Source organism: Trichosurus vulpecula, chromosome 5, assembly GCF_011100635.1.
Source record: "Trichosurus vulpecula isolate mTriVul1 chromosome 5, mTriVul1.pri, whole genome shotgun sequence".
NCBI lineage: Eukaryota > Metazoa > Chordata > Mammalia > Diprotodontia > Phalangeridae > Trichosurus > Trichosurus vulpecula.
Genome location: NC_050577.1, coordinates 160755174 through 160899352, shown reverse-complemented (window position 1 = coordinate 160899352; position 144179 = coordinate 160755174). Strand labels below are relative to the sequence as shown.

The 144179-nt window shown below is 36.2% G+C and overlaps 1 pseudogene; it reads right to left on the bottom strand.

Moving 5' to 3' along the window:
- Positions 1 to 96011: 96011 nt before the first annotated feature.
- LOC118851631 lies at positions 96012 to 96508 on the bottom strand (annotated as a pseudogene).
- Between the last annotated feature and the right edge of the window lie 47671 nt (positions 96509 to 144179).

Sequence of the window (144179 nt, the reverse complement as noted above, 5' to 3'; positions counted from 1 at the left end):
TCTTTGTTATAATGGTCTAACAGAATCTTAGGATTTAGAGCTGAAAGGGACATTAGAAACTATTTGGTTCAACCCTCTCATTTTACAGGTGAAGAAACTGAAGTGACTTGCCCCAAATCACTCCTGTAGTCAATAATGGAGCCAAGGTTTGGACTCCGGTGTTATGACCACAAATTCAGTGGTCTTTGTATCCCACCATACACATTGTTATATACTGGAAAGACTAAAATAATGATTTCTCATGGGCAATGTGCTTATCACAAATCTGTTTAATATTGAATATTTTAACACCATAATGGAAAAAACAGAGCCTAAACACTGTGATCCCTAGAATTTAGGAAACAAGGGAGCCTTTATATGTCATTTTGTGTATTACTGAGGGAGAAGGTTATTCCCTAAAATGTAATTTTCATATTCACACTGCCCATATTGTACAGCAAATGGTAGTGCTACCTCCTTTAAAAAAATCAATTTATAAAAGAAGTCACATCAGCTAGCATTTAAGTGGCTCCTATTTGCCCTGCATTGTGCTCAGCTCTGAGGATGCCAAGAAAGGTAGACAATCAGCAGCATGGCACAGTGAGAGGACCCTTATTTTGTTAAATATCCTTTCTATTTTAGGACTCAGTCAACTTCTTTTTGTTAATTATTCAATCACCTATGAGTTCCTCATTTCATCCCAACCCAACATTGAACCTAAATTGACTACCAGCCTGAGTCAGGCCTATCACCAAGATTTACCTTAACTGGAACTGGGATAAGGTGGCCTTGGGGCTCATATCTAACCCTGTTGAGGGTAGATTTGAACTGCAAATATGAAAGTTTGGGTGATTGAGTAGCCAGATAATGGTACCGTGGCACACTGTGGCAAGGGCTCTTCTGCCTCTAAATAGAATAGGGAACAGGTCACTGCACAGCTAGAGCTGTTAACTTAGTGGATGCTAAAGGAAGCTTCCAGGGAGGGTAAAGAAAGCATCAGGGCCAGAATTTAGCAAGGATGTAGTGTCTCTGACCTCATGTGGACACATCTCCTTCCAGTCTCCCTATGGTCTGGTTAACAGAACAGGGTTTACTACATTATGTGCTCTTGGGACACATGACACTGAGTCTGAAAGACCTCACATGGATAGATTTTTTATGCTCTTTGGTGATCTAGAAGGCATAGGAATGCTGACAGTGGCTACCCTAATTCTTGGCAAGGCAGGCACACCTTGAGGCTTGGCCAATCAAGTATTCTTTACAGCTTTTTTACCTTTGTGGAGGGAGGTAGGGAAGTGATCTAGCTTATGTTGCAGAGTGAGATAGAGAGGAACAGCCCCTGCCCTTCACAGCCTCTGGAGTACATCCCTCCCAGCCTGAGACTGATAAACTGCAGAGTATCCAGAGGAAAATAACCAGGATAGTGAAGATTCTTGAGTCTATAAAATATGAGGATCATCTGAAGGAATTAGGCATGTTTATCCTCGAGCAAAGAAGACCCAGGAGGGTCATGACAGCTGCCTCTAAGTATCTGAAGGGTGTCGTGAAGAGGGGTGTTCTCCTTTTAGTTGGCCCCTAAGCTTGAGAGGTAGTAAGTTCCTCTTCCTCAGAAGTCTTCAAGCAGAGGCTCAACAATCACTTGTCAAAGAATGTAAGAGTTAGGGATTCCTTTCTTTTTTTCCCTTCTCTCTCTCTCTCTCTCTCTCTCTCTCTCTCTCTCTCTCTCTCTCTCTCTCTCTCTCTCTCTCTCTCTCTCTCTCCAAGGGGAGACAAGATGGCTGCTGAGGCCCCTTACAATTTTCTGATTCTATGATTCTGTTTATATGGTCCTTTGTTGAAATATAGCAGTGGACTTCCAAGTCATAACCAGCAGATCTCTAAACTGGTTGTAGCCACTATATTCCAACTGTGATTTCAATTAGAGAAATGCATTCAACTTGGATGCCTCTTATATAAACTTTTGCTTTCACCACCTGCATTCACTGGGCATTTCTCAATATCCCCTCCCACTTCACCTCAATCCATTGATGTGATCTCAAGACTTTAGGCGGCTCAAAAATAGAACCACCGTGGAAAAGGTATGGGATCTCTGATCCAATAAATTCCACTGTCTGATAAATCGTAGCTATTGCTGCCCTGTAGCTATCAGTGCCTAAGTCAAAAGTCAGAGATCTTGGAGAGTTCAAGGTCAGGACAGGACTGGTATTTCCAGTGCATAAAAAGCTCAAGGCTAACCATTCCCAAATAACTTTCCAAATTTGTATTAATTCACTTTGTAGAAGAAATGTATGGTTAGAATATGTAATAGTTGGATTCTTCTTTTCTTTTGAAAATCAAATTGTTATTGGTGCATGGAGACAATCTTATGCGGGTGAGACTGCCAGATTATTTCATGTCTCTTGCTAAATGAGCACAAAATCTCTCTAGAAGACAAAACAAAATCAAACTTTCCTATTCTTTGGAGAATAGTAATCGTCCTCTTCAAAAAATAGGAGTTTTATTTAAAAAATAAATGTAGGTGTTATTTTAAAAATAGAAGTTTTCATGTAACATGAACCATTTTCTCTTCTACAGGTGTGGAGCACAGTAGCCTGGGGAGTGTGAGTTCTGGGTTGGGAATCAAATCCAGGTTGCCTGTTTAATAATATGGTACATAACCACATAGGCACCAGGCTGGTATTAAAAGAATTCCTTTTATCTTGGAAAATTATAAAAGGAAAAGTGCCCCCTACTGAACAACCACAAATCACTTCTTGTAAATGAAAAAAATATGTTCTTTATTAGTTATATTATATATGTATATATGTGTGTGTATACACACACATATATACATATATGTATAATGTACAGAACATGAGTTAAGAATCATTATGTGTGTATTCTTTTAAATCATAATGTAATTTTGGAGCATTAAAACATATTCATGGTACTTTAAGAAGGCTATAATAATTAATATTTGTTGATTATGGTACAGGATCTGCAGCTAAGTTACTAGGCTTCCTTTTGTTGTCATTATCAATATCCCAATTCTTTTGTCTTTTTTAGTTTTTTAAGGGTCATTAAGTCAATTATGAAACCACTGATAGTATACCACATATCCCAAAATGAAATACATTAGTCACCCTTTCCAATGGAATAAACTAAAAGGTAGCAAGAAGAGATGCAGTGAAATATTTAATTTCCTTGCATCATACTAAGCAGTCCCTGTTTCCTCTTATTCCTCTAGCCCAATTTCTCTAAAAACTGTTGCACAAGCCTTCAGTGAATGAGACCCTCACTTATAACTTCTGGACTAATAAGTTGAGAACACGAGCACCTGGTTTACACGCAACATATGTCAGGATTTAGTTCACTGACCCCAACCCATTTGAGCCCATTAAATAAGCATTTCAACAATTTGGGAAAACACTTTGGCTTTTACCTACCCTCCTGAGAACTATCAAATCAAACAGAAAGATAACTAAAGAGTTTGTTGATTTTCTGGAAAAACCAAGAATGCTTTAAGCAGCTCTGATTTTCCATCACTGGATAATTCAGTGCATTTCTGGCAGGACAAGACACCTTCTTCTGCGGCTTGCTTAGTAACTGTTTTGCTCTCAAGTTTTAAGTTTCTTGAGAAAATCTTTATCTCATTTAAGTTTTGCTTTGCCTCTCAGTGCAACAAGTGCAGTAACTCTTTTCTAGAAAGCAATATAGTGGAAGACATATAGGTATTTTAGCTGAAAAGGAACAGTGGCCTACTTGTGTAAACATATGGGACACTTATGAAGACCTACAATCCACTTTTTTTCTTCCCAAGGACCAAGTGGCAGCTAGGTGTCTTGAGAGAGTCGATGAAGCTTCTTCAAGTACCTAGCTTATTCCTTGAGAAGCTATGAAATGCTAAGAAAAGATGCCTTTTGGTTCTGACATCAAATTCCTAGGCAAAGTGGCAGTAGAAGCCAAAGGAGTTGTATCTTCTCTTCAAGGAGGGAAAAAGGACCCCCGGGGAAGTGAATGAGTCCTTCGTCTTTCTCAGATCCCTAGGGCTGGTGGCATATTTTTGGAAAAGACTGCTTATATCACAGAATCTTCTTAGAGGCTCCATGGGTTGGAAATCTGTGGTCCTCAGGGGCAGCCCTTTGACTGAATCCAAACTTCACAGAACTGTTCCAAGTTTGGATTCAGTCAAAGAGCTGCAGTTGAGGACCTAGAGGGCCACATGTGGCCTCGAGGCCACAGATTTCTCACCCCTGGGCTTGACCAAAATCAGACTGTAATAAAAATTATAGATGAATAAAAATCTAAAACCAATATTGACATTTACCATCAATCAATAGTTCACTAAGCATTTATTAAATACCAGCTTTGTTCCAGGTACTAAATTAGGCACTAAAAATACAAGGACAGAAATAACAGTCCCTGTCTTCCAAGAACTTTACAGTCTACTATAAGATGAGACATGGTCCTAATGAAGCCATCATTATTAGCATGATCTTTGAGACTGATTTTCTCTGACCAATCAGTATTTTTAAATGATGGAAGTCATCATGTGTATGATTTTATGATATGTAAGAGGATGATTTCATCACCACTTCTGGATTCTCTAAACTATCTGTGGGACTATACCTGCTTCTAGATATATTGGAGTTGAGTATTTACCCCCTCTCTAGATACTCTCTGTTGGAGCTTTCCTCTATCTGGAACTTGGCATTGAATGGGCATATGATTTAGATTCAATAAGTTTTGTCAACAGATTTAAACTAACATTCACGACACCTTGTTTCATTAATGTCCAACTCTTCTTGACCTCATTTTGGGTTTTTCTTGACAAGGATACTAGACCGGTCTGCCATTTCTTTCTCCAGTTCATTTTACTGATTGGAAAACTGAGGCAAACAATTAAGTGACTTGCCCAGGGTCACGTAACTAGTGTCTGAGGATGGATTTGAACTTGGGTCCTACTGTCTCCAGGCCCAACACTCTACCTACTACTCTTTCATGACACCTCTAGAGAAGAATTAAGAGGTGATTACAATGCAATAGGAATTCAGAAAAGGGGTAGATCAGTGGGTACAGGAGCACTTGTGTAAAAATTTATAGTGAGACAGTTAGGTGGCACCATGTGTAGAGCACTTGCCCCAGAATCAGGAGGACCTGAGTTCAAATATGACCTTAGACACTTATTAGATGTATGACCCTGGGCAAGTCACTTAACTCCAGTTCCCACCAAAATTTAAAAAAAATCATTTATATATTTAAAAAGTGTGTCTTAAGAAATGGTGAGGATTTCAACAGCTGCATGGGAAGGTGTATATCGTGAACAAAAGCATGAAAGCAGGGACTAATATGACCAATACAAAGGTCACAAAAGTTATCACAATTTAATAGATCAAGGTATTTGGTATGAAAAAGATCTTGGTGTAAGTCTCACCTTCGATAATACTGGTTGTATGATCTATTCCAAGTCACTTAAACTGCTACAGCCCTAGATAACTCTCTAAGACTTCAAAGTGAAGATCACTTGCCGATCTGAATTGGTAGAGGGAGTTTTCTCACTAGGAATTCCATAAACCCATTATTGATTTATTTTTCTTGAAAGTATATGAATAGTGTGTTGTCATGTATTTCTAGCACAACCCCACTTCCCCCAAACCTGGAACCATCATCACCCTAGTTTTAGGGTAATGTGTGTTTGCAGTAATCATAATTATGTAGATATGGTTTAAGGCCCATCCAGTGCACTCTCTACCAAAAGACCAGGCAGGAACCACAAATTAAGCAACAAAAATATCAAGGGGAAATAAAATTCTGGGATAATTTTCAGCACTGTACCACACACAAACATACATACACACACACACACACACACACACACCAGCAACAGCAGCAATTTCCAATAGATCTCTATAAGTAAAGGAAGAAACACTCCATGTAGAACTAACACTCTGAAAAGGAGGGTTGAATTATTGCTAGAAAGTGGCTCCCACCTCTCTCTGCAGCCATTTAATGATGATTCACTGCTTCTTGCCCACCCTAATACCAATGGCAGAGCTGTTTATGCTGCTGTAGCTCCATCATTAAGTTTGGCATTATCACTCTTTTATATTACTGCCTGGGCCCAACATTTGTCATGAACTTACCAATACATTTTAAAAAAAACAAAATCAAAACAAACAAACAAAAAAAAAACAAGTCCTCATCACACTTAGCTGACAAACAAAAGCATTACTCTGGTTTTTTGCCAAGACCTTGCCTAATCACCTTCCCCTGCCCCCAAACTGCTCTCAGCAAGGTCCCCCACCCTTGCTCCTAGCTGAGTCAGGACAAATAAATTCATTTTATTTCTTTTCCAACCCAGAGCATAGGCTGATCTATCTGCAACTCCTGCTCATTTTTCCTAGGAGTGGGGATCAACGCATGCACTGTTTTTTATTGCCCTTTCCCTCCTCTACCATCGATGCATTCAGCAGCTAGCACCTGGCCCACATAAATTGCCTTGAAGCATCAATAAGCCTCAACAAGAGGCCTTTAATAATACTGCTGTGGTTGGCATAGATCTGGTGATCTTTACCCCCCTTTCTTACCATCTCAGCAAAAAGTGCTTTCGCCACTTACACATTTAAATGTCATCTTTCAGAGCATGTAGGCAACAGCATACTTGATTAGATACAGGATACTGCATGACCCTGGTATAGTAACATGCTCTGCTTATCAATTGTAATAATAAACAAATTGAGGATTTCTGTTAGTGAAATTAATTACTATGTTATTATTGATGGAGAGTCCTCCATGCTAATTGAAATTCTCATGTCTGAAAAGTTGAGTTTTTCTTTACATGGATTATAGACTCAGGGATTTAGAAGAGTAAGGGACCTTAGGAACCAAAACTTTCATTTTACAGATGAGAAAAGTAAGGTCCAGAGAGAATAAATTAATTGTCCAAGGTAACATAGGTAGTAAAAGGCAAAACCATGATTTTAATCCGGGTCCTATAACTCCAAATCCAGCGTTGCTTCCATTAGAGCATGTAGCCTCTTGGATTTAATTCAAATATTTGCTATTGTTTTAGCATTGAGAATGGCAAAGCAATTTTAAAAATTCAATCTAATGAATATATGTCTGTGTGTGTGTTTGTGTGTATAGAGAGAGAGAGACAGAACAGAGAGAGACAGACAGAGATATAAAAACAAATGATCTTTACAACCAATATGCTTATATTATAGGATCATTGATTAAGGGTTGGAAGGAAACTTGGAGATCATTGAATCCAAAATCCTCAATTTACAGATGAGAAAAATTAGGTCCAAGAGATTATCCTTGACTTGTCTTTTGACTTGACTTATGACTTGTCTGAGATCATCTAGCTGTTAAGTGCCTGAAATGAGATTTGAATTCCTGACTCCCAGCTGAATGCTCTTAACCATTGCACCCATTCTACTGGGGTGACCAGACATGTACACAAGAAAGTATAAAGCATACACAAACCAATTTCAAGAGGAAGAGTGTTAGAGTGTGCTAACGATGCTGAGGCTAAAGAAAGATCTCATGTAGGAGTTAACATCCAAGTTGCTCTTTGAAGGAAGCTAGGGATTATATGAAGAGGAGGTGAGAAGGAAATGCATTTCATTCATGAGGTAAGTTATGGAGGAGGGAGAAGGAATGTCACATATAAGGAACAGAAGTAGAGTGTTGATAATGTATCTTTTTAACCTATTCCTCACAACCCTTAAATTTAGCCTGCTTTTATCTTGGATGATTAGGTTCAAAAAAAATTTTGGAGGAAGATATTCAGTGCTCAAGCACAGTGGTAGCTTCCTCATTGTGTAAAAGGTAAGCAAAAGTTTTGTTTACAACCATAGATTGTCTCATCCATATAATTTAATCTTGCCAGGAGGGAATATTGCTAGTAATGAAGTGATTAATAGTTAAAGCTCATTTTTACTGAGAATACAACAACTTAGGGATTTCCGACCAATTTGCCACCTTTAATAATCCATTTCTTAAATACCATCAGACTTTCTCAGTGTGAAGTAGAACTCTCTAGAGTTGTTATAATTTGTATTTCCCTAATTGTTAGTGATTTAGTACATTTAAGAAATATGGCTATCAATGGTTTGGATTTCTTCCTCTGGAAATTGTCTATTCATATCCTTTGACTGTTTATCAAAATTGTCCATTTTATCTCATGTGATCCTATCTCTTGTCTGGTGCTGAGATCTGATAGGTAATTTTGTCCTTGTTCCTTTCATTTATTTCATCCTTTATGCCTTATCCATGTACCTATTTAAAACTTACAGTATATAACATGAGATGTTGGTATATACCTAGTTTCCACCAGAGTACTTTTCAGAATTTCTAACAGTTCATACAGAAGCAGCTGGTGACACAGTGAGTAGGACCTAGAATCAGGAAGATTTGAGTTCAAATTCACCCTCAGATACCACCTATGCGACTCTGGGCAAATCACTAAATCTCTACATCAGGGTCCTTAACTATAAAATGGGGATAATAACACCAACTATCTCACAGGGTTGTTGTGAGAATCAAATGAGATAATATTTGTAAACTGCTTAGAACACTACCAGGCATGTAGGAGGTACTACTCCCTTTTCCATTCCATTTTTGTAGAATAGTTAGAGTTCTTAGCCCAGTCACCAAGATCAAACTTATCAAACATCAGGGCACTATGCTCATTTACTTCTTTTTAATTTTTTTTTGGAGTGGGGAAGGCAGGGTAATTGGGGTTAAGTGATTTGCACAAGGTCACACAGATAGTAAATGTGTTAAGTGTCTGAGATCAAATTTGAACTCAGGTCCTTCTGACTCCAGGGCTGGTGCTATACTCACTGTGCCACCTAGCTGCCCCCCTCATTTACTTCTGTACATGGCATACATAATCTGTTCCATTAATCAAGGTTTGTATTTTTAAATCAGTACCAACTGGTTTTAACTGCCTTGTAATATACAGTCAGATCTGGCACTGCTAGATAGGCCTCATTCTTTCCTACATTTTCTATTAATTCCTTCAAGATTCTTAACCAGTTTTTTCCTCCTTCAGATGAATTTTGTTATTTTTTTCAAGTTCTGTAAAACATTCCATTAGTAGTTTGGTTGGTATGGAATGGGATAAGTAAATTTATTTAAGTAGTATTGTCATTTTATTATATTGGCTTGGCCTATTCATGAGCAGCTAATATTTGTACAATTATTTCGATATATCTTTATTTGTCTAAAGAGTATTTTGTTGTTATATGCATATAATTCCCTTGTGGAGCCTGATAGGCTGTCTCCCAAATGTTTAATATTTTCCACATATATTTTAGATAGAATTTCTCTTCTTATCTCTTTCTGTTGGATTCTGTTAGTAATATTCAAAATTTGGATGGTTTATGTGGATTTATGTCCAGCAATTTTGCTGAAATTGTTCATTTTTCAAATTAATTTTTTAGTTGACAGGATAGATTTCTCTGAGTAAACCACCATAGCATCATAAAATCAATCATTTCATTGCCCCTTTTGCCTATGCTTATTATCTCAATTGTATGATTTTTTTTTAAATTAATTGACTTTCAGATGTTGAGAAGGGCCTTAAATCTGTGGAGTTGGGATTACTAAGAACTTTGTAAATACCTTGAGAAATTTCAAAATGACAGCATAGTCCTTGGCCTTACAGGTATGTGAGCATGTGTCATTGGCATTTCGTAGAAATCCTTTTTTATTTTGGTTGGCTGCAGGTTTGGAGGACTGTGCTGTTCCATTTTTAGGAGCTGCTGTTAAATTAAAATCCAAAAGAAATGAGTTGTTTAATATTCTAATTAAGTAAATAAATAAAAGGAGGGAAAGGAAAAAGTAAGACAACCTCTCACATTCCTTTTAATCACTCTCGGTGTTGACATGGGCAAACATATAGAAAACTCGAAGTGAAACATAAAGTGAAAACTTTGCTGGATAAATTTAATTAGTCTTTAAAATGTCTTGGATCCTAACCCTATCCTACATGCTGTACAAAATCCAAGAATGACATGGAACTCATAAAGGAAATTTAGGCTTTGCTTGAAAAGAAAGATGACTCTGATGTCAAGGTTGGGAATCAAGTCAAGGCCACAAGAATTTATTGACCACCTACTATGTGACAGGCAACGTATTAAACTGCAGACAGAAGAAAGGCTGGAAAAGCAAAAGAAAATAAAAGCAAACAAAAACCACAGTCCAGTCGCTGTTCTCAAGAAGCTCACAGTCTAAGGAGAGAAACAACATGCAAGCAACCATATATCAAAAAGATCATTTATGGGATAAATTGTGTATAATTAACAAAAAAGCAGTAACTAGCATTAAGAAGAATTAAGAAAGGTTTCTTGTAGAGTGTAGGATTTCATCTGGGCATTGAAGGAAGCCAGGAGAGCTAGGAGACAGAGATGAAGAGGTAAAGTATTTCAGCCGAGGGGAGCAGGCAATGAAAATGCCTGGAATCAGAAGGCATGTTATTCTGGCTAAAGAACAGAAAGAAGGCTGGCATCACTGGATCACAGAGTACGGAGGAGAGTAAGATATAAGAAGGGAGGGAAGGAAGGAAGAGCAAAAGGGAAAGAAAGAGGGAGGGAAAGGAGGAGACAGGGAAGGAAGGGATGAAATTGAAGAGGGAGACGTAGCAGGAAGGGACCAGTTTATGCAGGAGTTTATATTTTTAATTAACTTATTTATTTTTAGTTTTCAACATTCACTTTTATAAGATTATGAGGTTTCAAACTTTCTCCCCATCTCTCCCCTCCCCCCATCCCAAGACAGTGTGTAATTTGATATAGGCTTTACATATACATTCATATTGAACCTATTTTCACATTAGTCATGTCGTAAAGAAGAATTAGAACCAATGGAAGAAACCACAAGAAAGAAGAAACAAACTAAAAAAAGAGAAAACAAGAGAGCAAATAATATGCTTCAATCTGCATTCAGACTCCATAGTTCTTTTTTTTGGATGTGGACAGCATTTTCCATCATGAATCCTTTGGAGTTGTCTTCTATCCTTGCATTGCTAAGAAGACATAAGTCTATCAAAGTCAGTCATCACACATTGTGGCTGTTACTATGTACAGTGTTCTCCTGGTTCTGCTCACTTCATTATCAGTTCATTCAAGTCTTTCCAAGTTTTTCTGAAGTCTGCCTGCTCATCATTTCTTATAGCATAATAGTATTCCATTATATTCATATACTAAACTTGTTCAGCCCTTCCCCAACTGATGGGCATCCCCTCAATTTCCAATTCTTTGCCATCACAAAAAGAGCTGCTATAAATATTTTTGTACATGTGGTTCCTTTTCCCATTTGTATGATCTCTTTAGCATGCAGATCTAGAAGTGGTATTGCTGGGTCAAAGTGTATGCACATTTTTATAGCCCTTTGAGCGTAGTTCCAAATTGCTCCCCAGAATGGGCTGGATCAGTTCACAACTCCACCAACAATGCATTAGTGTTAAAGTTTTCCCATATCTTCTCCATATGCAGGACTTTAAAAGCCAAACAGATTAATCATCTTTAGTTACTGGAGTTTATTAAATTGGAGGGGGGAGAGAGTGATATAGACTTGAGAGTTATGATGATCGATTTGACAGCTGAGTGGAAGAGAGACTAGACTGGCAAGACACTTGAGGCACAAGACCCACCGCTGGGCTAGTACAGTAATCTATATGATGAGGGCCTGCACCAGGGTGGTGGTGATGTCAGAGAAGGGGGCATATGTAATACATTTTACAGGAGTAGAAATGGCAGAGTTTAACTACTGACTGGATACGGCGAGGTGAGAATGAGAAGATCAGAATGACACGTTGGCTGAGAGCCTGGGTTCCTGGGAGGAAGGTGGCGATACCCTGAACAATAATAGGAAAGTTAAGAATGAGAGGGAGGCTTGTATTGAGGGTAGAAGAGACAATGAATTCTGTTACACTGTGTGTTACACTCCCTCTTTCCATTGTGCCTGAGTCACATTTTGTCTCTAAACAGACGCTATTCAGACTATAACTTCCTGAACAGGACAGCATCAGGAAAGCTTCTCTATTTTTTTTAATCCCTTTGGGTCAGGAAGTACTAGTGCTAAGGGTCAAGAAATCCATGAAACTAGGTGGATACTATTTAGCTTCGGCCTGGCAAGTCTTATACCTTTCAGAAGTTAACAGTCTTCCATTGAAAATACTACCTGGTCTATTAGTTTGATAGCCCTGAAGTAGTTCTATTTGTTTGTTTGTTTGTTTTCATGACTCCACATCATTTTCATTGTTTTTTAAAGAAGGTTAATGGTTTGTATTTTCCAACCAAGCTGTGTAAAATCTTACATCACTGAATAGGGGAGCTGCAGGGATCCATGCCTTGGGTTTTCCTTCACATATATGCCTTTCCTGTGTTTAAAGAGCTATCTTCCAACCAGAAACCCGGTGTATTGAGCATGAACATTTGGGTCTCTCTGCAGTTTTATTAAGCTCAACTTATTAAAGTTGCCATGACTACCGAGATTTGCAAATTGTTTTCCCACCAGCTTGGGCCAGAGTACTCAGAAGCCAGGTGCATACCTTCCAGTTACATGATTAAATACTTGAGAATCAAAAGGAGGGAAATGACACATATGAAAACAACCCAGACAGGAAAGCCATGGCACTCCATAGGAGCATCATTAACTACTTCAGAATCAGGAGATAGGTTTCCCCTTCTGAACACAGTTAAGGACAGAAATACTTGTTTACCTTCCAATAACACTCTAACAGATGCAAAAAAGATCTTTGCTTTGCCAAGTCTGTTTAGGGGGATGGACATCCATACACCCTAATGATCTTTAAAGCCAAGGTCACAGCCTAATAGAGAAATAGTCTATAGTCTAATAGTCTATCTAATAGAGAAAGAACCTACCAACACTGTTTTTTTTTTACTTGACCACATAAGGATAAAGTTCTAGCTTTATCTGATGAAATTTAGGTTTATCATCAAAATGCTACATAACCTTTGCAAACTCTTAGTATTCTTCTTTTGACTCATTCTCATCAGGAAGCTAGCATCCCATTGGGTGGAGAGCTATACTATGGTCATATCTGAACTTGCACTTTTATTCCCAGAGCAAATAACCTAGACCTCTGGGAGGAGGGAAGGGAAGGGATGTCATTAGCTCAAGATCTCATTTTGATGTGTTTTACCTATCTGTTCTTGTTAGTATGTCCCTTTTATCATTGATTGTCCCAGGTATTAGTATCCTTAGTATCAATTAATAACATCAGTTAGGCTTACTAAGGGATATTTACTGAGGAAATATAGAAAGAAAAGAAATACAAACATGTAGGGGTGTGCAGATAAATGTTTTCTCTGGGAGAGGGAAAGTATAAATAAGACACTTAAGTTTTGTTCCTATCAATAACATTTTTTCTGTCACTTCAAATCTAGCCAACCAATAGAAAAATAAATCAAGCTCTTAGTTGTGGCATTTGCTGATTTCTGAAGTATAAATGCTCACACTGAAAATTTAACAGTTAACTCTTAAGAGCTAATTTATGCTAGCTCCCCTGCCCTATCACCCCAACTGGAGGTGAATTACAAAGTTATTACTCTACCAAGTTCACTTCTAAATGTGGCATAGATACTGATGAAGTTGCTCCAGAGATCTATGGTAACTGGGTTAAGGCTCTGTTTATCTTTCTCATTAGTTGTAGACAGTTTCACTGAGAGAGCCCTCACTTGGGCACCAGGAGACCTGATTTTAGTCCTGAGTGTGCTACTAGCCAACAATTAGGCACTAGTCAAATTATTTAGGTTCACTGAATTTTGGTTTCTTCATCTATATTAGTGTTTTAATCTAGATTATGTCAATAGCTCCAAGTAGCTTTCAGATTCTCAGAATAAATAACTGCATATTGTTAGTTAACAATGCCTCTAAATGTGATTTGCAAAATCCTTCCCTCCCTCCTTTCCCTCCTACCTTCCTTCCACAAAATTTTAAACCCAGTTCACTCATGAATAGGTCCCTGCCCAAGCTCCACTTAAGGGCTATATTTTGGGCCCTAGTCCTAGCTTAGAGTAAATGTCAATGGAAACTGTTTCTCCCTGGAACGACAACCCTGAGGGTCTTCCCTTCCCAAATTGATTGTTTTTCTTTTTCTTCTAATTAAAGGGGCCATCCCTCGACTCACTTTTTTTTATTAGATTTTTTATTTTTAGTTTACAAGACTCAGTTCTACATGTTCTTAAGTTTCAGATTTTCTTCCCTTCCCTCCCCTGCCCCCTCCCCAAGAAGGCATGCAGTCCAATACAGATTCTACATAAACCTTCGCACTAAACTTATTTATACAATAGTCAAGTTGCAAAGAAGAATTATGACCAATGGAATGAATCATGAGAGAGAAGAAACAAAACCAAAAAAGAAGAGGAAAAAAAAAAGAGCAAACAGTTTGCCTCAATCTGCATTCAGACTCCACAGTTCTTTCTCTGGATGTAGATAGCTCTCTCCATCATGAGTCCTTTGGAGCTGTTTTTGAGCCTTGTATTGCTGAGAAGAGCCAAGTCTATCAAAGTTACTCATCACAGAATCAATATGCCTGTGGTTGTGTACAGTGTTCTCCTGGTTCTGCTCCTCTTATTCAGAGTCATATTATGTAGGTCTTTCCATGTTATTATGAAGTCCGTATCTTCACATTCGTATACCATAACTTGTTCAGCCATTCCACGCTTGATGGGCATCCCCTTGATTTCCAATTCTTTGCTACCACAAAAAGAGCTGCTATAAATATGTTTGTACATACAGGTCCCTTTCCCACTTGTGTGATCACTTTGGGAAATGGCCCTAGGAGTGGTATTGCTGGGTCAAAGGGTATGCACATTTAACTGCCCTTTTGGCATAGTTCCAAATTGCTCTCCAAAATAGCTGGATCTGTTCACAACTTCTTAAAGAGGCCTATTCCCTGAATGGGAAATATCTCACTCTAAGCGAGTACATGAAAAGGCCTGAGCCTAAAAAGGCCACAGTCTCCCATTGCATCCTGGGTCATCTCCAGTCATCCTGATGAATATCGGGTCACTGGATCACATGGCTCTGAATGAGAAAGTGAGGCTGGTGACCTTGCCCAGCCTTCTCTCACCCAAATCAAAGTCAACTGCAAGTCAAATCATCATTTCCCTGATGTCATGGTCCTCTTCAAAAACAAAGGACAAACACAATAACAAATATATATGGGTAAGGTGTGGTAATACATGATTGGGAGCAATTTTGCATGTCATACCATGAAAATTATATTTTATCCCAGAGGCAATAGTGATCCACAAAATATTTGGGAAGAGGATAGTAAATAGGTTGGTCTTGTGTTTCAAAAATCGTAAACTGGGCAGCTGTGTGAATTTCATGTAGATGATTCCTTTCTTCTTCCTTTTGTTTTTTGGGGAGTAGGGGTTTTAGAGTGGTATTCTGGACTCAACGGGTATCTACAGTTTGCAATTAATTGAAAATTTCTTTAAAGAATTACTAGACCAATTCACATGAACACGCCCATTTTCCTACAAATATTTTCCTCTAAATAATGGCCTGTTTCTTTTATTGTCATCCTTGCTAATCTGATGGACATGAAGTAGGATTTCAGAGTTATTTTTATTTTTAATTTTCTAATTGTTAGTGATTTGGGGAATTTTTAAGTGGCTATTGAAAACTTGGATTTCTTCCTTTTAGAACTGCCTATTCATATCCTTTGACTATCTGTTGGAGAATGGCTTTTGCACTTCTAAGGCAGCTAAGTGGTAAGGTGGATAGAGCGCCAGATCCTGATTGAGTAAGACCTGAGTTCAAATTTGACCTCAGATCGTGTGTCTGTCATTGTGTGACCTTGGGCAAGTCACACAACCTCTGCTTGGCCTCAATTTTCTCAAAATTCTAAGATGGAAATAATAACAATGCTTTGTTGTGAGGAACAAATGAGATATTTATGAAGTGCTCAGTACATTTGACTGGCAGAGAGTAGGCGCTATATAAATAGTTCTATATAAATAGCACCTCCTCTCCCTTCTTATATATTTAAATTTGTTCCTTATGTGTCTTGGATATTAGACCTTCAGCAGAGAAACTTGCTTCGAAGATTTCCCCTCAGCTAACTGTAGCCTTTCTAATTATAACTATAATGTTATTGTTTGTTTAAGAAATTTTTAAATTTTAAAGAGCCAAAATTGCCATTTCTAGTTCACATTATCCTATCTATCCCTTGTTGGGTCATTAACCTACCCCCTAACCACAGTTGTAAAAAGTTATTTTCTTCTTCAATCCTCAAATTTATTATGTGAAGCTTATCTCTCTCTCTCTCTCTCTCTCTGCATATATATATATGTATATATATATATATATGTGCATATATATATATATATATATATACGCAGAGAGGGACAAACACACATATATGTACATATACATATATATCATATTATATCATATATCCAGTTGGACCTTATCTTAGTATAGTGTATAAGATGTTGATCTAAGTGTAATTTCTGCCAGATTATTTTCTGCTTTTCTCTGCAGATTTTGTTGAATAGTGAGTTTTTATACCACCAGTTTGGGTCGTTAGTTTGATCAAAAACTATACTACTATGTTCTTTTGGAGAAGCATTGTTTTAAAATAGGAAGTAAATTACGTAGTCATATGAAGTTCCTGTACCAATTCAGCTGAAGAAAAGCAAACATATCCTTCTGATTGGCCTATTAACTTTTATGACCCCCCTATAGAAAACGGGGTTCCATGTTTCAAGAAATGATAACTAGTTAGAATATTTGGAGGGTTCAGCAATTTAACAGCATCATTATATAGACAGCCCACTTGGTTTTGGTTTTTTTGTTTTTTAATTCCCTAGAGATGGTCCCTAATGGTCAATCAGGATGCATCTTGGCAATTTAGAATGGGGCTGACACCATGATACCAGTTACCTGAAAGAAAATAGAACTTCATTGTTGCTGGCTGTCATTCAGACACTTCTAACAGACATTGAATTCAGTTATAGAAATGCGTGGCATACATTTGCATATTTTATTTATTTTTACCATGTATCTCACTTTTGTTCTTTCTGCTCTCAGAAATTTATAGAGTATGCTAATTGTATCATATTTGAATTTTCTCTCAGCCTCTCTTTTTGTTTACCAAGTTAATTCTCTTTGAATTCCCTTATTATATCCAGAATTTACTTTCTGATTGTCCCTGAAACCTCATTGGTGGCTGTTGTCAAGAATTTGAAGGGCTATTATGTGGTAGAGAAATTAGATGTATTCTGCTTGTCCTGACGATGAACCAGAGAGCAGAATCATGAGTAATGACTAGGTATTCCAGAAGGTGAAGGTTCCCCATCTTTATAAGTGTAGCAAGATTTAATGGATGGGGGTGGTGGCCTCTGAGGTCATTTACACTCAGTTGAGGACCCCTCATTCTCCTGCAATTAGACTCTCTGTCTTACTTTGATTTAAAGTGATCTAAGAATGTGTTATGATAACTTCTTTTTTATTAATTAGTAAGTTGTCAACCTCTTTCTCAATTAATTTGAATCCCAGCCCAGTTTATCAAATATTAATTATTTCATGTGTTATTAATAATAAATGTTAACTATTTAATGAACTGGTGAAACTTCACTTACCAGTAGTAGTTACTCATCTACAATTTATTACCAAAGGAAAGCAATAATAATGCAGTCATAAATTATTATTTACAATACTTTGGCTAGGTGAAAGTTGATAGCCAGCAATATAGTTAGATAACTCCTCTTCAGTTGTCTAAAAACACAGCATTCATTTCATTCTTGATATAGATTGATGCCTCTAAGATTCTTCATATCTCTTCTCGAGAGTAATTAAATTCAGGTTCTTTGAAAATAAGCTCTGTTATTCCTAGTTCTTTTTTCACCTTTTCAGCAATTACAGAGGATGTTCTTTCCATAATACACTATATTTGCCAGCTCCTTATATGTTCTTCATAGTATTCTTTTTAAAAATTTCTCTAAAACCATTCAATTATGACAGTTCCAACAAGGAAGAAGTTTTGCATCAATTTCTCTCTCTGTCTTTTCATAATAGCTCACTGCTATTGAAGATAAAATGCGCAATTTCTCCCTGGTTCCCTAGGGAGAAGCCCTTCATAGACAGACATTTTCAACTGTTACTTCAGACTATAAGCACAAACTGCTCTTCCTCAACATTTCATTTGACTTTCAAAGCTACAGGACAGTATCAGTAATGTTAAAAAAAGGCATTTGAATAGAGGATATACAAGTGGGAAAAATCTACTAGAACTTTATACAAGTGGGTTGGTCTATCTCATAAAGTCATAGATTTTCCCACCCTGGATACTTTCAAATGGAGGCTAAATAGTCACTTGTCAGCAAAGTTGTAGAAGGGATTTTTATTAGTATGTGGGTAGGACTAAACAACTTCTTCATTTTGTTGTGGTTGAATTATCTGGATTATTGTCTATATTTTTAACTTCTACTTTTGGATTGGCCATTTTGTGACTATAGTAACCACTGATGACACATTTAGAAAGTTGAATGACAGAAAAAATACAGCTTTCAAACTATCTGTAGATCTTGAAGTAAGACATTGACCCAAATTAGGTTATTGGGTAACTTGTTACACATTCTTGGAGTCTAACATAGCTTTAGGGAACCTCAAGATTCTTCTGAGAGCGCAGATGCAAGTGCAGAGTCATCAAGGAAGATCTTCTCAGGAATCCTGCTTCTAAATTAGGACAAATTTTGTTTCTTGAAGCGCTTTCCATCTCTGAGCTCCTGTGACTCCAGTGAAAGTCTGCTCCAATAGATTATGTGGCATCCGGGTTATATATGTTATGTCAGCTATGTTATACCAACTCATTTGGAGTTCTTTTAGGTCCTTCCAAGCTGCAAGCACTTCCAGTTCCAGTTCCTGACTCCTCTCCCCCTCCCCCCACCAGGAAAAACAAAGTAGCAGGTCTAGAAGTCAATCTAGCTAAATTCAGGTAGGTACCTCACCAGAAGATAGCAACCCATGAGGTAATAAATTATTTTGGGCCATAGCAAATAATGTATAAGGGAAGGAAAGTCTAATCATCCTTATTAGAAGGAGTAACCACGCCAGTAAAATTAAGAATTTTTCAAAGTATCTCTTAAAACAGTATTAATTAATATCAATCTGTGTGTCAGGTACTGTTCAAGGTGCTAAAAAGGCAGTGAGATACAGTGAAAAGATAATGGCTGTGGTGTCAGAGGATCTTCCTTCAAATCTTGCCTTTGATGTTCACTACTTATGGGACCTTTAAAAAAATCACACTGCCCCGGGTCTTAGTTTCTTCATCTATAAAATGAGGAGGTTGGACTAGATGATCTATGAGGTCTTTTCTAGCTCTATACCCATGATCTCTATGTACGTTTTCCCCTCAGGATAGTTTTTATGTGTGGCTAGGGTACAAAGGGAGCTCTTCAGGGAATACATTTCTTTGCCTTGAGACTAAAAATATGCTTTTGTTGTTCAATCATTTCAGTCATGTATTATTCTTCGTCACCCCATTTGGGGTTTTCATGGCAAAGATAATGAAGCGGTTTGCCATTTCCTTCTCCAGCTCATTTTACAGATGAAGAAACTGAGGTAAACAGGGTTAAGTTACTTGCCCAGGGTCGTACAACTAGTAGGTATCTCATGAAGATAAGTCTTCCTGATGTGAAGTCCAGTGCTCTAGACATGGTGCTGTCTAGCTGCTGTCTAGCTGTCCATCACAAATTTTGTCACATGTTATGAATATTAATAAGTTCATTGCATATTTTTCTGATCTAATTATCTGGTTTATTGACAGTATATAATCCAGCAAACCCCACCTTCACACACACAGGAAATATATATGCATATGGTAATCTAGTTTGCTACTACTCTTCTCAGTCATTGTTCTGGTCTGGAGAAACAAAGTAGTGCCTTTTACTAGCTCAAGGGAACTGGCCTTGCCTAGATCTATAGCCATATTTTGATTGACTCAAGAAGGTTGAGGCTATCACTGTTGAAGAGAACAAAAGGAGTGAAAATTCTTCATAAATGTGCTAGTATATAGTAGGAAGACTCCAGGCTTATGTTAATATACCAGTCATAAGTAAACTGGATGAGAATGTAAACAGGCTTGGTCAAATTCCTTTGATGGTGAGAGGTTGCACCCAGGGGCTCATCAGTCATTCTATTTGTGTCTGATTTCTCTCAGCACCTAATTCCTTCTAGGAAAAATATTTTTTTTTCTAAGAAGAATAATTTATTATGGCAAGACTTAACTCATGTCCAAAAATGACAATTCTTGGTAGCATTTTCTTTGGAACTCAAGTTCAATAAAGATATATATTGCCTCCTGATGTGCCAAATATTATGCAAGACACTGAGCAAGACACAAGTGTATGGAGTAAATGAGTTGGACCATTATTTAGCAAGCAGTAGGAAAATACTGAAAATTTTTGAGCAGAAGACTCATGTATCCATAACATAATAGTGTGAAAGATGGGTTCAAGGCAGGAGAGAAAGGAAGGGAATATGAATTTATATAGTGTTTACTCTGCCAGGAACTATGATAAGCACTCTAAAAGTGTTATCTGACTTGATCTCCACAACAATCCTGCAAGGAAGGGCCTGTTATTATCCCCATTTTACATTTGATTCGAAGGCACTGAGGCAGAGCTTAAGTGACTTGTCCAGGATCACAGAGCTAATAAGTGTCTGAGACTGGTTTTGAATTGAGGCCTCACTCCAGGCTCAGTCCTCTATGCAGTGTCTCACCAACTGCCTCTTGCAGCGATAGAGGCCATTGAAGTAATAGAATTGGTTAGAAGTGAGAATTTGCGTGTTTTTGGAAATGGCAGTAGGTAGGAGGAGATGGATGTGAGAGATTTTGTAGGGGTTTCTTAATTGGACATATTAATTAATGTAACAGCAAAGGAAAAGTCATATGCACCATTATATGTCCATAGTACACCCCTCCCACCTATGTGAAAAAAGAGAAAGGTCCATTTTTTAGCTCTTCTGGATGTCAAAACTTAGTCATTATAGTTACATAATGTGTGATTTCACTTTTGTCCTTTCCATTTACATTTTTGTAGTCATTGTGCATATTGTTTTATTAGTTCTACTTTGCTCCATATCTGTTTTTTCTAAGTCTTCCCATGCTTTGCTGAATTCTTTATGTTCATTATTTCTGGCAGCACAATAATGATATTTACTTACACTCAATTATTTTTTTAAGTTATAAAGGTTTTTTTATTTTTAGTATATCCTATTTTTAAAAAATTATTTATTTAATTTATTTAATATTTTTAGTTTTCAGCATTGATTTTCACAAGAGTTTGAATTACAAATTTTCTCCCCATTTCTACCCTCCCCCGACCTACTCCAAGATGGCATATGTTCTGGTTGCCCTGTTCCCCAGTCAGCCCTCCCTTCTGTCACCCCACTCCCCCCCAATCCCCTTTTCCCTTACTTTCTTATAGGGCAAGATAGCTTTCTATGCCCCATTGCCTGTATACCTTATTTCCTAGTTGCATGCAAAAACATTTTTTTTTTGTTTTTGAACATCTGTTTTTAAAACTTTGAGTTTCAAATTCTCTCCCCTCTTCCCTTCCCACCCACCCTCCCTAAGAAGGCAAGCAATTCAACATAGGCCGCATGTGTATCATTATGTAAAACCCTTCCACAATACTCATGTTGTGAAAGACTAACTATATTTTGCTTCTTCCTATCCTATCCCCCTTTAATCAGTTTTCTCCCTTGACCCTATCCCTTTTCCAAAGTGTTTGCTTTTGATTACCTCCTCCCCCTATCTGCCCTCCCTGCTATCATACCCCCTTTTTTATCTCCTTCCTCCTTCTTTCCTGTGGGGTAAGATACCCAATTGAGTGTGTATATTATTCCCTCCTCAGGTCAAATCACATGAGAGCAAAATTTGCTCATTCCCCCTCACCTGTCCCCTCTTCCCTTCCTACAGAACTGCTTTTTCTTGCCACTTTTATGAGAGATAATTTACCCCATTCCATCTCTCCCTTTCTCCCTCTCTCAATATATTCCTCTCTCATCCCTTAGTTTTATTTTTTAGATATCATCCCTTCATATTCAACTCACCCTGTGACCTCTGTCTATATATATACATACATACATACATACATATATATATATATATTCCCTTCAGCTACCCTATTACTGAGGTCTCATGAATTATACACATCATCTTTCCGTGTAGGAATGTGAACAAAACAATTCAACTTTAGTAAGTCCCTTATGATTTCTCTTTCTTGTTTACCTGTTCATGCTTCTCTTGATTCTTGTGTTTGAAAGTCAGAGTTTCTATTCAGCTCTGGTCTTTTCACTGAGAAAGCTTGAAAGTCCTCTATTTTATTGAAAATCCATATTTTGCCTTGGAGCATGATACTCAGTTTTGCTGGGTAGGTGATTCATGGTTTTAATCCTAGCTCCATTGACTTCCGGAATATCATATTCCAAGCCCTTTGATCCCTTAATGTAGAAGCTGCTAGATCTTATGTTATCTTGATTGTGTTTCCACAATACTCAAATTGTTTCTTTCTGGCTGCTTGCAGTATTTTCTCCTTGATCTGGGAGCTCTGGAATTTGGCGACAGTATTCCTGGGAGTTTTCTTTTTGGGATCTTTTTCAGGAGGTGATCAGTGGATTCTTTAATTTCTATTTACCCTCTGGCTCTAGAATATCAGGGCAGTTTATCTCCCTGATAATTTCTTGAAAGATGATATCTAGGCTCTTTTTTTGATCATGGCTTTCAGGTAGTCCAATAATTTTTAAATTATCTCTCCTAGATCTATTTTCCAGGTCAGTGGTTTTTCCAATGAGATATTTCACATTGTCTTCTACTTTTTCATTCCTTTGATTTTGTTTTATAATATCTTGATTTCTCATAAAGTCACTAGCTTCCACTTGCTCCACTCTAATTTTTAAGGTAGTATTTTCTTCAGTGGTCTTTTGGACCTCCTTTTCCATATGGCTAATTCTGCCTTTCAAGGCATTCTTGTCCTCATTGGTTTTTTGGAGCTCTTTTGCCATTTCAGTTAGTCTATTTTTTAAGGTGTTATTTTCTTCAGTATTTTTTTTGGCCCCCTTAGGCAGTCATTGACTTATTTTTCATGGTTTTCTCACATCACTCTCATTTCTCTTCCCAATTTTTCCTCTACTTCTCTAACTTGCTTTTCCAAATCTTTTTTGAGCTCTTCCATGGCCTGAGACCAGTTCATGTTTTTCTTGGAGGCTTTTGATGTAGGCTGTTTGACTTTGTTGACTTCTTCTGGCTGTATGTTTTGGTCTTCTTTGTCACCAAAGAAAGATTCCAAAGTCTGAATCTGAGTCTGTTTTCACTGCCTGGCCATGTTCCCATCCAACTTACTTGTCCCTTGAGTTTTTCATAGGGGTATGACTGCTTGTGCAGTATAGAGTTCTTTGTCCCAAGCTTGAGGGGCGGGCTGTTGTTTTCAGAGATATTTCTACACAGCAAGCTCTGCCACACCAGCGCTACTCCTCCCCCTAGAACCGCCAACATGGACCGGACTCAGATGTGAGCTGGCTCTGCACTTCTGCTCAGATCCACCACTTAATTCCTCCCACCAGGTGGGCCTGGGGCCGGAAGCAACTATAGCTGTAGCTCTGTAAGCAGCCTCAGAGCTGCATCACCTCCGCTGCCCCTGGCGAGGTAGCCAAACTGCAAACTCCTTTTCCTCTGTCCCAGAGGCTTTTCCCATTAACCTTCTCTGTTGTCTTTGGTGTTTGTGTGTTGAGAAGTCTGGTAACTGCCACAGCTCACTGATTCAGGGCACTAGGTCCTGTTCAGCCTGCCTCCCAGTCTGGTTGTTCCATGAGCAGCTCACACAGGGCTCTGCTCTGCTCCCAGTTCCGTCTGATAGACCTCACCCAGAGACCATCCAGGCTGTCCTGGGCTGGAGCCCTGCTTCCCTCTGCTGTTTTGTGGGTTCTGAAGTTCTAGAATTTGTTCAGAGTCATATTTATAGGTTTTTGGAGGGACCTGGTGGGGAGCTCACACAAGTCCCTACTTTCCAGCTGCCATCTTGGCTCCCTCTTGCATTCATTTAACACAAGTTGTTCAGCCATTCCCTACTCTATGGACATCTACATTGTTTCCAGTTCTCTGTTATCATAAAAGTGGTATTACCAATATTTTCATGTATATGGAGCCATATTCTTTTTGTCCTTTTTTTTGACCTATTTGAGACATATTCCTAGCAGTGAGGTCACTTGATAAAAGAGATTTTTGAAAGACATTTTTGCAATTTTCTTAATATAATTGCAAGTTATTTTCTAGAACTTTTTTTATATCATGTCCTCACTAAAATATGCCTGAGATATGGTATTATATTAGCAAAATTTCATTTCCCAATTTACTTTAAATTATTGACTTATGTACTTGACAAAAATGGACATATATAGATGTTTCCACATGCATAAAAAAGAAAAGAGTATCATATATAAAACTATAAATCTCTGTTGCAAGGAGCCTTTTAAAATTTATCTTAAATTTAACATGGTAGGAACAATACCACTTTGCATGTCTATGCCCCTTTTGAACTTTCATTGATGCTATTTATTTTTATCTTGTATCACCATTACTCCTTTTCCCACTTTATCTAATAATTTAGAATAAAAGATAAACCCTCACTTGGCTAGTATGATAACCACCTTCATCTGAAATATCCGTAATTAAAGCAAACTATCCCAATAATGACGCTAATAACTAATGTATAAATTGTTAATTTTATGCAGAGCACAACCACCCTGTCAGCCAAGTGCAACAAATACTAATAACCCTATCCCTATTTTGTTGTTGTTGTTGAGTTATTTCAGTCATATCTGACTCTTTGTTGACCCCTTTTGGAGTTTTCTTGGCAACGACACTGAAGTGGTTTGCCATTTCCTTCTCCAGCTCATTTTGCAGATGAAGAAACTGAGGAAAATAGGGTTAATCAGCTTGCCCAGGGTCACCCAGCTAGTACATGTCTGAGGCCACATTCAAACTCAGGAAGATGCGTCGTCCTGACTTTAGGCCTTGCACTCTATCCACTGTGGATCGTTTAGCTGCCCATCCCTATCTTACTCATGAAGAAACTAAGGTGCAGAAATGAAGTCTTTGAGGAAAGTGGATTTTGAACCCAGGTCTTCTGACACTCTCTCTACTTCTACCACTATACTTTTATAAGAATCTCAAAACTGTAATTACGGTAAGTCAACATTTTTCTTACAGTGTATAGGTAATAGTTTATATTTGCCGAGTGCCTTAGGGTTTCAAAGCACACTTTAAATCATCTCATGTAGCTTCACCACCATCCTATAATGAAAGTTATTGTCAGAATTAAAGTGACTTGCTCAAGCTGCCCAGTTGGGAAATGGGATATACGTGCTCAGATTTTTTTTTTTCATTCCAAATACAGTAGTGATCTCAGGACACCATCCTGGATGGTAGATTTTGAAAATTGTTGAAGGGTTAGCATGATAAATGTCAGGTGGAAAGAATACTGGATTTGCAATCAGAAAATTTAGGTTTGAATATTCCATTCATGAATTGGGTGCATTTTGGCCAAATGACTTTAGCATATGTAAAATTTGGTTGAAATAATTACCTTTCGATTTTCTTTTCCATTTATTCCAATTATGAATAATTGTTTCTTCAATTCATAAATTTAGAGCTGGCAGGGACCTTTGGGGCGACTGAATACATGCAACTTGCTTCCGTCTTACATATAGTCAGAGTGTTTAATCTACACAAGTGGCACAACTAGTAAGTGGCAGGACTGGTATTTGAACCTGGATCATAGAATTAAAGATTTAAAACTGGAAGGGCCCATAGAAAACACCAAATCCATCTCCTTTGTTTTGCAGATGAAAGTGAGACACAGGGAAACTAAGTGACCTTCCCAGCGTTGAAGAGCTGGTAAGTGTAAGAGGCAGGATCAAACTTAGGTCCTCCCACTTTCATCCCATGCATTTTCCATTGCCTCTTGCTTCCTCTTAGGTTTGGTATGAAGTTTGGCAGGAAGAGAAGGAAGAATTTGTAGTAGCCATTTGTTATGGTAATTAGAGTGGGACTTTTTTTTTGCTGTTCTTGTCTTTTGGAATGCTAAGGTAATCAAGTACCTTTCATGACTCTTGCCTTTCAAATGTAATGGAAAGCAAAGTGGACTTTTTGTTGTTTTTTGTTTGAGTGCTTCTCAGCACTGAAGTAATCAAGTGCCCCAGGGCCCTGAGATGTGTATGTAAGATCCGAGGTTGGCATTTTGTTTTGGGGGCACACTCATTGAAAGACTGTTAGTGAGAAGACTCTGGGTAGCCATTGAAGCAGCCCCTGAGCTTTGAAAACCCAGATGCTGGTGCTTCTCTCTGGTAACTATATACATATTGTGATTTGGTCAGACAGATAAAAGCCTGTCTGTTATTTGTAATTTCTGTTGGTATTTGCTCTGAAGTTCAGGGTGCTGGCTTTTCCCCCTGAGCTAAGTGAATGGTATATGTATGTTTAATTAAACTAAGATTGTTAACCCCTTAAAGTTGCTTTCCTTAGAAAAGCAGAACAAAGATACTTGTGCTAGCAGCCCTCCTGTGTGCGTTTGTTGGTCTTTCACCTCTCCAGCAGCTGCTAGCAACATTGTTGTTACACCATTTCTGGGAGGGCAGTTTTGAGCATGAGAAGGACAAGCAGTGGCTTGAATGGAGATGAGCCTAGTAGAATGGAAAGAACAGTGGCTAGAAAGTCAGAGGATTTGGGTTCAGATTTTGCCTTTACTATATGTTTCCTTTGTGACTTTAGGCAAATCTTTTAATTTGTGTGGGCCTCAGTTTCCACATGTATTATATGAAGGGGTTAAACTAGAGATGACCTCTGGGGTTCCTCCAACTCTATATCAATAGTGCAAAACCAGTCATCAAAGATAGAAACAAAAACATTCTCTCCACTCTAGGCTAACTACATTTAACTATAATTGATCCAGTGGAAAATAATAGCCGTGCACATCTTAAGCCCAGGGACTGCATTGATCTGTGCCTTAGAAAAAGCAAACAGGGAAATCAGTTCATCAGGAGGAATTACATTGTACTTTGCTTACCTTTTGGAAAAACCACTCCAAATTTCACTCCCCTTTCAAAAGAGAAAGATTAAGGTTATGGTCACTTAAACAAAAACTTCTCCTGAAACCTCAAAATCCAGAGTAGTTTAAGAGCAGGTAAATGTTTGGGGAGTGACTTTAAAACTCCAATTTCTTATAAGAGTTCCAAAGCACCTGTCAGCTGACACTCTTTCCTGAAGTGGTTAAAAGGTGTTTCCCTGCTAGGTAGGCTGGTAAGAGATTTGTTTCTATGATTTCTTAGTCTAGTTTACTCAAGCTAGAAGAAACTGCTGGAATTTAAAACTCCTGTTTTCAAGTCCAAAGTAAGTGAGCCTTAACAAAGGAAATGGATGGACCTCTAACTGTTTGCATTTAAAATGATTCATTTAAATGGTTATTTTCATTGTGCACAGGTGGTAAACTTATCTCACATGTTTTTTATATAACAGCCTGGAATAGAGAGCCCTGAAAAGCAGCATCTAATAGTGTCATTAAAATGATTGTAAACATGCCTGTTGTGGCAGATGTGTGCTTTCTTTCTGTTGATATACATTCGAATTGTTGGATAAGATCAAACAAATGCAGACTTTTAATATGTCAAAAAATGTCTGCATTCTAACAGGTTCTGTTTTTAAGGAGATCTGTTTCCTGAGGAGCCAGGACAGCTATAAAAGAGCCAGACTGCAAGATCAGATTCAATGTCAGCCCCCATTCTCTTTGATTAGACCAGAACTCTCTGTATCTGTCTGTCTCTAGTCTGTAGTTTCAAATGAAAAGAAACCGTATGTTGAATTATAAGAATTTGATGAAGAGTTACCACAGACCAAAGCAGTCATCGATACAAGAAACTGATTTGGGCATGAGAGCGTATGGGTGTGTATGCATGAGTGGGTGTGAAACATCATATATATTTGTATGTTATTTCTTATTGTCAGAGTTCTGACTTGTGCATCACCAAAAAGGAAAAAAAGAGGGTTTCTTTTTAGTTATTATATATCAAGTTTGTCCCACCTGCTGGACAATTTTAGAGATTTCTTGATTGAGGTTTTGTTATATACCATGAAGAGGCAGCCAGGTAGCACAGTGGATAGAGTGCTAAACCTGGTGTCAGGAACATGTGAGGTCAAATCCAGTTAGATACTTATTAGCTCTATAACGCTGGGGTTATCACTTAACCTCTGTCTGCCTCAGTTTACTCATCTGCAAATTAGAGATAATAATAGCACCTATCTCCTTGAGTTTTTATGAGGATAAAATGAAATATAGAGAGAGCACTTTGCAAACCCCCAAAAGCTATATAAATACTATTATTACTGAGTTGTTGCTGTTGTTGGTTTGTTTTTGTTTTTTGGGTAGTAATGCTCAGCTTACTGATGTTTTCTTGGAAAGGGTGAGGTAGCTATTTATTTAAAGATTAATTTGGTGGAGCAAATAGTGTATGTTTTTAGTTTTGATTTCAAGCAAAGCAATTCAGAAAGGGTCATTAATTTGGTAATTACAAAATAAAATGAGCTTGCTCAGGAGCTGCTTGGGTGGCAATTAACAAAAACAATTGGGCTCAAAACCTCTTGCATATGAATTCTATTTCCCAAATGACATTTTAGTTGAGAGAACAATAATTATAGAGATTTATATTTTTTTTTAAATCATAACTATTTCATACCTGTGCACATTTGTTACTGAACTGAATATAAGAATTCCAGAAAAATAGGGTTTTTTCTACTTTTCTCATATTTGATCAAAGTTGTGGATACACAGTCTTTCCTTTAGTTTTAAGATTCAAAGAGCTACACCTAATCCTTTTGCAAAGACTTATAGATGCTTTCTGCAATTGGTACTTTGCTCAAATCTCATATGTGTGTATGTACGTTCATATGCACACACAAGTAAGCAAAAGAATTGTGATTTTATTGTCATGGTCAGCCTCTGGTGTGGGAATTGTTACCATACTAATCTTCTACCAACTCAGACTGCAGCCCATCTATGACTTAGATGAAGTCCTTCCTTAGAAGTTTCCTGAGGATTACAAATATTAATTGGCTTGCCAAAGATAGTATCCAAAACTGAATTTGAAACCAGTTCTTCCTGACTCCAAGCCCATGATGCCAAATGTTTGTCCATGATAGCTAGACACTCAGCTAGATATTTGTGTCTGAGGTGCTTTCATTTGTTTGGAATCTCTAGATGGATCTGGGGGTTCTGAGGGACTATCTTCATTTCCCCCACCCCTTGTCTTTCCAATCCCTGTCTTTCTCTGTGGTAGCTGAATCAGACCACATCAATTATCTGGTGGCTGACTTGAGAAAGCACTGGAAACAATAGGAGGGAGGAACTGAGATAGTTATTGCTCCTCTAGCATTGATGGTTGTATGATATATGAGACTGGGGTGCAACCATAATAAAATATTGAAGATTTATATCCTTGCTGTCAATAAAATCAAACTAAAAAATAATAATTTGAAACTAACTTATGGCTATCTTTCCCTCTCGTTGATGCAGAAATATTACTCCTTGGGTGAAGAACTTTTCCTTGTTCCTATTTGCAAATGAGATGGTTGTGCCCTGGAAACATCCATAAAATGATGACTAATGAGGTTCCTAAATATGGTTAATTGGTGGATGACTGGATGAATTTAGCCAAATGTGATCCTCCTTGTAGAGCCTTAATAAAGTTATAAATTTTTTAACTCCTGTAATATAATGAATTCAGCATAATAGATTTGTACAGAGGTCAGACAAATAAAAAAGTTCTGAAGCATTTTTCCCTTGACCTGACAATAATAATAGAGAGGTGTGTTGTCTTTCTGTGGTTTGTAACCAGGGTGAAACAGAGAACCTTCCAAGACCTGTCAAACCAGATGATTAACACCCACTTTCAGTGATTCACCTGGACACAAATGATATTGCCAGAGGGAATCTAGAAAGCATTGCTAAAGATTATAAAGTCTTAGTAAGAAACTGAAGGGAAATGAGTAGTGTTTTTCATTAGTGCTCTTCATAAAAAGGAAAGGTTTCAGAAAAGAAGGTCAGAGTTGAGAATTGAGCAGCTAGTGAAGAAGATGGTATCCAAAAATGGGGTTTAGATTTCTGCATGATAATTTAAAATTTATAAATACTGGGTCAATGATAGAATAGACCTAACAACAGCTGGTAGCAAAATATTTGCAAATCTAGTCAAAGGGGTTTTTTAAATGAAAAGCAAGGGAAAGAGAGTAAATTTCATATATGCATACAAAGTCTGTAAATACATATATATATATATATATGTTTATATTTGCATATGACTGTGGGTCTCTTGAGTCATGTCATTAGATCAAGGCTTCTTAATGTTTTTTAAATCATCTATCCCCCCCTTTAGAATAATTTTTTGAAAAGCATAAACTAAAATACATATGATTACAATGGAAACCAACTATATTGAAATAAAGATATAATTTTGCTTTCCTATCCAAGTTTCTGGACCCTCTGAAATCTATTCATGGATGCACTAGAAGCTCCATGAACCCCAACTTAAGATCCCCTGGCACAGGGAATAGCTAGTCTGTGTGAGGGAAAATAGAGATTTCCCAAAATTCCTATGAATGTCACCAGTAATAAAATCCATGTCCTCTGATATCTATAAATATCTGCATATGTAAATAATAAGGTGAATTAGAGATCATGCCACAAGAAAATGTGACCTTATAGGTATCATTGTGATTAGATGAGATGATTAACATACCTAGAATGTGGCTCTGGAATGGAATATTTTATTCATAAGGACAAAATAGGTAATGAGGGAGAGAGGAGTAGGAGCACTTATTAAGATATATTCATGAAAGAATTCCAGGAGTGAAAGTGAGGAACCATAGTGTCAGGTATTTGGGTGATATCCAGTGCAGCCAGAAACAGAAGTGATCATGTTTTTGGAGGATACTATAAAATGCACTGAGAGAGGAGGAAAAAGATGAGGTGTTCAAGGAATACCTACCACAGAGGCATGATAGAATAGTTATAGTATTCTTCATTTATCAGGACCTGTGCTAGAGCTCTTTTCCTACCAAGATTATGACAATAATTTCTTGCATTAATGATCATACCACTGTTCTCAAGGTAGAAAAATCAACATGAGGCACTGCTATTCTATATTTGATTTCAGCTAACAAGAAAGGACTGGTTACCAGTATAACTGATGGGAATCTTGAGAGAAAGGAACTATTTACTCCATCTTAGAATTTGTGACAAAACAGAAGAGGTTGCCAGTAATAGATGTACCTAGATATTTTTAGAACACAGATTTCACAGAATCTATAGAAAAAATAGATAGGGTTTCATACCCTAAAGTTCTACAAGAAGGGTCAGCCCAGGAGGAACAGGGATGCTTTCCAGAATGAATTCTAAAGTAATAAAGAGTAATAATTCCACTGAAGTGAAAGATAGTCAGTGGTCTGTGGAGACTATTGTGAATACAAAGAGAAATTATTGACCAACTTAGACTGGTACAGAAACAAGGATGAATACAGATAGATGGCATGATTTCATAAGGTGAGTGAAAAACACTATAGATTAGAAGGAAGTCATACTGGATGAAAAGGTAAGACCTATAGAAAGAGGTCTCTTTTTAAAGCTATATTAGGAACTAGAAGAGGATCAAAAAAGAGATGATAAAAGATGACAGAGAGAAGGAACTCTTCAACTCTTTTTTTTACAGCTGAGGAGGAAAATTATCTTTGGACTGGGAAGAACAAGATAAAAATGACAAATAGAGAATTATAATCAAAAATAGTTAAGGAAATAGAGAGTCCCTAGATGCCTTTGGTAATATATCAATAGACCCACAACAGTGTGATCCAGGGGGATTAAAAAAAAAAATGTATTTACCAGGCCACTATTAGTGATCTCAGAATGATCAGAACAGAAAAGAGGAAAAAACTGCGTTTCTGTCAAAAGACAAAGGGTTTATTTTTTTTATTGACTAATTTTTGGAAAAATTCTAGACCATAATATTAAAAAGATTATTAGAAAACATTTAGAAAAGGAAGTGATGATCATAAAGAGGTAATTTAGCTTCCATGGTATACTGGAAAAATGCTAGATATTAAGAAGATTTTGCAACATATCCTTATTCTGATGCTTAAGAGTTATATGATCTCAATGTGGTTACTTAACCTTTTGAAACCTCAGTTTCCTCATCTCTAAAATGGTGATAATAATACCTCCAGTACTTTCATCAATACTGGTGTTTTCATGAGGGTTAAATGAAAAGAAAATGTATCTGAAACACTTTGTAAACCTCAAAGCTAGTCTTGTAGACAATTTGGAGATGTACAGATCGGTAGATTCAGAACTGGTTCAATGGTAATACCCAAAGCATAGTAATTACTAATTTAATGTCAACATGGGTAAGAATGAGAAGGAAAGGATCTCTATTGGAAAGTACCAGCAATCTGTGCTTGGTCCTGTGCTGTTAGTCCTTCTGTGAATGACTTAGATAAAATAAAAGATGTCAAGCTTATCAATTTTTCAGGGAGAATCTAGATAGGAGAAGAGATAGGTGACATGTTGGATTGGCAAAATTAGGGTCCAAATAGATACTGACAGGATAGAACATTGACCTAAAATTGAGTAAAATTAATTTAATTGGGATAAATGTGAAGTCTAACATTTGGGTTCAGAAAATGATCTTCACTGGTTCAAGAAGAGGGAGTTATCACTAGGGAGTTATTTACTTGGAAAAGTTCCAAAAGCTCTAGTGGACTGCAAATTCAGTTGTGATACAAGATTGTGGTACAGCTGCCAACAAGTCCAGTGCAGTCCTGGATGGCAATATTGAAAGTATGTTTTCTAGAACTAGTGAGACAATAGTACTGTGTACTTGGCTTTGGGTTGACCACCTCAGTAGTAATTTGTATAGTCTTGGGCACTATGCTTTGGGAAAGATATTAATAATCTGGACAGCATGCAAAGGATGACAACTAAGATGGTAAAAGGCTTGAAGTTCATGCCATAGAAGGATCAGTTGAAGGAATTGGAGAGGAGACTTTAAGGAGACATAATATTGGTCATTAATCATTTGATAGACTGTCTTGTTTAAGAAGAATAAACTTGTTCTGTTTGCCTCAGAAGGCAAAACTAGGAATAACATTTGGATGTTGTAAAAAGGCCAAATGTAGCCTTGAAGAAAAGAGAAAATTCCTAACAATTTGGAGGGTTTGAAAAGTGGGATGAAATGCCTTAAGTAGCAGTAGATTCTCCCTTGTCATATGTCTTTAAGCTCAATGACCACTTGCCTGATTTGATAAAAAAAAAGAGTTCTAATTCAGGTATGAATTGGCTTTGGTAGCCTTTGAGGTCCTTCCACCACTGAAATTCTTTTTTAGGATGATTTAAGAAATTTGTTACAATCCATTCTTTTAATAATGCTAATGAAATTAGATTCAGTTTTTGAATTTTATTGCACAAGAATTATTGTTGGTCTTTGGGTTGAATTTCTGTTACACTTTCAGTAATGCTTAATGGTGTGTGTGTGTGTGTGTGTGTGTGTGTGTGTGTGTGTGAATTTAAATGTCTGGTAAAGTAAAAAAATTAACTTGAGGCAAATGAATGATTACAGTTCCCCTTCTGTTTTTTTTTTTCTGGACTGACAATATTGCTGCATTTCCTTTGTTTTAGAAATATTGTGTTAATAGCCATTGTTGGTTGAAAAACAACTGGCTGAATTATAAAACCTCCATCCCCACCCCACTCCCAAAAAATCCAGTTAATGGCTTGTCATTTTGCACAGAAATCTTTACTGCCTTATCATGGTTCAATCCTGTAAATATTTTTACTTTAACACAAATATGTGGTTCTTTTCAGACACAAAAATTGGCACTGTCTAGTTTATACCTTTACCTTGTTTTAATCTGATCATGTTATTCCTTTAATCAATAAATAAGTTGTCCCCCTTTTGGTTTTAGGGGGAAAACATAACCTTCTCCATTTAGCATCAAAAGACCTTCATAACCTGCCCCTAACCCATCTTTTTGGCTTCATCATTACTCCAACTCTGACACTACAATCCAGCCAAACTGGCTGGATTCCTCTTAAACAACATTCCATCTAACTTCTCCATTCCTGTCTCCCACGTGCGGAATGCATTCTCTCCTCACTCCTTCCTCATTAAAACGGCTCAGGCAACCCCATCTACATGAAATCTTTCCTCCTCCTGCCATCCTCTGATGCCTTCCCTTGCTATTTTGCATTCACATACCTAGTAATGATTTTCTGTTTTTATCAGATATATGTTTATATATCTATTTGTTGTCTATTCTGTTAGAACATAAAACCATTGAAAATAAAGTTTTTTCATTCTTTTATTAATATTGCTAGCACCTACCATACTGCTTGGAGCAGAATAGGTGCTTAATTAATGCTTGCTGATGGATTGATGCCGCTGCTATGTTCTGTGTGATCAATGAGGCTACCTTTATTGAGGTGGCCAGTAACACATTGCTCAGAGGGAAGACTAATATATTGGGTGACAGGATAATGATTCAAAAAGATTAACAGCAGACTGCAATCATGGGCCACCAGTAGCAAAATGAAATTTAATGGGAATAAATATAAATAGTCCTATAACTGGGTAAAAAGTATTAATAATGCCTGGCGAATAATAATCACTTAATAAATACTTATTAATCGAGTGTTGATTGAATTGGCCTTATAGAGAATCAGAGGGATATAGCTTAATAACACTTTATGTAAAATATACCTGAGGGTTTTCATTGACTTCAGGCTCAATATGAATACCCCCCAAAATATGTCTACTACATTTGTGGCCTGCGTTAATAGAAATCCAGTATCTGTAATAAGGAAGGCGGTAGTCTCCATGTACTCTCCCCTAATCAGACTACACTTGATGTATTTCATTGAGCTTTTGGACCTGCGGTGTTTGATGATTGTTGATAAAGTGAGGAGCATCCAGAGGTGATGACTACATTGGTAAAAAGTTTGGGAATCATATTGAGAGAAGGATAGTTGAAGGAATTTGTTAAATAGAACATTACTTGAAAGGCACTGTGTACTTTTCCACCAAGCCTATTAAAGGCAAACAGTTTTAGATATTTTGGATCAGTTCTGAGAACCTGAAAGTTGCATGTTTGGAAAGCACCATAGGGACTTTTGGGATTTAAAAAAACCTAATGGTCCTGTGAGTGATGGACTTGAAGAGAAACACAGTTGATCCATAAAATGTAGATAATATAGGCACCTACTTTACAAGGTTATTAAGGGGATCGAATTAAGTAATGGAAATTGCTTTCCAAATCTTAAAGCCTATTATAAATGCTAGCTTTATATATATATATATATATATACGTGCACTTATATGTGTATATATGTGTATTAATTATTATAGTACATGCAAAGCGAAAAATAATTCATCACAGAAAAGTCACTCGAACATAGATTTAGAGCTAAAAGAGACCTCAGAGGTAAAAGTTGAATTCAAACATTCCAGATTCTTCTATCCATTGTACTACTTTCTGCTCTAATGTGCTTTCTTTTAAAAGACTCAGATACATCAGAGAAAAGATCATTTTTAAAAATGCTGATTGTTTCAAATTCGTACTTCACTTTTTTGGTTCAGTCATGTCCAGCTCTTCATGACCTTATGAACCTAGCACACCAGGCCCTTCTATCCTTCACTACTTCCTGAAATCTGTCCAAGTTCATGTTCATTGCTTTCATGACACTACCTATCCATCTCATCCTCTGCTGTCCCCTTCTCTTTTTGCTTTTATTCTTTCCTATCATCAAGTTCTTTCCCAATGAATCCTGTCTTCTCACTGTATTGCCAAATCATTTAAGCTTCATCCTCAGTATTTGACCTTCTAATGAATAGTCTAAATGGATTTCTTTAAGTATTTATTGATGTTATCTCCTCACTGTCCAAGGGACTCTCAAACATCTCCAGCACTACGATTTGAAAGCATTGATTCTGTGGCACTCAGCTTTCCTTATATGTTAACTCGCACAGCCATACATTGCTACTGGAAAAACTATAGTTTTGACTATCCAGGCCTTTGTTGGCAATGTGATGTCTCCACTTTTTAGTGTAGTGTTCAGATTTGCCAGAGCTTTCCTTCCAAGGAGCAAGTGTCTTTTAATTTCATGGCTGCAGTCACTGTCTGCAGTGATCTTTGAGCCCAAGAACATAAAATTTGAGACTGCTTCCATTTCTTCTCCCTCTCTTTGCCAGGAAGTGTTGTGACCACGAGATACCATGATCTTACTTTTGTTGTTTTAAGCTTCAAGCCATCTTTGACACTCTCTTTTTTCACCCTCAAGAGGCTTCTTAATTCTTTTTCACTTTCTCCCATCAGAATGGTGTCTTCGGCATATCTGAGATTGGTGATATTTCTCCCAGCAACATTAATTATGGCTTTTAATTTGTCCAGCCTGGCATTTCTTATGATGTGCTCTTCATGTAAGTTAATAAGGTGATAGCATGCAGTCTTGTTGTTCTCCCTTCCCAATCTAAACCAACCTTTTGTTCCATATTCATTTCTAACTGTTGCTTGTTGATCCACAAACAGGTTTCTCATGAGACAAGTAAGAAAATCTGGTACTCCTATCTTTTTGCCACATTTTTTTATTTTTTTAAATTTATTTATTTAACATATTTAGTTTTCAGCATTGATTTTCACAAGAGTTTGAATTACAAATTTTCTCCCCATTTCTACCCTACCCCCCACTCCAAGATGACGTATATTCTGGTTGCCCTGTTCCCCATTCAGCCTCCCTTCTGTCACCCCACCCCCCTCCCATCCCCTTTTCCCTTCCTTTCTTGTAGGGCAAGATAAATTTCTACGCCCCATTGCCTGTGTATTTTATTTTCTAGTTACATGCAAAAACTTTTTTTTTGTTGTTTTTGGACATCTGTTTTTAAAACTTTGAGTTCCAAATTCAATCTCCTCTTCCCTTCCCACCCACCCTCCCTAAGAAGTCAAGCAATTCAACATAGGCCACATGTGTATCATTATGTATAACCCTTCCACAATACTCATGTTGTGAAAGACTAACTATATTTTGCCTTCCCAACCCATCCCCCTTTATTGAATTTTCTCCCTTGACCCTGTCCCCTTTCCAAAGTGTTTCTTTTTGATTACCTCCACCCCCATCTGCCCTCCCCTCCATCATCCCCGCCTTTTTTATCTTCTTCCCTCTTCTTTCCTGTGGGGTAAGATACCCAATTGAGTATGTATGGTATTCCCTCCTCAGGCCCAATCTGATGAGAGCAAGATTCACTCATTCCCCCCTCACCTGCCCTCTCCCCTCCTCCCACAGAAATGCTTCCTCTTGCAACCTTTATGTGAGATAATCCACCCCATTCTATCTCTCCCTATCTCCCTCTCTCAATATATTCCTCTCTCATACCTTAATTTGATTTTATTTCTTTTATATATTTTCCTTTCATCTTCAACTCACCCTGTGTCCGCGCTCTCTCTCTCTCTCTCTCTCTCTCTCTCTCTCTCTCTCTCTCTCTCTTTCCATATACACACACACACACACACACATACATGCACATTCACTTATATATAAATATATATATATATATATATATACATAAACATATATATGCAAATTCCTTTCAGCTACTATGATATTGAGGTCTCATGAATCATACACATCATCTTTCTATGTAGGAATGTAAACAAAACAGTTCAACTTTAGTAAGTCCCTTATGATTTCTCTTTCTTGTTTACCTTGTCATGCTTCTCTTGATTCTTGTGTTTGAAAGTCACATTTTCTATTCAGCTCTGGTCTTTTCACTGAGAAAGCTTGAAAGTCCTCTATGTTATTGAAAGTTCATATTTTGCCTTGGAGCATGATACTCAGTTTTGCTGGCTAGGTGATTCTTGGTTTTAATCCTAGCTCCATTGACCTCCGGAATATTGTATTCCAAGCCCTTCGATCTCTCAATGTAGAAGCTGCCAGAACTTGGATTATTCTGATTATATTTCCACAATACTCAAATTGTTTCTTTCTGGCTGCTTGCAGTATTTTCTCCTTGATCTGGGAGCTCTGGAATTTGACGACAATATTCCTAGGAGATTTCTTTTTGGGGTCTATTTGAGGAGGCGATCAGTGGATTCTTTCAATTTCTATTTTGCCCTGTGGCTCTAGAATATCAGGGCAGTTTATCTCCCTGATAATTTCTTGAAAGATGATATCTAGGATCTTTTTTGATCATGTCTTTCAGGTAGTCCAAAAATTTTTAAATTATCTTTCCTGCATCTATTTTCCAGGTCAGTGGTTTTTCCAGTGAGGTATTTCACATTGTCTTCCATTTTTTCATTCCTTTGGTTCTGTTTTATAATATCTTGATTTCTCATAAAGTCACTAGCTTCCACTTGCTCCAATCTAGTTTTTAAGGTAGTACTTTCTTCAGTGGTCTGTTGGACCTCCTTTTCCATTTGGCTAATTCTGCCTTTCAAGGCATTCTTCTCCTCATTGGCTTTTTGGAGCTCTTTTGCCATTTCAGTTAGTCTATTTTTTAAGGTGTTGTTTTCTTCAGTGTATTTTTCAGTATTTTTTTGGGTCTCCTTTAGCAAGTCATTGACTTGTTTTTCGTGGTTTTCTCGCATCCTTCTCATTTCTCTTCCCAATTTTTCCTCTACTTCTCTAACTTGCTTTTCCAAATCCTTTTTGAGCTCTTCCATGGCCTGGGACCAGTTCATGTTTTTCTTGGAGGCTTTTGGTGTAGGCTCTTGCACTTTGTTGACTTGTTTAGGCTGTATGTTTTGGTCTTCTTTGTCACCAAAGAAAGAATCCAAAGTCTGAGACTGAATCTGGGTGTGTTTTTGCTGCCTGGCCATATTCCCAACCAACTAACTTGACCCTTGAGTTTTTCAGTGAGGTATGACTGCTTGTAAACTAAAGAGTTCTATGTTCCACGTTTGGGGGTGATGCGCCAGCTCTGCCACACCAGCACTCCTCCTTCCCCAAGAACCCCCAACCCGAACTGGGCTTAGATCTTCAGCAGGCTGTGCACTCCTGCTCTGATCTACCACTTAATGTCTCCCACCAGGTGGGCCTGGGGCTGGAAGCAACAGTAGCTGTAGCTGCCCCACCTCCGCTGCCCTGGGGGCAGTGGCTCAACCACGAACTCCTTCCACTCCTGCAGCAGCTTTTCCCACTAACCTTCTCCGCTGTCTTTGGTGTTTGTGGGTTGAGAAGTCTGGTAACTGCTGCAGCTCTCTGATTCAGGGCGCTAGGGCCCACTCTGTCCAGCTCCTAGTCTGGTTGGTCCTAGCCACTCACGCTTGGCTCTGCTCTGCTCCACTCCCAGCTCCATGTGAGATAGACCTCACCCAGAGACCATCCAGGCTGCCCTGGGCTGGAGCCCTGCTTCCCTCTGCTGTTTTGTGGGTTCTGCAGTTCTAGAATTGGTTCAGAGCCATTTTTATAGGTTTTTTGCCACATTTTAATGTGATTCACACAAAGGCTTTCATGTAGTCAATGAAGCAGAAGTAGATCTTTTTCTGCAGCTCCCTTGCTTTCTCCATAATCCAGTGAATGTTGGCATGAATGTTTGTGTCTAGGTAGTTCCTCTGCCTTTTTGAAAATCAGCCTGTTCTTCTGGTAATTCTCCATTCACATATTGCTGAAATCTACCTTGTGGAATCTTAAACATAATCTTACTGGCATGTGAAATGAGTACAATTGTCCAGTAACACTTTACCTTACTTGTATAAATTAATTCAACAAAGGTCGCGGGTATTTTTATGATTCTGTTCAAAATTTAAAATATTGTTGTTTATGTTTTTAAAAGGTCATATGCTAGAACATCACTTACACAGTAGTTATAATGATTGACTCAGGACACTCATACTTCCTCTGAGGGCTTATAAAACAAAAGCACCTATAACAGAGATGAGACATCTTTGATGTTTACATTTTATATGCGAAAGATACAAACAGATTTAGAACAGTTCTATGAAAGAGGAAAGACTTGACGCAGTAAGACCACTTAGGAGTCTATGGTAGTAATCCATATAAAAGGATCTGAAGTAATGTGATAATAGTGTGATTGTAAAAAATGGAGTGGATTCAAAAGATATGGACATGGAATTCATAAGATTTTGCAAGAGATTGGAGAAGGAAGGAATGAAGGATGGAAGGAAGGAGGAAAAGGGATGTAGAGAGAGAGGGGGGAAAAGAAGGAAGAGGAGATGATGATGACAGCAATGGGGAGGGGGGAGAGAGAGAAAGAGGGAGGGAGGATGGATTAGAGGGAGGAAAGGAAGAAGAGGGAGAGAGAGAGAGAGTGAGAAAGAAAACCAGCATTTAATAAATGCTTGCTACCTTGCTACCTACTAGGCACTGTGCTAAGGGCTATAATGGAGGGTAGGAATGCCAAACTAGGTGAGATGATAACGGTACACATAGCAGAAAAAGGGATGTTTGGAGGAAGGGTGAAGTTTGGGAAGGGAGACAGTGTATGCTGAAAATAATGAGTTAGGTTTTACATATTTTGCATATGAAATGCCTAAGGGATGCAGGACATATAGATAGAAAATTTTAGCATGCTCTTGGGGAAATATGACTGGAGGTCAAAAGAGATATCAAATGTAAAGAGTTTAGAGTCATCAGCATAGAGATGATAATTGAACCCAGAGGACCTGATTAGATTCCCTTAACAATGGGGTATGGAGAGATAAGAGAAGAGGTGAAATCTGGGACAAAGTCTTGGGGTACACATATGGTTGGAGGGCAGGACATGGGTGATAAGCTAGCAAAGAAGAATAAGAAGGAAACTATAGAGGAAAATTTGGTCATTCCAAAGGGAAATCATTAATGATGTGTCAAGAACATCTTGTTATGAGGTAGTTTCAAGTAGAAAGAAATTATTCATTTGTAGAATGTTTTAATATTGACGAAATATTTTCCTTAATTTTGAGGTAGATGGTGGAAGTAATATTATAGTAATTTTATAGATGAGAAACTTAGGATGACAAAAGTTAAGTTACTTAACTTAGCTCACAAAAATAGTAAAAGTCAGGTAAGACCTGAACTCAACTCTCCTAACTACAAAACAGCATGCTTTTTAGAGTGTCATGTTCCTAAAGTCATGCCCTAATAGTTCCTTGGGGACATGTGGTTGAAGACCTTGAATGCCAGTCAACAATTTATAATTCATTTGGTAGGCAATTGAGAACCAATAAATCATTTTTTGTGAATGATGTGATTGGAATAGAACATTGATAATGTTATTGGGCTGTGATGTGAAAGCTACTGCAGAGTAGGATATGAGTGTCAGGAAAAGAATTTGGGAATATAGTATTCTAGAAAAAAAAAGAAATGAAGTTTTGAATCTTTGAGGTAATGTCGTATAGTAGAAAGAGGGATAAATTTGGAATCTAAGAAGCTTGGTTTAAGTCCTGTCTTCTCCACTTAGTTGGTTTATGATCTTGGACAACTGATTTATCTCTTAGTTTCCTCATACACTCGATGGTGTGAGATACTGTGGAGATGAAAAAGATAATTCTTGCAAACTTATCGAAGGACAAAGAAAAGGAAAAGCAAAAGATATTTCTGATGATATTACCCTGGAAGAATAGAAGCCTTGTGGTGCTATCAACAGAAATATGGAAGATAAAGGACAGGATAAATGTTTTGGAAGGAAGATGGGTTCTGTTTTAGACATGTTGAATTTGTGATGTCAATGAGGCATTCTAGCCCTTAGAACAACTCTGTGAGGTAGATATTAATATAGCACCCATTTTACAAGTGAGGGAACCGAGGGCTCAGGCACAAAATGGTTAAAAATAACTGGAACTCTGGGGAGAATTGGGGAATAGATATATTTGTATCAGAGTAGTGATAATTGACTCCATGGGGGTGGGTGAGACCAAGAAGAGAAAAATGAAAGGAAACAACCAAGGTTGGAATACTCACATTAAGGAGTCAGGAGAAAGATGAGGAGCCAGTAAAGGAGATGAAGACTGTTTAAAATTGTAGGAAGAGAGCCATGAGTGTGTCATATTAGGAAGATCAAGGAAGGAAAGGGTATCTAAAAAGAAGGGGTGGACATTCATGGCAAATACTGAAAATAGGTCAAGGAGGATGAAGACAAAAAAAAAAGTTTGCTCTTTTTAGTTTAGTGTTTAGTTTAGTTTAGTTTAGTGTATTTCATAGAACACTCGATATGTTATGGGCCAGAAAGCAATTTCATTTGCTTCACACTTGATTAAATGACTTTAAGCAGGGGATTGTTGTGTTTTTGTTTTTGTTTTTTTGTTTTTGCTTAATAAATGTTTATCGTTTCTGACTTTGATGCAGAGTGAAGTAAACAGAGCAAAGAAAACAATACGGACAATTACTACAAGAATGCAAATAGAAAGAACAGTCACCATAAAACTGTCCAAAATGAATGTAGCAAAATTACAAAGATTAAGCTTTGATCCAAAGAGAGATCTGAGAAGATGCCACCCTTTTTTGGTTTATTTTTATTATAAAATTTATTTATTGGTAACATTTTTTAAAAAATTTGAATTACAAATTCTTTCCCTCCCTTGTGCCCCTCTCCCATCCATTGAGAAGGCAAACAATATGATATCAATTATACATATGAAGTCATGCAAAACATATTTCCATGTTAGTCATGTTGCAAAAAAACCTAGAAAAATAAAGTGAAAAAAGTAAACTTTAATCTGCTCTCAGAGTTCATCAGTTCTCTCTCTGGAAGCAGATAGCATTTTTTCATCATGAGTCCTTTGGAATTGTCCTGAATCATTCTCATGTAATCAAAATTATGTGGATTTTGTCCTGTGATTCTCCCTTTTATTTGGTCATAAACTCTTCCCTTATTCATATATCTGTCAATTAAATTTTCCCTACTCTCCTAATTTACTAGTGATATCTTATTATAAATAATTTGTCCATTTTGACCTTATCTGGGTGTGAAATGTTGGTCTCTACCTACTGTCTGCCAGACTGCTTTCCAGTTTTCCCAATAATTTTAGTCAAATAGTGAGTTCTTGTTCTTGCCCCAAAATTGGATGAAATACTGGATTACTACTATAGTCATTTACTATTGTGTATTGTGTACCTAATCTATTTCACTGATCCAGCACTCTATTTCTTAGCCAGTACCAGATTGTTTTGATGATTACTTCCTTGTAATATAGTTTGAAATCTGATATTTTTGGCAGGCTTCCTTAGCATTTATTTTCACTGATTTCCTTGATATTCTTGACTTTTTGTTTTTTCCAGATGACCTTCATTATTATTTTTTTCTAACTCCATAAAATATTTCTTTGTTAGTTTGATTGGAATTATAATCCAAAATGGGCATGGACAGTGGAGTTGCCAAACAGCACTCTCTCCTGCACCCAGTGCCCACAAAGAGGTCCCCTGTGATCTCTTTCTGACCAGTTAACTGCCTGACCCCTTTACCAAATCTGGTTCCAGAGCTCCCAAAAGTACTGCTGCTGTCAAGTGCCACAACTGGTTTTACTGCCACATGAGCTCTAGGCATCCCCCAGCCCAGTGCTACAGACCTCTCTTTCTTTCCTCTTAATGTCTTGGGCTGGAAAAATGACTTACCTTGACATTTTGTTGGCTCTGCTGCTCCAGAATTTGATTTAAGATGTTATTTTAAAATTGGTAGGAGGAGAATGTTTTGAGAGCTCAGCTGAAGTTCTTCCTCTAGTCTACCATCTTGGCTTTGCCCACCTGTACTCTCTTCCATCAGAGTGTTATAGTAGTTGATAGCTGTTATGTTGTGGCATTTTCTTAGCATAATAAGTAATGATAAACCTTATTTTTACAATGACAAAATAAAATTACTCTGTTTTCAATATTTTGTATACAAGAATAATAATACTTTAAATAATAACACTGAAATTTGTAAGTCTTTATAACAACCCTGTGAGATAGGTACGATTTATTATTATACCCACTTTACAGATGAAGAAACAGCACAGGGAAGGGATTTGCTCAGGGTCACAGAGATAGTAAGTATTTAAACAGGCCTTTTTAAGTTCAATTCCCATACTCTACCAACTATACCCAGATTCCCAAATACATTGATGTATTGCAGAGAGAGCCCTGAACTCTATTCTATTCTCAGCTCACCAAACTCTGGCTTTGTGTCCTTGATCAAATTACTTCACTTTTCTGAAGCTCAGTTTGCTTATCTATAAAGTTAACAAATTTGCCTACATAATCACTAAGGCCTTTTCCATGTCTAAAACACCATGATAAATGCTGTTTGAAGAAGAAGAGAAACCAAAGCAAACTTTACCAAACCCAAATCATAGAGATAAATAGCTATAAAGGCAGCTAAGTGGCCCAGTAGGAAGAGTGTTGGCCTTTGAGACAGAAAACGTAAGGTTGAATTTTGCCTCTAGGTCTTTGACATTGGGCCTTAACGTATCTGTGCCTTTGACCTTGGGACTTAACTTATCTGTGCCTTGATTTCCTCATCTGTAAAATGGGGATAATAATGGCACTGGATCAAATGAGGTAACATATGAGTAAACATGTTAGTAACTAAGTGCTTTGCTAACATTAAGGTGCTATGTAAATGCTAGCTATTATTATTAAGGCAAAATAAAAAGCAAACAGAGTCAAGCAGATATGTAAACTAAGTCAAAGTTGGATTAGCTGTCCACCTTGGTGCAGTGACTTCACAGCCAGAGTGAAGACCTGCTGTCCTTCCATTATCTTCCATATCAGCCTTCCTGTGTGGGTACCTTTGTTCTATGGGGCACCTAGGTATTTGAGTGGATAGAGAGCAGAACCTAAAATCAGGAAGGCTGGTCTTCCTTAGTACAGATCTGGCCTCAGACACTTTCTAGCTGCATTACCCTGGACAAGTCACTTAACCCTATTGGTCTCAATTACTTACCTGCAAAATGAGGTGGAGGAGGAAATGGCAAACCATTGTAGTATCTTTGCCAAGAAAATCCCAAAGGGGGTCACAGAGTCAGACACTCAGACACAACTAAAACAACTGAACAACAAACTTCAGTTCTCTCTAACCTTGAATTCAGTCACTTAAAGACCTAAAGATTCAGTTAATAAGTTGGGTAGATTTAAGACTGAAGTGTGCCTGTTTTACTTGAGAATAGTAAAGTCCACTTACTATTTGACCTGAGGAGATCTTTCTCTTAGACCTCTCTGAGCAGTACATTTGAAAGGATATATAAGCAAGTGGTTCATTTTTGGAGGGAAGAGGGTGTGAGCCCAAGGGGATAAAATTATAGTCCAGGTAAAATTTAGTGGATATTACCAAGGAGAAAGCATGACAATGATCAGTCTTTTGTGACAGAGATAACTGACACCTATGAAGAAGGTACTTTGGATAATAGACTATCCAGGGGATAGATTAGAAAAAGAAAGGGTTCGATCTAAGTCCAGAGGATTGTGGATGGGAAGAAGAAGAGAGACTCAAAAAGGAAAGAAAGCTTTAGATGGTCTTAGATAATCCTCAGGGGTTGGAAATGAAGTAGAATTGTGATTACTTCTGTTTATCCATAGAAACTGGAAAATTAAGTGATAATCTAATCAACAAGTATATAAAGATCTCCAGTTCATTTTCGTTATGTCCTACCATTATAATCCAGAAGATAATTGCTAAATTTCCAGTTTCTTTTGGACTCTATAAACCTGACCTACACCATAGGTGTATTTGGATTTACTAAGATATGAGTCAAGAACTATTCAAGTGAATCTAGGCTTGAAAATTTTTAATATTAAATTGCTCACCTTTGACTCAAAAACCAGCAATAACAACAAAAGTTTCAGATTTTCGGTGGTGCTGGTCTATTAAGTATTTTCTCCAAGAAAATAAAATTCAAGTAAGTTGCTTGACAAGAGAACAAAACCCTGGAACTTCACTTTTTGTCATTACTTCATTGGCACCACAGCATTACAGGAAAAAAAGAACTCCAGAAGAGACATGTTACAGCAAAAAAAAAATCTGCTCCAGTGGTGTAAACAGTATTTAGGCAGCCAGAGTTTGACATTTTATAGATGAAAAATAAATAGTCTACAGCCTGAAAATACAACACTTTTGAAAGCAGACACCTTTATTCCAGTAAAATGTGAGTGTCTAAAATACTATGGTAAGAAAATAAATGACTCCTATTGAGAAATCATAAGACTTTTAAATGTGAATTATAATTTCATCCTTATACCTACTAACAGATTACATTTTATATATTTATGTAGTGAAACAAATCTGTCTTGCTTCCTTATTTCTTTCTTCTGGCTTATTCTCCTTCCTTCACTCTATCTACTTCTTTCTCAATGAATGAAGTTGAGAAATTTTAATGGATAATACTTTGCCAAAGCAGAAATGGTTTTGAGTCATAATTATATTCTACCTTTTAACATGATAGAGGAGAGAATAGAATTCATCTCATGATATACTTCATGTTTCAATCACAAATCTTAAACACACCTGGGCTAACATACCTACTATTGTCCACAATTTACCAGATGTTTGAACATTTGTTAGAACAACCCCTCTGACATTTCTGTATTCACTAAAAAAAGAAATACCCAATCTATTTCCTGGTGAATTAATTTTCTGCATAAGATAAGCTATTTGAACTACCTCTGCTGGAGTTTGAATTTCTTGAGTCCGCCAATGCAAGATCTCCATAGATAACATTTCATTTTTTGAAACCACATAATGATACCAATATTGGTAAATGGAGGACAGATGTATTTGAAAGAATAATTTCACTCTATAATTTAAATGATCTCTGATGGTAAAAAAGAAAGTTCAAGATTTTCCCTCCACTCATTCTCAACAAGCATATTTTCTAAATTCAAGTTTTGTCTACATGACATGACTGAACTAGGAGATTTCTGAATAATTGAGTGGATTAACTTTGACTTCAATGCCAATCAGTATTTAATGTGGCCTAAATCACTGAATCACCCATGCCTCTGCCTGATTCTTTTTAGATACACTTGCATGAACACACTTTTCTTTCCCCATATCTCAACAAAGCAGAATCTGAGAACCAGTAAAATGCCACTCAGGTAACAAAGAAACAAAAATATAAAGAAAAATGCCTCTAACTGAAAAAGCCTCTCATTTAAGCCAAGTTACCTGTATTTCATTTGTTTCCTATTTGACCATACTAATTCACATATCTATAGGAATCTTATATTACTACAATGCATCCTGATTGGTATCCCTGCCTCTAGTCTTTGCTCCCTTCCTTTTATTCAGTCTACTTACACCAGAATAATCATCTTAAAATACTACTTAAATTATGTCACCACTTCTTTGCCTAAGATCCCTCCTACTTAATGTATCGAGTCTGAACTCCTCCACGTGTCTTTCAAGCCTTTTCGCAATCCACCATTGCTATACTTAGCCAACATGCCTTATTTCCTACAACTCTTCAATAGGCAATCTCTCCCACAGTTTGGCAGATCTCCTTGCTCTCCTATTTCAAAATGAAGGCTTGGATTTTGGTTGGGTAGATAAGACTAGAGAAGCATGGGACTAGGAGTGCAGACAGAACCACAGCATCGGGTTAAGACCAAGGCTTACTTATGCTATTAAGAAAGCCAGGAATCCTGAATCCAAGGGTTTGGGGAACAGCAAAACTTCCAGTTCTATATCTGCAGCCATCATCCTGGGAAGTAAATCCTGGGGAAGATGTGGCCTGGCAACTGTTCCTGCAGATGCTATAGTCATATCTATTGAAAACCCAGACAAGAATGTTCTTGTCACCAAAGTCTTTGGCACTGTCAGATGCTTCGAAATCTGAAACTTTTGATTTTATCAGTGGAAATGATATTAAAGCAGATTCATTACCGTAAGCTTTGCCAATGCACCCTAGGAGCCATGGGACCTTTCCATTGGCATGCAACTGAAACTTTCCATGTATGTTGTCTTTTCGCATTAGAATAGGAACTTTCGAAACGCAAGGACTATCATACTTTTCTTTTGCATCCCCTATGCTTAACATGGTTCTTTGCACATAGCAATCAATTAACAAATGTTCAATTCATTCACATGATGGAAATGTAGATATGAGTCCAAAGTCATTTCTAACATTGGGAGTTTAGGACAAAGGAGAATGAACTCATTTGTTAATATAAAGCTAGGCATAGCTTGCTGGTATAGTGGGTAGAGCACTAGGCTTGGAATCAGGAAAACTAATCCTCATGAGTTCAATCCAGCTTCGACTCTTACTAGCTGTGTGACCGTGGCAAGTCACTTAACACTATTTGCTCCAGTTCTTCATCTTAAAATGAGTGAAGAAGCAAATGGCAAAGCACTTTAGTATTTTTGTTAAAGACATCCCAAAATGGGGTCATGGAGGACTGACATGACTGAATTACAACAACCAAACCTAAGCTATTAATATTACATCACGGCAGTAACCTCATTGTTACTATTGTTTATTTGTTAGAGGCAGCAGGACCCAGTGGAAGAAGCACTGGACTTGCAGTCAAAAAGCCCTGATTTAAAAACTTACCTTTGCTACTTATTATTTGACGTTGACCAAATCACTTAGATTTCAGTTTCAGTTCCTTCTTTCTCATCAAAAATGAGGAGGGTTTTATTAGATGATCTCTCTGGTATCTTCCAGACACAAATCTATGATCCTCTGGCAGGAGTCAACAAAATGTGCAAATCACAGTTCTGTCCCAAGCAAGGGTAGAGTACATCATTTTCAGAAATTAAAGTAACAGGAAAATAGTAAAAGTCTTGGTTGTTATCAGAGTAGTCTAGCATCAGATTTAGGAGTATTCAGTTATAGGAAAAATATTTGCTTGGAGGCAGAATATCTAACTACTGGAGGAAATGGAATAACAGGGAGGTAATTCAGATACTGGGTGAATTGGGGAAACTGATAGAAGCCCAGATACCCTGGAATGATAGAACAAGCAGAATTACTGGAATTCAAGAATGCAGTTGTTAGAGAAATCGGGAAACAAAGATCAGTGAGACAAGTCATAAGAACATAGAGTGGTTTAATGCTATTCAGAGAGCAATTGGAGTGGGATTACATCCATTTCTCCATGCCTGTGACTAGGCTTTGTGGCAAAATGAAGGTTAGAGTTTTACATTCAGATGAGAATTAAGTGGTCATATTTGCCAAGTTTAAACATGTAGCAGGTGTGGTTGCTGTGCAGAACTGTTGAACAGGCGATCAGAGCTTTTAGTCACTATTACTTTTCCCCACCTTTTTGTGGACAGGCTTCTCCTCTCAATTCTTTCTGCCCTAGGAAACTGTAAAAATGAAGCAATAACTCTTTCCTAGCTCCAAGCCCCCACCCAGAAACTGTGCTCTGGCAAATAATATCTCCGTTTTACATCTCTTTTCCTTCCCAGGAGATCTCTTCTGTCCCTTTCCATTCTGTATTTAAATCAAAGCAGTCATACTTTATTGATGCAAGTGGTTAATAGTTGTATCACAATCCCTGCCATAAGAGACAAAGTAAACATTTAGATGCAAAATGTGGAAACAAACTTTTAAGAAAATAATATAAGCCTTTTTCTTTCTCCCAGGAAACATATCAGGCTTAAATACTTTTAGGGAGAGAGGGAAGGATAGGGGAAGGGCAAAGAAAGGAAAGTGTCCTTTTATAGCCTTATTGGAGTTCAGTAACACCAAATCTATTCCAACATGCTTTGTGGTCTTCCTCTCTAGCGACAATACCTTTTGGTTTTCTGCTACTTTTGACTTCCATGGTTCTATTTCCCTTCCCACAAGTCTGAATGTATGAAAAGCCTGGCTGATAACTCAAACACAGGTGTTTTGCAACTTCCAAAGTTAGGACAAAGCATGTATATGTTTAACTTTAATGATAAGGAAAATTCTTCCATTTCCATTGGCCATTTGATCAGCATAGCCTTTTCTACAACAATACGCATTTTTAAAATGCCTATTCCGTATAAGATACTCTGCTAGAGGTGGAAAGATCTGTCTGTTGTCTTAGAATGTGGTAAGCATTAGGGATTATGATTGAGGCTGCTTCTCATAGAGGCGAGAGTTGAAAATTTGGAAAGATGATGAGATTATTTGTAGAATCAGCTTTTTGTTTGTTTTTAGTTCTCTTTTTTTAGTTTTCTTCATTTTTAGTTTTCAACATTTGCTTTTAAAATATTTTGAATTCCAAATTTTTCCTCCCTCCCTTCACTCCCCACTCCCTAAGATGGTATGCAATCTGATATAGGCTATACATGTATTATGTATAAACATATTTTTTACCTTTTTGTTGTGTCATGGAACCCTTTGACAATCTGATAAAACCTCTGTATCGCTTTTAACAATGCTGTTTTTGAAGTCATAAAAAAAATTCACGAGATTACAAAAAAAAAAAAAACAGAAGGTAGTGTAAATAAAGCCACATTTTCCCTACAAGTTCATGATCTCCCTAAATATCTATCCATGAACCCCTTGGGGTTCCATAGACTCCAGGTTAAGATCTGATGAAAAGAGAATAGAAAAGTGTCAAGGGAATAAAAAAAGGTACTGGATAAGCCAAAAATATTCACTGCAACATTTTTTGCACCAACAAAAAGAGGGTGCCCATCAATTAGGAAGTGTTATACGAAAATGGGAGGAATTTTATGAATTCAAGCGAGATGGAGTAGATGCAACCAAGGGAACAATATGCACATTTAGAATTATATAGAAACAAATAAGAACTAAATCAAAGCTTAAATCCTGAGTAATCATAATGACCAACCTTATTCTTCTAGGAAAAAAATGAAAAGAACTTTTCTTAGAAAGGGGTAGGAATATAGATGTAGGTGCTGAATATTTTATACCAAGTAAAATGTTATCATTGTCGCTGTTTCTACTAAACTATGTTTTGTTTGTTAAAGAAGTACTCATGGGGAATAATGATGAGTGATTGTATTTGGAAATGACTTCAATGTAAAAAAGAATCAGAAAAGTGTACTTTGAAATACAAACCATAGAAATGGGCCAAGAAAAGACCCTTAAGAAATAAATAAGTCCACAATTTTATATGGTTTTGTACTAGGAGTTACTTTAAAGGTCAGTAATCTCATTTTATGGATGAGGAAACAATCAGAGGATCTATGTGACCTTGTTTAAAGTCAGTAGTATATAGGATTCAAATGATTGTCCTTAGACTCTATCTTTTGTTCATGTCACTACATCATGCTCCAGTGGATGAAGAGAAATTCTCAAAGGAGACCCTCAGTGGAGTAGAAGGAGAAATGTTAAAACAAAATTTGCCAGAAACCAAGGGAGAAGAGAAAATCAGGAAGAATATGGTCACTAATAGCAAATGATACAGAGTTTAAGGATGAGGACTGGGGAAAAATATATTGATTTAGTAATTGGGTCATTGCTTATCTTGGACAGAACAGTTTCAGTAGGCATTAAGAAACATAAGTCCAGAGTGAAATGGGTTATAGTGGTGCTGAGACCATGGAGACGAGCAATGTAGCATCCTTTCAAGAGCTGTTGGCATTGAAGGGTAGGAAACATGGGATGGTAGTTCAAGATTGGAGTAGGAAAGATTTATTTATAATAAAGGAGATAATTTGAAGATTAAAAAAATAAAGAAAAGGCACGACAGAGCAAGGATGCCAGAATAGAGGGGAGGAGAGGGAAGTACAAAAGTCCTAGCTAGAAGCAGCATGAGAAAAGCCCAGGATGAGTGCAGACACAGAATTTGTGTAGTAGAAAGAAGAGATTTTGCAGAATCACAGAATTATAGTCAGAATGAACCTCCATAGCTATCTAGTACTAGTCGTATATGAAAATCCCTACGATAAAATACCCAACAAATGATCACTCAGCATCTTCTCAAAATCCAACAGTGAAGAAGAGTCCATGATTCCTTAGGCAGCCTTTTTGGGGATGCTCTAATTGTTAAGCAGTTTTTCCTGACATCAAGTCTAAATTTGCTGACTTTCAATTTCTATATGTTGTTCCTTGTTCTGTTTTCTGGGAAAAAAAAGTCTAATGCTTTTTGTTCTACATGACAGCCCTTGAAATAATTAAAATGAGCTCGCATATCCTCTGCGAGTCTTCTGCAGGACAGCCATCCCCAAGGTACATTGACTGGTTTTCATGACATGAAATCAAGACCTTTCAACAACCTCTTGGCCTTCTTATATAGCCACTTGAGCTTATCAATATCCTTCTTAAATTGTGGTAACTAGAATAAAGCACACAATGTTTCCAGATGTGGTCTAATTAGGGCAGAAGACAGTTTATCACATCTTTATTCCTGTAAGCTATGTCTATCTTTAGGGAAAAAAAGATTTTATTGAGGCCTTGTTTTTTACATCATCATAGTTTCCCCCAGTATTTTTCCCTTTCCCTTGAAGAGAGTTATCTAATAAAACAAAAAAGTATTTCTAGAGGCAAAAAGAAAAAGAAGAGGGAAAAATCAGTGAGACTGATTCATATATTGAGAAAGTTAAAAAAGATGTGCAATGTGCAACACCTTGGGACCTCCCAATTCTGAGAAGGGGTGAGTTGGAAGTGTCTTCCCATATCCCTTCTTTTGATCCATGCTTGTTCTTTACAGTTTTGCCACATTCACTTTTAATGGTATGTATATGTTCTTTCCATGTACATCATTGTAATCTTCATCTATGTTCTTTTGTCGACTGTGCTCTACTGACTGTTCCTTCTCAGTTTCCTTTGCTGGAATTTCATCCAGGTCATACCCATTAAATACGACTGTCCCATAGGGGTCTGTTCTTTTCCCCTCTCTGTATTACTTCACTTGCTGAACTCATCAGCTCCCATAGATTTAATTATCATCTCTATACTGATGATCCTCAAATCCCCTTATATAGTCCAAATATCTCATCTGACCTCTACATCTTCAACTACCTGTCAGTCATCTCTAATGGGGTATTTAGCAGACAGCTTAAACTCAACATGTCCAAAACTGAACTTACTATCTCTTCCCCTGAACTCCTCCCCACCACACCCATTTCAAATTTCTTTATTATTGTTGAGGCCACCATTAGCCTCCCAGTCACCCAGGCTTGCAAGCTAGGTGTCATCCTCAGCTTCATACATTCTTACCTACCCATAACCAATCTATTCTCAAGTCATGTCAACTTTACCTTCATATAACATCTCTCAAATACAACCCCTTTTCTCCTCTGATACTACTACCACATTTGTGCAAAGGCCTCATGTCCTCACACTTGGAGTATTGCAATAGCCTATTGGTTAGTCTGCCTGCCACAAGTCCTTCACCACTCCAGTCCATCCCCCATTCAGCCACCATAGTGATTTTTCTAAAGTACACGTCCAATCATGTCACCTTCTCCTCCTATTCCAGTGGCTCCCTATCAACTCCAGGATTAAATAAAAAAATCTGTTTAGTATTCAAGATCCTTCATAACTAGTTGCAACTAAATTCATATCCTTGGGAAATTCCTTTTTTCTTTTCACAAAAATTGTTCTTTTGTTCACAGAACTTCTTTCTTGAAAGTTCCCCATCCTTTCTGTGCTCAGTTCCTCGATGGAGTGTTGGTCATTGGGTTCTACTTCTTCCCCAGAATTCTTTGAAATCTACTCTCTCAAACTTAGGGTATATGTTAGTCTAGACCAGGATTTCCTCTCCATTCATTTCACAAACACCAGGAAGGACTTCTGACCATGGGTCACATCCTTCTCATCCAAACAACCACCTTTTCATTTTTATGGAGAATTAGTTACAGATTAGAATTGTGTCTTGGTGGTCCCTCCATCTTTTGAATGGAGAAATACTAATTAAGACAAATTTAAAACGTTGTTGACTGCCTTACTTTGATAGAAAGGCAGCTCCTTCAGATGTCTGGATGACTGAAATCCTTTATCAGTACTATATTATGCCCTGGGTTAAGCTTGTAATCTGTTTTCTAAAGCCCTCTAAATCTTTCAGTTCAAGTGGTCTGTAGCATGCCTCTGTGGCAAAAATATTTTTTTTCCTTTCTCCTTCTGTTAATCACACATATGTTTCCTACCATGGCTCCCTCCTCTGATTCCTATATATCTTTTATATTTGAAGAATCTCATTTTGGATGACTCCAATCTTATTAAAGCAGGAGGCAAAAACATTTCTTCACAGTGTTAAAAGACAAGGTAGTCTCTGATTTCTTGGGTGACATACATTAGGCATGATAAAATATTCTAAATACATAAAAACCACGAAGTGGGTCATATTCATGGTACTGTGTAGTTGATAAATTGAAAGTTTCCAAAGTAAAATGTCTTACATTCATTCTCATTCTGAAACCATTGCTTTGATTTACATTTGTAGCATATGAATCGAAAGAACCCAGGATTAGTTGCCAAACAAATCTAATTTATGTTTTTAGCAATTTGCATGTGAGTCATGCTGACAGTGTTTTTGCTTTACTTGTTACAAATTGTCCCTAATTGGGAAATACAGCAAGCAGTAAAAAATGAAGAGAAAAACCACAACTTCTTTGAAGTTTTTTGTTACAAAGATTGGATAGGTTTTCCCATTTTAATTTTGATGAGGTTTTTTGTCTTGTAGCAGAATTGTCACCTCATTCCAATTATGACATTAGCTATGATTTTCTTTCCACCCAAAGAACAAATGGTATTTTTTTTACATATTTTAGAACAGCCTACTTCTGCAAATAGAAGCTTTGTTCTTATAAATAGACACAATTGTGATCATATGCTGAGTACATGAATTCAGTGATGTGCATGTTGAGTAAAAGCTCTTATATGAGCCTGTTAGTCAATGCTTTGCAATGATATCCTTAGATTTAATAAATGGAAGCAAAAGACAATTTGGTTCAAAGATTTTTTTTTCTCTTTAGCAAAGTTCCTTTGCTTGAATTTTGTCTTTGCAAAAAAAAAAAACCGTATAAAAAAGTCTCAGGGGATAGTAACGATTTAAACCATGCAATTGCAAATTAAATATCATGTCAGAATTCTTTCTTTTTTATTAAAACATAAGCAGTAGCAAAATATTATATTTCCTTACTAAGAAATTTTGTTTTGGCCAGACCCATGGTTTCATTCATAGTAGGAAAACCCAGTAAGGGAAGTCACATCTGCAGGCTTTTGCTCTGAGAGGTAGACTTTTAGTGAGTTGCCCGAGAAACTGAGGTTAAGAAATTTGCTCAAGATTTGTACACAGGCTATGTACAAATACAGGCTGTGTACATCACTGGCAGTACTTAAACCCAAGTTTTGGTCACTGTGACAATAACTGTCTATCCACTACATCTTGTTGTCTCTCACTTGGAAATGACAGCGAAATAAACAAATAAAAATAAATTTTAAAATGGATTTTATGCTGTATTCTAATATCCATGAAATTCATCCATTTTGACTACAAAAAAGAATTTGAGAAATGCTGATTCTTCATGGAACATCCTCAAATTTAATGATTATTAGTGGCCACACTATACTCCATCAAAATTTGGCATAAAAGAGAGAAGTGATCATCACACAAAGAACATAAAGGACAAAATTGATTTCTAAAGTAGAATTTCCCGCTGTTTGGGGGTTGGGACTTTATTAACCAAAAACAATAATGGATTGCATTTGGCTATAAAACAAGTAATAGCATAGATGGTGAGTCATGTGAACATTACAATTAACAGATGTTTACCCAGAAGACAAATGGGTGATTAATTGATTAACTAAATGTTCTTAAAAGTCTAGTGTTAGTGATATCCAAAGAATTAGAATATGTACAAGAAAACAAACCAAAAAATGTAAAGAATATAATTTAGCCTTTTTTAAAAAAAATTCAGACACATCGTAGGATCTTGTTGCACATCACAGATAATATTAAGAATGTAGCAGTAAACTAGCTAGGAAGCCTTTATTAAGCACCTGCTTTATCCCTGGCATTTTCCTACATTCTGTAGATAAAATAAAATGAATAAACAATCCTCATTAGCAAGAAGCTTGCATTATATGTGTGTAAGCTAACAAGTCCTTATATAAGTGTATATTGAATAAATAAAAAGATAATAACTACAAATACAAAGTAGTTAACTACAAAATCTTTTGGGAGGGAAGGCATTAGGCTTGTAGGAAGCAGGGAAGGTTTCACAAAAAAAGATGTTGCTTGAGTAATGGCTTGGTAGAAGAGAGGAATTCTGAGAGGTAGAGATGAAGCATGTGACTTCTAGTTGTAGGGGAAAGACAATGGAAAGGCTTAGGGATAGGAGATGGAGTGTGGTGCATGAGCTACTTTGGCTGGGGTGGAGAATACCAGAGGGTTAGTAATGTCCAATGAGGCTGAGAAGATAGGTTGGGGCCAGTTTGAGAAGGGCTTTAAAAGCTAAGCAGAAGAATCTGTATTTTATACTAGATAATAATAGCTAGCGTTTACTAAGCACCTTCCATATGCGAGGCACTGTGCTAAGCACTTTACAAATATTATTTCATTTGATACTCACAAAACCCTGAAAGGTAGGTCTTATAATTATTCCCATTTTACAGTTGAGGAAACTGAGGCAAACAAGTAACTTGTCCAGGATTACATAGTTAATAAGTGTCTGGTAAGATTGTCCCTCTACTGAGGGGCAATAGGGTGTTGAGTAGGGGTATGATATAAGCAGGTCTGTGCTTAAGGAAAATTATATAATGTACATAAATACAGAAGATGGAATAAATATAGGCAATTTATTGGTAAAACAGGCTAATTTTTTTAACTGTCTATTGGAGAAACTCTCTTAAGATTGACAAAAGCATGAAGCAAATAACATTGAAGGGAAGCTAAAAGTAAGGAACAGGTTCTCTGTTTGCCAAATGTATCTGCTGTCTGGGGTAAGGTTTGATAGGTTGGATAGAAGATGTTCAGGCTGGGTAGCACATGGAAGAACCAGTGGCCTGTTGGTAAATATTTAATAGTCACTTCTCAAAGAGAAAACAAAAACAAAAAAGGGGTACACATAAAACACTTTCAAGCTTAATCTGCGTTGTTGATGTTTTGCCCATCACTATAAGTAAGTCTAGAAAACCAGCAAAATTATCAGTCGTGACTTAATTTGTACTCTGCGTGGGGTGCAACTGTCCATACAGGAATTTAACAATCAGCTCTGAGGAGTTGGCTTGAGTGACTCCAACATCCTGCTGGAAATAACCAAAGGCTAAGCAAAAGACAACTGGGCCTGGAGTCAGGTAGACCTGAGTTCAAATTGGGCCTCAGACACAAACTGTGTGACCCTGGGCAAGCTGCTTAACCCTATTATGCTCAGTTTTCTCATTTGTAAAATAAGCTGAAGAAGCAAATGGCAAACCACTCCAGTATCTCTGCCAAGAAAACCCCAAGTGGGGGTCACAAAGAGTCAGATACAACTGAAATGACTCAGCAATAACAAGCAAAAGTTTAAGTTTTGTTCAGGATATACTAATAATCATTGATTCTGGATCCAAGGTTAGTAGTAAGCTGTGGGTAGAAGAGGGAAAAACTGAGGAATTATAAAGAAGAAAAGTCTGGGAAGGAGAATCAAGGTCAGGCCAGAAAGCCTAGAGGTCCATACAAGGTTTCAGAGAATAGGGCAGGTCTGATAATTTGCTCCAATAGGTCCTACATTTTCTCTGCCACTTTTTGATAGCTTGAGGGCTATAGGCAGCAAGAAATTAAAGAACTGTTCTACCTTGTCAGCATGGGGAGTCTAGCAAGGCTAAAACATGAAACAGGTAGGTATAATGGTAAGAGTACTGGTCAGAGGAATTGGACATCAATCCTTATTTTGCTAGTTTACTATATGATCAGTATCTTCATATATAAAGCAAGAGAATTTCATTTAGTAGTTTATGATGTCCTATGATATCTCAGACTATGCTAATCACACTATATATCCTTATTTAATATTATAACAAAATCCCTATTGTTTTACTTGATTTTTGTTTCTTCCCCTTGAAAATAAAGTGTAGTAAGAAAATTCCAAATATTTCATGTGATAAAAACAATGTTTCTTAAGTCCCTGTCATATTGGCTGGACTAGCTTCTCCTAAGCCTTGCCCTATGTAGATGAGACTAGTACAAGGGTGGGGAATCTACACAGGCTAGTATTTTTCCTTAAGTATTCAAACTAGGGCAGCTAGGTGGCACAGTGAGTAGAGCACCGGCTCTGGAGTCAGGAGGACCTGAGTTTAAATCCAGCCTCAGATACTTGACACACTCTAGCTGTGTTGCCTTGGGCAAGTCACTTAACCCCAATTGCCCTGCCTTCCCCCCTCCAAAAAAAAAAGAAGCATTCAAACTTTCTAACACTTGATTTTCTCAAGGGATTGACTCTGGTTGACTGTGGTGGCTTCCTGGTTGTCTGAATACAACAATCCTTGAACAGCTTCAGTTCCCTCCCCCATGAACCAACAACATGAACAGCATCAGGAAGCTGTGCTCAGTCAAAGCATCATGGTGTCCTCCCTTGAACACCCCATCCCTGCTGTGGCTAAGTAAACCTCCGTTTGCCAAACTGTTAAATGATCCACGATTGTTGACTCCCCCGTTAGATTGTGAGCTCCTTGAGGGCAAGGATTGTCTTTTGCCTCTTTTTGAGTCCCTAACCAAACACATTGCCTGGCCCATAATAGGTACTTAATAAATCTTAACTGATTAATTGATCATCCAATTTCATTCCATCCTCAAACCTGAACTTCCAGAGACCAGCACAAATCAAGCACAGATCATGACACTTGAGTTTTCCAATTGTTTAGCTTATGAGAAAATGGTAGTTTTGCCCTTAATCAATATCTGTAGTGCTACAAACAGAATCTTCTATATTAGCTAAGGCTTCTGGGAGCTCCTTAAGAGTTATTCCTATAACTTTACAGCTCCACAATCATGGTATCTAAGGTTTAGGAACCGGTTAAGATGTGGTAGTTTTGATAGAATATGTCATTAATTTGTGCTAATTTCTTCATTAGAAAATTCATCTCAGATCAAACCCATCTACTTCTATTTTTTTTCTCCTTAGGTTCCTGGGAAGAATGGAAATTCTGTGATTTGTAGTCAAGTGGTTTTTTACTGTCTTTTTATTATGTGTGCTCTTTAAGAGCCTCTTGTATCTCCATGGGTGAATCTTGAAGTTTCTTAGTGGGTGACTCATTAAACTAGTCACCATCAAATCCACCCACTCAGCCTCACACCACAATCTGCAAATTTGTGGATTCAGTGTCACAGAAGCATGAAAACCCTGGAATCCAGAATCCCTATTCAAGTTGTTCCAAAACAAATCAAGTAAAATATTAATTTTCATAAAATATTTCAGAAGAACTGTCTGTTAGGAAAGTAGCATGTTCTCTAGGGATCCAAATCTGTAGGCTCATATCATTTACCAAAATAATAATAGAAGCTCTGTAGAAGTTGGAGAAGAAAATGAAAGAGGATGTCACAGACGCCCAGCATGTCTGAAGATAGAAAACTGGAAATGCCTGAGGCAGCTGAAGGGGGAGGTATTGAGGGGGCGAAGATTTTGGCTTAAGACAAAGACTTGAAGCAGCTGGAGAGAAACTGAAAAAGATGAGCTGAATTTATAGCTTCTAAATAGTGGAAGTAATCTGGGAGTATCTAATATGGCAAGAGGTGACAGAAGATGTTGATATTTCAAGTGGCTAGAGAGGAGAGAGCAAAGAGGCATGGTAGTCTGGAAATGTCTAGAGGCAGACCATAGGAGCGCTAGCAAAATGTGCCCCCCTTTACGTACAATTATCTAAAGTGAACATTCAAATTTTAAATTCTTTTATGATAGGAAAAATATTCACCTAGTATGCATAGCCCAACCTCAGACCTAACTAATTCTCAATACTTATTGTTAACAAAGAATCAAATTCCTCACAAATATGTCATTTTTAATAGAGATGATTTGAAGCCAACATACAGTTTTTCTAAACAATGTTGCCTTATTGGGCAGTAATAGTAGTAAACATGAAAAAAAACACCCAAACTTATTTAAACATTTTATTTCAAGGGTTCTGATGGAGTTTTGAATAGTGAAGGCATTCCAAGGAACATTCTGTAACGAATAAGTGGTCAAAAGATATGAACCAACAGGTCTCAAGAGAAGAATTCCAGACTGTTAATAACCATATGAAATATTTCTCCAAAACACTAATAATAAAAGAAATGCAGAACAAGATACCTTTGAGGTTTTGTCTTATTCCTATTAAATTGACAAAGATGACTAAATATGCAAATAGCTGTGAAGGAACTATCAAAAGAAGGACACAACATACTGTTGATAGTTGTAAATTGATTAAAAATTCTGGAAAGGCATTTGTAATAATAAAAAATAGCTAAGATTTACATAGCACCTACTGTGTGCCAGGCATTGTGCTAAGCCCTTTACCAATATTATCTCATTTGATCCTCACACCAAATCTGGGAAACAGGTTCTATTGTTATTCTCATTCTAGGATGAGAAAACAGGCGAACAGAGGTTAAGTGATTTGTACAGGGGCACATAGCTATCAAGTGACTGAGTCCACTATCAAAATAAGGTCTTTCTGACTATAGGTCCAGAACTCTACTGACCCACCTAGCTGTTATCTCTAAAATATGACCAAAAATGTGCATATTTTTATTGAGATATCTACCTTTAAGTATATACCACAGTGGGGTCAATCAAAGGTTGAAGGAAAAGTCTGGTTTAAACAAAAATATTCACAGCACTATTTTGTGATAGCAAAAAACTAGAAACAAAGTAGGTATACATTGAATAGCTAAACAAATTATATTCCTTAAATGCAATGGAAATTTGCTTTATTAATAAATATTAAGAATTCAGAGAAACATGAAAAGACTTAAAAAGTGATATAGAATAAAATAAGAACCATCAAAGCAATTTGAGTTAAGCAACATAAATAAAAGGATAACAAGAAAATAAAACCCAAACTTGCCTTTGTGGTAATTAGGTCAAGCCCAGCCCCAGAAAAAAAGTTAATAAAATGCATCTCTATCCTTTCCTTGCAGAAGTGAGGGATTTCCTTGGCTCTAGACTATTCCATAGATTGTTTGACTGTGATTGTGGTGGTTCATTTTGCTGATCTATGTAAAGAATGGTGAATGGACTGAAAAACTTGCTGTGTAGAGATTGGTTTAGGACCTGGGAATATTTTATTTTGAGGAAAGAAGACTTGAGAGTGGGGGTGAGTGTCACATGGTGACAGTCTTCAGGTTTTTGGAGGGCTGCCATTTGTGGGAGTAACTAGTTTTAAAATAGAGGACAGAATTAAGGGCCCTAAGTAAAAACTTCAAAGAGGCAGGTTTGATATTTTATGTGAGACAAAAATGCCCAAAATAGAATTTAAAAGAAGCAAGACGGATGGGCTGCCTTAGGAGGCAATAGATTTTTCCATCAATGGAGGTTTTGAAGTAGAGGTTAGAAGACCAATTGTTGGTGATGTTGTAAATGGGGAAACTGTGTGTGGTTGTAGGTATAAAGGTGGAGGATTCTGAAACTAAAAGTCCTCACTTCTCAACTGAACTAATTCATCTTGGAAGAAGAGAGATGCTTTGTTCAGTGGAGAGAAGCAGACAATGCCATATAGGAAATAATTTGTAATTGGTTAAAAGAATCAGATAGATCTATGGCCTGTATGGTAGCTAGGTGGCACAGTGGATAGAACGCTGGACCTGGAGTCAAGAAGACTCATCTTCTTGAGTTCAAATCTGGCCTCAGACACTTACTAGCTATGTGACCCTGGGCAAGTCACTTAACCCTGTTTGCCTCAGTTTTCCCATCTGTAAAATGAGCTAGAGAAGAAAATGGCAAACTACTCCAGTGTCTTTGCCAGGAAAACCCCAAATGGAGTCATAAAGAGTCAGACATAACTGAAATGACTCAACAATGTCCTGTATATAAAACAATAAAGCCACTTCAAAAGCTTCAGGAGTCATGTTGATGAATTCTAATACAGAGGGTGAGTGAGGAATGAGGCCTGAATATTATACACAACCATCACCATTGATCAGGTGATGACTTTATAAATCTTGAAAGGTCAGATGATTCCCATCAATGTATCAAGAATAGAGGATAGGTCCAGATTTGGAGTTGAGAGACACACTGAGGAAAGACAGCTTCAGTATTTTACAAGGGCACTGACCTTTGGAGCCCAGCTCAGAATTTTGCCTAAGGGTAACTTGATACAAGCTCTCTGAAAAAATAAAAGGACTGCCAGTAAACATGAGTGTAAGTTTATCTTTTGTCCACACATGATCTTTACCTTTAAGCTAATTATCCCCAAAGACCTTGTATGTGCAAGAGGAGAGTGCACACCTTGGATTGGGGGAAGAAGGGCCAGGGCTGTTTCTGGATCTTGCTAAATCTTCTCGGTTGATATCCCTTTTTTGCAAGCTAACTGATGACTACTGATTAGTAGTAGGAAGCATGCCAGATGGGGGCTTGTGAAGAATACTTGAAACCTGAGCACCTTAGAGTTACTCCTAGAATCTTGAAGGGATAGTTATTGCCCTCTGGGCATCTTACAACTAGTGTTGTACACATTGGTAGAATGGACCCAGAAGGAGTTGTAGGAAAGATGGAGCCATAGTGTTAAACAGGAAAATATTGTATGTGACTGGGAAAGTAAATTTTCAGTTTTCTTAACTTGAACCTGGTGTCTAAATTCCTGAGCCTTGCTTAGAAAGAAGGCTCTTTTTTTGTTTTGTTTGTTTTGCTTTGTTTTTCAAATCTCTAGACCTGTAAATACATCTGTGTAGGAACACCCTAGTGGAAAAACTTCCCCTAACAATACACATCAATGCAATTTAGAGTTTTAAAGAGATGCCTGGGGGCAGAGTGAGGTTCCTGGACTTGCCCAGGTTTACTCAGCCAGTATGTGTCAGAGGTGAGACTGGAACCAAAGTCTTCCTGAATCTAAGTCTGGTTTTCTCTTTTATCCCACATTGCTTCTTTGTTTAGTATAACCTTCCCCAAATAAACATATTGCAGAATATGAAAATCAATTCAATAAGTTAAATGGTCCCAGACATATTGAATTTTTAAAATGTCTAGCTCTGATTCTATTTGGGTTTTTGTTTAGACTCTAAATATAGGCCTATATACCATTTATTCTTCTCTATAATAATTGATTTCCAGAGGGAATATGAGTTTGACAAAGTAGTTCCATTGTTTCCATTGCCAACCATTAAAAAGAACAACAACCTCCCATTGAAAGAGAGAAATTGATATTTCACTTTAGTAATAACTTTAGCCCCAGGGCCGCCTATGGAAACAGACTTTAAAAAAATCTGCAAACCCACAGTATCCAAACTATCTCAATAACAGCCACATCATGGGAATAACATTACTTCAGCTATATATTCCATATGGCCAACATAAGAAGCACTAAACCAGACAAAATCTTGTGTTTAATCATATATGTGTATGTATACACATATTTTTGTATATGTGTATACATACACATATATACATGTATGATTTATATCCACTTATCTTTACACAGGAGGAACTGACCCCATTGTAACATCTGACTATGGTTACAGTAAGGTTAGACCAGTGAAGTGGGATGAGGATGGGAGAGAGTTAAAGCTGGGAAGAACATAGGATGGTATAGTCAGGGCTGAGGTAGAAAGACCCCAAGGTTAAGCCAGGCTTTTTCGTTATTGTTCTGTAATATGGCCTTTTGTGCTCTACTGCAGAAACCAATGGCCCTCAAACAAAATAATGATCTGTCAGCATGACCCTATGATTTGAGTGATCCACATGACTTCTTTGATTTTAAATACTGATCTTTATCTCTGTCACTCATGCCGATATTTTAAATGAAATACTACTGAATGATCCAAGTCATCTAAAGAAATGTATGACAATTACCTAAATAGAGTTTGCTATGGAGGTCATTACAATGAATCACTGTTACAAGAAAGATCTTAATAATAATAAAATCCCCTAGTCCCAGCCAGCTCCTTATTTCACTTTGTACAATGTATAATAGAGTGAAATTTCAATATGGTGAAAAAATTTGAACACATCCCTTAAAATAAGTTGTACTAAGAAGTGATCTCTATAATGATTTAGTCATCCCTTGTTATTTTGTCATTTTCTTTACTGGTGACAATTGATTGTTCCTTTCTAGGAAATTGCATAAATGAACATAATTATCTCTGAATGTGAGAAAGTCCTCTGTATAGAATTGTTATTTGTCTAGACTTCTATTTTTTAACTTATAGTTTTGGCTTAAAATATAATCCTATTGCCTACAGGAAAGAAAAATCATTCTTTTTTTTTCTCCTGTCAAAAACTGGCCCTAACCAGGTTTCCATATTTGTCCTTACTTCCATAAACTAATTCTCTACTCCAGCTAAAATTGTTTTACTAACCAAGCTCCAAAGTTTCTTGTGATTTCCTTTTATATTTTTCCTAACTGTGAGTTTCTTGGGAGTAGAGGCTGTCGTGTGTGTGTGTGTGTGTGTGTGTGTGTGTGTGTGTGTGTGTGTGTGTGTCCCTGGCCCATAGCACAGTACCTGGAGCATAATAGTTGCTTAATTCATACTTGTTCACTGGATTTTTCTGAAAGTAATCGGCCCACCAAAATCTGATCCATTTTTCTTTAAACTTGGATTTACACAACTCCCTTCTACCAAATTGTAATGGTAATCAGGGCAGGGTTTTTTGCTGTCCTTCTCTTTTGGTATGCTAAGTCTATCAAGTGCCTTTAACGAGTCTGGCCTTTCTTTGAATGAGGCAGGTAAAGTGGGATCTTTTTGTCTGGGAGTGTTTCTCAGCACTAAGGCAGTGGGAAGTCATTGATTGGAAACAATGTATAAGATGAGGTACTAGTGATTAAACAACTTTCCCACACCCTGGTGTTAGTGACACTTTCCCACACCCTCAAGCCCTTTGGTTCCTGAACAGGGTATATGTACTGGAAGGTTAGTGTTTGACTTTTGGGGGCACACTCATTGAAAGAGTGATGAGACTCTAGGAAAGCCATTGAAACAGCCCTCCTGGCTTTGATAACCCAGATTTTGGTACTTCTCTGGTAACTATGTATTGCTAGGGATAGACTGGTTTGTGTTATTTGTTCTGTTTATTTAATTTCTGCTTGTAATTTCTGTTTGTATTTGCCCTGAAGTTCAGGGGGCTGATCTTTTCCCCCTGAACTAAGTGAATGATATATATGTGTGTGTGTGTGTGTCTGTGTGTTTGTATGTATACATATACATATACATATACATATACATATATATATATATACATATATATATATATATATATTTAATTAAACTGGGATTGTTAACCCCTTAAAGTTGCTTTCCTTATTTTGCACATCAAAGAATCTGTGTTGGCAGCCCTCCTGTGTGCTGGTGTTATTGGTCTTACACACCCATAGTAGCTGCTAGCAACATTGTTGTTACACAAATGAGCTCTCTTATACCAAGAACTAATTTGCATCATACATTATGGATTTGAACTCTGGTCTTCCTGATTCCCAAGTTCAAATCCAGCATCAGACACTTACTACATGCATGACCCTGGGCAAGTCAACCCTATTTCCCTCAGTTTCCTTATCTGTAAAAGTAACTGGAGAAGGAAATGGCCAACCACTGCAGTATCTTTGCCAAGAAAACCCCAAATGGGGTCATGGAGAGTTGGACATGGCTGAAAAACCAAAAGAACAACAAAAATAAGCAGTTCCGGTGCTATGAGATTGTTTCTTGTTTCATGCAGTCCGGGAATAGTCCCTTATTCATACTCCAAAAGTTAGGTCCTGTATGTACTCAACCATTTTGTTTCTTTTGCATGGACATGGAGGAGTGCAGTGTGGACGAAAAGTGAGGTGTATATATCAATTCAAATTATTACAATAACTGTTTAATTTAAATTTTAATTAAAATTTTCTTGTTTGATTTTTAAAATTTTATTTGATTTTTTAATCTCAAATTTTAACTTATTTTTTAATTCATAATTTAACAAACAACAGAGAAAGAAAACCTACAAAGTAGAATACAGGAGAAGGATGTGAAACTGCAAATCCCTAGTACTATAATGCTTATTACAGAAATTCTATATGTAGCCATCCCAGAAACTTATACTGTCATGATTCTTATGCATATATTGATTTTTACATTGCATAGACATTGTAATAGTTACCAGGTTTACAATATTAGCCATCTGTTTCTCTTTCCATTAACTCTCACATTCGGGGCACCTCATATCACAATGGATAGAGCCCTGGGCCTAGAGTCAGAAAGACCAGAGTTCAAACCCAACCTCAGATATTTATTAGTCCTGTGATCCTGGGCAAGACACTTTGCCTCTGTTTACCTCAATTGTAAAATGAGAATGAGAATAATAGTGCCTACTTTGCAGGGTTGTCATGAGAATGAGAAAATATTTCTTAAAAACTCAGCACAGTGCCTGGCATATAATATGTGATGCATAAATGCTTATTCCCCTTCTCATCCAGTGAGCTGCTGATTCTTACCAGTACTACCTCCACAACATTTCTCACATTTGGCCCCTTCTCCCCAGTCACACGGTGACCAGCCTTAGTTCAAATCATATTTTCCTTTAACCTCACTATTGAAATAACATCATTTGGTCCCCCTGTCTCCAGCTTCTTCCCTGTCCCTTCCATCCTTCATATAACTACCAATTAATATTCCTACAGCACCTGTTTGAATATGACACTCCCACTCAGGAAGCTTCAGTCCCCATTGCATTTAAAATAAACCATAAACTTCTGTTTGGTTTTTGAAGTCCTGTACAATCTGGATGTCTGCTTTTCCAGGTTTACTACACAATGTTTGCCATCATTCACTCTGAATTATAGAAACACTAGCCTCCTTCAAATTTGCTATACATAACACTTCATTACCCATCTTTCTGCCTTGGTCTTTCACAGACTGGCCTACATTCCTTGAATGAGCACTCATCTTTGCCTTATAAAATACTTAACTTCCTTCAAGGCTTAGTTCAAGTGGCTCTTCCTAGTTGAGACCCATCCAGAGATCTCCCCAGAAGCCAGTAATCTTCTCCTTGTAAATGACTTTGCACTTTGTATTCATTTCACGTTTTATCAGTTATGTACTTCTTATTCCCCCCACTGCCACCACCACCAAGAATATAAGTTGCTTGAGATCAGGGCCTTTTTCATTTTCTTTTTATTCTGTGTTGTCATATTAAATACTTAATAAATGCTTGTTGAATGGACGAGTGAGTAAATGAATGATTATGTCACCAGTTTTTCTCCTAGAGTTCCTAAACATAATTGCAGATACTATGAAGAATTCAATTTGGGGGATAGAAAGATTTTATATCATTTTGTACTTAAGTGATGATGATTCACTAGAACGTTACTATTTAAGAGAAGCAAGCAAGAACTGGACAGTAATAATAAATTCTCTGCTATGATATGGTTCAGCCCAAATCTTGATTAGTTTCATTACCAGATGATACTTGAAAAGAAACACATAACTGATGTTATAACTTTATACTGGTTGGCAATCATACTGTGATCTGTCATTTTATATATGTCATATTATGATTTGTCATTCTGTTACCCCAACATTGTGTGAGAAACTTTATGAAGAATAAAATTAGACACACTTTTGTGGCCTGATAGGTGGTGGCAGCATCGCATCATCTCTATCGAGAGTTGGGTGACACTTTTCATCCAACCATTGAAGTCATGATTGGTCACCAAGTTGATTAGAGTTAGTAAGTAGTCTTTTGGTGTTGTTTTTCTTACTTCACCATAGACATTGTGCAAATTGGACTTCTCCTTTCACTCGGCATTGGCTCATATATGTCTTCCCCAGTTTTTTTTTCATATTGGTAATATCTTACAGAGCGATCATATTTCATTATATTAATTTGTCATGGTTTGTTCAGTCTTTCATCATATAATAGATACCCACTTTGTTTCTAGGGTTTTACTACAACAAAAACTGCTGCTATAAATATTTTTGTAGACATGGATACTTTCCTCTCATCTTTAGGGGGTGTATGCCTTGTTGTATGGGTCAAAATGTATGTACATGTACATGTTAGTGACTTTTTAGGAATAGTTTGAAATTGCTTTCCAGAATAGTTGAATCAGTTCATATTTCCATTAACAGAGTGCTGGTGAGCTTCTCCTCTAATGACCATTCCAGTAATTGCCATTTTGGCTTTCACAATCTCATGGGTGTGAGATTGGATATCAGAATTATTTTAATTTGCATTTTTTTTCTTATCTTGGAGGAGTTTTCATATGATTGTTGATAGCTTGGATTTTTTCCCTTGAGAAATTACTATTCATATCCTTTGAGCATTTATATATGAGGTAATTCTTCTTGTGTAGTATTAATTTCCTACATATCTTGGATATCAGATCTCCGAAGGAAATTTGCAACAAATGTTTATTTTTCTGAAGCTAAGCTTTTCCTTTCTAATTTTAACTATATTGATCTTGCATATGTAGAAGCCTTTCAATTATATGTAATTAAAGTTGTCCATCTCCCCCATTAGCCATTGAATTCATGGTTCTTTAAGAAAAGTAATTTTCAGTTTGTTTTTGCTTTCATTTGTTTCTCCTTAATGTGTCTAGCACAGTAATAAATACTGGCTGACTTGACTTAAGAATATCAGGACAAAATTCGAGTGAAAAAAAATTTATGTTTTGGCTCAGCCCAAATCTTGGTTAATTTTACAAGCAGTAGATGCATACAAGAAAGCACATATTGGAATTGGGATTATATAACATTTAAAATTTCTTTTGTTTTTCCACATAACTATCCATCTGACTGGACTATAGGTGGACCTCCATAGCCTTAAAATGCTCCTTCAATATTGACAAAACTGTGGGTTAATTTTTACTTCAGTACTTGACGGAAATGTCATCTACTATAAACTGGTATACCCTGTACTGATGCAATTTGGGTCCGTATGGATACTCCTACAAAGAATCACCTTGCAAGCCAACTGAACTTTAACATAACAAAAGCTCTGAGTCAGGTAATAGATATGTGAATATATATGAAAGAAGAAAAATCCTACCATCAAGGAACTAACAAACAAAAATATGTATGTGGGGGTGGGGTGAGGGTAAGACAATCTCTTTGCCTTTATTATCACATTTGATCCACAGAACAGCCCTGTGAGGCAGGTACAAAAGAATTGTGGATGCATATTGCAATAATAAATTTGAAAAGCAAGGACTTATTTTTGCCTGTAGAATAAGAAGGCTTTATGGCAGTGGTAACACTTTAACTGGGCTTTGAATGAAGGATTTCAACAGGTAGTGATGAAGAGAGAGTGCGTTCTAAGCATTAAGGATGATCTGCGCAAATACATGGAGAAGAAGGAAGGATGAAATAGAGAAATAGCCTGTAGCTTATTTTAGCTTGTAGATGAAGAGAAGTCATTTGAAATGAGACTTTCAATTTAGAGTTAGACTAGCATTTTTTGAACCGTGAATGCCAAGCCAACGGATACTTATTTTCTCCTATTAGGAATGGGGAACTAGATTTTTTTTTTAATAAGGTGATATAATCAGATCTATTCCTTAGGAAATCGCTTTTGCCAAGTTTTTGAAGGAGGTTTTGTAGATGGGAGAAAATGAAGAGAAGATGACCAATTAGGAGGTCATTACAGTGGATAGAACAAGAGGAAATGAAAGTTTGAATTTTGGTTGTGGCAGTGTGAAAGTATGAGCGAAGTATAGACACCCAGAGTTATTATTAAGGTAGAATCAATGTGATTTTGTGACTGCTTGGTTGCAGTGGTTGAGAAAAAGAAGAGTTAAAAATGGCTTTGAAGTCTTGACTGGGTGGCTGGGAAGACAGTATTATGATAAAAGAAGAAATGTAAATCTTTTAAGAGATTAAATTAGTAATAACTTTATTTCCTGCAACTATATCATAAGACTTAAAATGTAAGAAATAATATACGTATATTAGAGTACTAACAATTTCTCTTCATGTTCTATTTAAGATAATTAGTACTGCCAGCTGATCTTAAATCATCAGATAAATGAAAGGTAATGGAAGATGGTAGGATCTGATATTTATTTGTAATAGTTTGTCATGGATTAGTAAACCTGGAGAAAACTTTGTTCAGGTCATATCAGAAATTGGAAATATAGTGTGGAGGGAATCAGCATGTCAAAAAATTCAAAGTGATGCCATATGCTAATATGTATTTTGATAAGAACCAATGAAGGATCAAATGAAATCATGTCAACTGTTTTTTGCTCTTGAATATTTTTCATTTAACTTTTATCCATTCAACTAAATTTAAGTGACCCAGGCTTCAGTTCTGAGAATAGCTTTCCTTTTGTTCTACTACTTCTTTCTAATTGGGTAAAGTAACAACAAAAATATGCCTTCAAGTGTGTTTTATTTCATCACTCCTCTGCCTCTGTACTCTCACCTTGGAGAAGATGGACAGATAGAAAGTGGAGTTGAATGCTTGTTATGCTATGAAGTGTAATAGCATCATGAAGTAGATTGAATACTGACTATGGAATCAGAGTTTGTGGGTTCAAATCCTGCCTCTAACACTAACTTGTGAATTTGTGCCTACATTTAACTTTTCTGTCCCTCAGTTTCCTTATCTATAAAAAAAGGGGATTGAACTAGTCTTCCCCTCCTCCTCCTCCTCCTCCTCCTCCCCTCTCTGTCTCTCTGCCTCTCTCTCTCTCTCTCTGTCTGTCTCTGCCTCTCTCTCTCTCTCTCTCTCTCTCTCTCTCTCTCTCTCTAATTAGATCTCTATTTAGAAACAGATATCAATATACATTTTTTTCTTGGTGCCACATTCATTATAGTTAGCTAAAGTTATACAACTAATTGAATTACTCAAGTAGATACCTGATAAGATTTATTTAAAACAATTAAAGCCATGTCTGATCTCCTGATAACATAAGGAAATTATCTCTTTAGGAGAAACCCCTAGAGAATTTAAATGTTTTCCAAAGAGCCATTTTTATATGTGCTTTTTAAAACAACAAAATGTTGCCAATATGGGTATAGAATCAACATTACTACAAAATCTGGACTATTGCTGGCCAAAGTGTTGAGTCTGCATTTCTTTGAAGCGGAGCCTGTTGTTTTAAAGCTATGCACATTAGCAGCCAGCTATGTTTCAAACTAACTAGCATCTTGTTCATGTATTCAAAGTAAAATCAAGGAAAAGACAAATGTGTTAGTTATTTTAAAATTATAATCCTTTTGAATTTAACATCTTCAAAATTTAGCAAAGCACAGAATCTTAGGTTATGCTTCTGCCCATATGAATTAGATGAAATGAGTGTCATGCAATTTACTGTGTGTTTCTCAGATGAGAACTAATAAAAGCTGAGATTCCATCTGTTCTGTGTGAATATTAAAGATCCCATGTTAACTTCAATAGCTATTTAACCTAGTGCCCTTAGTTTAATTTCTGTGATCCAACTGAATCTCTGAAGCAACAGAGAATCAAATTACAGCATCCTATAAAACTTTAATAATCCTGTCTAGTTTTGTTTGAACTAAAATTTGTTCAAAAGCTTTATTTTCCTAAAAAAAAAATTTGATAATGAAAGGATTATATTGTTGGGTTACTTGAAGCTGTGATGGAGACATATACAATGGAAAATTTAATTCTATCAGTCCTTTTAATCTTTTGCTATTGTAACAGGTGCAAAACTTGTGTTTTGTTGTCTTTTTAGGTAAAGAAAAATACAAACCTCTCCAACTGCATATTTTTCTCATTAAAATTCATATTGCAAAGGTCTTGATTTCACAATGATTTGGTTTTACTTCAATGAATCCAATTTACATTCATTTAAATGGCTTCTACTAAATCACTGGTTATAATTAGAAAACATTTCAGAAACTTTTGCGGTTAATGCAGCGTTATGTAATAAAAAATGATTTGAATTTAGAAGTCCTGTGTTCAAATCCAATCTGTCTTTGTGATTTCCATCTTTTGACAAATGTTTTATGCTTTGCCATGTGCTGCACATATATTATAAAGATAACATGATCTTTATAACGACCCTATGAAGTAGTTGTTCTTGTTATAACAATTTTATAGATAAGGAAACTGAGGCTGAGAGAGGTTAAGTGACTTGACCAAAGCCACATACTTAGTAACTTTGAGTCAAGGTTAGTACTCATGTCTTCCTAGCTCCAAGCCTAACACTCTATACCCAGACTACCCACTTGCCTAGTTGTCAACTTATAGTTAATCAAAGCAAAATTGCATTTATAATACTTGATGCCAAAATATTTTCTATGATGAAGATGTGTGATTGAATTTGAAGAGATTACATATCATTGAAGGAATATAATAAAGTTTGATAGCTGAAATAATACTTCAAAACTTTAATGGATCTCTCATCTTATAGATATGGGTACTCCCTTTAGCAGAACAAATCACGGCCCCTCCATGACTTGTTATGCTGTTCAACTGATGTTTTTCTATTAATTCTCTATAAGGGATCTACCCAATATACTGGGACTTTATTTTATATTTCCTGATATTAGATAGTTAATAATATGCCATATGGATTGTGTGCTATCCTTTGCTCTCACTACATCATCAACCTTTTCATGTGACATGTCTCTTTAATAATATCTTCTCCTTTGTAATTCTTGATAAGTAACATGATACAGCTTATTTATGTCCATTGTAAGTTTCTCCACTGTGCTTTGGGTGACCCTTTTAAAAAATGTTGTATTCCATGATTCACAGCTGTGTATCATCACCAGACACTGGTATTAAAAGATGGGATGTTTTTTCAGAGAAAGGGTTGGGGGTCATTAAAAGTACTATTTAATATCTCAGGTGCCATATAACCCACTTTCTTCCTTTCAATTCTAGATCCTATTTATTTTGAATCTTTAGTGATTGTCATATGTATGAATATACATACATATTTGCATGCATATGTGTATATGTCTAACACCAGAATGCATGTATATATGCATCTATACTGACACGTTTCTTATGTGTTTACATATATGCATGCATACCGTCTCCATGGGCTGTCCATCAAATCACATACCATTGGGCAACAGGCATCATTTCACTCACTTGGCTTTCTCTGTGTGGATTGTTAGACTGAACTCCTTAACAATTTTGGGTTTCAACTTTGAGGTTCTGCATTGTTCCAGAACTGAAAATACTATATCATTCATAAACAGAAACATCTGGAGGACTTCAACATATATAAAGAATTTCTCTTCAACTTTGGCTTTATGTTGTATGTCTTCCAGGACAGTGGCAGACATTTTTGGTGAGCATTCCTCTTTCTGTTTTATGTCCTGTTTTATGCTAATTATAATCAGATTGTCCAAGAAAGTTATCTAGGTTTTAAGGATTACCAAAGGAGTATTATATAATCTTAACTTACCTTAATATGTGATACTGTGTTGGAGGAGAATATTTATATTTTACTCTTCCAAATTAATCCATTTTTGCAAACAACAAACAATTACTGAGGAATCATATATGCATTTCAGTCAGTTGTGTAATTGGAAAGGTAAAATTCATATGACTTTAAATGTTATTAGTCATCTCTGCAGAAAAGAAAAGAAAAAGTTAATCTTACATATTTTCATATGCTGTTATAATAAATGTGATCCACTCTTTTCTTTGAAGAACTGAAAGGTTTCAGATGCTAACATATGATATATATTGCATATATGCATAAACATGTAAGTACACATATCTCCCAAAATCAAAGTAGTTTCCATTTTCATTTTTCATATGGTGGACAAGGGACACTGTGACCAGATGCTATAGTTCATTAAGATATTCAATAAGCATCAGAACCACTTTTTCCCCCTTAGTCATATCCACTCACAGAAAATTTGACTGACCAGGCTGGGAGTAATTACTCCTACTGGGCAAAGTTGAGGGAGGTGAATTGCTTAAATTTGGAAGGTCTGAGCTGCATTAGGGCTAAGTTGATCAGGTACTCACATTAAGTCTGGCATCAATATGAGGAACCATCAGGAGTAGCACCAGACTGTCTTAAAAGGGGCAAACTGAAAAGGTTAGAAATGGAGCAGGTTTATATCAGTCAGTAGGGGATAAGGCCTGTGTGGGTGTAATGCACTTGTAGCCTATGCAAGATAAAGGGAACCAATTAAAATAAATTAGGGTGATCAACTTACTCCTTTCCATTTGATTATGCTGGCATAATATAGAGTCAACTTATAGAAATGGTACTTACAAAATGGCTGTTGAATTTGATATTTTAACCAAGTCTTTTTAAGTTTTATTTTTAAATTAGACTTAAATATATATATTTTCCGCTTTAGATCATTATGTCTCCTAGGATAGATACATAATGATATATGTATATGCTTTTGCATGTATGTTGATGAATGCTAAAAATAAAAAAAGCATTCTGTACTACACAAAATCTTATTATTCCCAGAATCCATGAAATCATTACATTGCTGATTTAATGATTTATTTAGGCAAATCTCAAAATACCCATTTTGGTTTCCTCATGAATCCATAAGAGAATTTATTCAAAATGACTAGCTCTCTTTGGGACTTGTTGAATATATGTTGGCTTCCACCAGAACTGAGTCATGCTCAAAGAATTCCACTGTGGATATATTATTAATAGGTATGCCATTTTGTGGCATATATTTTGTGACTTAGTTGATTTCTCCAAATGCATTTGCTTTAAAAAATTGTAAAGAAAATTTCAAAGCTGAGAGGTTATGGACACTCTACATGATTAAGTTGCATCTGGGAAATGAACAGGCGAAACATATTTGAGTCTGAATTTAGCACTTGGAGTACAAAGATAGTAATCCACTCAGAATGACATCAACCATATTATCAAGTAAAGATCAAAATAAAACATATATTCAGCTACACCTATAAAAAAAGAAGTGAAAGGTTGCAGAACTAATGTTTATATTTGGATCCAAAAGAGAACTTTCATCTGAAACATCCAGATAAGTGAGGGAAAAATGTTTTTACTTGACTTGCTTGGGTTGTTTCCCTTTTTCACTTTTGTTGGAATAGCAGCAAAATAATACTATAAGTAGAAAAGAATTTCATGGTCTCTTGATTGGTTTTAAAAGTGCTGAGGAAAAAAAATAATGGAAATGATACAAAGAATGTTCATGTTATTTGTTTTAGTTCTGATTTTGGCAAACTAACTGTTCAATGAATCTGCAGTAAATTTGTCTATTCAATTTGTACTTTATCAATCCCTTGAATCTTCTGCTTAAGACAAAAATAATAGCCCTATGTTGGCTGCCTTTGATACTTGATGCTTTGGTGTGTTGCCTTTCACATACAAAGATGCTGCAGATAAGCACATTGAGTTGGTTGCATGCAATGATGATGGATTTAACACCTAGTATCACTTGTGACTTGGGTGAAGAGATGAATGTTTGAGAGATTTTATAGCCATAGCACACACATACACATGCAAATATACATCTCGACATAGAGAAAGCATATAGTAGAAATAAGACCCTTTAGGAAGCTATAGTAGCACAGAGAAAAAGGGATAGTAACTTGGGACTCCTAAAGTTTTTTTTTTTTTAAGTTGGGAACATGTTTCTTGCCGTGAGTTCTCTAATTTCTCTAATTCTAAATTCTCTAAAATCTCTCTAAATTTTGTAATTCTCCAAGTCTGGATATGTTAAATAAATGTTGGCTACTGTGATCTGCCGTGCAATAAAATGGACTTTCCTGTTTTGGAAGCATGGATAAAAATCAAAGCTCCAATTATAGGGACTGAGGAGTTTGTTGGAAAGGACAGCTTCCTTCATAGTTATGCCTTTGTCATGTTAAACTTGTTAAACTCAAATGACTTGTCTTTTGATACATGCAGATGTGTTTACTCTAGCATCTCGAGGACATTCTAATTTAGAGAATTCCATTCTGCCTACTTAATTTCCCTTACAGTATTGACTGGAAGTCATCTTTAATGTCCTAAGCTGTTGTGCGGCATTGATGAATGTCTGCTATGCAGATGCTGTATTCCATTCTGTTACATAAAGTGATTTGTGTGTCTACCCAAAGTCAAGTGCCTCAAGATAAACATAGAAATCAAAATCATATTATTACATAATATTGGAGACTACTAATTTATAAGACCTGAAACCTTTTTTTTTATATTCTGCCCTTCACCCCCTGTCCCTCACTAGTCGTGTGCATCTATTTGAATTTCATGGTTTGAGTATGTATTTTTAGTATATCTTGATTCTGAAATTTTGGTAGTTTTATGAATCTTGCCTGAAAAGGGAAGTGGCATAATCTTTCTTTGGCCTTTCTTTTTGGACTGGAATTAAAACAAGGATATGATTTAGATAATAAAATTATCTAGGAAAAAGAAAACTTAAGGTAATGCTTTGTCTCCATAACAATGTTTGGCAGGATAAAAATTACTCTATATATGATTTAAACATTAAGTAGGACTTTCCCTTTTCTGTTGCTTAGTTACACTTTTTTTTTTTCATTTTGCAATTACAAGGAGAACTATCTTAAGTTGAGGCAGGGAGAAGGTAAAGCAGAAAAATGATGCATAGAGAGACTAAGGTTCAGGGATTTTGTTGGTATGTGTATTGTCTTCACTGTGGCTTATTGAAATGTCTGCTGCACTGCCTCTCTCTCACAACCCTTTCAGGAAATAACCTTTGTTAGTTACCTTAGCAAAAAATAATAATAATAATAAATATCAGCCTGGTACCGAACTACTGGTGGTAAACTTCTCCATGCTCGACTAGATTAATTTTCAGATAACAAATTCTTGGAGCTTTCTTGATTGGTGAGGACCTGCCAGAGTTTGTATTTCACTGGCATGGCACTTGAAAAGTCATTGTTACCTTCATGGAAATGAGGCAGCAAAGTGGCAATATAACCTACTTTAAATTTTTATCAAAAGCCATATGCAAATGTTAGTTTTCTCTTCCATTGATTTAACACGTTGGAGAGATGACATGACTTGTTTAAGAACAAGGATAAATTTATAGCCTTCTTGTTTCATATGAACTACCACTAATTGAATAAGAACCAAACCTGTGGTATAAGTCCTTTTTGGTTGGGTGGGAAAAACTAAGCATATGCAATTATGTTTCACTGAAGGCAACACTTCATAGCTCTTGGTTTTGTCCATCTTTGTCCAAGAATTGCAAATTTGTTTTTACATGATTATGTCTTGCTTAACATTTTAAAATATTTACAATATCATTTAACTTATTTTTCAGATAGAGCATGGTGACATTTTATTTCTCTATATTTTTTCACAGCATTATGTCCATATTACTTAAGAGCAAGTGTTGACAGGCAGAATAACATATGCTCTCAATAGGTAACTGACATATTAAAGGAAAGGAATGTGATTTAACATTTCATTTCCATAGTTTGTAACTTAATCTTTGGTGTGGGGAAAAAAGGCACAATCAATGACACATAGATATTAAGGCACATGAGCAAAGATATTTCTTAGATCTATTGTGTAGGCTATTATGTCACAATGTTAGGAAACTCATAAGAGATTCCCAGTTCTTTCCTGAAAATTTATCGGGAAAAAGAGAATGTTCCAGTATATTATTTCAGCATTTGTGAGTAATGCAGCATGGAAATTCCAATTCTAATATGGTAAAGAAAATGAAACACTTTTGCTTCATATTTTACATAAGGTTACTCATCAATCTTGAGCTCAGGTATACTCATCTAAATCTTTCTATCCACAATATAATAAATAGGCAATATTGTACATCACACAGTTAAACTTTGAAGAAAAATGCATTCTATGCTAGTAAGATATACAGAGAAGCCATATATTACATAGAACAAAATGTCTTTTAATATTAGGTAAAATGATATCTTTTCTATTCTTTTTATTCTTGTTCGATGATACTCTGACAGAAGTGCTTATGGGCACACAGTTTCAAAACTGTTACTTTCCTTGCCATTTTAAGGAAAAATGTCAGAACAGTGACCCCAGTAACCATCATTGCAGTTACCCATCTAGTCATCCATCAAAGTAGCTAGCCATCAACTTATCCATCCACCCATCCTCCCATCCAAAAACAACTTAAGAAATTCCTATATGCACACATAGAGGGAGATAAAAGAAGAAGACCCAATCTTTCCTTCATAGAGATTATAATTTAGTAAATGTGATTAAGACTAAATATAGTAAACACCTAGTTTGCAAAGTTAACTAAAAAAATCCTGAAATATCTATTAACAGAAGGGCACACTATGTGTATAAGTAATCCAGAATGATAAATAACCCCTTCCCATATAGGAATTATAACTCTATCCCTTTTGCTGAAGGGTCCACACTCATGTTTGTGTTTGTGGAAGTGTGTGTCGGTAATTGATAAATATCACCTTCCCCAAATATTTGAGTACTGTAATTGTTCTTTTTGTAGCAAAATAATTTCCCTACTAATATAATGTGTAATGTAGGCTCTTGCAAGATTTAATTTGTGAAACAGAAGTTAAAGGAAAATGAGCAATAAGGGCATAGACATTTCAGGTTTAGAAAGAGGATTTTAGAGCAGAAAGTACAAACTAGACCAAAGTCACTAGAAAAGTGTGGGATAGTCAGAGGTGTAACAACAATGTTACAAGCAGCTGCTATGGAGGTGAAAGACCAACAACAAGAGCACACAGGAGGGCTGCTAATGCAGATTCTTTGATCTGCTTTTCTAAGGAAAGTAACTTTAAGGGGTTAACAATCTCACTTTAATTAAATATACATATATAATTCACTTAGTTCAATGGGGAAAAAATCAGCACCCTGAACTTCAAGGAAAACACGAACAGAAATTATAAGCAGAAATTATATAAACAGAGCAAATAACACACAAAAATCAACAAACAGGCCTCTAGCTGTCTGACAAGGACATTATATACATAGTTATCAGAGAGAGAGAGAGAGAGAGAGACAGCAACATCTGGGTTTTCAAAGCAGGGGTGGGGGTGGGTGGGGGCTCCTATGGCTACCGAGAATCTCATCTGGCCAAATCACCAACACTCTTCCAATGAGTGTACCCCCAAAAGCAAAATGCCAACCTCAGAGCTCATATACCGTGTTCAGGGCCCTGAGGGCTCATTGCCTACTTAGCAAAAGGGGTGTGGGAAAGATCTTTAATCACTAGCACCACATCACATACATTGTTTCCAATCAACGACTCTTGATTCGAACAGAGGCAAGACTCAAAGACACCTAGATTGCTTCAGTGCTGAGAAGCACTTCAAAACAAAATACCCTACTTTGCTTTCCATTACATTTGAAAGGCAAGACTCAACTAAGGTACTTGATTACCTCAGTGCTGAGAAGCACTCCTAAACAAAAAACAAAGGCAAAAAGCCCCACCCTGCTTGGCATTACAATAGGGAAGACAAGAATCTACCTATTGTCACAAACCAGTAGGGATATGACACATACACAATAATCATACATGATAAGTAAATAGGAAAGGTACAAATTACCCTATGAAGTGCAAAGGAGTATAAAATATTACCCACCCAAGAAATCAGGCGAGGTTTAATAGAGGAGGTATAGCAACAATGCAATACCCACAGGGGCTGCAGCTGCTATGAATATGCCAGCGTAGTTCTGAATTGCAAAATGTAAGACAGAACCAAAACATTTATTCCAACACCAGAAAGCCAAATCCATGATAGCAACAAAGAAATCCATTATCAATGCAAGGAGCACTGCCATCCCCAAGCCTTCCCTCCTCCTGGGCCTCCCCACGAACAAGGACAAAATCAGACCCACTCTCACTCATACAAGCATATCTGCCCGTGCCTGCCTCTCTCTCTGTCCCCAAGCTGCCACTCCCACCATCTGTCTCCCAGCTCTGACTCACTCCAACTTCCTGCTCCACCCCTTCCTCCTTCACCCATTCAGCAAGCTCCTCCCACCACAGGCTCATGTGACTCAGGCTTCCATGTGATCCAGGCAGGTCACATGGGCTTTTTAATGGATGACAAAGATCTTCCCATTTTCATTAACATAACAGGAGGCTGTTAGAATCTGGTTTTAATGGAGAAGGATTTCAACAAAGTTGGAGAAAGGCCAACACAAAGGAGGACAGGATCAAAGACACATTGTTCTAAATACATTTAGCATGTACTGAGGGTATTTTGTTGCTCAGTCGTTTTCAGTTGTGTGGACTCTTTGTGACCCTATTTGACAAAGATACTGGAGTGGTTTGCCATTCCCTTCTCCAACTCATTTTATAGTTGCCTTACTTAAATTTGATTCATTCACAAGTTATGTCATTGGCCCTCTTTGAAAATGAAGGACCATCAGAAACAGATGAGAAAACTGAGGCAAAAAGTGTTAAGTGACTTACCCAGGTTCACCCAGCTAGTAAGTGTCTGAGGCCAGATATGAACTCACAAAGATAAGTCTTCCTGACTTCAGGCCCAACACTCTATCTACCACACCACCTAGCTATACATACAGAGGGTATAATATAGTAAATCTGCCAGAAACATAGAACAGCGTAAGAAAGTAATATGAGACTGAAAAGATAGACTTGATACAGATTGTGGAGCTTTTGAATGCCAGGCTAAAGCATTTGAATTTTATTTGGGAGGAAATACAAGAAGGCATTGGAAGATTTTGAACAAAGGAGTAATATCATATCTATGCATAAAGAACACTTATCAGTCACCCTTCACACGAAGTATTATATGGAAAGTGAAGGCTCTGCTTCAACTTGGGAATTTCAGGGAGATGATAATAAAGGACTTACACTAGATTAGCAGGAGTGGAAGGGGACTACAAAAGATTCCAAAGAAATAGAATTTTCATCTTGGCAATGTAGGAAAATGGTGCTGTCACAGAAATAAGTCAAAAAGAGTAGAATGTTTTACGGAAAAAGTAATGTTTGGCTTTAATCTGTTAATTTTGAGTTGATGGAGGAGCATACACATGATGAGATATGGTAGACCTTTGGAACTGGAACTCAGGAAAAAGATGAAGGTTTAAAATATAGATTTTAGATTGATCCATAAATATATTACAGGGACTTAAAAGATTTTTTCCCCACCAGTTGACTACTTCTCTTATTGTCTAGTTGACTGGATTTTGTCCTTGGGAAGGTCTTTATTTTGAGTTTTATATAATAAAAATTATTTAACTTATGTTTTAAATGACCTCTCTCCCTGTTTTGGTTAAGACTTTGGCCCATAATCATAGCTATGAAAGACATATGATCTCCTTCTCATTATTTTTCAATAGTGAGGTCTTTAATATTTGAGCCATTTGTTCATTTTTTCATTTAGCATGCTATGTACTGTAAGGTGTTTAAATCTAATTTCTGCCAGACTGCTTTTCAGTTGTCTCAGAAAAAGAAAAAAAAGACAAATAAAATAGGAAGTTCTTTTTTAGGTAATTTTTGATGTTATTGTTTTGGTTTGGTTTGTTTGTTTATTGAACCCTGGGTTATTTAGTTTTCTCATTTCAGTAAGCCCAAGGTGTTTTCAAAGGTGGAGTCCAATATTTTGGCAGGGGTGATGTTGAGGCAATGGCCTGGGCAAAGATAAGGCATGGAAATGGCTAAGGAGGGTTATAGCATAGTTTCAGATTTCAGTCATCCTTTATTTCTGATTTTTCCTTGGTCGGTCTCTTCTATTTATTTACTTTTCTATTAGTACCTAAAAGTTTTAATTCCTAATGCTTTGATTAAATGTTAGCTACAGATAGAGGGAGAGGGAAGGAAGTGGAGAAGAAGGTAGGGAGGAAGAGAGAGAGAGAGAGGGAGGGAGGGAGAGGGAGAGGGGGAGAGTGAGGGAGAGAGAGCACTTAAGAATGTTTACTATGTATAATATGCTGTACTAAATACTGACAATACAGATATAGGTAAGACAATCCTTATCTTCTTACATTCTAAAAGGGGGAGGCAACACATAAAATAAAGCTAGAAAAAAGGTAGGAGAGAAAAGACCGGGGACCAGAGGAGAAAGTGTGGCTTAGAGATGAACAGGAAGTGGTGCTTTTGAGGCCTGGATTTGGGCAAGATAAATCCAAAGCTGGCCTCTCACAGCCCAAGGTGATTTTAAAAGAGGAGTCCAAAATATTGGTAGAGAATGGTCTGGTGCATACCACATGACAGGGAGATAGCCAGGAAGGGTTATAATGAAGCTTCAGGTTTTGAATCCCTTTTTTACTTTACTCCTATCTTTTTGCATTATTTCTCTTGCTACTCTAAGTTTTTTTTTTTTGTTTCTCCAAATGAATTGCGTTGTCTAGGTACATCTGATATTTGAAGTCAGCAGCTTTGGCTTATATGGAGATAATCCGTTGTTTTACCTTTGTTGCCTTTTCCTTTTATGTCCCCAAGTTTCCCTCTACTTTGGTATTTTTGTATTCCAAATATATTAATCTCTCTTCTTTTCCTTAGAGAAATTCTCTACCATGGGTTATTTTTTGGAATCTGTTAATTAAATTTAACTTCTACATCATGGTGTAACTTCTGACATGTATATGTATATATTCATTCTTGATTTTTTTTCTCTTTTGGATGTTTTTTTTTTGAGCCTTTCTGGAATTTCTTGTTGTTCTATGCTGTCTTGGGATGTCATACCATTCAGTGTTTTCATCAGAAATAGGTTCTTTCCTCTTCCTGTAGTAGTCATTAAGGGACCTCTGTAATTTCTTTGAGGATGTAGTTCTTACATTTTCTTTTAGCTTTAATCTCCTTTCTGTTGATTTATCTGCCCTTTCTCTGTCTTCATAATTATTTTTTTCCTCTTGAAATCTTTGATGTCTCAGACTTCTTTTTATTCCTCTATAACTTGCTTTCTGTCTCTTCTCCCTTTTCTGGTGGGTGCAACCACAGTAATGGCTGGAAAGTTACCTCAGCCTCCCTCCTCCTCCTCCTCCTTCTCCTCCTCCCCCTCCTCCTCCTCCTCTTTCTTCTCTTTCTCTTTCTCTTCCTCCTCCCCTTCCTCCTTCCCTTCTTCTTCCTCCCTCTCCCCCTCCTCCTCCCATCTTGGTGTACTTAATGTTTACTGCCCTGTTCCCTGCTTTAAGTAGCCTCTAAGAGGAAAACACTGGCCCCAGCTGGGTTTCAAATCCCTTCCCTTCAGATTTGGTGTAGCCACTAATGCTGGACTCCTTCCCCCTGGCCCCAATTTCTTTCCTTATTTTCTTCCTTTCCTTCTTTGACTCCCTTAGTCAAAGTCTGTCACTTTTGCAGAATAGGAATTGTTACAAAGAGAGTCTGTGCAGTTTTGTGAGTCTCTAATCAATAGGCTTCCACAGACAGAAAAAAGAATCATTTTTATGCTTTATCATGATTGAGCAGAATCATGGATCAGCATCTGCTAGGTGTCATAGGGTGAGGATTGGGCAGGGAGTGAGGTGTATGGCCAAAGCCTCTTTGGCAGAAGTGGATCCCAATATGGGCCACTGACACATGCCAGTTTGTGGAGGCCTATTGGGAGAGAGTTGCTGAGTAAACATTTTAAGGATTAGAATCCTCCTATACTAATTCATAAAATTTTTACCTTGTCTGGCTCCTCTGTGGATTCCAATGTAACTGAGCTGCATAAAATTTTAGATTTCTCTTTTGGGAGGTTTCTGAGAGTCATTAGGGAGGGGAAAAAGTGTCCAATCCTTAATTTTCTTGGTCTTCTTGTGTTGGTTTTCATGTTTTGTTTTATTCTAATTTTAATCTTCATTCACATAAATTCCTTTTTTCACCGCTCTTCCCTTCCAGACTACTGATTTTCAAATTACTTGAGTGCCACATAAGGTATATACACATGAACATATGCCAGCTATGTTCCTTCTTCTCTTTATTATAGTCACTACTATCTTCACTATGCAAAGGAAACCTTGTCAGGCATACTAGAGAAGTCTTTGGGAATACCCAAATATCTCTTTGCACTTGTTGGAAACAATGAACAAGAAAATGATTAAAGACAGTATAAAAACATTATGTATTCATAGTGCTTTTAAAACATGGTCAGAATAGAACTTATCTTTCCCCCAAATATTCTACTCTTTCCAATTTTCTGGTACTGTTGAGGGCACATACACACACATACATACATACGTATATACACACACACATACACATATACATGTATATACACATATATGTGTGTATGCACATGTATGTGCCTAGACCTGTGATTTCAGCAGAGAACTACTGATAAGGAATTCCCTGACCAATGCAGATGAGCACCTGCTTGTCACATTACGGTCTTAGAGTATTGCCTAGGGCACTGAAATGTTAAGTGCTTTCTTTCCTCCAGGCTTGCTCAGGGTAACATAGCCATTACGTGTCAGAGGTGGAATTTAAACCCAGGTCTTCCAGATGCTATGAAATTATCTCTTTATCCACTATACCACGCTTCCATTCTAGATAGACAGATAAATAAAAATGTAGATAGATGATAGATATAGTGTTTTTATATGTATATGTATAATATATATGGTTATATAATTCTGTCTAATATGGACATAAATGTATTTATGTATGGGTATATGGAATATGGATACACATTCAAACATGCAGTATATTTACATTAAATTAATTGACCACAAAAGGGGACTCAACATTATTATCAGATCTGAGTTAGGGGAGTTAGAAAAGTTTTGCTTACTCATATTATTCACCAATAGCATGTCTATACCATGTGTTCTAGTTTGGGCCTGACTGAAGCCAGTCCCCTAGTACTATGTGTTCAATATTGGGACAAAATGAAACGCTTGTAGGTCATTAACCAGTTAACAAAAGGAGGTATAGCTATAGCAGGAAAAGTATATTTAATAAGGAATTTATATTGAAGGTAAACCAAGGTAAGTGAAGTTCTACTGCCAGAGCTGCCCATCATAGTCCTCCATGAAGCTTTTGAGTTCACCTGGAGCTCCTTGTGGTTGTTTTGTAGTCAGGTAACTGGGACGTGAGGTCAAAATCCTAAGCATGAAATCCTTCTGATCAATCAAGTCTCAAAGATAGCTTCAGAACTTTTTTAAGTTAAGTAGCCTAACTTTGAATGAGGAATAGTTTAAGTACCTTTTTTAAAGTTAAGCAGCCTTACTTTGATTGAGGATTATTCCTGTTAATCAAACTTTATTGACTGCTAGGCAATGGAGAGAGACAGAGAGGAGAGACAGAGACACAGAGAGAAGGTGAGAGTGAGAGAGAGAAATTACCACTGAAAATTCACTCGTGTGTTCTGATAGGATATCAACTACTTTGGCACATGGACTATTTAATTTCTTGTCTTTGAGAATCTTATGTAATGCTTGGAATATAGTAGCTGCTTCATAAATTCTTGTTCATTGAATGATTGAGTGACTAGCTATCTTCCTATGCCTAAGAGACATTCCTGAATTGCCTGGATAAACTTTATGGGTTTTAATACCTATGGCTATTTTCTCTAGTCATGGCCATTTTAAGTCTGACTTGTCTTTTCACCACATGAAAAAACTTGTTTGAGGAACTCGATACACACACACACACACACACACACACTCACACTCATTGCCTTTCCCCTGGTCATTAAAATGAAAAACAAAAATATATGATTAATCTCTCTCAGCCTCAAAGAGAATTAAAGGTAATAGTCTTAAATAATTTCATTACTTTATTCAATCGATAAACATTTATTAAAAGTTACTAAATGCATAGTCCATGGATCCCTTAATAGACTAAGGTTCAAATTATAGGGCCTTGGTGGTACAGTGGATAGAGTACCAGGCCTGAAGTCAGGAAGACATATCTTTCTGAGTTCATTCTGGCCTCAGACACTAAATGTGTGAACCTGGGCAAGTAACTTAACCCTCTTTGCCTCAGTTTCCTCATCTGTAAAAAGAGCTGGAGAAGGAAATGGCAAACCATTCCAGTATATTAGCCAGGAAAACGCCAAACAGGTCACAAAGAGTTGGAAGCAATGGAAACAACTGAACAACAAAAATGATAATTTACCCCTTTGGCTGACTGGCTTGCCTAACTCTCCAGTCTAAGAAATGGAAACTTTTTATTTTAATTTAGATCTAACTATTCAGTTCAACATACTATTAAACATTTAATTGTGACAGAAGTGGAAATCAACAGGAAACAATAGCAGCCACATTGTGCCCTACTTTCTTCACACACTAGGTTGGGAAATAAGAATTAAATCTGTCAGTCCTCCTCTGAGTTGGATTAAAAGCCTGGACAGGTCCCCAAAGCTGAAGACTTCAGTGGATGCCTGTCTGCTTCAATGGTCACCTGCTACCCTTCCCTTTCCCAGTGTGCGGTCTAATTCTTTTAGTCCCAGATCTCTGATCTCCATGGGTGCTATAACTTTGCCTAAGGTGGTACTTCTAGCTCCCTTGGTTGTTGCTGTCTCAATGCTTCTCTGGCTTGTCTCCCCATTTCACACGTTTACAAATCTGATAGACACATGGAAGTAGGTGCTTCCAACTATAACACGTGTCTTGAGAACAACAGGACATGTGAAAAGGTTGGATTTTTATAGCAATCTGCAATCTTTATCCATCCCTAGGATTACTTTTGTCAGCTATTAACCATACTACATACATTCTGTGACCACCTCCTCCTGCATCTGATGGTATTTCAATCATATGAACTTCAGTGTTATAGGTAAGCAAAATGACCTAATTAGGAAAAAACAAATTTAATATAAATACTCGGCCTATGCGTGATCATCACAAATTGCAATCTTATAAACAAAAACCTCCTGGAATTCAGCCCCTTGGCTCTTTTCAAGCACTGCTACAAAGCACAACACTATGAGCTGGCAGGAACCAGTACTGCAGTCTTGACAAAGACACTAGGTAGCTAATCTCAAAACTAGGTTGTTGGTGCTGCTCATGGCAGGGACGTATGAGAGTGAAATCACAAACCGTGATGGTGGTGGCTGCTGCCTGCAGGGATGATCTAAGATTCAGAATTAACATCTTTGTGTGCAGACGTGTCTTTCATCAGAGACTAGGAGAATAATCTGTATCAAGGCCTGCCCAGACACGTGAACAAACTGATACCCGTATCTCATGATGCCATCGATTGTTATATTTGAACAGTAATTAAGTTAAAAATTGTCTTGGTGAAATCTTCCTGCAGTTCAGGGACCATTCCACTGTTCTTTTACCATCAACCTTCACCACAGTGATCCTTCCACAATTATTATTATTGAATTCACTAATAATGATAGCTAGCATTCATATAGCACCTGTGGTGTTCCAGGCACTGTGTTAATCACTTTACAAATATTATCCTCATTTGAACAACTCTTGGAGGGAGATGCTATTATCACCTCCATTTTATAGAGGAGGAAAATAAGGCAAACAGAAGTGAAGTGACTTGCCCGAGGTTGCATAGCTAGTAAGTGTCTGAGGCTGGATTTAAACTCAGATCTTCTTCCTGCTTGCAGGCCCAGCCCTCTCTTCACTTGAGCCGCCCAAGTCCCCCTCAAATCAGTGCCCTCAATCTCCCTCTGACTGGGGTGTACTCTATAGGAGCACTCATAATTCAACTTCTTACCTGTTCATAGACTGGTCCTTTCTTCAATACATAAATTATCCCTCTGAGAGCCTGGTGGAAAACACTTCTATCCCAGTGATTTAATTGAGAGGACCAACAGAGACTCTTCTCAGTCACTGGACCGTGTGAGGGGAGCTTGTTCTTGTCATCTCCCACAGATGTAGTGACTCTTTCTTCCTCCAAGGAAACGGGAGAGGAAAGGGAGAGAACTGCAGATTGTTGGGCCCCATGGAATGAGGAGTCACTGGCTATAAAGATTTTTTAAAAAGCCAATTCTGTATTCATGACCATGGATCTAGTCTAGATCTCTCCCTCCATACTAACTCAGTTTACTAATCTACCTTATCTTAGGTAGAAAATATGGAGGTAAGAGAGAAGGGAGATACACTGAAACATTCAGGGCAAAAAACAGCATACCTGAAAGTGCTTACTGATATAATATTGCCAAAAACTAATTTTCTTGAGAAAGCAATTAAACAGAAAACTCCAAATAAGGTTTTCTGAAACTTTCCGGGCTTTTAAGATTTTAATTTGGCAGGGAAAGGGAATCCTAACTAAAAGGGGAAAAAATATGGGTCAAGAAAACAATTTTGAATTCAGTAAGAATCCAAAGAAATACTCTTAAATAAGCTTTTAAAGTATCACAACTATTGTTTTTTTTAAAGAATTGTATACCTAGAATACTCCATCTTGAAAACAATTTAATGATGGTCATAAATGATAAGGTCATACAACCATGAATTAAAGCATAGAATAGCAGAATACTGGCATAATCTTTAAAGGGAGTTCAAAACTTGGACACTTTACAAGTGAAGAGAAAAAAGAGGAAAATATACCTTAAGGGGCTCATATTTTAAGGATGAAGTTTTAGTAAGATTCATTTTATGGAATACGGAAATTCTCTTGGTCTCATTTTCTTTCCGTGTAACTTCTAAGGAGATTTGCCTTTCCTTTTGCATTCTAGACCCATAGGAGGAGGTTATGTTAAAAGTGCTGTCCCAAATAGGGGCTAGAGATTGCTAATATAACTCTCAGAGCAGGAAAGTCCCTCTACTAATGCAAGCTATTAACATCGATGTAACTATGGGTCTTAGAGAAGTGTATAGAACACCAGAAAGTTAAGCAAGGTGTCCTGAATTGCATGGTTTGGATGTGTTAGAAGTGGCACTCCAACTGATCTCTTTATGACTCCAAGATCAGGTCTCTACCTACGATTCTCTGACTACTTCTTATTCTAAAATAATGCACCATATATTACACATTAGATTAAAAGGGTTTAAAATTTCATAAGGTACATTAAAGATAAACTGAGGCCACTTTTTATAATTTTGTAACGTCATTTCGAAAATGTTAACTTGAGGAATAATGGAGAATATATGATTCAGGACTATGGAGCATTTGGCCCAAATCTTAACATTCTTTCTGAAGCAAGTCTCTATGATGAATGTTCTTAAATTTTTCTTTTTTCTATTAGCTTAATCTGAGTATTTTTAAATAGAAAATATTTTACTTTATTTTGATTTGGAACAATTAGAAACAGTTTATTGTAATAGTAAAGTTTTAAAAAAATTTATGTGTATAAAGATTCTGTTAATATTTCAAAATAAATAATACATTTTAACCTTATGTTTATTGTAGTTATTCCATCAAAATACCATTTCTAGCATTACTGACTTTGATTCAAATTTTATTCATCCCCAGTACCTTCAACCAACCTTCAAACCAAAAGTTTAAAATGCTCTTCTTATTCTAGTCATACTCTTCCTTTTATGCTACTATTTTAAATTTACCTTTAAAATGAGGCCCTAATAATTGAACACAGCATTTCATCTATGATTTGATCATTAGGGAATAGATAACACCTTTATTATTGACACTATACTGTCATCTGAGGTAGCCATCTTTTTTGGATGACATATAATTCTGTTGACTCCTACTGAACTTAAGAATCATTTAAACTAATTTATTTTCTCAATGGGTTGAGCTGCGAGGTCACGGATCTCAATGTGGGTGTTCCCTGCAGTAGCGTATAGGTTACCATGTGTCCCTGCCCTTTGCTATTCTCATCATTGTTTTGCACAGAGGATCCACTCAGTGTATTAGATGCATTGTTCTCATTCCCTCTTGCATTCTGTAGGTATCAGTGCAGGATCAGGCTGTCCATTGGTTTTTCCTCATTCTTGATGCATTACTGGCCAAACTTCTTTTTCATTCATTCGTTTCCTTTATTATAGCTCTCTTCCACAAGCAAGTAGAATGTTGAATAGAGCAATGGACATGCAGCTAGGAAGACTTAAGTTCATATGTAGTCTATTATATGTACGAGCTGTGTGAACACAAGCAAGTGACAACGTCTCTCAGCCTCAGTTTCCTTATCTGTAAAATGAGGATAATAATAGCAACTACTTTTTAGGGTTTTATGAAGATGAGATATTTTTAAAGTGGTTTGGAAACCATAAAACACTATATAAACAATAGTTATCATCATCATAATTTGTACATAGGTATAAATGTAGGTAATTATGTGATTCACTGATTACTATTGGAACTTCTTGAATAAGCTCGTGGACTCTTGTTTTCTTTATTCATTTACTTTACTTACCCCCAAGTTTAGTTATTTTAGTAGAAAAGTAGGCATTTTACAATGCCTCTAATAAACCTATAGGTCATATATGTATGAAGGCATGTCTGACTCCTGTAACTTTTTCAATTCTAACAGTAAACGAAAAGAGCCTTACACAGGTCAATAATATGCAGGCAGTTAAATCCCCTAAATATGTGTTTCTCATTAATTACTATTGAGCCACATCTTTCCCATTCTAAATTTTTATGCCTGATTTAAAAAAAAAACTGTGTGAAAATATGCTGCAGTATTCCTTCCAGTGGCAATGGTATCAGCAATCAAGGAGTAAAGCTCTTAGTGGATTGTTAATCCATTTTAGCATAATATTATTAAATGCACCCAGGAGGTTGGCATTCCCCCAAATTTCCTGCCAAGAGCAATGGAAATTCATTCATTGAAGGGAACTGAAAAGAGCACCACTGTATATATTAATTTAAACCAAAATCTCACATTGTTAAGACTGTCTTAGAAATGTTCAGTAGCAGATGTTATTCTGCTTTCTTTCTCTGTTTCCAAATATCTCCATTTCCAAATATTCTATGAGATATGGAAAGTTATTGAAGACCAAATCAAATTTACCTTCTTGAAAGCCTTATGTTTATTTGATATTAGCATACTTTCTTTTCTGTAAAAATGAGTAAATTTTTAGAAATATATCTTTTCAGTGATGTCATAAGGAGAATAGATTTCTCTTAATTTTAAAAAGAAATTGAATCTCAGAATTGGAAGGCATTTTAGAGAACATTAGTTTCCTCTATAGTATAGCTGATAAGTCTTTGATTATGGATCCCTAGTGAGAAGGAAATTATTACCCATCCTCTGGAGCTACCCATTCCATTTTCTGAGAGGTCTACTTGTTAGTATTTTTTCCTTTTAACAGAATCAAATCTGTCTCTTTGAAACTTCGACATATTACTCCTAGCTTTGCATTCTAAAACTAAACAAAACAAAGTGTATATATATATACAGATATATAATGTATATATATGTGTGTGTGTGTGTATACATACATATATATATACATGCATATATATATATATATATATATATATATATATATATATATATATATATATGCCTTTTCCATGCGAAAGCCCTTCACATACTTGAAAAGAGCTAGCATGTCTCTGCTATGTTTTCTCTCCTCTAGGATAAATATCTCACAGTTCATACAACCAAGGGTCACATGGAGTGACCTGGAATCATGCCACTATAATGGGCACTTTCATCTGGATGTTCTCAGTATATCAGTGTTCTTTCTAACCCATATTTTCCAGAACTGAATACAATATTCAGATGTGATCCCCATTAGATTATGGTGGATCTTATTCTCAATAAGATATCTTCTCAATACTTATTACCACAATAACTCTTCCCCTTTATATTGAATTTCTTCCTTTTGTTCCTCCCAAAATATGCTCTTCCAGAACCATATCATTATGATGAATTGTGTTCTCCCAAGTCTCTTTGATAGCTAAGAAGTCAAATTTTCCTTCTTGCATTAGAATCTCTAGTTCAGTTTTCTTATTGCCTTTACTTAATGTATTTGTAGATAGATGTCTGGGACTAGGGTTTTATTGGGGCTCCTTTCTTGGATTTTGTCTCTTATGAATTTCTTGGCATCTCTGTTGTTACTCTTCCAACACTGCAACTATTCCCCACGGTAACTAATGCCATCACAACGGAGGGGATTATATGAGGTTGCCAACAGTTTCCAAAACTGCCAACTTTGAGCAACCAAACAACATTCTTTATCTTCCCACCTTGGGACAACCCTTCCTGCGCAATATTTATCAAGAAACAAATCGACACTCTCCATAATTTCATCAGGCACGCAGAATACGCTGACTGCCTGCTCGCTGTATGGATGAGACCCAAATGTCCCAACCAAAATAACCACCCTGAAATTCTTTGGCTCTAGAGTCCACGTGAACAAAACCACAACTATGGGGAATAGCTTTACTGACATTCTTTAAGATGGCCTTTCCTTTCCATAGTTCTTGCCAAACTTCTACACAGAAGGACCCCTGAAAGCAAACGCCAAACCCTCACTTTCCTGATATATCCTTGAACAGCTGCAACCCCTTAAGTTTGGAGTGCAGCTGCCTTAAGTAGTGCCATTGCAAGATGCCACAAAAGCAGATACATAGAATTATAAACTTTTAATGGTTTACACGCAATAATCAGAACATGTAGTTATGTTAAGGCCACTAGCAAAATTACACAAATATTTTAAATGACCTTTCAGGGGTATATTTAATGCTTCTAATGGTAACTGCATATCCTTAAAATGATTTACCTTGTTCAGATTATATTATTTATTCACAGAGAAGTAAGACAATACACCAATACCCAGTTCAAATACTGTATGGGAAAGCTAGATGTTTAAGTTTTTGTATTCTGTTTTATGCTTTTCAAAGGAAGCTCCAAATGAAAAGCTAATTCCTGAAAGGCCTGAAGCAATTCCTGACATAAACTTCTTACTAGGGACATAGAAGGAAAATCTAAAAACAGTAATAGAGAATAGAACCTACCACAGACATCTGAGCCACACCATATAAAAAAGAGGGGAGCTACAGCAAATAGGAACAGCACATCTGATGGAATTAACTTAAAACATATTTTCTCTTCTAGTACTTTACAATTAAATTTGGGGGCACCTTTCTCTTATTTCCTATCAAAGAGTCAAATGAGTTGTTAATTCTATGTGATTTTAAATGTACTTGCCTTTTTTAATTTAAGGAAGGTTAGGAGGTTGGGCATTTTCCCTTTGATCTCTGATATTCTTTCAGTTCAGTCATTTATTGTTCTGAAATAAATAAACCTAAGAAAGACAAGACCAAGTAAAACCTATATGTCTTCCAGGAACTGCAATATGAGGCCATACTATTTTTCATGTGGCCCTTTCTTGACCGCCATCTCTCATTCTGTTGGTCTGTGTCATCATTGTTCCCTACTCTTTCAAGTAACCATGTTCATAATATATGGTCCCAAAATCTAATATTGTATGAATGAATGAGAAATGGTTATCATAATATTTATCCAGACAGATAAGTATATAATGAACAGCATGAATGAGTGGACTAGTAGAAAACTTGAGTACCACCTCAAACTAGACCAAGGATTGTACATTCATTAGGTGATTCAGTTGAGGAAGAGGGAGATTAAATGTGAAGTTGTGGATGGCAGCAACTGTTTCAGAATTACTACTGACTTTTAATCTGTTTTTCCAATCAACAATTTCCTCCTCCATTGTTTCCTCCTATTCCACCCAAGTTGATTGATATGATTTTGACTCCCAGATTGCTTTCCTTTCATATCCATCTTATCTTTCATCTCTCTAAGTCTGGAATTTCTGCTTTCCTCCCACTGGCATCTATCTCCTCCAATGCTAGTTTCATATATCTCACACAAACTGATATTCTTGCCCTCTGCCTAATTCAATAGCTAAGTGACACTCATAGCCATTCACTTCAGAGCCCTGTGCTTACCTGGGTAATTTGCACATGCCCAGCTGGGGCTGAAGTGCAGAGTAAGATCCATGCTTTCTATGATTACCATAGGGTCGTAGGCCTTCTAGTTCTCAGCTTTATCTCTATGGGTGGTGCTACTTCACTGTCAGGAGCTGTGTGGATCTTTCATTTAGAACTTAGCTCTGAGCTCCCAAACTACTGACTATGATAGTTTTACCTTTTCAGATGTACTATATGAGTATGACAGTTTTACCTTTTTGGATGTGCTATATTTCAATTAATAAATCAACAAGCATTTATTAAGGACATACTATGTGACTCTGGATTTCAATGAGTGCTAGTTATGTAGCCTTGGCATGATGGTATTTGCTTTCCTAGGTGCAAACAAACTTGTTTGGATACTGCATAATATTCATCATGGAATCTATAAACAATACATAACAATATATAAAGCATCCCCCAAGTAGTTTTGAGCCTGCTATTCTCCCGAAATTTGGAAACTCCTCCAAACTAGTATCAACCACAATCCAGGAGTTCTAAGAACAAACTCTGAATTATGTTTACAATGGCTATGCCCCCTAGTAAGGCAAAGACTTTATAAAAACAGATCCTATGACTCTTCCAGGAGGACTGGTGATCAGAGGCAGAGGCAGAAACTATCAGCTCAGCCCAGTGGAATACAGTATCTGATGTAAATTGGAATTCAAGAAGGTTACTATTTCCTAAGTCTTGGTCTCTGCCATCTTCTCTCTTTCAAGAGAACTCTAACCTCACCCATGATGAAGGAAGAGAATTGATTAAGTAGCCAGCTGCGTCTAGGAGAATCATTCTTCTGCCATAAGCATTGCATTCATGTTAGTGACCTTAAGATTGAGATTAATCTCTCTCTACCATGTTTATGTTACTTCTTCCTCTCACACACCACTTCAAAACCCCTAGATACGAGCAGCAGGGGCAGGGGAGGAGAGACAGTGAGGATACAACCTCACTATCCCTAAAGTAACTGGTTAATTATCCTGGTTTTCCCTCTAGCTGCCATTAGATTCAGCTCTCTCCTAGAACTGGGTTCAGCTTTTTTTCTTTTCTTTTTTTTTCAAATGTGAGGTATCTACTCCAGCTATTAATCAACTTGGAGAAATCATGAAATAGGCTTTCATCTTTCTACCAACTGTGTAGACAGAGATCTTAGGTGAAGACTAGAGATAAGAGCTTGCAGAAGTGGAACTGGAAGTGAAATGAGGGCAGATTGAATTCAGGGCTTGATTAATTTGAGATCATGAGTCTAGGTTTATATATTAGTATTAACTATTGTGTGATAATGATGCTGAAGAACTAAAGATCAGTCAACCTTTCTGTTGGCTGCTGATGTTGCATTTACATTTAACCTAATCTTTACCGAATGTATTAGCAGGGACAATAATATTTGAATTGAAACTCTCCTCACTTTTTTGGTTTTCCTTGTCATCTTTGACATTCAAAGCATGTATGTCTTCCACTTGCCTCCTGGTATAAGTGATCATAAATAGTGAAATGGTCACAGGGCGGACAGTAGCGTAGGTTGATAAAAAGGGGTAGAGGGTGCTGACAGTCTCATAGTTTTTGTATTATATACGCATCTTGAATTGGTTTTCTAAATTTGAGATGCATCTACTGACCAATGAATGAGTCAATGTAATCCCAGAAGAAATGTGTCATAGCAATAATCTCACTCTTAATAAAGCCAGAATCCATTAGAAAGTTGCAGTTAATGAAAGGATGGTTTATGAGTTTCCCTTGGAAAAGGATATATATATATATATATATATATATATATATATATATATATATATACACACACACACATATATAGACATATATATGTCTATATATGTGTATATATATGTATGTATATGTATGTAGACTGAGTCTTGATGGAAGCCAGGGAATTTAAGAAGCCAAGGTGAGGAGAACATTCTAGACATGAATAATGGCATGTGCAAAGGCAGTGAGATGGGTGAACAGTGTTGTGTATAGGAACAACTAACAAAGCAGGATGAGTGGATTATAGAGTTTATGGAGAAGATAAAAGTTTCAGAGGAATGGAAAAAATAGGAAAGAGCCAGTTTTTGAAGTGCTTTAAATGCCAAAAGAGAACTTTGTAGACCATAAATATTAAAGGCAATAAGGAACCATTGGTATTTATTGACTAGTGTGGTGACATGGTCATATTTATGTTTTAAGAAAATTTATTTAGTAGCTCTTTGGAGAATGGATTGGAGTGTGGAGAAATTTAAGGTAGAGAGATGAGAAAACCATTTCAATAGCCTGAGAAGCCTATTTTATTTAATTTTTTATTACTTATTTATTTATTTATTTATTTATCTATTTATTTATTTATTTTGCTGGGTGAGCTTTGTTGTGGGCATTTTTGGTTCGGCCTTGGGACTGCCTGCTCCAGCTGCTCTCCCGCTAGTCCTACTTCAGGCGCAGCCTCTCAAATAGGTACTTGCCCAGCCTGGACTAGGGGTCTGCCTGCATGTGGCACAAGCAGCTTCACCTCCTCACCCAGGTAGTGACTCTCTAGGAAGTTGCAGAGATGTGGATCCCCTTGGATCGAGCCCATGGCATGCAGCTTCAGGAGTCCTTGGTTCAGGCCCTTGTCCAGGATCAGGGTAGCCTGCATGACATCCAAGCTGTGGCCCCACTCATCTTGGGCAGGTTTCTACACAGCCCAGAGGAGGACACAACTCCCATGCTGGTTCTGGGGCCACATAAGGCGCCCTTGCATTTGTCTTTCGTCAGCTCACAGAAAAAAAACGTGACACCCTAGGCAGGGTGACATTGTCCAGGTCAAAATAGAAACCCAGGGACAGGTCGGAGTAGGAGGCCTGCAAGTACAGGTTGGCCAGGCAGTTGACAGCAGCCTTGGCCTCAGAGGAGAAGTTTTGGCAAATCTGGGAGCTAGAGCTCATAGCACTGATGGAGAAGGGAGGAGGTGGCTGGTCCTGGGGGCAGGGTGGGGCACGATAGTCTCAGAGGTAGGGGACAAATGGTCCTGGGGCTGGCAGGCTGCCAAAAGGTGAAGTTCAAAAGCAAGGGGAGCTGGAGGACCCCGGATCGATTCCGGCCAAATACTGTTGTAGCAAGAACCAGAGCAGGGCAATGTGGTGTCAGAAGGCTATTTTAGTAGTCCAAGAAAGAAGTGATAAAGGCTTGAAATAGACTCTTGGATATGTGAATGGAGAGAGAACAATATATTTAGGGGATATATTTTAAGATAGATTCCACAGCTGTTTGGAAATGTGGGGTGAATGAGAAATCAAGGATAACAATGAAATTGTGAATCACTGAGAACTGAAGGATGGCAATTTCTACAATATTAATAGGCAGTGAAGTGGCCTAGGACGCTGGCCTAAACTTAGAAAGACTCATGTTCCTGAGTTCAAATCTAGTCAATAATAAACAGTTTTAATAAGGAGATTCAGGTGATGGGATGATTTGGGGGGAAAAGTTAAAGAGTTTTATTTTGGATATATTGGTTTTAAGATGTTTACAAGGCATCTAGTTTGAAATGTCCAAAAAAGCAGTTGATAATGAGGTACTAGAGCCCAGGAGGGAGACAGACTAGAAATATTGGGAATCATCTATATGGTGATCATAATTGATGATATCAACAAGAGATAGAATAAAGGGAAAAGAGAAGAGGGGCAAGGGTAGACATCTCTGGATGCCCACATATTATGGACACGGTCTGATTGAAGAGCCAGGATGCAAGACTGAGAAGAAGTGGTAAGACATTTCAGAGGAGAACCAAGACAGAAAGGAATTATGCACAGTCAGAGCAGAGGGTATCCACAGATCAGTGATCAACAGTGTCAAATCCTCCAGTGAATTAAAGAAAGATCAAGATTTAAAAAAGACCAATAGATTTGGCAATTAAGAGATCAGCAACTTCAGTCAAAGGTAGACAGAAGGAATGGTCCTAAAATGGTATTGTGGAACATAAGTTACCAGGGTACATTATTAAAAGGCCAAAGGCTTGTCTGGTATACAACCACTTGGTGGACATAAACAAATTGCACCATTATTACCAGGGGAAAATGTGAAGTGACATAAAACATATCACCAGAGAGAAGTGGGATCAGGGCAAAAAAGGAAAATAATATTAGCCATTTAGTGAGAAGCAAGAGCTTGCTGGCTACAGTATCTTGGCGTACACATAAAGTCAAGGAATTTAAATTATAACAAAGTAGGATCATTAATTGAGAGGCACCTAAATGGCTGTCAAGTCTAACCCCTGCTCATTTTGCAAATGAGGAAACTGAACACCAGGGCCTCACACATATCACACATATTGTAAATGTCAGAAGTAAATTTTGAATCTAGGGCTTTGTACCATAGAATCAGTGTTCTTCCCTTGTACATTCTACATAAAGACCTCCAGCATGGTAAGTGCCTCCCTATGTAAGATTTTTGGAAAATCATGGATAAGAGCAGCAGGATGTGAAGCTGTGGCTGAATTGCTCTGTGGACTGTTGGAGAGATTAACCACCCATGTTGATGACATGGCTGTTACAAAAAATGTATACTGAACAGGACTCTCTGAGTGTATGGGCCACACTTTGCAACTGCCTTTCATTTTGGTCTTAGGATTTTGTTACTAATGGATCTCCCAAGTGAGGAAACTCCTTGTCAACACAGACTGGAAACTGTTCTCTGACTTCTAGTCTCCAAGAGCTGCTGAGGGTGTTGAGGCATTAAATGACTTGCCCAGGGTCACACAGGTATAGTTTGGCTCAGGACAGAACCCAAATCCAAATCTTTCTGTCTCTCTACTATGCCAAGTTTTCTCTCATTCTACCATAGGAGGAAGAAATAGACCCGTTTGTGATATGAAGTTATATTTCCATTTTTGTTCTTAGTGAACATCTGCTTAAAAATATAGGCTTTTTCTTACCTTTGTGTGTATCCATTGCTATGGTTACATCAAACATACTCTATTATAGGAATAAATCCTGTATCTTTTAACATGTGGCTGTTTTCTGCAAAAAAAGGTCCCTAAAGTCAAATCAGTCATCTTTTCACTAAATACGTTAATTCCTGCCAAAGTTAAGTTTCTTCCTCTCCCTTTTCTTTATATGTTTGGTAGTGTTCCCTTGGTTTAGGATCTTGCAATCTATTAGGAATAGTGGGATGTTTTGTGTACATTTAACTGCACATTTTCTACTTAATTACCCCTTTTGTTTTCTGAAGTTTTGCTTTAACTGCTTCCACATTCACAGTCTATAGCTACAGTCACAGTGGTTTTTCAGTATGATATTAACTCACATAGGTGAGTTTCAAATATAGTTTGTATGATATCTAGGGCAAAGATGTTTGGATACTTCTTTAATAGTTCGTATTGAGATTAGTTTTTGGTCTGATCCACCCTAAAATTTGAAAACATACCTATAAATAGGGAATCATTACAAAGTACTTCATGACTTATAATCATGTTATGTTACTTCTTCAATGCAATCACTTGTTTGTTGAGACTTCATTCCAATGTATCCCAGGCAATGTGATCAACAAATATGGAATTTTAGAAGCATGTACGAATTTCATCACCTTCCATTTGCTAGGAAGGGATAAATGCCATCATCATATTTGCCTATATTGACAATTTTTCTGGAAATATATAGTTTTGCCTATGCTATTATCAAATTATCATTCTTTACAAAAGGAAACTATGAACAAAACCCTCCATTTACTAACAATAACACATCTATTTTGAAGTTAGAGTTCTCACAAACTCAGTGTTCTGGCACATGGCCACAAAGCTGGATGTTATTGAAAAGGGTCTGAATATTGAAAAGGAATATAACAGCTGACATTTTTATTATCCTTTACAGTGAACAAGGTGCCTTACATGTATGATCTATTAAGCATCATGAGAAAATTGTGAAGTAAATTATATGAAAATTATCAGGCCTGTTTTAGAAGTAAAGAGACTAAGGCTCAGCGACATAAAGGATTTATCCAAGGTTACAATGCAACTGAGTGGCAGAGCAAAGAACCAGGTCTTTTGACTGCAAATGTAGAACTCTAAGAATCACAAAGCCCTTTCATTTTACTCTGTAAGAAAGAAACTGTTACTCCTCTCACCCTGACCCCAATTTATTGATTATGTATGAAATTGAGACTATTGTGGAATAAGCTGCTTTATGTAGCTTCCTTTGTCAACAAACAGCAATGAGAAATGACAACTAGCATTAGGGGAAAGATAGACCAATGATAAAGTAGAAAAATATAATGGATCAAGTCTATCTATTGAAGGGACAAGTCAATCTGGGCTTAGAGCATCACTGACAAAACAAAGTAATTGGTGTTTAAAATGATAATTAAGTCATCAAGAAAAAGTTCGACTATGTTTTGCATATCCTGTCCAAAAAGTCAAGGAATGTAGAATCTATTTGTAAAAGTTTTCACCCAATGTGGTCAATATAAAAGTAGAACAAGTTTTAGTGTTTCATGAGTAAATATCAGTTTTCTAGAAAACGCACTTATCTAAAGCATCCTATTTCACCAAAATGCCATATCAGTAATGCATTATTACAGTGCTTCTTTGCCATAGGCTTAGTGTTCAGTCTAACTTCCACAGCTAATAAATACATTTCAACAAACATTTAATGCATATTATGTGCCAGGTGCTGAGTTGCTCAGTGATACAAATTACATATGTTATAGTTCCTACCCTCAAATAACTTAAAAATTTAGGTTGAAAGGATAATTTATGTGCAAAAATAAATGCAATACCAAAAAGAATGTGAAAATACATAATTTGACACAATTGGTTTGTTGGTTGTTGTCCTTCATGCCTGAAGAGGATCAACACGACTTCACTATGTTGGGTCAAGGTACAGTGTGTCTGACTGTGGCTGATCAGACTGATATGAGCTTGGAAGACTCTACCACAGGTTGGGCACAAATAGTTCATATGAACATTTGGAGTGGAGAACTCTCTATAAGGCATAACAAAATGCTTTGTAAATTCAAGGGAGGAGAGGAAACCATCATTTCTGATTAGGGACTGATCAGCAAGGGCAATATGGAGAAGGTAGCCCTTGAGATGAGTCTTCAGAGAAGGGTAAGACATCCAACTAGTAGTGATATGAAGGAAAATCATCACAGGCCAAGAGAATTGTATGAGCAAAGGCATGAGAGATGAGAAAATACACATAGTTTTCTGTTAATAGTAAGTAGTCTGCTTTGGAGTATTCATAAGGGAGACTGAAGTGACGAAGCTGAAAAGAAAGACTGGAGGTACTTTGAGGGAGACTTTGGTCTCTGTTTTTGAGCTTGAAAGAATAATAATCCTCATTTTTATTTCTGGACCAGAGTTTCCTCAAGTCCAGAATGGTTAAACAACTTTTTCAGTATTATATACGTTGTAAGTGTAAAACCTGAAGTTTAAAAACAGATCCTTTGATTCCAAATTCAAGGCTTTTTTTCATTATGCCATATTGTCCTCAGACCCTAAGGAGTTTCAACTTCATCCAATAATCAACAGGGATTCACTGACAGTGGTGTGAGCAGGGAAAGACCACGATCACATCTGTGCATCAGAATGATTAATCTTTCATAGACGTCTAGGATGAATGGGGAGGGAGGTGCAAGAGGCCAGGAATATTACATGATACTAAATATCCTTATAAATTTTAGAACAAAACCCCCACAAAAATATTTTATTTATATGCTGCCAAACATCTGTGTATTTGTAAAGATCCAGATTTTTTTTCATAGATCCAGATGTTTAGAATCATGTAGACACCACCAAAAGCTTGGGCTTTAATTGGAATTGCTTTTGGAAATAGACACTTATGTTGGAATTTATTTTGTTGAGTAAAATCTTAGAAGGGCCAGTTAGAAAGACAAGAAGGCATAAATGCTTAAGCTTAAGAAACTAGTACACTTGGTACTTCAAAATACCTGGACTAGGGCTTGTACATTATCTGTTTTGTGCTTTGCGTTGACATTTTTTCGGCAATTGGTCACCATGTAAGTTGGGAAACTCAAAAGTTATTTTCCTTTAAGGTTTAAAAATAACTTCTCTGATGGCCTGAGGCTAAGATGAATTTAAATTATAACAGATACTTGGTCTCTCTGTATGTACAACATATGTCTTGGGTAAAAGGCAAAAGGAGTAACATAAGGGAAAAGCATCACTCCGTCTGCCATGTCTTGCTAACCATTAAACAAATGGAGGAGAGGAATTTGGAATTTGTATTGCCTCTACATCAGGCTTCAAATGACCCAAATAAAATACAGCCCACTTGCTGTATTTCTGTACATTGGCCACTTTTTCTTTTTTATATTTATGGAGGAGAAAAAGCAGATGGTAGTAATAGGCAGGCATCATGGGGGAGGGGTAGTGATGAGTTGTGAGTGTTCTTTTTAACTTGCCAAGAATTAGATACAAATGCCACCTGCTCTTCTTCTTTTCCTTCAAGGTGGTAGACGAAGCCAAAAATGACCTTCTAGATGGTCACAGATTTAGAGGTAACAAGGATAATAGTGATCATATAGGCTAACATTTATGAAGAGGTATACATAATAGTGGTATCCAACTCTATAGGTATGTAATTTGCAATATCTTTATTATGGACATTGAGTTTAGGGATAAAAAATAGCTAATAGAAAAGGAGCCTTTCTATACCTTATTAATGATTATAGCTCTCTGCCCCTTCCCCCCCCCCAAAAAAAAGATTAAGTTTAACAAGAGCTTAATATATCCCAGGTACCATGGAAGGCTCTGAGGATAAAAGGAGATCATGAAGCAGACTCTGCCCTCAAAGAGTTTTCAGTCTACTAGAAGGATATAACATGTATTCAGTTCAGTGATTATTCAGTCGTGTTCCACTCTTCATGATCCCAACTGAGTTTCTTGGCAAAGACACTGGAGTAGTGTGTGTAATAAGATTGTTACTAGTAGGTGCTGTGGAGGTGTAAGACTGACAACACCAGTACACAGAAGGGTTGCTAGAACAGGATCTTTGATCTGCTTTTCTAAGGAAAGCAACTTTAAGGGCTTTACAATTTCACTTTAATTAAACATACCATATATCATTTACTTAGTCTGGGGGAAAAAGTCAGCAGAAGAAAACACAAACAGTAATTACAAGCAGAAATTATAAAACAGAGCAAACAACACAAATCAGCAGACAGGGCTTCTGTCTGTCCATAGCAATACATACATAGTTACCAGAGGGCGAGAAACACCAACATCTGGGTTTGCAAAGTGGGGGGGGGCTCCTTAATTACTACCCAGAGTCTCGTCTGGCAAAATCACAGGAATACTCTTCCAATGGATGAGCCCCCAAAGCAAAATGCTAACTTCCGTGTGTGTGTGTGTGTGTGTGTGTGTGTGTGTATACACACACACACACACACACATATATATATATGTATGTATGTATGTATGTATGTATGTATATGTATGTGTGTGTGTGTATATGCTTCTTCAGGATCAGAAAAAAACTAAGTTGAAATTCGGCTTCAGATACTTAGTGATGCTGGGCAAGTCACATTACCCTGTTTGCCTCAGTTTCCTCATCTATAAAATGAGCTGGAGAAGGAAATGGCAAACAACTTCAGTATCTTTGCCAAGAAAACCCCAAATGGGGTCCAAGGAGTTGGACATGACTGAAATGACTGAATAGCCCTGTGAAGTAGAGAAGGAGGGAAGGAAGGGGAAAGGTAAATCAATAGGATAGTTATTATCATCCTGACTTTATAGCTGAGGAAATAAAGTTCCAAGAGGTTGTCTTGCACATGGTCACATAGAGAGACCCAGGATTCAAAACCAAATCCCTTGACTCTGGGTTTAGGACTTTTTTTAATTCTATCACACGGTCTTGAAGTACTCAGTATGCCCCTACGTGGGAATGACCTTTTTCTTTGACCTCTGGTAGAAACGGAAATTCAGAGCAGGCAAAGTAAGAGGAAGTGATTGGAGTAGAAGGCATGACAGTACCTCTATTTGAATTTTCTCCATGGTTCAGTTTAGTTTTCTGACTGGTTCTTTTTAATCGTAAGTCCCTTGATCCTGTGACCTAGGGAAACTAGGGCATCTGAATTTTCTCAAAATCTGTCAACACAAAATGAACCCTCCTATAGGGTATAAATAACTGCCATTTTTATTACTTTATATAAAGTACATTCATATATTTCTTACTTCAAAAATACTATGCTAAACTATCTAAATTGTGGTCCACTCGACATTATAGTCAGTAACATATAGAAGCACCAATAAGTTGAGTCATAGAAATATAAAAACTGTGGCAGAAGGAAATGAAGATTGAATGATTCTTGGAGATAAATAGAACAGAAGGTCATGGTCTCTGAGTTTATTGATAGACACATTAGAGTTCAATGCCTTTTGGCCTAGTTTTCTAAATAATAGTATGAGCCATAGTCACCAAATTTCAAATTGTTACACGAAACAAATAAAATATGTTTATTGTAGGGAGAGACGTTGGAGTGTTGCTTACCTGAAAAGCCACTTTACACTCTCAACTGGACAGAGAAAACTCAGTGTATTTTAGTAAATGATTTCGTTGTACTAAAGTACCATAAATATTTACACTTGGATAAAAGTTAATAAACCATGATTACTTGACATGTTTGTTATCCTTCACAATGTGTAATAAAATACATGTAAATAAATATGTATATATATTTTATGTGTTTATGTTATATATACACACAAAACACATTCATACTCATGCACAGAAATGCACACCCACACTTATTCATCATTAGGCTTTATTACAATAGGCAAACAAGAAGATGATCTATCTGTGCCTCATACTTTGGTTACATAATTTTATTAGTTGGGTCTTAAGCCTCTGCTCTTCAAACCACAAAGTTGGCAGACTAACATACTGAAAAGAACTACCTCCTTCCATATTTCCACATTTTTAGCTATTAGTCTCTACTGTGAATAATGGCTATCCTTTCTCTCAACTTGAGTTACTTATATTCATTTTGTCACTCCTCACAATATAGCTCATCTAAAGACTCAGCATTCTAAAGACCTGTTTATAAATTGTCCTCTACAAGATGTTAAAAAGATATTTTTCTTTAATATAGGAATTATTGTAATTAAAGACATTTAATTAGTTAATTAAAACTAGTTGTGTTTGCTATTGGAGTGTGTGTGTGTGTGTATACTTAACCAAATTAAATGGAAATTCATAAAATGTGTTACTTAAAAGAGTTGTTACTTTGAGTATTTATATACAATACTGGAATATATATATATATATATATGTATATATATATATATATATATGTATACACACACACACATATACACACTTACTTGGGAATAAGATCCTGGAACACAGCAGAAAAAGAGTGAATTTTTAATAACTGGTGTTAAAATATTTTCCCAGACAAGCTATAAAACTTCATAATGGCACACAAATGCTGATGTCACTGAGTTGCATAATTTTGTGGTTTAGGACTACCTCAGAAAGGTCAACATTTAATGTTGAGTAATGTTATTTAATGAGAAAAAGGGAAGAACAGTTGAATCAGGTTTATGATACTTTTTGTGTGTGGAGAAGCCAAAACACTTGGACAAAGAACTTTAAAAAATCCTGAGTACTAGATTCAGACCTCCATTTGTTCATATTATTTTTTCAGTATTACAATACATGATTAACCTCAATAGTGATAGGGCAGTGCCTTCTTGCCAGTCATGTTGAATATACTTTTATTTAATCCCTTTTTTTGAATTCCATAATTGATCTGCTTTCCTTCTATTTTTCCTTTGTGCTTTCCTAGAAAGATATATTCCCCTTCTTCATCTTTCATTCTCTTCCCTCCTCTTCTCTACTTCTCCCTCCTTTTCCTTACCAGGTGCAAAGCTGAAAGCTAACATGGCAAGGTCTCAAGTGTGTTCCCCACTCCCACCCCCACTCTCCACCCACATCTCCCAGCAACCAGTAATGATGTTTGGATCCATAACATTTTTTATTCTGGCTCTGTTCTTCTTTTCTTTCTTTCTGGTTGGCCATATTTTTGACCTTGGAGGCAACTGTAGACATCACATGAACATACGATTATATCAAACCATTCTTCACAATCAGATTCCCTTCAGCTAGAAATCTTTAAAGTCATAAACCAATGCTATTAAGGGACCAATTTCATACCCTATAGTTAGAGGAATAACCAGACAAACCTTTTAAAGAATCAACTTAAATGCAGGTCACTTCACTCCTTTATTTGGTATATTAACTTGATTCTAAATTTCGAAATGAGGCCAAGGATTAGATAAAGAAAATCTATAGTCTTTCTTCTAAACTAAAATCCTTTTGCCAGAAAATAAGAAGTCTAATTTCTAGCTTAGGAAGCTTCAAAAAAAATCAACCTGTTCTCCTAAATGTGGCAAACAAATCTCCAAGTTGTCTTAAATTCTTCCATTGTTCTGATACACTGAAATTATTGGAATCTTTTTCATCTTCTGGTTTTACCATTACAGTCTATGATTTGAGGATCTATCATTGGAAACCAAACAACAGCTTTAAAAAGTGCATGGGTAGTGGCATCTAGTCATTTGTGTTGACAATAAGCAGTATTTGCTAGATAGAGGTTCATATTTTAGTCTATGTGGTTGTTTTCTTTATATAATCGAAAAGTGGATTTCAAAATACTGGCCTTGATCTGCAAAGTCCAATAGGTTATAAATCTCAGTTGACACTGATATTGTTATCTTTCCAGACTGCTATAGGTTCTGCTAAAATTAAGCTTGCTGCCGTTAGATGTGATTACCAGGCAAGTAGAAGTTGGACAATTTCCACCTATTTCAACTTCATATTTGCTTTGGTTTTATAAAATCCAGTTGTCAGGATGACTAACAGAAGATGTGTTTCTATAACATTTTAAAATATCACTGGAAACAAAGTCCCACTCCATTTATTACTTATTTAAAAAATTTTTTTCTAATTAATAATTACAGCATTTGGTCAAATTTGTCAGCTTTCCTAGGCACAGTTTCCTTACCTGTGAAATGAACAAAATAATGTTATATCACCTGCTACCCAACAGGGTGGGTATGAACAAAATTCTTGGTAAACTGGAAAGTGCTTTCTAAATGAAAACTATTGTTACTAAGACACACTGAAGAGTTTACATCTGTGTATGTGGAATGAAAAGCTGAAAAGTAACATGTCAAGCTTTCAAATGTGTTCTCCACTCCCACTCCCACACTCCCTCCACAACCAGTAATAACATTTGGATTCATAAGAGTTTTATTCTGGCCATTCAATTCAAGTCTATTCACTAGAACTATCAGATCACTTTTTAGTTATTGTGCAGACCAAAAACTGAATGGCAATTTTTAAAAAAATCATCTTTTGAACAGATATATTGGTGTCTTCTAGACAAGTCTTTAAATAAAGTTTTTGGAGATTGGAGGAATGTCATGAATAGGGGAATGTATATCCCCCAAGACTGAAATGAGCTTCTTCCTCACCTCCTCCCACCTTGAAACATTGTCTTCCTTGCTCAGGCACCATATTCTAAACTGTCTTCCTTGAACCCCCTAACCACCAGTACCCTCCCTTCCAAATTACTTTATATTTAATTGCTTTATGTTTATTTGCATTAATTCTATTTATGTTTATTCTGTGTAGAATTATATGTGTACATGTCTTCTACATTAAACAGTAGCAACAACAATAATAAGGGTTGGCATTTACATGGAGCTTTAAGATTTGCAAAGCACTCTATACCTATATTGATATTCATACACACACATATACCTACAGTACGTATGTATGCATACACACATATATATGTGTGTATATATATATATATATATGTGTGTGTATATATGTGTATATATACATATATATGTATGTAACATGATGCCCTTAACGATATGGGGCATGGGCTATTAGTGCCCCTATTTTACATATGAGAAACTGAAGCTTAGAGAGGTCAAATAACAACCCCAGTTTTAACACACCCAATTAAGTAACTGAGTCAGTATTTGAATTTAGTGCTTCCTAGCTCAGGTCCGGCATTGCATCTCCTGAATGTAAACTCCTGGAGGATACGGATTGTTTCATTTCTTATATCTTTATGCCTAATACCTATACCTAATACAATGTCTGGCACATAGTAAGCACTAAATAAATGCTTATTGATACAACTGATTAAGATATTAGGCATGAGGTCTGCCATAACACCACAGCTTCATTTTGTATTCATAGATTGAGTATGTGGGTATGGATGGCAAGTTGTTTATGCTTCATTAATTTGTTGATATTGTTAATGATAGAAGGAGGAGGCTATAACAAGGAGATGCTCTTGGAAAATGTGAGTGCAGCCAAAGGTAATTTTGTTGGATGACTGGAACTTCTATGGAATAATGGTTTTTAAAAGCAACTAGTTAATCGTTATGTGTACCTTGAGCAATGTATTTTCCAAGACAGTGCTTAGTCATGTTAAATTTCTAAGAATCAAAAAGTTTATACTTAACTGAATACAAACATTTTCAGTGACATTATAGATGAAACATTTTTATATTGTTGCTCTATTCATGAGAATAAGACTTTGGGGGATTTTTGTCAATATTTTTGCATTAACATACTCCTATATAATTAACCATGCAGCTGATATGTTCATCAACTCAGGGCAACTTGGGATTGAGGAAGCCGTAGTGATATGGTACTCCTGGAATAAAACAATAAGATAACAACTCATCACATGCACACACTCTGTTTGTATGTATGTAAATATATAGCTTTAAAGTTTACAATGTACTTTATATTAATTATCTCATTTGATCTTCACAACAACCCTGTGAAGTATATTATGAGAATATTCCCAGCTTTAGCTTTGGGGCCACTTTGTTAAATGGCCAAATGAGTTAGTCTAGCAGAAGACATTTATTAGTATTTAATACCTATTAAATATATTAATATTTATTAAACACGATAAATCAGGTTCTGTATTAAGTACTGGAAATGTGAAGGAAAAAACCCAAACAACCTTTAATCTCAAGAAGTTTAATTTCTATTAGAAAGACCACACACATTATTAGTAAGAGCATGTAAGGTAAATTCAGAGTAATTGGAAGGTAACCTTAGAGATGGAAGTAGCACTTGGGAAAAGAAAGAGGGGAGAGACTAGGAAAGGTCTTCTAGAGGATGTGGTTTTTGAGCTTAGTTTTAAAAGAAGTCCTGGGATTCTAAGAGTTAAAGAGGGAGAGCATTCCAGGCATATGAGGAATGCTGTGTGTGTGTGTGTGTGTGTGTGTGTGTGTGTGTGTGTGTGTACATTACTAATAAGGAAAACTATTTTGCATGACTCTATCTTATAAGGAATTTTTTTTCTCCCAGTGAAATGAGGTGTGAAAGAGAGAAATAGATTTTTTAAAATGAAAAATATAGCATTGATCCATAAAACATACATATATACATACTTATATGCATATAGTAGAGATAAGAAATGAAGTTTCTTGTGCAATCAACAGCAAGTAAGGTAACATAGCTGAATCATTGGTGTATTGAAGAGAGTAGAATATAAGAACATTTGGAAATTCAAACAGGGCCTAATGTGAAGAGTTTTAAAAACAAGAGTGTTTTACCTTATTCTGGAGGTAATAGGGAGCTACTAGAGTTTATTTAGTACAGAAAAGGCTGTGGTAACATGGTCAAATCAATGCTTTAGGAAAGTCAACTTGGAAATTGAATGGTGAATGGATTCGAGTGGGCAAAGACTTGAGGAAGTAAGACCAGTTGTTTCAATAGTCTAGGTGAAGACTTGAACTAGGGTGGTATTTGTGTGAGTAGAGAGAAGGAATATATGTGTAAAGAAAGAAATTATTAGAATGGAAAAGAAATTAAAACATAAGCTAAGGTGCTTAACGCATATTTGTTAACCAAATGATTGATCTAACCCTATTTCTTATGTATGAATATAGACCTCTGGAAAAGGCTCTCTCTGTAATTATATACTTCTGAGGCTGATGCATAACAATGGCAAGCATTGTAATCCTAAATAAAGTGATGTTTCCCCAAAAAATGTGTCCCCAAATAAGACTTCTAAACCAATATTCCTCTTTTAATACCCATTAAAATATACTAAATCAGTCTTTTAGTAACTTCCTCTATGCCCTGGAATATTTCCAAATCAGTGAGATGATGTATTTCATGTTAAGACTTTCTATATCCCTTCAATTTAGCAAGAATATGTTAGGAGGTACCCATTGTGAGCAAGACATTGTGTATACTGAGGCAGGACTTGAACCCAGTTCCTCTGAGCAAACTTTCTACTGTACGAAACATTAAAATTAGGAGAAATCAATAGGTAATATTCTAAGTAAGGAGAGATGGGCATTTGAGTTAAGATATTTATCAGTGAAAATGGAAAGGATGGCACAAATTCAAGACACATTGGTAAGGTATGATCAACAGTAAGTGATTAGGTGTGATGGGTGAGAAAGAGACCATTCAAGAATAATTAATTGCTTCTGAGTCTAGATGACTGAGAAAATAATAATTTTTTTTAAAATTAAAATTTATTTTGTGCTAGGCACTAAGGAAGTAAAAAATAAAATAATCTCTGTCCTTAAGAAGCCTACATTGTATCTGAGAAGCAAACTTGAGCATTTTTACACACACACACACACACATGCACGCACAATTTATAAACAAAATAAATCAAGATTTCTAAAATTTTAAAGATTTATCTAGAAGACATCAAGACAACTATTCAAAAGATCAAGGAAAGAAATAAAATATAGCTAGTTGGTTTTGGGCTTTGGCAGGAGAAGGATCAAGGGAGGACCTCTAAAAAAGATAGTGTTGGAGCCGAGCTTGAAAGAAACCGTGGATCCTAAGAGCTTGAAATGAGGAAGGAGAACCTTTCAGTCTTGGAGCGCAAGTCCACAGGGAGATAGAAAATGAAATGTTGCAAATAAGGAACAAGAAATTCAGTTTAGCTTGGGTGAATAGAGCATAATAAGCTTGAAAAGATAAGTTGGAGCTAGGTTGCAAAAGGTTTTAAATGTCAAACTTACATGCTTACATTTGATCTTGGAAGGAATTGGGGACTGCTAGAGTTTATTGATAAAGGGAGTGATAGGATCAGAGATGAGACCTGTTCCTTAAGGACATCACTTCAGCAGATGTGCTGAGCATGGCACGAAAAGGTGGCACACATGTGAAGGGAAGACCAACCGGAAGGCTATTGAAATAGTCCAGGCAAGAAATTATGAGGTCCTTAAATATATAAGTGACAATGAAAGTAGAAGACAGACAGATGTGGCAGATGTGAAAGTAGAATCGCAAAACTTGGAAACTGATTAGATCTGTGTGTTGAGGGAGAATGGGGAGTTGAGGTTGACTCTGAAATTGAAAACTTCAGTGCATAGAATAATGGTGGCACTTTAGACAGAAATAGGAAAGTTAGGCAGAAGTATGAGGTTTGGGGAAAAGATAATGGGTTGTATTTTGAGTCTGAGGTACTTATTATCTACCATGTAGTTTGAAATGTCCATTAGGAAGCTGGTTATATGATACTCTACCTCAAGAGAATATGGATGAATGTACCAAGCTAAAGAGTCATCTGCATAATAATGACAATGAAACCTATGTAAGCCAGTGAGGTCACTTGCCTTTAGCAAGATGGAGAGGTAATAAATGCATGTGTCAATAAAAATAGGAAACTAAGAGGCAAATAGTTTCTGAGGTTAAAAATCAACTCTGTTGAGTTGAATGAATCTGAAGTGACAGTAAGATATCCCAGTAGAGCTATCCAGCAGGTAGTTGGACATATAGACTAGAGCTTTTTGGGAAAAGCTGAGGGAGAAGTTATTGATTTGGCAATCATCCACATAGACACAATGATTGAAGCCATGCAAGCTGATAAGATCATGGGGGGAGGGAGGGGAGGAGAGAGAGAGAGAGAGAGAGAGAGAGAGAGAGAGAGAGAGAGAGAGAGAGAGAGAGAGAGAGAGAGAGAAAATCTTATGGTAATCCAAATTGAAGAGGAGGAGGATTCTCTAGCAAAGAAACAAGGAGTGATCAGAGAGTCAGAGTGTAGTGTCATTGCAGGCAAGAGACCAGAGGGCATAAAAAAGCAGAGGGTGATTGTCAGTGTCAGTTGCTTACAAGGTAGCTCAATGAAGATAGGTGCAGAAACACTTCCATAGACCTTAGCAAGAAAATGGTCATGTGTTACCTTGGTGTGGTTGGGTAGGGAGTCTGTTTCAATGGAGTGGTGGTGGGGATGGAAGCCAGATTACAAAATTTCTCGTGAGTGTTGGGAAAGTAGATATTACTCTTCCTAGAAGTATGATAGTGTAAGAAAAACTTGGGATAAAAAGCAACAAGTCATCAGGTTTGGATTCATGAGACAAATGGTTCAATCTTTGGTTCCAGATGTCTTTTCCCCCTTTCTGTGCTAGCTATCTTCCCAGCACAGGGTATGTACAAAAGATAAAACAGGGTGGGAACCTGACTCACTGATAAGTTATCAGGAAGCATTTGGTCTGGAAAATCCCTCAGAGGGAGGCACCAAGCCAAGGTGGAAACATGGAAGGTAAAAGTAACATGCTGTTTGGGGAATGAAGGTGCTGCCACCCACACCTGTGTTCATTATCTTATTCCCTGCCAAAACATTAGTACACTGCTGATGTATGTTGAATGATAGCCAGAGAACTGCAGAATAACCTTAGACTTCCTAGGTGTCTGGTAGAAAATTAGGTGTTCTGTGAGAAACATATTTCTTTAAAGTCTTGAAGCCTGTCTTAGGCAGGAGGTTGAAGCCAGCTGACTGTATACCTTTCCAGATAAGAGATGAGTTATCTCCATCAGCTAAAAAAATATGCAAAATAAAAAAACATTTGCTACTGAAATTGTAATTCTTGAGAAATTAGAAAATTTTCTAAGAGGCAGCATGGTACTGGATAGAGCACTGAACTTGGAGTCAGGAATAACCTTTGTTTCAGATTCCTACCTACTGTGTGACCCTGGACTAGTCACTTATTTAGGGCCCAGTGTCCTCTAGAGTCTCTTCCATCTCTAAATTTGTGTTGCTGCATGATGCTATGAATAATTATCATGTAAAAAATAATACCAGTGTTTCTGATTCCAGATTCATTCGAGGGATTTTGAGATTCACTTTCACTTGTCTTCACTGAAATCTCCATTGAAATTAGTAAACATGATTTTCCATTATTCCCACAGCTCTGTCACTTATTAGCTCTGTGACTTCAAATTATTGAATGTTTCAGTGTAAAATGGATTGGGAGGGGGCCAGGGCAGAGAAGCAAGGTGTAATGGATAAGGCATTGGATATGTCTACATTCAAGTCCTGTCTCAGCTACTGATTGTGTGATCCTAAGCAAGTAATTTAACCTCACTCTGCCTCACTTTACCAATCTGTAAAATAAAGAGCTTGGTCTCTAAGGTTACTTTCACTTCTGTGAACCAGAGGAGCTGCAAGGTCCTTTAATATTCTAATACTTTGTTGATGAAAGCACATGGTAATGAAAAACAAATCTTTTTTTTAAACATAGACATATGAACTGCCACAGAAAGTAAATGATTTTTGATACTACCAATCCAAATTTAATGAATTCCATTTTCAGTTCATTGAGCTATTATCCCTTTAGAGTAGCCATTTCTTTGTTTTTACCATTTATAGAAAGAAAAATTGGAAAGAAGTAATAAAAAACCAATAAAATATAAAAGCATTTGAAAATAAAAATATTGCACAATAATTCTGACTTCTATAGATATACAAATTGGAGGTGTATCTTCTTCAAATCTGCAGTACAAGAAAAAATAACACAGTAAAAAGGGACAGCATTTTTTGTAATCACCAAGTTATGATAGTAGTATTCTTTTGTGATAAACATATGTGCATATTCTATTTGATATCACTGATCCTATTTTGAACGTTATCTCATGTAAAAAGATATAATCAAAAGGAAAATGTCCTGCAGAGTTAGATCAATCATCAAAAATAGCATATGTTGCTATACTTTCCTAGATTAAAGTCTGTACCACATATACATTTTTGTGTTTCAAATATGAGACAAAATGTTGCATTCTCTCGCAATGGATAGAAACTGGTTCAAAGCTTCACAACCAAAAAATATATATACTCTTAGGCTATGTAATAGTTATCAATGTGTCTAATTTATAGCTAATCATCTTGATGATTAAGAAAAATTCCTACATAGTCTAAGGGGGTATAACGTATCTAAACAAGATATTTTTAATGTGAAGTAATTAGTATGTACATTTTCATTTAATGTATATGTGTGTATACATATATATGGATATGTGTAGATATGTGAATATATACACACATATATGTATGTATATATATGTATGTGTGTATATATGTGTATGTATATATATAATATATTATATATATATTCTTGACCTTTATAATTCCCATGAAAGAAAGAGGGAAGAATTTTAAAACCTAGAAGCATTTAGGTCCTATCTTTACTACTAAAATTGTATATGTATTCTTTATGCTAGCTTTCCCTCTCTTACATCCTTTTTCAAACATGAATCTTTCTGGTTTTTTCTTATGGAAAAGATTTTCCACTTTTAAAACAATGTTCATCAAAAATACAAACTTCCTACATTACATCATTGCATAAATATATTCATATACATGTGTGCATGTTTGTAGATGTATCTGTTTATGACCATACGTGTTATAGTCTACGTTCAGCTCTGCTACATATTTAACCTTATCTCCTATCACACTTCAACTCCTGGCATTCAAAGCCCACTAAAATATGATTCCAGCCTAGTTTTCTGTGCTTATCTCCTTCTACTTCCATACATATAATGAATGATGCAGTTAAACTAGACCATTCTATCTCACAGTGATGGAATCTGAAAGAGGAGAGAGTATTCCAGGACAGGAGATAATCAATAGTGTTAAAAGCTGGAGTCTAGAGGGATGGAGATTGAAAGGGCATTGGTTGGAGACCATAGTTAAAAGATCATTGGTAATGATTTTGAGAAATGGAATAGGAGAGATAGGAAAGATCATAATGGAATGCCTGAATTTTTCCAGTAAAGAAGGCAATGGGGTGGTTGTTGTTCAGTTGTTCTGTCAAGTTTGACTCTTTGTGACCCCATCGACCATAAAACACCAATACTGTCCAAGGGGTTTTCTTGACAAAGATACTGGAGTGGTTTCCCATTTCTTTTACCAGTGGATTAAGGCAAACAGAGGGTAACTGACTTGCCCAGGGTCAGACAGTTAATGAGTGTCCAAGGCCATATTTGAACTCCAATCTTCCTGACCTACTACAGGCACAGTGCTCAGAAGTTTACCTTCTGACAAAGCTAGGTTACTTTCTGACAAAAAGATGGAGGCCTTAGTGATGGTGTTGGTGGTTGTTGTGGTGGTGTAAGTTTTGCCCTTTTCATAAAAACTGGGTTTTTTGTAATATTTCTCAATGGAGTTTTCATCATGAGTTAAGCACTGGATTTTTATAGTTTTGCACAAAAGAATAAGAAAAGATATTTTACAGTGGCAAGCACACAAGTTATGTTTAATATGTTTGCATATATTTGCAGAATGAAACTATCATAAAGAAAAATTCCCAAAACTGTCTTCTTCATTTCTTCACTTGCTATACTATGTCACTGTAACTTACGTGGATGCTTTGTCTGCATATCAGAACAAATAGTCCAAAGTAAATGACTCATTTTTGGGGGGTGGAGGTTGTCTATGCTACCAAAATGGATTTGATTCCCCATTCTTAGCCTCATTGTACTGACTTCAACAATGACAGTGGATGTCCTATAGGCATAATTAAAAACTGCTTTTGTAGGTATTTTATTTGATTTGGTGTGGACATGGGATTTCATTAATATGGATAATCCCCAGTGTGGAAAACTCCACACACCAATGCAGATTAGCAACTCCATAACTTACAGTTTTAGAGAGGTTCCAGGGATATTTGGGATATTTAATGACATGACCTTGGTCACAGAATGAGTATATGTCAGAGGCAGGGTACAACTGTAGATCTTTATGACTCATTGGTTGGTGCTGGGCCAATATGGTCTACTGTCTCTTTATTGAGTATGGATAGTCGGTCAATCATCAAGAATTTATTAAATGTTTACTATGTGGCAAGCACTGCATTAGGCACTGGCAATAGAAAGAAAATAGAAAAAGAAAGCCAAAACTGTTCATGCTGCAAAGGAGTTCACATTCAAATGGGGTTGGGGAAACGTTAATTAACTAGTGACATACAAGGGACTGAACCCATAATTTTATTGGTAACAAGAACTCCCACAAAGAAGGAAATTCTCCTTACTAATTCGGGTTGGCATCTTTTATATATCTTAGAATCTTAAGATTTTTCTAGAGCCCTGAGAGTTCTCAAGTGTCTTGCAAAGGGACAAATACCCAGTACATTCCAGAGGCAGGATTTTAACCCAAATCTTTCTCTATTCTACTGGCTCTCTGTATGATGCAAAACTGAACCTGAAGTATGCAGTAGGAGGAGTATGTGATATGGATAACTCTGTTGTTTTAGATACTGACTTGTATTTAACAATGAAGCTTGGCCATAGAAAATCTTCATAACTATTTTAAAATAATACTTCAACTTATCTCCCTAGACATTTTAATTTTTACATGAATAGAAAAATACACTTTAAAATATTATACCACCAGTATTCCTTACAATGTTACACTTGTTGGTCTTTTTAGAAGAGAGAATTCAGTAGGAAATCCTTCATGTTTTCCTATTTGTTGAATAAATGACACTTACTTGCTTAGAATATGGATTTTTGGTTTGTTAAACTGTGAACACAAATGATGATCACTTTCAAATTTGTCAGCCAAATATGGCATTTGCTTTGTTTCAACCATGTGTTCTCTCCTTTATCCTGTATAACAATCTCATTTTGTATATTCATTGGCTCTGGCAGATAACTAAGAAAATCTGAATTCCAGAGCAGATTCAGAACTTACATTATATCCATGACCAAAGTCAAGTCTGAATTCTATCTAATAGAAATATTGAGTAACCTCACGCTAATCTCCTCTATATGCCAGAGATGACTACACTCTTGAACTAGGTCAGATTAGTGGCCCTCATAGATTGCTCATCCCCCAGAGTTTTCTTTAGCAAGCAGCCACCCAATGGATTAACCTTACCTTTCCAAATCATGGTAGCCTGGTGCAATAAGATATGAAATCTGTACACACACCCTGTAGTTTAAAAATCCTTGACTCATGGTGCCAGGAATGTAACCGGGCCAAACCACTGCACTGGTAAACACTTGTTCCCCAGATAATTTTATGTATTTACGTATTTTGATGTTGTGTTGATTTACCAACTTTTCAAAATTCTTAGAAAAAAGTAATGCATAATTAAAAACTTTAGAACAAGTTATTTTAAACCACATCAAGAACCCCTAACATACAACTCTCAGGAAGAGAATAAACAGACTTATGCATGGGTTTAAAGTCATATTTATCAGGAGAAAAAAAAGTATTTGATGTAAATATTTTTATTGTATATGTGTTGTGCTATAACAAAAAGAAATGCCTGGGATATTGCATTTTTCTGTTATAAAACAAAAGAAATTAAAAGTTAGAATAAAAACAAAATAATCCTCAGCCTGTGTTGCATAAATCCAAACTGATAGTAATCAACCATGATGTGTGACTAAGGCCCACATCTGCCCGTATGATTTACGACAGAATACAATCAGAGAGTAAACTATTTTTTGTGAACTACAGTTCATTGTAAGAAGATCTCTTGTTTTGAAGGTGGTATGAATGTAAACATTTTCAATTTTTTAAAAAAACTTTTACATTCGTGTTTGCTTGTTTGTGTGAGGGTTTTCTCTTATCTGCTTCCAAAATTCATTCCCTTGCCATTATAAGAATTTCTCAAGATATTTTACTTTAACTTAAAAAGGATGTTCCTCAAGTACTCCACTTTAGTTGAAAGCGGTCTGTCATGCTTGGCATGCTTGTACACTACAGTGATGAGCTCCAAAGGAACACAAAGAAAGAGCTATTCTTGACAAAAGTGACTTTTAGCAGAGAACACTTAATGGTACAATCGTAGTGAATTTTAATTTCAAGAAGAGGGAATGAATTAAAAGTCACAGAGAATAAATTTCCTGATTGACATCCATGTTCCAACACAGAAGCAACAGTATTAACTTGTTCAATATCACTCTATTGGAATCTTAATCTTTAGGGACCATTTACATGAAAGTGACTAAGCATGGATGGCAAGGTCTTAATGATAGGAATAAAGCACAGTAATAACGGTGAAGCTGGAAGCAACTTCTGAAGTCATCTAGTCCTAAACCTTCAACCTAAAGGTGAGGAAACAGATTTGTAGAGGCTAAGGAACTTGTCCAATCCCATACTCCTGTATGAGTAGTAAGTGCCATGGAAGGATTTGAATCAATATCTTCTGACTTTAAATCCTGCACTTTCCTTTGATTTGTCACTTCCCCATTTTTATATTACACAATGATATATTTATTATAAATTGTTATCATCATATTTGTCATAAACCTCATTTCCACTGAAACCTTCATTTCTTGAAGGTGCTTCCCTTGGACCTGGTAACTATAGAGCATGGTGGGTTGTCTCCTAACTTAATGAATGCTGGGTAGGGGGCAGGGTGGAGGATGGAAAATCTCATGCCCTCACTTTGAACAGGAAGCCCTAGCACCATCAGGGTCTAGACAGCAAATGTGTCTTAATCTCCTCTATCTTTCCAGTCCTGCTGTTCCAGCTTTCAGCTCAGAGTTCAGTCCATACACAAGACTTTTTGTTATAGTATTTTTTAGTGAAAATCAGAGTACATGCTGGAGAATGTAGTTGTATGCTAAGGTCACATGCAGACTCTAGAGATGTCATCCCTTTCTCCTTCCATTTCCCTAGGCTAATAAAGTTGGATTTTCCTTGACTCTTTTCTCTCATTCCTTCTTTGTAGCCAATTACTTAGTCAAGCTTGTCACTTCTATTTTGATAATATCTGCACTCACTTTGCCACCCCACTGTTTCTGGCCCTTATCACCTCTCACCTAGGCCATCAGAACACCTTTCTTATCAATCTCCCTACTTCCACCCACCATTTACAATCCATCTTCTACAAGCACTCCTTCAAACAAAGCCCCACCCCAAGCATTTGAGCACAACACTCTGAATGAGACTCAAACCATATTAAAATGTAATTAGAAATTATTTAACAAGATAAATAGAAATACAACAAAATTTAGATATCAGTATGTGTTTTTCTAAATCAATATATGCCTACAAAGAATCTAACGTGTGATCTAGAGGCCCCATTTCTATTTGAGTTTGACACCTCTGCCCTACGTGGTTGCCAAAATTTTCCTAAGGCATAGATCTAACCATGTTACTTCTTTACTAAAAAACTGGATTCTCTATAGACTCTGGGATAAAAATGGAACCCCCTTGCCCTGGCATTCAAGGCCTTTCTTCATCTATTTCCAATTTCCCTTTCTTTATTTCACATAACTCCCTTGAATATTAACTTCTAGCCAAACAGGGATACTTGCCTGAACTCAGTGTCTTAACTACTTTGTAGTTACATGAGCTATGTACTGAATGTGCATCATTCTCAACTATCTATTAAGTAGTTCATAATATAGCATATTATAATATACAACATAATACCATATATTCCTTCCAGGCGGAGCTCAGGTACTACATACTCTGTGAAGTCTTCCCTGATTCCGTCTCATTCCCATCTCTCCCAGCTGTCAGTGTTCTTTCCTCATTCCTCAAAATATTAACTTATTTTTTGTGCATTTTACATGCCCTTAATAGAATGTTGATCCACTGAACTTGTTTTGTGTTTTCTTTACCTTTAGAGCCATAGCACCTAACACAGGGCTTTGCACAAAGTAGGCATTTAATAAATATTTATTCAACTGAATTGCATTACTGATTTTCATTTAAGGTGAAAGCTATTATTCTTGAAACTACTGTTTGCAAAGCTCTTTGTATTGAATAGTGTGTGATACAGGAGGCAGATTTTTTTTACTATTATTATTTAAGAATTTAAAGAACTAAAGCTTAAATTTGAACTATCATTTTTTTTGAAATTTATAATTTCATTATAAATCATTAACAACTAATAATCACTGTAAAATCATGAATGATGATAATGGTTGAATATGAACTTAACCCAGTAAAATGTGTTGGCTTTGGAATGCAGGATCCTGTATTCAGATCTTGGTTCTCTCACTTCCTACCTGTGTGACCTTAGGCAAGTTAAATAATCTAAGCTATCTGGGGCTTTAGATTCCTTGTCTTCAAAATGAAGGAGCTGGATTAAATGAATTGTAAGGTCCTTTCTAGATCTACATTTATGATTTTTTTATTCTAAAAAAAGGATTGGAGTACTCTGAAGGCTTAGAGTCTAATTCAGGGGAGGGAATATGAACACTATGTATCCTATAAGACATCAAAAATTCACATTAGTGCATTCCTCCCCTACCCTCCATTCTTCTCCTATTTTAATCAATCAATCCATTAATAATTATTAAGCATCTACTATATCCCAGACTCTGGAGACTCAATGACAAAAAGGAGTTTCTGTCCTAACAAATTTTGATTCTACAGGAAGATATACACATAGGAAATAGGTACAGAATAGACACAAGATAAATTTTTTTGAATGATAAGAGGCAGTAGCTATAGTAGGGTGGAGATAGGGAATCATGAGTGGTCTATTGTAATGGGAATACATTGAGCTGGCCTTTATAAACAATTAGATATTTTAAGAGGTGGTGATAAAGAAGGGGTGTATTCTAGGCATGGGAAGACAACCAGTTAAAAGGCACCAAGATGGGAGATGAAGTGCTATGTATAAAAAAAAAAAAAACAACTCAAAAGTTAGTTAGGGTAGACCAATAGAGTGTATGAAAAGAAGAAACTAAGGTCAAGAGATATGACTTGTAAGGTAATTCCTTAAATCTATATTTTCTTATACTTCTCTTCCTCTATAGGAAATACTATATATATTTCCAAGTTACTGGTTTTATAGGGTGGCTCTATGTTGCTTCTTCAACTGCATTTTCCACACAAATTTTAAAAGAGGAAGATGGACATTTTTAACATAGCTCTAATGTCAGGATATTCTGAGGCAGCTGCATTTTTTTGACTTAAGAATCATTCTGCAACAGAGAATATTTATTCAAGTTAAATAATTTATTGTAAAGTCAGTGACCACAATAGGTGATGAAATATGTTGAGACAAGGAAATAGTCAAGTACAGATAGCACAAAAAATATATTGTGAAATTCAGACTAGGAAGAGGAGATGTCAGGAAATACAAAGAATTTATAAATGTACATACAGATCTCTCTCTCTCCCTCCCCCAGTCCTCCCCTCTCTGTTATAAACAGGAAATATCTTTTTTTAAAATTTAAGCCATTCAGATTCAGATACAAGGAAAACAGAAAATATCATTAAGGAAGTATTAAAACTATGGGAGGAAAACTTATCTGTAAGAAAACTTAAATATAGAAAAAACCTAATAAGTAATTTATCATTCATTATATTCAAAAATTAGAATAAAATACTCAAACTAATTCAAAATATGTCATCACTGAAATATGCAATACTATTACAAGACCACCTACTTCATCCATTTTGACTTTTCTATGCACACATCTTACATCTCTAGGAACTCAAGGAATGAGATGGTAAATTAAGCCAAGAAAAGAAGTAGCAATTCTCTCTCACCTTTATTGTATTTGCATCTACCATCGGATTGACCCAGTTTCCTCCCATGGGAAGCTGGATATAACTTTGCTCAAGTTATGTGAGTCCCTCAAGGCTACATGTGACTTGCTGCTTCAGGACAAATGTAGCCTGAGGGCTAGACAGAGTTTTTAAGGGGTTCCAGAAGCTGCATCTATCATTAATATGGAGAAGTATCTTATTAAGGTGCTGGCTATCAGCTAATAGTATAACTTCCTAAAAGTGAGCAAAATGTCACTGGGTTCCATTAGAAGAAATGCATGATGGGCACGCTAGTTTCTATAGGGCATACCACACAGGAAAGAACTTTAGCTCACTACACTTTGTGAAAATGAGAGGCGTTTTACAGAATTCTGGCAATTTGTAGATATTGCAAAGTGTGATCTCTTTTCTTGTGGATTTCACCTCTGTGCCTCTTCGCTAAATTTTCCTAACTACCTTGGACATAGCATAACTGGTTTTAGAGTCTTTTGCTGTTACAACTTACTAAAAAGGGATAAGATTTTGGAAAATGAAAAATGATTTTCACAGATTTAAGGGATTAATGAAGTGAGTAATAGGTGACTGATAACTTTCTTGGTTTAATGTTAGGAAATACTCTTTTTAGTGCATGAGTTTTACTATCTGTTTTCTTCCAGTAATGCCTGAAATTCAGGTAAAAAAAAAGATTTTAAGGGACAAAAAGAAATTAGAGTTTTGTAACTATTATAACTTCAGTACCTGGTAATTTATGAACTAGTTTTGATACCTGAGTTTGTCCCACAGTAAAATTGGTCATAGCCTAATTATAATGATTCTAGGTACATTTTCTTATCAACAGTTGGGAAAGTAAACTACATTCACATATGGAAGATTTTCTTTATCTTTGTATATTGTTTGCGTGTGTCTACGCATTAATTCAAAAGGGCTTTAATTGAAAAAGAATGTTCTAACATCTCCTAAATTATGCCGTTATGTTCTCACTCCAGTGCCTAAGGTAAAGAGCAATATTTATGGTATATGAGTATTCTTTCAAATGATAACAAATTCTAACCTACCAAACCTGTCTCAAAATTTTAGGAAAATAATATAGGAAAAGGCCATCAATGGAAATGTCAGATGCCAGAAAGACTTTTGTAATACTTTTATATCATAAAGTGGAAAAAAAGCAAGCTATGAATTGTTTTTAAAAAATAGAAATATAACACAAAAAAATTAGTGATGGAAAAAACCAAGGTTAGTGATTGCTAAATTGCACATTTTTAAATGAGTATACTTTAATGAGTTTGGACATGGGTGATGTACAGTTTTTAGGAAAGTTAAAAGAAATACTCTAACAATAGTTTCTAAGTAGGAAAGGATGCAGTTCAAATGAGATTAGCCAAAATTAATTGGTTTAAATTATGGTAAGAAGGATTTATGTTCAAAATTGTGTACAAGTTCCTGACTTCAAGTCTGGGCTTGTACAAAAATAAAACATTTGGTCAAATCACTCAATTGGAACAAGCAATAACCTCCTGACTACTGAGGTTTGGTTGTTTTTTTCTTTCATTTTTCAGCTGGTTATTTTGAATATGCATCCTCCTTTTCTGTGTGATATTCCATATGAAAGTGATTTGATAGAAAAATCCCTGCTTTTGGAATCAGTATATCAGGGTTCTAATCTTGCCTTTACTACTAAGTGACTGTGTAATGCTAGGAAACTAGCCATGTCTTCTCTCTGGACTTAATTTTCTTCTGCTAAATTAGAGGGTATGAATGCATTAATTTCAATTCAATTTTGCAGACATTTATTAAGCACCTACTGTTGTCAAGATATTGTGTTAGGAGCTAGAAAAAGCAGTTCCAGACCTCAAGGAATTTCATTTTACTGAAACAATACAACATGCAGAGACATAAATAAATAACAACTATGTACAAAAGAAAACAAAGTCATTTTCAGTATAGAGCAATAACACCTGGGAGATCACTGAAGTCCTCAGGTAGTAGATTCTACCTCAGCTATGCTTTGAAGGAAGTCATGTATTCTTTGAGGCAGAGATTAAGTAGATGTTACTTTCCAGGAATGATCTCTTAGAAGATGAAATATCCTTTATAGGAATTAGAAATTAGGTCATTGTGTCTGGAATTGGTCTTCTTTGAGAATGAAGGACAAACAACAACTTCTAGAATGGACAATGTGTGGAGTGAATGGATATGAAATAAGGTTAGAGGAGAAATAGGTGAGAAACAAATTATGTTGGGTTTCAAAACAGAACATTCTGAATTTTATCCTAGAGATGATAGGTTGCCACCGAATATTTTTGAGAAGGACAGTTATTTTGGTAGATTGCCTATAAAGTAATTTCAACTTTCAAAAATCTTTTATTTTATTTGGGTGGATATTCGTTCCACTGAAATTGATCACAACCATTCCACGTTTTAGTATGTAGTCACTGTGACCAAAAAACTTAATCTTTTGGTGACCAACTAGCTAGGTTGGTCCTAGGAAAATAGGACTTGGTTCTTATTCAAATCTTTTCAAGTTTGGGTAGATTCAAGGATTTCTCCGCAGTATGTTTTATTTTATTGTTATTATCATTAGTCAATATTTATACATAGTGCTATGTGCCAATCACTGCTCTATGCACTTTGCAATTATCTCATTTGATCCTCAGAATAAATTTCTGAGGTTAGATGCTATAGTTACCTGAATGGAAACTAAAGTTTTCTGTGATTAAAATATGTGGATGAATCCCTTCCTTTTTAAGTAATACAGGATTTTTAAAGGGTTGAGGGTTATAATGGTTGGAGTTAACTGTTAATTTTTTTTTCTTTTTTTAAAAAATTATAACATTATACTTTTTCCTTAAATATTTCCCATTAAATTAAATATTAAATTAATTAAATATTCCCTTAAATATTGGTAAAAAACCAATCATTTAAAACTTTTGAGTTTTAAATTTTATTCCTCTCTCCTGACCCTTGCTCATTGAGAAGGCAAGCAATATGATATTGATTCTACATCTGAAGTCATGTGAAACATTTCCATATTAGCCATGTTGCAAAAGAAAGCAGATAAAAAAGAAAAAAAGTTAAATAAAAATATGCTACAACCTGCATTCAGAGTTCATCAGCCTATCAGATAGCATTTTTTATGATGGGTCTTTTGGATTTCTCTTTCCTCACTGTCTTGATCAATATATCTAAGTGTTTTGACAGTCTTTCGTATTTTTACAGTAGTGTTTTTACTATGTACAATGTTCTCCTGATTCTGATCACTTCATGTTGCATCAGTTCATCTAAGTCTACCCAGGATTTCCTGAAACTATCCTGCTCATCATTTCTTATACTGTAATAATATTCTATCACACTCAGATATTACTACCTGTTCAGAAATTCTCCAGTTGATGAGCATCTGTGCAATTTTCAATTAACCACAAAAAGGGCTGCTATAAATATTTTTATTTATGGGTCCTTTTCTCTTTTCTTTGATCTCTTTGGGATACAAGCAGTGGTATTGCTGGGTCAAGGAGTATGCACAGTTTCACGACTTTTTGGACGTTAGTTCCAAATTATTATTCAGAAGAGTTGGACTAATTCACAACTTCAGCAACAATGCATTAATGTCCAAATTTTTCCACATCTCCTCCCACATTTGTCATTTTCCTTTTCTGTTATGTTAGCCACTCGGATGAGCGTGAGGTGGTACCGCAGAGTTGTTTTAATTTTCATTTCTCTTATTATCAGTGATTTTAGAACATTTTATTATTGAGAGCTTTGATTTCTTTTTTCTGAAAAGTGCCTTTTCATATCTTTTGATGATTTATCAACTAGGGAATGGCTCTTATTTTTATAAATTTTACTCAGTTCCATATATATTTGAGAAATGAGGCCTTTATCAGGGAAACTTGCTGTAGTTTTCCCCCAGTTTCCTATTTCCCTTTTAATTTTGACTACATTAGTTTTGTTTGTGCAAAAGCTTTTTAATTTAATGCAGTCTAAATTTCCCCTTTACCTCCCATGGTCCTCTCTATCTCTTTTTTGGTTAGAAACTCTTCCCTTATCTTTGGATTTGACAGGTGCATTTTTCTATCCTACCCTAATTTACTTATAGTATCACCTTTTATGTCTAAATCATTTATCCATTTTGACCTTATCTTGTACATTGTATGAGATGTTGGCCTATTCCTAGTTTCTGCCAAACTGCCTTCCAGTTTTCCCTCCAATTTTTGCCAAATGTTGAGTTCTTATCCCTGAATGGTAGATCTTAAACACTAGATTACTGTGGCTATTTGCAACTATGTATTGGGTACCCAATCTATTGTACTGATCTATCACTCTGTTTTCTTAGCCAGTAAAGGATTATTCTGATAACTCCTGCTTTGTAATATGGTTTGAAGTCTGGAAGTACTAATCTACCTTCACATTTTTAAAAACTGATTCCCTTGATATTCTTGACCTTTTATTCTTCCCAATGAATTTAATTTTACTATTATTTTTTCTAACTCTGTATAATAATTCTTTGGCAGTCTGATTTATATGGCACTGAATAAGTAAATTAACTTATATAAGATTTTTTTATTCATTTTTTTATGTTGGCTTGGCCTATGCATGATTAATTAATATTCCTCTAATGCTTTAGTTCTGTCTCATTTCGTGTGAAAAGTATTTTGAAATTGTGTTTGTGTAATCTCTAGGTTTGTCTTGGCAGGTAGATTCACAAGTATTTATATTGTCTGAAGTTATTTTAAATGGAATTTCCCTTACTATCTCTTGCTGATGGATTTTGTTGGTAGTATTTAGAAATCTTGATGATTTATGGGGGTTTGTTTTAAATCCTGTAACTTTGCTAAAGTTGTTCATTGTTTCAATTAGTTTTTTTTAGTTGATTTTCTTTGGTTTTCTAAGTATATCATCATATCATCTGCAAAGAATGAATTTTGTTTCCTCATTGCCTGTTTTTATTTCTTCAACTTATTTTTCTTGTCTTACTGTTATAGATAGTATTTCTAGTATAATACTAAATAATCCTGGTGATTATGGACATCCTTGCTTCACCCCTAATCTAATTGGAAGACTTCAAGTTTATCTTAATTGCAGATAGTGCTTGCTCTTAATTTTACATAGACACTACTTATCTTTTTAAGAAAGGCTCTATTTATTCCTATGCTTTCTAGTGATTTTAATAAGAATAATTGTTCTGTTTTGTCAAAAGGTATTTTTGCATCTATTGAGATAATCTTATGATTTTTGTTGTTGTTATTGATATAGCCAATTATGCTGATAATTTTTCTAATATTGAAACAGTCCTGCTTTCCTGGTATAAATTCTACCTGGTCATAGTATATGATCTTTGTGATATATTACGATAATCTCCTTGCTAGTATTTTATTTAAAAATTTGTATTCATATTAATTAAGGAAATTAGTCTATAATGTTCTTTCTAACTATTCAAATTAATGCCACGTATACAATATATATATATATATATATATGTGTGTGTGTGTGTGTGTGTGTGTGTGTGTGTGTATGTATGTATTGCTGTATCCAAAAATTCTTATTTGAATTTTAAGCTTTAATATATATATATATACACATACACATGTACACATATTTATAGTCACATGCTTATTTTAATTTCTTCTTTTTGGAACACCCTGTGTATGTGTGCCCACATATATGTGTATATATATGCACAAATATATATATGTATATACACATACATATACACATACATATACACATACACACATACCTTCAAAAGTCTTACAATTTAATCTTACTTTTTGATATTCTCACAGAATTCAGAGATCAGAAGAATGAATTTTGTTGAAATTTGTAGAATTTTCCCCTTCATCACCAAAGGGTCCAACTAGCATTGAATATACCCAAATCACACAAAAGAAATCACTTGCTAGATGTATTAATTTTTATTGTTTGTTGCCATTTTAGACAAAACACAAAACTTTTGTCCTTGCCCTTGAGAAATTTGCAGTCAGAAAGGATAATTGGTAAAATGTCCACAGGCTGCCAGATTCACAGATACTAGTATTGGTGTCCTGTTAGCATTTACCAAGTATAGGGAGTTTAGACACTTCAGTCATCTTAACCTTCCCAGCCCTGGGTACTAGTGACTTAGGAATTTACTTATAAGATATTGCTTCAACAAAAAAAAAGTGCATAAAAGGCTTTTTGACTGAGAATAAGTTTGTCTCCTTTTAAAAAATGTCCTTGTCTCTGCCTTTGGTCCTCTGATAGATCCCTTTGAGCCAAACTGCTAGCTTGTCTTTATCTCCAAATTCTCTGGTCATTTAGACTTCTGGCTGCCCACTTAGCCCTGACCCAGTCCCATCTTGGTTGATATCTGGCTCCCCCATGTTCATGTGTCCTGACAGTTTAACTGGTGCTCATCAAATGAGCTATACTAACTTTTGGCTCTTGTGTATTTTTACTTCCTTGTCCTGTTCTTGCTTTGTTCCGCTCTTCTGTTCTCACCTTATAACTTGGGTTTCCCAGTCCTGGTTTACAGTTTGGACTAGACAAATTATTAGTATGATAGTAAACTAAGGCCTTGCAGGATCAGATGGACATGACCTCTTTGTATCTTGTTGGGTTTTCCTGAAAATTAAGATATGATGCTATCATATTGGGCCTTGGGTTTTGCTTCGATTAATTTCTGAAATCACACATAGAAACAAAGGAAAATAGCAGCTGTGCACTTAATATTATGAGGAGGAGATATTCTCTTTCTGTGCTTTTCAACATAAATTTACCCTGGGTATTTCAGAATAAGTCTACACGAGCATTTTCCTAACTCCTAATTGTACCAGTACCTCTCTCACCAACACCCAGAGAATGAAGAATCCAGATAATAGCCTAACTTACTTCAAATGAACATAACCAAATAATTTTCCAATAATTGTCCTACTTTTTTAAAACAAATGTTCTTTTAACATTTTTTTCTTTTCAATGTTTTGGGAAAAAAGATGAATATAGAGCCATGTGACTGAAAAGAAAAATGATCTCATTCAAAGAATGAAAAACTATGGGCAAAAATTGCTAAAGACAGCACAATAGAACAATATAAAAAACCTAATTTGATTTATTCCTAATGAACCATAACCGTGTCTTGGATTGATTTTCTTGACAGAACTGCAAAATGAATGAATACCTTTAGTGAGAGGACATGTATATTATAACTTTGGCAATGATTTTCACAGTTTCACTTGCATAATTGGTTCCTGTTGATTTGGATGACAATAAAACTTCATGGACTGGAAAGTCTCTTAAAGGGTATATATAAAAGAAGAAAAGTAAATGACAGTGTGTGATGCTGTGGGAATCAAGTGCCCAGTGGGGTATCAGAGATCTGCACTTATTTTATCTGCTTTTAGAAAGGCCTATAAATGAAATCTGAATTTTATATTAGAACTGGAGTTGCTTAGAAAAATCAGACAACTCAGAAAAAGAATATACCTTTTTATGCTTCACCTAAAGTTCTTGGAAATATAATCAGGAAATTACAGAATAAGACTAAACATTAAAAAAGTCAAGCTCCTACATCTGGATATGAGAGCACTTCAACAGAGATAATAAGTAGTGTGTAGAAATCTGGAAGAAAAAAAAACAATGATGGAAAAAAACCTTTGGGTAATAAAGGATGTAGTTTAGTTTGAGAAATATGTTGCTATAATCCCAAGGTCCTAGATGTTCCCCTTCAATTCTGGTGGAGACATTACCAGGATCTATAGTTTTGTTATATGAGGCCACATTTAAGGAACAATATTGACACAGTTCCTTGAAAACACAGAGAGGGCAATTGAAGGTTGATTAAACATATATACATACATATACATATACATATACATATACATATATGCACGTATATATGTATATGTATATATGTGTGTATACATACATATATACATACATACACACACATTATTCAGTGGTATCCCCAAGAGAGCCCCATGTGAAAGTGACAAACTTTACCAGATATTCTGGTATTTCTTCCTGCACTGGTACAACAATAATCCCATATGTTGAATGTGGTCTGTCATATTCCATTTTAATTCTGGTGACATAGTTACTTAAAGATATGAGTAGTTACTGGGTAATGGATCCCCTTCATATTTACTAGAGGAAGTCTAAACATTTGCTGAAAAATATTTGAAGAGTTTTCAGCTCCTTGAAGTCTTTTAATGGTAGCTTACTTATAATACAGTGGATTCCTACAAGATTCTGATTGAATATCACATTCTACATGCTAAGGCTTTACCTGGTTATTCCCTCTCTTCCCTCTTACCTTTCCCTCTACCCCCAACTAGTTGCTAGTTGAATGTAACTTTGTCCCTGCTTTGTATGTATTGGGTGTGTGTAGTATGGGTGTTTGTGTATATACATGCATATACACACATGTTATGTACCTCCACACTATCTGTGCCCCTTGGAGTATAAATTCCTCAAAGGTAGGAACTGTTTCCATTTTTGTCTCTGTACCCCCAGTACCTAGTACAGCACCTCCCTTAGGTATTTAATAAATGATTGCTTGCATGTTGGATCAATGGAGGTGAAAATGGGATTTCTGAGAACACTGAGAAAATACCTAAAAAAATGTAATATCCCAAAAGGATCACACTGTGTAACCTTGAGTTCAGTGTTTTAGGGCTTTAATTTATTAATCACTAAAATGAGAAAGTTAAAATGTATTCATGTCAATGTCTGCCCCATCTTTAAAAGGTTATACTCTACAATCTTTTTCCATTTCAATTTTTAAAAAGCCTTCATTAAGTGGCTACTATAAGCAAGATGCTGTGATAGGTGCCGAGAGTTCAAACAAAAATCAAAATACTCTCTTCTGTTAAGGATCTTCCATGACATAATAATATGATTTGCTAAATAAGAGGAATTTAAATTAAACAACCAGGACAAAAAAATAAAACTACAAATTTTTCAATTCTCTGTCTCTTTTTGTGTGGATGGATCCTGAAAAGGTGTTCTTTCTGACAAATCAAGGGATTTATCAGAATCAAGTGTACCTGCCTTGCTTGGTGGAGAAGGGGTTTTGGGAGGGAGTGGAGGTTTTGGCACCACATTCCCTGGTAAGGCTTCATGGATTATAATGGATTTCACTGATGGAAAACAAAAACACTTCAATATAGAAAGTTCATGTAAAAAGGAAACAGATCTTTCCATGCCCATTTGAAATCTTTTGTCCCTGAGAATTTTTCATCAGAGATCCCCCTGTGACCTCATTCTGACCTAGTAATGTCCCAACACATTTGTGCAGTCTGCCTTGAATTCTGCTGGTAAAGTCACCAGGAAGTTTATTTAAAGAAACAATTCTTCCATGGAGGCTTAAACAAACTGGTCTTTTAGGTCCTTTTAATCTCCATTATGTATGATTCCTAATGGTCTTTCTTTGAAAATGAAATGGGAGGGTGTACATTTGTTGTATCATATCTCTAAAAGTACTGATAAAGAATTATAAGGATAAAAACCTTTACCAGAATGATAGAAGTCATAAACATGTTTAATTCAATGTTCATGTTTTATAATTAATATGTTTGAAACTGAATTTATCAAGCAGATTTGTTTCCATTTTTAGATTTCAGCAGCATAAGGATTAAAATAAAGAATGTACACAAAATCTTTTAAAATTTATAATTTCCTTATTTTCTATAGTTAAAATGTTATGGTGAAGTTATACCTTCTATACATTTTTAGATTGGATAAATTAATTCTTATTTTCAAAATGTTGAAGTTCTATTAAATCCATCAGAAATTTTGAGGGTTTTTTTTTTAATTCAAACTTCTTTGTCAGCCAGATCGTCCACTAAACCATACCAAAGTTTAATGAGATTGTTTCATTTTTGTTTTTGTATGCCTAAAGCCTGGCACAGTTCCTGGAATGTAGTAGGCTCTTCATAAATCTAGTGGATTCACTGATAGATGGATGGATTAATTAGGATGTGGATATGACTCTTGGTTCATGAAAACTATGCCAGGAGAGCATGCTCTGAAATTTGTCATCAGCTACAAAAACTTCAAATCTTGAAATGGAAATGGATTGTTTATTTGTTGTCTGAGGCCCAGCCTAGCTAAGTTCAAAAACATTTATTGCCAGGTTGACCATGTAGTGGTGATGTATTTTTTAGTAACCATGAAAAATGGTGACTCATTTTGGTACCAAACAGTAGTTTATGTTATAGTGGCTATGGAGAGAGAGAGAGACAGACAGACAGACAGACACACATGGTAAGGAGTTGGGGAAAGAGCTGAACTTTGGGGCAGGACTTTCTTATCCTGAGTCCTTCTGTTCAAGATGTGTCTAGAGCCAAGAAATCTTGGTATCTCCCTTCTCTGCCACAGTACAGTCCTCCCTTTGTCTAACCTCTCAAAAGCAGATAGGTTATCTCTATTACAGCATACAAATTGCTTAGGTCATGATCCAGTCTTTCATACAATGGCTTTGTTTGATTCAGGGAGGTACAGAGACTAAGTTTATTACTCAATTTTGATTGTTTGATTCAATCAAAAGTGTTTTCACCTAATCTAGGCACCAGAGTCAAATGGGAAGATTTGACTGCTCTTGCAAGAGGATAGCATGCCTTAAATTACTGCTTTCCTTCCATACTAATTCTGAACTATTCTCCTTCTTCCACTACACTATATATCCTGATACCTATCCTACTTTTTCCCATCCCGAAATCTCACTTTGGGTATGATCAGCCTTTACCCTTTGATGACTTTGGAGTGGAGTTTAAGATTTTAGAAAGGCAAGACAGGTGTTTCTTGGTCCTACCCTGGAGGCCTGTGACCTTCCATGGTGGCAGGGTTTGGGAGCTGGATTATTATTGCTGGAATCCATGAGTTCCAAGGTTCACACATTGAAAATACAATCCATGAATTATGCTTTAAAAAGTAAGTAAACTATCTTTATCCTTTAGCCTAGACATCTAGGAATTTACCCCAAGAATATCAGACATAGAAAGGTCTTATGCATTAAAAAATCACTATTCTTTTAGTATAAAAAAGAATTTGAACAGAAGGAGATGCCAACTTATTGGGAAATGGTTTAATTATTTTGGTATGTGAATGTAAAGGATTATACTTCAGTATAGGAAAGGATAAATATTAGAAATAAAAATGGGAAGAATTATATGAAATGATGCAAAGCGAATTAAGTAAACCAAGGAAATTAATATGTGTATTTGCTACAATAACGTAAATGTAAAGAACAATGACAAAAAATTAAGCATTATAATTATAAAAATGTTATTTGACTCTGAAGAAGAGATGAGAAAATGCATCCCTCTCCCTTCACTGAAGAAGTATTGATGGAAGGAACACTATGTGTATAGAACATTGCATATACTGTCAACTCAATAGGTGAGTTGGTTAGTTTTTCAGAATTATTTTCTCATTTTGCTTTTTTTTTGTTAACTGATGACTCTGGAGAAGGGATGAGAGAAAGACCTATTTAGAAATAAAGGAGATATAAAAAGTTTTGATAAATATATAAATTTAAATTTAAAAAGTAAATGTCAGCCGTGGCTGGCTATGACCCAATATAACCACATCCTAGGGATCTGAGGCATCTATCTGATGCCTGGTACCTCTTTCCCCACACTCTATTTCCTCTAGCAGTTTTCCTATTCTTATTCTGAGACCTGACCCTACAAGACTGACAGGCTCAATTTAATGCTCCATATTAAAAGTTCATCCTATAACTTATTATACAACCAGTACCAACACTTATCCTTGCCAGGTCCACACTCAGGTCTATGCACTACAGAATCATGAGGTTGTTAGGGGCAAAGACTTTGGAAAAAGTGGTCTTGGAATTTATCACCCAACCTGTCCTTCAGTATCTATGAAAATTGCCTCCTCTCAATCCTAAATGATTCTCAAGTATGTCAATTCACTCATGTACTCAAGTGTAGGTACAATCCCCTGTGTGATGTTAAACATTAACACTGAAGTATCCCATACCAGATAGTCAATGTATTGATTGTTTTCTGGCCACAGGCTTTTCTTCTCCATTAGCTTACTTGATAGCAAATACATGAGCTAAACTTACATTTAATAAATGTCCTCTTTCCTTTTTAAAAAGTTAACCTGATATTTGCAAACTATCTGGCTTAAGCACAAATTAAGTTAGCTTGTACTACATGAAGTTTATCAGAATGCAAAATATAATGTTTATTCATGGCATTCCTCTTTTGGGAATGAAGCCTGAAAAATGTTAAAGTCCTATTGCCATTGGAAAAAAATCTGGAGAGCCAGGATCAAAGGAAAAGTGATAGGACAAAGAATTAAAGTCTTTTTGAAACAGATTTCCCATCCATATTTTGCCTGTTACTATTATTATGGAACTGGTCTCTAAAATTATGCTTGATAGGGAAATTTCCTGATGCTAATGGAGTCTCTTGACAGCTTGTGTACAAAATTATTTGGTGAGAATTGAACAATGACTTGTCAGGTATAATCATTCTTTCCAAAACTATTTGTAGGAGTCTTCTTATCTTGTGTTATGCTCCAAAAGATAACTCTAAGTGTACTTTTTTCTCTCTCAGCAGATCTTTAAGTGAGCATATTTTTCTTTATAAAATTTATTTTCAATTAACCTTTACTTCCTTTCTTTCCTCCTGTCACTAAAAAGAAAAAGAAAAAAAAACTAAAAAGGAAGGAAGGAAGGGAAAGAAGGGAAGGAAGGGAAGAGAAGGAAGGGAAGAAGGAAGGAAGGAAAGAAGGAAGGAAGGAAGGAAGGAAAAAATAAAAACTTTTTAACAAATATGCATAGTCAAGCAAAATAAATTCCCCTTTTTCTCATGTTCAAAAATATGTCTTATTGTGTGTTTGTTGTCCATCACCTCTCTGTCAGGAAATGGATAGCTTTCTCATTTTAGGTCCTCTGGAATAATGGTTGGTCATTCTATTTATCACAGCACTTAAGTCTTTCAAAGCTGTTCCTTTTCACACTTTTTTTATTATAACATAAATTCTTCTGGTTTTGCTCCATTCACTTTGTACCAGTCTATTCAAGTCTTCCCAGATATCTCTGAAATGGTTCTTTTTATCATTTCTTATACCACAAGACTATTCCATTATTTTCATGGAATATTTTTTTGTTTAGGAATCCCTCTTTTTTAGAGTTCTTTGCCTACTACAAAAAAAGAACTTCTATAAATAGTTTTGTTCATATGGATCCTTTTCTTTCTTATCTCTTTGGAGTTTTAGGCCTACTAGTGGTATCACTGGGTAGAAGGTTACCCACAATAAACTGTTTCAATATAGTCATCTAACAGGCACAGAGCAATTTGAAACTCTGCCCATAAAATGACTATATTATAGTGTTCTTTATTCAGAATTTCTAAATATTCTGAAGAGCAATAACTGAGAATATAACCTGTTGGTTTCCCTTGTGTCCAACCTGACTGTTGTTCATATGTCCAGAATAACCAAACTGACCATAAGGTGATCAGATTTACACAATTATTTTAACTAGAACTCTTTTTATAGAATAACATTTCAATCAAAGCTGTAGACTTGGAAGAGACCTCAGAGGTCACATATTCCAATTTTCTAACTTAATAGATGAAGAAATTGAGGCTCTATGGTTAAGTGACCTTCCTGAGGTCATTCAGATAATACTAGGTGAGTTATTTGAAGTTAGATCATCTGACTCCAAAGCTAGTTTTTCATCATATGATACTACTACCTCAATGATCAGCCAGAAAATTGTCTATCTGGTTGGTCGTATAAATCTATTTGGAGTGTGTGCATGTGTCTGTGTCTGTGCATGTCTGTGTGTATCTTTGTCTCTTTGTGTGTGTGTGTAGTATAGGTCTGAGAAATGAAGATTTGTCTGTATTATGTATGAAGAGTAAAACCTGTGAAAGTCTGTGGTGCTATCATAGAACTTATAGCACACTTAAATCAGAATAATCAAAAGTTAATTCCTTAAAGTATTTAAGTGACATTTAAATACAGAAAATCATACTAGGCTATCTATGTAGGTGTGTTGTTTCCATGTGCAAAGACTATGGATTAACTCAAGAAGTTTTGTGACTAATAGGTGACCTTATAAAATCTTCCCCTTTAATTTCTTCTCATCTATGTACATCATGTACATTAAAATAGTCCCAAATTCATCTCTTTCAGGAAGAGAAACTAGGATGTCTATGGGATATACCTTTTAGCTCTGGAGATTGATTTCTAAGCTAAAAATCATGTTCTCCCACAAAATGTCCTTGGTGACACCATCGGAGACCACACTGGACAGGACATGGATCTGTTTCAGTTTATAAGAGCTTATTGGTTCTGGAATTTGTCTCACTACTCCCCTCTCCAAACCTTAGTGCATGATCCCAATTTTCTTCTGGGCCTGGCAATGACCTTTAATGTTAGTTAAAACCTAATTAATACCTGGGTACACGTACAGATGCAGTTGGAAAAATTCACATCTTAGCAAGCCTACCCTGCTCCTAGACTTGTGGCTGGTGTTCCAGATTGATAACCTTTGAGGAAGAACCATGGCATCTACCCATTTACTATTTTAGGTAGTGTTGACTGAGCTTCATGGGATGAGCAGCCATGAATAGGTTTTGATTTGCCTCACAGAACTGATTGCATTAACTTTTCCCAAAAATCTGGGGGAGTTTCAGTCAAGGTTACTACCATCCTTCTAGTCACTCAGGTTTGCAATTCTATTGTCCTCCTAATTGATCACGCTTCCTCACCCCACATATCTGAACAGTTGCCAAATATGTTCCCTTCCATCTTCATATGTATCACATCTATGCCATTCTTAGAGGCACCTAAATGCCATAGTGGATACAGGGATGGGGAATCTGTGTCCTCAAGGCCACATGTGGCCCTCTAGGTCCTCAAGTACAGCCCTTTGACTGAATCCAAGCTTCATAGACCAAACCCCCTTAATAAAAGGATTTGTTCTGTAAAACTTGGACTCATTCAAAAGGCCACACCTGAGGACCTAGAAGGCCACATATAGCCTCAAGGCTGCAGGTCCCAACCTATTCTAGAACAAGGAAATTAGGAAGACCCAAGTTCAAATCCATCTTTACACAATTAATAGCTGTTTGATCATGGGAAAGTCACTTAACCTCTGTCTCAATTCTCTCATCTGTAAAATGGGAGATATCAATAGGACCAACCTTTCAGGTTTGTTGTGAGAGTCATATAAGATAATATTAGTACAATGCCTTAGAACACTTAGTATACTTTGTGCAGTACCGGGAACACAGTAGATCTATAGAAACACTTATTCCCTTCCCCTTCTCTCTAATAACACAACTAGTTCAAGCCTCATTACCTCTTACCTGTGTTATTCCAATAATCTCCAAATTGGAGACATCATGTCTCAAATCTATCTTTTATATGGTTGTCAAAATGAATTTCATAAAGTACAAGTTCTAGGATTGTAGGTCAACCTGTCAGCTTTCAATGGTTACTACCCAATACTGCACAGCTTTTTTGGCAGCATGGGTGGTAATGGGGATTGAGGTTTTAGGGTACAGATTTGGATCAGTCTATTTTTAGAACATATAGAAAGAGGAAAAGCCCTGAATAATAACTTTGCTTGGTGGTTTGGCTCTCTCAGGTTGTTTTGTTAAAATGTAAACTTAACCACCACATTGATATGTAAAGGGAGGTAGGATGAATACCTTCCTAGCTCTTGCTTCTCACATTCAATATTATAAGGGATTTCAATAAATGATTTGGGTAGTCATCTGATGCAATGCTTTGATTGGGCTTCTCTTCCCATATTCACTGGACCTAATATATTCCTCATCTCCAAAATACAAAATTTACCAAAAACTTAAGAACCATCGTGAATGTTTGACAATATCACTCTAGTGGCAAAGTCACTCTAGTCATTATTCTAGTGGCAACCTATGATCTTTAAAGGGAAGAGGGGTATCTCCAGTCAACCTGAATTATAACTTGCCATTGGACCCAGATGGCCCGAGGAGAAAGTGAGGCTGGTGACTTTGCATGAGCCTTCCTCCTCACTTAAATCCAATTCACTTGCAAATCATGGCATCACCTTCCTGATGTCATGGTCCTCTTTGACAATGCAGAACAAACAACAACAACAGTGACATGGTCTCTAAGATTAAATATGATTTCATCTCATCCTTTTTTCTGATTTCTCCTTTTCATGTAAGTTTTCTAATGTATAAAAGTACTTGTACATAAATGACAGATAAGCAAATAGACATATGTGGGGTACATTTCCCCCTTTTTACTGATGGGGTGTGCTATTTATAAAAAGTTTAGAGATCAAAGCACTATACCATAGTGGCTCTCTCTTGCACATATCATAAATACAGGTGATAATACTAATAATTGATAGTACTAATTCAGATATTAGATTTGATCTGAAATAAATTCCCTTCATTCTTTTGCCATATTAAGTTAATACACAGTTACTTATTCATCTCCAAGTAACCTTTTGTTCCACTAAATTATGAACATTTTTTCTCAAATGGGTGAATTTGTCTTCTCCCCCACCAGGCTTTCATTTACAACAATCTATTCTTTTCTACACTATTATATTGAGTCTTACAAATGATGTTGATACTTAGGTGTGTAGGGGGAAGAGAAAGACTATAATTTAGTTTTACAAAAGCTTATTAAAAGAAACAATTTGAGGTACCCTTCCCTAAGAATTTTTATTCATTGAGAATTAGAAACAATTGAGGTTATGTTAAAAAAAACCTTACCTAACTTTGTATTTATGGAGATTCTCCCCCCGCCCCCCATATTGAAGGGAGCTCTGAAACGTGAGGTCCAGTGATTCAGTGTGAAATTTATTGTTAACTGTTATGGTACTATTTCTTTTATCAGCAAAGATTTTTTTAAATGGTAATGATCTTGTGGCTTTGAATGTTATTAGTTTAGATTATTAGTGTTTTAAGTAATTTACAAATCACTCAGATTGATACGGCTATTCCAGTCTCAATAATGAGTCCATTCAATAGCCTTCCGATTTGGTGAGTGGTACAGATAGCTTATAGAGTCAGTGTCAAAGCTGATGGGTGCCTCCAGCAATTGTTGGCTTTTATTTGCATCTCATTTTTTTTATTAAAGTTACCTAGGTCATTTGAAAGCATCTGGTTGAAGATTTAAATTAATTAGGAATCTCCTTTTTTTTTTAAAGATACTGAAAGTATGCAGTTGGATTGAAGAAAAAAAGCACTTCAGGAAATTAAGTATTTGTTGTGGCAGAAGGTAAGGGATTAAAAAAACTACAGATGTATACTGAAATGTCATTTTGATTTGCTGCAAGTTTGGAAATAATAGTTTAGCCCTTTAAAATATTGAAAAGAATAATTAAATAGAATGCTCAGTCAACAAGTAGTAATAAAGCATCTGTTTTGTACTCAGCCCTGGATTTTGCTATGCTAATTATTATATCTATAATATATTATACATGGCATATATTATATATTATATATGTTCATATACAACATATCTAAATATAATATATTCATAAAATATGAAAGTTTTAGTTGTCTAGGGAAATAATACTCCAGACATGTTAAATTGTAACTGCAAAAAGTCTAGGAAGAGAATGTTGTCATAGATCCTTTTATTTTCTTTTACAGGTGAGTTAGTTGTATTCAACCTTCCCCATTTTCCAAAGAATGTTTAGGGCAGAACTCATTTGGACAAGGATAGAATTACTGTATGGAAACATTCTTTTGCTCTTTCCTGAGAAAAGCAGCCTTGTGCTGGTTCTGGAGTTAGATACCCTGGTTTCAAATCTTAGCTACCTTTGTACACTTGTAAACTTTATTTTTAGGGGCCTTGTTTTCCCCATATTATAGGGCACATTTTCAGTTTGTATAGGATGTACTATTGTGTGAACTACAGCAGAAAAATATAGATTATATGACCATCCCACTAATTTCATTCAAAGGCATGTATGAGCTGGGTATGTTGGTGCACACCTACATTTTCTGCTACCAGGAAGGTTTAGGTTGGCTGATGGTTTGATCTTGAGCATTCTGCAATGGGCTGAGCCAATAAGGTATCCACACTAAGTTCAGCACCGATATGGAAAGTTCTGAAGCGGGCAGGTGAGACCAACTGGTTGCCTGAGAGGGGTGAACTGCACCAAGTTGGAAACAGAGAAGATCAAAGCTTCTGGTGTAGTGAGAGTAGACCTGTGAGGGGCTCCTGTACTTCCAGTTTAGACAAGATAGGGATACTGAAGAGGGGGGTGGGGGGAAGAGTAGAGGGAAGTTCATCAATCCTTTGTATAATTAGCAGAATACATTTTATTACCTGTAGTGGTGCATGCTTGTTGTTCCCTTGTAAGAGAAGCTAGAGAGGATCAGTTGAATTCCAGAGTTCTAAGCTGAGGTAAGGCTAAAACCCATCTGGAGCACAGGAAGGAAGGAAGGAAGGGAGGGAGGGAGGAAGGGAGGGCAGGCAAACTCATGCATAAGTGTTCTACTCATGTTACTTGCCAGCTTAAAATTTTCAATGTCCTTCGGAATAAAGTTCAAACTCTGCTGCTTCCAAGGTACTTGGACTTCCACAGCCTGGAACCATAATATTCCATGTACTCTTATGTCTCTTTTCTTTCTCTAGTCATTTATAATACCTGAAATGTCCTAAGTCATAATCATGAGCTATCTAACTTTATTATCCTTCCCTCAAAGTCCAACTCACACCCTCTCTTCTCCAGAAAGCTTTCCCTCTATCTCCTGATTGGTAATCCCCCTTTTGATGGAATCTAGTTACTCATTTCTCACTATCTAATATACATAGTTCACCTTTCATAGTAGATAATTGTTACTGCATAATTTACTAAAGTCAGTCAATTAAAATTTTAACTTTCTTTAAGATTACTACAGTTCTCTTTCCTTTTCCATTCGAGAGTGTGACACTGAGGGAAAGTTTAACAATAACGTGCTTATCATATGCATGTTCTTTATGTACTGTTTTGAGGAGAAGAGAGGAAAGGAACAAAGATGTGAAATTGATGATATGAAAAAAGAGGAAGAAAATGATTTTTAAAATACCAGAAACTAAAATAATTACATATGTCATACATATATGTTCATATGTGTTATATATACATATGTCTATTAAAGTAGATTTTATAAGCAGAATTATGTTTTCTTTATTCAAACTTAGTTTGATCACATTTGAACTAAGAAAATTAAAGCAAAGGTTCATTTTCCTCCATTCTTTGAATTAGATTAGTTACTCATTCCTCCTTTATAAAATGTAAATAATTTAGATTCCTGCTTTTACAATAAGAATTTTTTATATATGACCATGTAATATTTCAAAAAGTATGAATGCTTTGGTTGAGAAATGATTTGAATTCTATTTTAGTTTATGACCTACCATTTACTTTAAAATACATATATTTAAAAATATAAAAATATATACCACTTAATTTGAAAATAAATTTAGAAATATATTGAAAAATAGAAAGAATTCACTAATCTCTGCTATAGTGAAACTATTGAAATTGATATTGAGCATCAGTGTGAATATTTAAATTCCATAAATGTGATAACTTGATAAACTTCATGTCTTATGCAGTTTTAGAAGAGGAAGGAAGGACAAATTAGTTTAGAAGAATGACTACAGCATCATCTCTTTAAAAAATATTTACATTTATTCCTAGAGTATTCATGGTTTTCTACCCAATGTTATTTTCTGCCACTCTTATTAAGCAGGTAAAGCCTAAGTATTTGCCTCTTGTTCAACAAATAATAATCTCCTAATTTCCCCATTTCAATTGTCCCCCAGGGCACTAATAAAATGAGTCATGGTTTACAAAATAAATTTCCTGTGTACTAATTGAAAACTGTTCCAAATTTGTTAAGATTTCAGGTAGATTCTCAGCTCTGAGGTCAATAGCATAATCATTATAATCATTAAGTGTATATTCTAGAATAACAGCCAGCTTAAATAAAACATGCCTTACAATATGTTGAACAGTCATAATCCATTAGTATCATTCTTTTCAATGTTATATTTTGGACTAAGATTAAGCACACAGGAGGTACTATGAGCACATGATAGCAATAGCAATGTCAGAGGGTCCAACAGAGATAACTTTCAACTTTGCTATTAAATCTAGAATATTTTCAAAGAAAGAAAATCATACAATGCTATAAACATTTGATTACAAATATTGACCAAGGAAAATTTCAGATGCTAGGAAATATCAATTCTATATATTGTCAGCGTATAGAATAATATAAAGTAGTTATATATTAATTTACACTTAAGCATTCTTCTCCAGATGGCTATTTTATGCCTTAGGCTTTTTCCAACTATTTTTAAGAAGACATGCTAAAAGAGAGATATTATCATTATGGAGAACAGATTTAATATATAACCATGAAAAGAACTTATTGATTTAAATTTGTCTAATCAGCTCTGTGGGAAGTGATTTTATATCAAGATCCAAGATTATGCATTTCCTTTACATTCTATTTTCCTCTATTTAAGACTATCATTGTCATTAAAATATTTTGAATCGGCATTTTCCATGTGTCAGAAACCAAGAAAACCATAGGTTTAAGGATATATTCTCCCATTCTTAAGAATCTCATGGTACACATTAAAAAAGATGAACATTCAAAACCAATGAGACTATAGCCAAATTGATTAACAATGAAAAGAAAAATGCATAGGAACAGGAAAAGAGAGCATTTTCAATCTCTAAAAGAGTACATTTTAGATAAAATGAGGAGACAATATTAGAGCACATGAGAAGGCAAGAAGTGAGATGTAAACAGATGTAAGTTAATAGGAAGTTTGGACTTTAAATAGTATAAATTTAATGTATTCACTCCTTCTGGTTCATAGGTTATATTCAAAATTTTCTTCCCCTCTGGGGTTTTCTCCCTTTTTTGTGATATATAAAAATATTAAGGAATTGGCTTCTAAGCCTGGAAGACTTGAGTTCAAGTGTCTTGGCTCTGACACATACTTATTGTGTCAATTTTTCATTTTACTTCACCTGTCATTGCTCTGGGCAACTCTTTGAGATTATGAATTTCAGAGGAGGTGCCAGACTACATGGGTAAAGGAAGGTTCCTCAAGTGGGAGCTAAGTTATCCTATAGCAACAGCCTGCCAGGTCTGGTCCCTAACTCATGAAAACATACGTAAAGACAGTGCTTATATACCTATAAACTCAAATTTCTATTACAAAGTATGTCTTAATGAAAATCACCGTTTATAAATCGATGTTTGTTGTTTCTCAAGTGTTTTCTTCCTAACATATGAAGTAAAATTTTTGACATTCTCAAAAAAATTAAATATTACTATTTTACTGTACAAATATATTTTACATTATATGATTGATGTTTTTCCAAAAGGTTATATGCAAATTGAATTTTTGAAACTTAAATCATATTTTACATTGACTACTGTGGCTGTTATTTAAAGGAAAGGAGATAAACAGGGTCAGAAACAAAGCATATTGGCATAATGTGATGAATCACTCCATGTTCTATGTGGTTTATTAGTGTGAATTTATTATGTGTTGTGTTTTATTATGATATTTTACCTTTTGTAATATTTGTCATAGCTCTTTTTGTGGTAGCCTAAAATTGGAAACTAAAGTGCTTGTGTTCCTTATTGGGAAATGGCTAAACAGTGGTGGAAAAATATAATGGTATATTATTATGTCATAAGAAATGATGAATTGAATAGTTTCAGAGGAAACCAGAAAATCCTCTGTGAAGTAATGCATAGTGAAATGAGCAGAACTAGAATAATTTATACCATGACAGCAACATTTTGAAAGACTTTAGAACTCCCATCAATCCAGAGTCCAAGAGAATGAAGATAGAATATGCTGCTCACCTCCTAACAGGTGATGAACTTATAATGCAATAAGAGACACATACTTTAGGGACATGGCCAAAGTGGGAATTTGTTTCTTGACTATGCACCTCTGTGATAAAGGCTTTATTTTATTAATTTTAATTTCCATACTTTTTTCGGGGGGGACACAAAACTTAAAACAAGAAATTTAAGCAATTAAAAACAAAAGATGTTAATAAAATTTATTTTACAATATTTTGTTTTGTGAGTGATAGTATGTCTGTCAGAATGTTTGATTTCCTTCTCATGTCAAAGGATTCCTGGAGCAGAGGTTTCAAAATCCCAGCAGCAGGTCAACCATATTAAAATGTAGTTGGAAATGTTCAACAGAACAAATAAAAATATAATACAACAAAGATAATGTCAGTTTGTAGTTGTCTAAGTCAACATGTGGCCTTTAGGCATGAATTGCTATTTGAATTTGATGCCACTATGAAGGAGGTTGGACTGAATGACATCTGATGTCCCTCTGAATCTGGAGATTCTGAGATTCCATATGTATTTTCCTGGAATAAAGATAATAGAATACTTCCTAGACAATCTTACCAATTCTCGTTTAGAATTGTTTTTGCATTTAGCTCCTGGACCTTCCCTCTGCCCCCTCTTTTTCCCTCCCCAAATATTAGTTGGCTATATGTAATTTGTAGTTATTGCTTCTACCATATACTAATATTATTGCAGAGAAGAGTGAGAGGTATTTCAGATCATTTCCACAATAATAGAAGTATGGGAGTGTTGCTCACTGCAGATACTTAGAAGTCAACAGTGAGTGTGGTCTGCTGACCACACACACATATATATACATATGTACATATACACATATGTGTATGTATATGTATATCTATACATATATAAATGTGTGTGTGTACACACGCTCACACATACACTTTTAAATTAATGATGCATTGTTTTTTAGGCAGCTAGGTGGTGAAAGAAAATGAACACTGGGTATGCAATCAGGAAGACCTGA